The sequence below is a fragment of the Rhinolophus sinicus genome, chromosome 14 (assembly GCF_057876585.1).
Source record: "Rhinolophus sinicus isolate RSI-liver-muscle chromosome 14, RSI-T2T, whole genome shotgun sequence".
NCBI classification, from domain to species: domain Eukaryota; kingdom Metazoa; phylum Chordata; class Mammalia; order Chiroptera; family Rhinolophidae; genus Rhinolophus; species Rhinolophus sinicus.
The window spans coordinates 100,204,642-100,347,528 of record NC_142514.1 but is presented as its reverse complement, the minus strand read 5'-3'; the positions used below and the strand labels follow the sequence as shown (position 1 = coordinate 100,347,528).

Sequence of the window (142,887 nt, the reverse complement as noted above, 5' to 3'; positions counted from 1 at the left end):
CCCCACCGAGGGCTGTGCATGCCAGGCTGAGGGGGCAGCAGTCAGAGAGTGGACTGAGAAGTAATTAGTGGGGATTAGGGCCAGCTGCAGCTGTCCCGTTACATCACAGTGATTTTTATGCTGAACCTGAGCCCACTCTTCAGGGGATCACGCTGGAGCCTTCCATGACTCTCCAAATTGCTAACTGCCATCATCTTACCTCTCCCTCTGTGTCTCAGCCCCCCTCCCCACCCCATTTCTGTTTATTTCCCCTCTCCTCCCCCTTCTCCTTCCCCTGGTGCTCTGACAAGGATATTGATGCTTGGCTTGGTGCTGAGCTGAGGGAGAATCCTGAATTGGCATAGCTTTCTCCTTTCTAGAAACATCAGGGGCTCTGCCCTCTTTCCCTCATACTTCACCCACTTTCAGGCCTAGGAATAATGTTCTTACTGTCCTGAGGCAAGGGAGGGTGAGATGAAGCTCTCCAGAGAGTCCACCCTTCCTTGGGCTTGTGTGGCCCAAAGTGACACCCAACTCCCAACTCAGGACACAAAAACCAAGCTCTCAGGGCTGCCTTGTCTGTTCTGGAGCTGGACTTTCTGCTGCGCACAAGAAGCGTGAGGCAGAAGAGGGCTCTGCATCTGCCAGTGCCCACCCTGAGGCTCCTTGGGTGCCTCTGTCTTCAGGTATAAACTTACTACAAGTCTGGTCATCAGTGGCTGCTGTGTTTAGCATCTGAATTGGGGAGCCAGAGAACCAGGGATTTGATTGATGCTTTCCCCAATTACTCACTGGGTGATTTGGGGCAAGACTTTTAGCTCCACTGAGCCTCAGTTTCCTTATCTATAAAATGGGAGCAATGACAGGACTTTTCATCTCATAGGTTGTTGTGAGGATTAAGCAGAATAGTGTTTGAAGTCTCAGCAAGGTGCCTGGCACAGAGTGAATGCTAAGCACTGCCACTATGATCCCTTTTATAGGAACTGACAGGGCAGTGAGGTGCAGCCTGGGACACAGGGGGTGGGGTATACCCTCAGATGGGAAGGGGCTAAACAGCTGCTGTCTGAGGAGTAACCCATGTCCACAGTGTTTCAATTTACTTCCAAGCCTCTAAGTTGGTTGAGGAACAACAAATGTCTGATGGTCTTTTTACCCCCTGCATGTAGAATCGGGGGCTGGTTTGACCCTCTGGCCTTGGCACCCTGAGATAGGAATGCTGCCTCCCAGGGCAGGATTTGGCATCTCAATATGGGTTCACTTTGGCACTTCCTGCTGAGAGGCAGGATGGCTGTGCTATAGAGACAAAAGCCTGGTCCTCCCACCACTGCCAGGAGAGACTGTGTTATCTTTGGGCCCAGGTGGTCTACCCTGGGTCTCTGGGTTGGCACTGTATGGGTACCACCCCCACCGCCAAGTCTGCTGAAAGGCAAGGGCTATGGACAGAGGTGACAGCCATTCAAGTGGATGCTGGCCCTCTGAGCAACTGGGAGTGGGGCAGGAGGAAGCTGTTCCTGGCTTTTTGGTGGTCGTTGGGAGGACTGCGGACTGGGGGACAGGGGACAGAGATGGAGAACAGGGTTTGGGGGAAGAGAGAGCTGGGCATTGGACTGCGGCTCTGTCTCATCAGAAACCCCACCCTCCTGCCCTGGTCTCTCAGCATCCCATACCTGATTTTCCTAGGGAAGCTGCAGTGGAGTACCTTGGAAGGTCTTCCCTGGCCTGGGCTGGGCCGCTCTCTGTCCTGCATGCCCTGCCTCCTTGGGCTCCTCTGAGGCAGCTGGGTGAAACTGGGCTCCGTGCTCAAGACTCAGTGCTCCTTACTGAGGGGTGGTAGGAGGGGAAGCTCCCAGATCACAGTAGGGGGTCTTCAGGGGCAACTTCTGCAGCTCCTGTTCCCTTCCTGCTGCAGTGGCTGCGTCTCCAAGTGGAGAATCTGGAAGAGAAGCCAGTGAGTGGCTGCACAGACTCTTCCACACCTCTGCTCCAGGTGGCCTTTTCTGATGTCCCCAGTTTGATTGGGGTTCCCCTCCTGGGTTACCATGCACTCCATCCTGGCATTTGCACACTGATGTCTAGGAGGCACAAATACAGCCAAGCCTTCAGGTCTGGGGTCTCTCCTGCTAGGACACAGGGTCAGGCAGCAACTATGTGCTTGGTAATTTTCTTTTAGTGAATGAATGCACTGAGAGGTGGAGGAAGAGGCTTCTCTGGGGCCCTGCATAGGGCGGGTGAGAGCCTGGATCATGGCCTATGGGAACCAGCTAGGGCTAGTGGTATGCTGGAGACTGTTCAGGGGCCCATGTAGGTAGAAGGTCTCTGCCTTCAGTTTGGGCCCCTTCCTGGGGCCATACCCCACTTTTTCCCCCTTCTCCTCTCATTCCAGGGAATTAGGCCCACCTGGAGGTCCTCAGGTACAAGGTGGCTCTGCCTGTTGGGAAGAGGCTCCAGCTTCTGGGAAGGGGGCAGGGCAGTCCTGAGGGAACAGAAAGAGGCTCATATTGGGGGGGCTGGTTCTCTACCCCAGTCAGGCAACCTGCCAGTTACTGGTCCCTGAGCCCCACTCACAGGGATAGTTCGTAGGGCTCTTCTCCAGTTGGCTTCCAAAGTGTTCAGAGCTTGGGGTGTGGTTACTCAGCACAGTGGGGTAGAAACTAAGAGTGCCCTTCCCGCCTTCCCAGGTGTCTCTACCCCCAGCCCAGCCCAGTCTGTCCCTCCCTCCAGCCTGGGTATAGGAATCATGTGAGTCTCACGTGTCCTAGGCTGGAGGACAGTAGGATGAACAAGGGCCCTCACCAGGGTGAGGGGAATGAAGTCTCAGGTGCAAAGCTTATGAGGACACCAAAAGTCTCTGTCATCATGATAAATAATATTTAATACAATATTTTAAAAATTAAAATCAATGCAAAAATCCATGAACAAAATACCAACATTTCAAGACAGGATCAGTAATAGTGCCATTAAAGCCACATTGGAGCCTGCAGCAAAAGGAAAAATCAGTAATACCAATCTTGCCTATCTGAAAATATTATTTATCATGATGACCTAGGTTTTCAGCATCCTGTGAAACTTTATGCCAGAGGCTAGTGCCCCCTTTACCTCACCCTGGCCTGTGTCCTGGCTTATCAGTAGCTGTGAGAAGGTCAAGTTGTGTAATGTATTTAACCTCTTATCAGTGGCTGTGAGAAGGTCAACTTGTGTAATGTATTTAACTTCTCTGTGCCTCAGTTTCCTCATCTGTAAACTGGGAATTATAATCCCACACCTACTTTTCAGAGTTGCTGAGAGGATGAAATACAACCTTAGTAACTCAATGTAAACACTTGGGGGTGCCTGGCACACAGCAAACTCTCTTAAGGGGTAATTCTTCTTACAGAAGGATTAGTGCCCCTCTGGCCTCACAGGAGGCACAGGGAAGGGAATAAGACCTTGGAAGTTAGGAAAGCCAGCAGAGAGTCTGTGGGTTGGGCAGTGGGAGCAGGGAGGGGGAGTTTTGGTGGGTTGATGGATGGGCTTGCTGGTACTCACCCACCATCATCTATCTCCAGCTGGCTCTTCTGTTACAGGTGATACAGAATGAAGACAGAAAGAGCCACACCAAAGGTAAAGACTACAGTCATGATGCCTCCTCAGCAACTTGGCCAAACTTCCTGGGCTCCCCTGGGGGATGGGCTTTTCTGGAGCCAAGAGACCAAGGTAGAGAGGGAGAAGGAGAGAAGGAGAAAGAGAGAGGGAGAGGGAGAGCGAGAGAATTCAGGGAGTCAGAGAAGTGGGCAAAAATAAGAGAATCATACCCTGAGGCAGTGCCCAGCCCTAATCCCTTCCACCTCCCCTGCAGCTCCCTTCCCTATCACACTCCAGTTTGGGAGAGGCTGTCCTAGTTAGCGTAGGGCAGACCGTATACTCTGGGTCCCCAGGGCCCTATAATCTCAGACTGTGCTCTCATCTTGGGATCTGGGGCATGGAGGTGGTAGTGGGGGATGGAAACCCAGGGCATGTGGAGGAGTGCTCAGAGATGGAGGTCCCCACCTCTTCATTCCGTTTCCGGCTCTGCAGGGAAGATTCCTATTTAGGAGTTTAATTTCCTTCCCCTCTCTACCCAATTAAACAAGCAAATGAACTAATTGGTGCTTTGCCCTCCCAGCTCTGGACAGAGAGAAAGGATCAGAGAGGGAAAGATGGAAACTGTGAGATTGAATGGGGATCCTGGGGGAAACCAAATCTGTCCAGCACTGAGAAGCTGAAACACCCAGAGGACCATGGCCTAAGCCCACCTCTGTCTGGACCTGCCTAGCCATTGTCCCAGGGACGTCAGCTCCATGGATGGGAAGTGGGGCTGAGGTACATAGCCTCTCTCAGCTTGCTCTGTGCTGAGTAGGGCAAGTCCCTCAGTCTCTCTGGACCTCGAGAAGAAAAGAGCCTGAGCGGTTCCTGACGGCAGAGTGGGGCACTGGAACATGACATTCCTCCATCAGGCTGTGGGGTCTTCTTTGTAATCCTAGTCCCTCATAAGACATGGAGTCACTATCTCCCCTCACCCTTCCCAGACACATCCCTATGTATGCCCCCCCCCATCCCCGGTTGCTTTGTCTCTGAGCCTCCCCCTTGACAGCTGTGAGGGGGGGCCCAGTGCTGGCCCCAGCTGCAACTTTGGCATCGAGCCCCTAGACGCTCTCTCATTTCACCGGGACGAATCTACTCCCTCAGCCCCAGCGCCACAGGCTTTAGGATATGACTGGTCACCTGCAGCCAGCTGGGCCTGCCCAGGGCTGGGAGAGCTGGAAATCAGTGCATGTGGGGGTGAGGGGCCTCCAGAGAGCAACTCCTATGAGGCAGACAGGCTGCTGGGTTGAGCTTGGTCATGTTGGCCTTATTCTACTGAGAAGGCTCAGAAAGTCAAGTCACTTGTCCAGAGTCCCACAGCCAGGGACACCCCAGCTGGAATTGGATCGAGGTCAATTTCTGAAGTCCCTCTTTTCCTGTCAGCAGGGCCTGGTCTCTGTGTCCCAGGAGCTCCTCTCTCCAGGCAGAGCCTGCTTCCGTCGTGGCTCAGGCCCCAAAGAGAGCCTCTGACTAACTCCTGCCTGTCTCTGGGGTCATGCCAGTGACACCCCCCTCCGCCTCAGAGCTCTCACCGGTCACATGGTAACAACATGCCTAGATTTCCTATCCCTCAGGCTGAGAAAGTGAAATCCCCAGTTAGGAGGTAAACACAGACCTGGGTTCCAGTCTTGTCGAGGGGTGGGAGGTGTTGCAGGTCCGGGACAGCCAGGGGCTCCTTAGCTCTTTCTGGAACCAGACCTACTGGCTGCACAGAGGCCTCATGGTGGGGAGTGGGAGGAACTTCGGATACCACCTGGTACAATCTCAGGCTGCTCTTCCCTCCCACCCACACTATCTGCTAGAGCTCTGTGGTCCTGAACCCCAGCCTTGGCAAGGTGGTGGAAAGCAAACAGACACCTTGCCCTACCCGTTGTCCCCCATTCAGTTCAATAAAAATGTCCTGAGCACCTACTGTGTGCCAGGTGCTGGGGGTCTTGCCCCTGACTAATGGGGGAGTTAGACATGTACACAAATAAGTACCTATTTTGTGACTCATGCCTTAAGGGAAGTCTATCCAAGTTCCAGGATGAGTGTAGAGAAGAGAGTGATTAGCTCTGGAGGTTCATAGCTTCACAGAAGAGGGGCCTTCTGAGTAGGGTTTTTAAAGCATAATAGGAGTTTGCCAGGAAAATAAAGGGAGAAAAACGTTGTATGTGGGGTGAGAACATGTGTGTAAAATGTGGGGTGTGTGAGGGGAACTCCAAGTATTGGGTGTAGGCGGGGAGTGCAGACATAGGGGGGCAGACAGGGCAGGAATCTGGGGTGGTGATAGGTAGGGGCAGGCCTGGCTCAGAGGTTTGGATTTTATTCATAGATAATGGGACACCCTGTCTCCTGTGGCCCTGCCTGGGGACAGAGACACTGCTTTCTCAGGAGCTGGACTGACTGGGGCTCTCCTGTGGCTACCTCCTTCCAGAACTCCTTGGGGCAGCACTTTGCCCTTCTGCCTATGAAACCATCCTGGGTTGGTCTGCCCTCTGCTTGCCTCCTGTGACGCAAGCAGAACAGGTGTTTCTGGGGGACCAGGAGCTCAGAGGATGCTGGGTATCTGAACTTGGCACTGGTGCCTGGAGGTAGGATTGGCTGGGAAAGGGGCTGATTTCACTGCGCAGGGCCTGCCCCATGCGTTAGAGTCCGCCTGGCCATTTCTCTAGCCCAGGTGTGTAGGAGTGGCTCCTTCCTGTCGGCCAGAGGCAGGCAGCAAGGACTTGAGTCAACTCTCCTCTCTCCGGAAGGTCTGAAGGCAGAGTCCAGCCGTCTCACTGGGTAGGTACCAGACTGAGACAGGGCTCCCAAGGCCTGTTTTAATCTTGCTATTATATCTAAGGCCAGCTGTGAGAACCCAGGACCTGATCCACAGTGATAGGGAGCTTCTGAGTGCACAGGTCAGAGCAGCACTGAGGCTAGAGCTGGGGACTGAGGGCAATGAGCCTCTGGCACAACACTCTGCTTGGGGACCAACACTGGTGTCCCCATAGCCCTGTGACCTCAGCATCAAGACTAAGCTCCCATCATACCCTCCAAGGACCTGCAGGCGCTCTCCGGCCAGGCCCACGCCCCTTCCCACGATTGTGTGCTAGGCTGCTCCAGCTCTCCTCATCTCTGCCCCTCTCTCATTTCAATTCTTTCTTCCCAGGACTCCCAGCAGGGTGGCTGTGGCACCATCACACTCACAGGTGTGGCAATCTCTTCTCCCCTTGCCTAGGAGTTGGACAGTAACCCCTCTCCTCCTCAGCTCACTCCATACAGGAGGGGACTCTTTCAGGCAATTTCCTCTGACCCAGGGTGGTGGGGGATCCCACCCAAACCCTGGAACTGAAGGAGTCACAGAGCTTTTACCTCAGCTGGGTGCAGCCAGCCAGTGAGTACCTGGCCAGCATGACTCAGACCTGACCAGACCACTGCCTTCCCTTTCCCTTGGGTGATAGGGCTCGGAGGCCTGACCCTAGGAGCTGAAGCTGCTGGAATCCTCCACCGGCTTCTTCCCTGCTGTGGGCTCCTGGTCAATTGCTCTGCCCTGCGCTGAGTTACACTTCAGCCCTGTGTCTGTCCTGGTGTATTAGTATTAGTGTAACATTCTCTTTGGCCACAGAATTTGCTCTGGTTCTGAAATCAGGTAGAGGTCACTTTGCAATCACCTTTTTCAGACTTCGTGGAGGGAGGCTGGAGGCTCTGGGCTCTGCAGCCTGCCCTCTTTTCTCCCTTGCCTGGACTTCATTTCATTTGTTTGGAGTAGATGTAAATTATGGAAAGTACTTAGCACAGTGCCTGGCTCATACTCAATATGTAATAAACGAATAAACGGTTACTATTTTTGTTATTAATTACTCAGCAAATGCAAATTGATGGTGGTAAAGATGTTGATAATGATGATGGTGATGATGCTGGTGCTTCTGCCTTCCCTGGAAGCCTGGCTTCTTCACCTAAGCTAGCACTCTGGGCCAAATTACACCTGTGGCCATGTTAAATAATATCAATCATGTCTCACACATGCTTTTTTTTTTTTTTTTAATAATTCTGCTATCTTTTTTAAAAAAAAGATTTTATTGGGGAAGGGGAACAGGACTTTATTGGGGAACAGTGTGTACTTCCAGGCCTTTTTTTCCAAGTCAAGTTGTTGTCCTTTCAATCTTAGTTGTGGAGTGTGCCATTCAGCTTCAAGTTGTTGTCCTTTCCGTCTTAGTTGTGGAGGGCGCAGCTCAGCTCCATGTCCAGTTGCCATTTTTCTAGTTGCAGGGGGCACAGCCCACCATCCCTTGCAGGAGTCAAACCGGCAACCTTGTGGTTGAGAGGACGCGCTCCAACCAACTGAGCCATCCGGGAGCTCAGCAGCAGCTCAGCTCAAGGTGCTGTGTTCAATCTTAGTTGCAGGGGGCGCTGCCCACTATCCCTTGCAGGATTTGAGGAGTTGAACTGGCAACCTTGTGGTTGAGAGCCCACTGGCCCATGTGGGAATAGAACCGGCAGCCTTTGGAGTTAGGAGCATGGAGCTCTAACCACCTAAGCCACCGGGCTGGCCCTCACATGTGCTTTTACTTAAATGACCTCATTTGATGCTCCCACCCCTTTGCTCTGTTGACACATGGGTAACTGGAAGCTCAGAGAAGTTTAGTGAAATGTTCAAAGTCACACAGTTCACTGATGATAGAGTGCGATAGGAACCCAGGCACCAAGATCCTTAGTGCAGAGCTCTGCGTGACCTCAACGAGGATCCCACCTGGATCCATTTTCATGTTCTCGGCTGCCTCCTCATCTGCAGAGGAGGACAGGCCAGCTCACTCTTGAATTTTCCACTTAGCTGTATAATCTTGGGGAAGTCACTCAAACCCTCTAGGCCTCATCTGTAAAATGGGAATAACAACAAGGCTGTTGGCAGGTGTAAATGAGGTACTGCACGTTAGAGCCCTTGTAACCGTGACCCTATACCTTCTAATTTGAGATATAGACCTTCAATGTAAATCGATTTCACAGTGGTTTGGCTTGGAACATTTTTGAAGTTTTTTTTCCTTTGCTTCCCTCTCATCCCACAAAACCTTGATGACTCTGTTTACTGTACCTTTACTGTGCATGGTAGTTCCAATGGTTCTGTTTACTCGGGCCTATGCCTGGCCCAGTGACTTAGGAGAGGTTTTTGCATCTGTATGGGATCCGATTCCGATTCCGACTCTGAAGCAGACCAGCCCCTGGGAAGTACTTTTTCCTGGAGCTACCTGGCCAACTTCTCCTTTTTCCTTTGTTCTGCCCCTCTTTACGTGCCTATAAAACCTCTTGGTGGTATTAAGGGAGGGAAGGCAGTCTTTGTGACAGGGAGTCCACTGTCTTCCCTTAATGCTGGCATTTTGGAATAAACCTGCTTTTCTTTCTACCAACCTCAGCTCTCGAGTTTTGGCCTCCATGAGGTGAGCAGCTGGACATTTTGCATGGTAACACCCTTAGCACAGTGCCGGTGCCTAGTCCATGGTTCCAGTAGAGCAGGGACATGTCTGCTCCTTGGGCAAATCCTAGGCAGTGGGGGCTGAGGCCCCTGCTCTGATCCTGCCTGTTGGCCTGTCTCATCCGTGCCCTCAGCTTATCCTAGACCCTTGCTAGTCATGATTCACAAACCCCAACTTGACTAGGGCTGCACAGGCCTCAAGACAAAGAGTCAAGGCATCTGTGTGTATGTGTGTGTGTGTGTGTGTGTGTGTGTGTGTGTGTGTGTGTGTGTGTCTGTGTCTGTGACTGTAACAGTCTTTGGGGAAGGTTGATGGTAGTCACTTCCCACTTTGTACACAGCAGTTCCACCATCTGGAATGCTCTTCCCAAAGTCCCCAGGCTTTCCAGCCCCTCCTACGCAGCCCTTCACACCTTGAGTTGTCAGTAGGAAGAAAAAAGAACATGATTGAGACTGACTTTCCCAGAAGCCCACCCCTCACCAAAGGGTTTATTCTCCAGCCCCCTCCAAGGTCAGGCCCAGCTGGAGGGAGTTACTGGGATTTCACACACATTCCTGAGGGGAGAGGGACTGTCTCCCTGTTGGGGACCCTGCCAGGCAGGGACCTGACCTCCAGCCCTTTCTGAGGGAGGGAGATGTGCAAGGCTATTGCCCAGCCAGGTGGGGAGGACTGGGGGATACAGAGAATCCATTTATCTGTCACACGCACTGTGGGCTGGGCATTCCCTCCGACCCCTTCTGGCCACCATCTTCTCTCACCCTGCCAGCTCCTAACTCTTTCCTTCCCATCTCCTCACAAAGGGCTGCTTTGAAAGGGGGAAAGAAAGAACAAATCGGAGCAGGCGCACAACACAGTGGAGAAAAATAATGACCTGGATTCTCCACTTTCTAGCAGTGTGTGCTTAACTGCTCTGAGCTCCAGTTTTCTCCTCTGTAAAATGGAGAAATGGAGAGATGGTAGAAATAAGTGAGATAATACACGTAGAATGCTTGGCACAGAGTGGCCTCTATAAATCATAGAAGCAGCAGTGGTAGTACTCTAACATCAGTACTGGTATTATTAGTATTCTAACATTAAAGTACAGTCCCGGGGTGGGGGTGGGGGGCGTGTTCCTTTGCCTGGATGGTGGTGGTGGGGCCAGTGGTATGTGTTATAGCTCCAGATGCTTCCAGCACAGTAGGATCCTCTTTCATGACCCTCCACTGCTGCCCCTGGAGCCACTGTCCAGCCCTCAGAAGAAAAGCTGGACTGAGCAAGACTGTTGCTTCAGAAACCAAGCCTCACTGGCTTAGGGTAAGTGTTGCCTGAGGTCTCAGCCAGGTCTCTCCAGCCACCTTCCCATTCTCAGCTGTTGGGCACTGTGCAGACTCCCCGCACTGATAGAGCCTCAATTGTCCCCTGGAGGTGGGAATTCCAGTGGGTCTGTGTGGCTCTGTGGGAGCCTCCTCTTTCTTTTAGCCTGGTAGGCCTGCCTTCCTGGGGTTGATGCAAGGCTGGGGATATGAAGGCAGTGTGAGTGATAACAGTATTAAAATAGTCAAGCCAGACCCTGTCTCACTGTCGCTTGGGTATGTCAGCTGTACACATGGAGCAGAAAGAGGTGAGGTCAAGGCCAGGTGAGAAAATCCCTAGGCATCTGGGAGTTGGACAGAAGGCTGCACGCACAGAGTATGGTCTGGAGCTGTTTGGGTGTAAGTAATGGGGGGATGGGGGAGGAGGAATTAGCCCCTCTCCCTGCCCCAACATACACATTGCACTAAATCTCACAACAGGTCCTCTAAGCACCTGCTCCTATTTTGTTTGCCCACCACTCTCTCCTAGTGTTGATGGTCCCCAAGGAAACACTTACCTACTCTACATACCCCAAGACTTCTCCTGCATGGTTTGAGGGATGGCCTGGTGAGGGGCTGCACTTCTAGCTCTTTCAGGCTCTTCTCCTCCTGTTCCCCTCTCTCAACAGCCTCTGGCTTTGAGGGGTTCTTAACTCCCCCGCCACCGCCCCACCGCTATCATCCTGAACTTCTTGCCATGATAAGTCACTGCCCATAGTGACAAGTCATTCTTCTACATTATGATAAGACAGGGGGGATTGTAATGGTGGGACAAAATCTTCTATTTTGAGATTAGGACCTCTGGTATAATTCGATTTAACAAGTGTAATTTAGCTTGGGACTTTTTAAAAATTATTTTTTCTTTTTTTTAAATTAAATTTTATTTTTTCAATTTTTTTTTTGTGGGGGGCGTGAACAGGACTTTATTGGGGAACAGAATGTACTTCCAGGACTTTTTTCAAGTCAAGTTGTTGTCCTTTCAGTCTTAGTTGTGGAGGGTGCAGCTCAGCTCCAGGTCCAGTTGCCATTGCTAGTTGCAGGGGGCACAGCCCACCATCCCTTGGTGGAGTTGAAGAGTCGAACTGGTGATGGAGAAACTGACCTAAAATGGTTCCCTGCCACATGGAACTGACCTAAGATGGTGGCCCCAGCAAAGAGAGAAGTCCCCAGCCTAAGCCCCACCCCACTTCCGCATAACCTCCTCCAAGCCACACCTTGAGCCAATCACCAGATGACACCTACCCCTTCCCCAACTCCAGGAAGTCCCCAACCCATAAAAACCTGCTCAAAACCTTGTTAGGGGCTCAGAGTTTTGGGAAAGATCCTGCTGAGCCCACTGGAGTAATAAAGCTGACTCTCCTACTCTCTGAGTGCCACTTGGGTTCTTTCCTGTCCTGGTATCCATAACACCTTCAGCTCTTGTCCTTACAGGCATCGAGGGAAACCCAACAACCTACATGTGCACTTTACCACTCCCATGCTGCCTCGGGTCCCTCATATTTACCCATAGCTTTTTAGTAATGCCACAGTGCCCGATCCCCTTATTAGGGTGGGGTATTATGCAGAAGTTACAAACTAGTCTCCACTTAACACCTAAGCCTTCTCTACTGGCCTCTCTCTGGCTGTTACTTCCTAGTCAACTGGGAAAGTCCAACCTCCCCTCTATCCCTCCCTGGGTTAAGGATCTAGTTGATTCTGCAGTTTGGAATCTTCTATTATGTTCGTTTGGCTTTGTCCACCGGGGTGGGGGAAGGTGCGAGTAAACTGATTATCACAACATTTGCATATATTATGTAAATTTAAGTTGGAGCCAGGAGTGGATCCCATACATATGCAGAACCCTCTCCCAAGTCACCTGGGCAGGTATGTATGGCCAAGGTAAATAGAAACATTAAAACTGGTATGCATAGTAAATGTATAGTAAACAGAGTCATTAAGTTTTGTTGGAAAGGAGAAAAAGAAAAGAAAAGAAAGCTTTCAAAAAGTCCCAAGCTAAATTACACTTGTTAAATTGAATTATACTAGAGACCCTAATCTCAAAATAGAAGATTTAGTGCCACCACTACAATTCCCCCTGTTTTATCACTATGTTTCATCTGGGAAAAAAATAGCATTTTTCAAAAGGAACATCACTACTAGGCAAGTAAGAATAACATGAAATATAAAAACACAGTAGTGGCCAAGTTCACAGAGAACCTAGTCTTCTCCTAATCTATCATCCAGGCTCAGACTCACTAGAAATCTCTGAGTCAGCACTGCTGGGAGAAAGCTCGGGCTGCCCTGTAAGAAAGTGAGGTTCCTGTAATTGAAGGTATTCTAGCAGGGCCTTGAGGTATCCTTGATGGGGAATGACCTTGAAAGGTCACTACATAATGATGATCCTTTGAATGACACAGAACTTCGTGTTGACAAAGGGTCTCAGCCTTTGAATATAATCCTAGAAAATAGGCAGAGTGTGGATTAATATCATTGATTTATAGATGAGAAAACAGGCAGAAGAGAGGTGACTTTTCCAAAGTCACCTAGAGGTAGTGACTACACTTTCTGGGAGTCACATTCTGAGGGCCTGGGGCAAAGCGTCTCCAATTTCAGGGCACCCTTATTTTTTTCTTACTCAATCTTGTGTAGGGAGACCATCCCTACCAACTTGTTTCTGCCAATTCGGCCCACAATTGCTGGGTGCTTAGGAGGCGGCCAGAGGTGATTGTGGAGTTAATGGGTCCTCAGCAGGTTGAGTGGAAGCATCACCCTCTCACAGGGACACATTATCTAGACAAACTTTGGGGGCTTTCCGGAGGGACTAGGCAGGGGAGGGGACCTGAAAAGGCTAGAATTCCTAAAGCCAAGGCCCAAAGCTGGGGGGCTATCTCTTTGGCAGTGGTGGATGTTCATATCTGTCTTCCTGGGCCGGGGGTCCTCTGTCATCCCAGGCCCTCCACACCATGGCCTCTCCCTGTAGAAAGTCCCCCCAGTCAAGTATATATTGAGAATAACCCCAGCACAGTCTGGAGTAATTGAAATGAGAGGGGATTTAGATATAGAAATGCTTGTGTTAAAATGCCATTGAATATGGTGATGGAAGGAGAACTGACTCTGGGTGGTGAACACACAATGGGATTTATAGATGATGTAATACAGAATTGTACACGTGAAATCTATGTAACTTTACTAACAATTGTCACCCCAATACATTTAAAAAATAAATTCTAAAAAAAACAAATGCCATTGTCGTGCCGGATGGCCTTGGGGGTCTCTGCTCCCGCTCCCCATACAAGAACGCAGGATATGGTGAGGCCAAAAAGGAACACCCACGGAGCTATAGGTAGGGGAGTCATACCACTATATTCTCTCTGGCGGCACTATACTCTCACTGGAGGCTGGATCCACACTGTCCGCAAACCGCCATCCACGCTTGCCAGCCCAGCCGCCATCTTCTTGCTAGCCCCCATTTTTTTTCTCTCTCTCTTCTCCCTTCTCTCTGCTAGCGTAGCCACAGCAGTTATATTAGTGGCCAATGGCTCACTGGTTACAGCTGACGGCCAACTAGCCACAGCTGATGGCCATCCAATCACATTGATGGCCATTTACTACCTGAGCCAGCACCTGTCTATGTGAGGCCGAGAGCCTGGAAACTTCTTTCTGGGGCTCTGCCCCCACAGCCATTGAATTCAGTGATATTTCTCTGGGCCTTGACAAGGTGGAAGGAGTGAATCCACTCCCCTCAGGAAGAGCTCTGGTTCCAAGATGGGGTGTGTTGAGGTGGGTCAGGGATGAGCTCCAATACCCTGGGGAATGGGGTGCGGAAGCCTCAAGAAATCTGGAGAACTTCAGGGCCTGAATATATTTAGGGAGGTGAGGAGGAGTGGTGGTTTAGTTCTGGCAAATTCTATGGGTAGCACCATGGGATGCCTCAGAGGGGTATGTTTTGATTCATTTGTTTACCCCTCTCAACTTGAAGGAAAAACAATCTCAAGAAGAGAAATGCGGACATCTGGACTCTAGGTCCTTCTTGGAAGAAATGCCAAAGAGGTCTGATTTGGATGGGGGAGGGGGGGGCGGCGAGCATTTGCAAGGGGTCGGGCTGGGGGAGGCAGTGTAGAAATGGAATTTCCTGTGCATACGTTATGCACATTAAATGTCACTTGCCACTGACTACAGCCCTTGAAGTAGGCGTTATTGTCTCCATTTTATACTACATGCCCCAAATCACCACGCTAATAAGAGGCAGATTTGGGGTCTGAACCTAGACGTGAATGACTTCAAACCTGGGCCCACCTATCAATGTTTGTGTTTGTCTAGGTTGTGCTTCAAGATTCGAAGTTATAAGCCATTATGAAAATGTGAGCCATGGTGACATTTTATTTCTTTTTAATGAGAGTTTCAGTACAGTACAAAGAGCATTTGGCTTGGAGTCAGAAGGCCTGGGTCCAAGTTATGTGTCTTCTCCTTACCACCTGTGTGACTTTGGGCAAGACATTTAACATCCCTGAGCCTCCCATTAGTCATCAGCTAAATAGAGCTTGAAATATCTGCCTCCTGCTTACTTTCTCAGCTGGCTGTGAGGATCCTGGGGCACTGAGGTTTCCTTCCTGCAGCCCTGGAGCCCTGGCTTAGTCTAGTTGATTCCTGCCATAAACATTTACATGGAGGTCCTCCCCAGTGCTGGGTATTCTACAACTTTCCCAGATCACTTCCATTTTACAAAGTCACCTCTGATACCATCTTTCCGAAGAAGTCTTTTCTCATGAGTCAGCTCTGCCTGCCTCTGATGACTCCATCTGATATGGAACACATTTCCCACAAACTCAGTTGTGGGATTTGATGGGGCAACTTGCTGCTTTGTGGTTGTACTGAAACTTGTACCAGGCTCAGGATACCCACATGAGTTAGGCTGGTATGGCCCCCTTTCCTGGCTCTATTCCTATCCTATTGTCAGGACATGGTTCTGCACTTTAGGGCACCTACGGTTGCAAGTAGTGGGCAGGGTAGTACAGTGGTTGGAGGCATAGCCTTTGAGGCAAGACTGTCTGGGTTTGAATCCCTAATAGCTAACTGTGACTTTGGGTAACTCTCTTCATTTCCTCATTTCCCTGTGTCTTGGGATGTTAGTAACAATAATTCTTACCTCCCAGGACTGAGGTGAGGATTTAATATGATAGTATTTTGAACAGTACCTGGCACTTAGTGTGTGATATTGTAAATCTTAGCTATTATTAAGAGATGTTGGGTCAGTTTGTAATTTCCAAACATTGTATAAATGTAAGGAATTCTTGCTGCTAGCCTTCTTGGGACTGTTTCCCCATTTGAGGGTGGAACGAATGATCTTCAAAGTTCTAATGGTCTGTAATTCTAAAACAATAAATGTCTTGCTTGGGAATTGCATGTGTTGTGCAGTAGGGGCAAAAAAATAGGGCGCAGGATGTGGAAGGGAGAAACTGATCCCTGAGAGGTGATGGCAGAAAACACACAAGAGGAGGCAGATAGTGGAGGCTCACCCTCCTGTCAAGAGCGAGCTCCATGCTATGGCCTCTTTCTGCGAGTCAGGGGACTAACCCCCGAGAGACTCTCAGAGCCCCAGGATTTACCTGGCACTAATTGAGGCCTCCGTTGCAGACATGGCACGAGCGAAGTACAGAGCATGCAAGATCTTAAATGTCTTTCAATGTGTTCTTTACTCAAACATTACTCATCAACACACCAAACATTAAAGCATCAATCGTCAATGCACTAAACAGTAAAACTCACAGAGTAATACAATAATTGGATAAAACAGAGTAATGAACCAGTCCTAAAGTCAGTCAGAGTCCTGGTGGAGCGAAGAAGGGTGGCTGGTCCGGAAAGTCAGTCTGGCAGAGGTTCTGTCTGAGCGGAGCAGAGCAGAGTGGAGAGTTCTCAGAGCAGAGTGACAGCATGGTCACCTCTCAGTCAAGACTGGCTCTCTGAGCTGCAAAAGTCCTCAGTTCTTATGCAGTTCTGAGTGCCTTCCTGACATCACCTTACCAGGGCAGCCAGCCAGTGACACTGACTGTCCTCTTGTCTTTAGTTGCAGACCTTTGGAGTGTAGCTGGTCACACCCAATTACCAAGGAAACCGGGCAGCTCCCTGGGCGCTGTCTGCTAAGTGCTCTGTGCATGTCCAAAATGGAGTTACTATTGCTCATTCAATATGGAGCCACTCTTGCTCACACAAAGCTCACTCTAACAGCTTCCAGAGGGAAACACACTTCCCAATCAGGGAAGCCCTGCGAGCTTAAGGACCAACCAGCTAGGGACCTCAGTTCCTATGTGGGCCTGGGATAGCTCCTGAAAGAGCCGCATGTAAGGGACCTATTGTTTTCATTGACCAAAACCCCAAATCTTCCTAGGGTGAACTCCAGAGGAAAATCCTGGAGATAGACAGCAGTCATAGTTTTTTTTTGGGAGGTCTGACCTCCCCCGATAACAGCACTCCTTAAGTGGGCTGTCAGAAGAGACATGGGCAGTCCCCTCCCACTGTGGTTTTCCCAGTGGGGGCCCCTTCTCTGCTCAGCTCATGTGGGGGCTTGGATCTTTGTTCTGTTGGTTCACTTCTCTGCAAAGGAGGACAGTGTGGGGTGTTCTCACCAGTGAGGGGGTGAGAACAGCCTGCCTGGCTGTTTCCCCACCTCACACAACACTCTCACTGCTGCAACAAGCCCGACTCCCAATCCTGCTTTGTCTCCAGGAGCAGCCCAGGAGGCAGCCTGGCTGCCATCTCCCAGGCTCTTTGTTCCATATGCAGAAGGTCCATATGGAATCAGAGAGGCGAAGGGTCTTGCTCAAGGTTACTGGGTGAGAAGTGGCAGAGCAGAAGCAGAGCCCAGCCTTCTGAGTTCCGATGTGGGCCTGTTCCCAGCATGTTACCTGTTTCCCACCTTAGGTCCAGCCCTGACCACCTGCCCTTACCCTTCAACCTATTAACAATCATCACTGAAACCCCATCTGGCTGTGGCTCACTATACTCTGCCCTTCTTCTTGTGAAACCCCAGGAAATCTGCATGGCTTAGGGATCAATCTGGGGAGCAAAGAAAGGTGTTACAGCTAACCCCACCCAGTGTGGTCATTGTGACACTTCAGCATGTCATTGTAGCCACAGGGCATTACCCTGTGTTTTGTGTTAGAATTCCTGTTTCCTGGTTGCCAGCCGTTCCTTCCTGCTACTCTGGGACTCCAGAACACACACTATTTCCCCCCCTCCTTTGGCACTACCATCCTGTTCTTTCCCTGCCCCTCCCAACCCCCCTGCCCATTGCCTTCTGGCCACCCAGAATAGGGACCTGTCCCCAGAGGTCCACAAATGGCTGGACCTCCTCCAGGGAATGCATGACAATGGGTCCTTCCTTTCTTCCTTCCTTTTTTAAAAAAATCTAAGACCCTTTCAAAGCCTCAGCTCTCTGATAGTTATGTGAAAAAGTGCTTGGCATCCTTAGTCATCAGGGAAGTGCCAATTATGAGATGCCACTATGAGATACCATGATGCCCTTGCCAGAATGGCTGAAACTGAAAGGACAGATGATACCAAGCATGGGCCAGGAAATGGAGGAACCAGAACTCTCACGCAATCCTGGTGGAGGCATAAATTGGCAAAACCACTTTGAAAACCTGACTCCGTCTGCTAATCCTTATTCCACCTTCGGGTGTGTACTAAACAGAAATGAGTGTTATGTATCCCAAAGTTACATACAAGAATGTTTGTAGCAACTTCATTCATAATTTTGCCAAACTGGAAACCATGCACATATTCATTGATGACAGAACAGAGGAACACATTGTGGCACATTCAACAATGGAATATCACACAGCAAAACATACAACACGTGTACATATCATAGACATCATACTGAGTGAAAGAAGCCAGATACGCAAGTAAGTGTACACTTTGTATGATTTCGTTTGTGTGAAGTTGCAGATGGGGGTATTGCCTGGGAGGGAGCTTGAGTGAGCTTTGTGCCTTGAGCTGGAGGTGGTGACACTTTACTCTTTGTATTCTTCAATAAAACTCCCCCCTTTTTTCTCCTCCTCCCCCCGCCCACTCTGGTTCAAGCCGTTGTTTCTCAGTCTAGTTGTGTAGGACACAGCTCCCTGGCCCATGCTGGTATTATGGGCCTTGTGCTCCCCCCGGCTGCAGCAGTCGGTCGCCAGTCATTGGTTGGCTGCTCACAGCAGCTCATAGCAGTTCTCATGCTGGCTGCCAGTCTCTCACGCTGGCTGCTGGCCACTCACGCTGGCTGCCAGACACTCATGGCAGCACACGGTAGCCCACGGCACCACACAGCAGCCCACAGTGGTTGCCAGCCACTCACGCTGGCTGCCGCCCACTCATGCTGGCCACCAATGGCAGCACACAGTAGCCCATGGCACCATACAGCAGCCTGCAGCAGCCCAGGGCAGCTCACCGGGAGCTCCGGCTGCTCACAGCACCCCAGCTCCCGGGACAGTCGTTGTTCACAATCTTAGCTGTAGAGGGCGCAGCTCACTGGCCCATGTGGGAATTGAAATGGCGACTTCGGCGTTAGGAGCACAGCGCTACAACCATCAGAGCCATCGGGCTGGCCCAATAAAAACTTTTTAAGTTAAAAATAACAAAGTACTAAAACCTTACACATAATCCTGGTTAAGTAAAACTGATGGAAATTGAAACTGCGCTTGCTTTCCACCTCCAGCAGCTCCTGGGGCATTTCTGCAGACAAAGCTGGGCCACCTGGAAGCCTTTGCTCTAGAGTACACATGGACTCATGTTCCCATAGATGGCTCCAGTCCCCCAACATGGGGGGGTGGCTCAGTGCAGGGATTCCCACCAGGGCCATGCCCTTGAGGGACATGTCCCAGCTCCACGCCTGTATCTCTCCCACAGGCTGGTGGGTTGTAGCATGGATTGATACAAATCAGGGAGGCAGAAGCTAAGGGGATGGTGGGCACCACGTAGCCAGAAAGGCACAGAGCTGGGACCCTACTTGGGACTTGGCAATTATCCTAATACCTGATGTCTGTTTAGTACCAAACAGGTACTGTTTGGCTGCTGCAGTTGCTGCTTAGAGCAGATAGACAGTGATGAAAATAATAGTACCATGTTTCCCCGAAAATAAGAACTAGCCACACCATCAGCGTTTTTTGGAGCAAAAATTAATATAAGACCCGGTCTTATTTGAATATAATATAAGACCGGGTCTTTAATATAATATAGTATAATATAATATAATATAATTAATATAATACCGGGTCTTATTTTAATATACTATAAGACCGGGTCTAATATAATATAATGTAATGTAATGTAATGTAATATAATATAATATAATATAATATAATATAATATAATATAATACCACGTCTTATATTAATTTGTGCTCCAAAAGACACATTAGAGCTGATGGTCCGGCCAGGTCTTATTGATGTAGGTGATGTTGGGTCTGCTAGCAGTTTCTGAGTGTGGGCCGGGATCATGATTTGTGAATCGAAGAATTGAAACACGGACCAGGGAGAGGCAAAACGTTTTTAAAAGAGGATAGTTTATTAGAGGCAGAAGAAGAGCTTGTAGCTTCCGAGCAGGAGGGGGTCCCGAATGGGGGGTGCCGATGACTGAGGCAAAAGCTCTCGCTTTTATACCTTCCCTTGCCTGCTTGGGGAAGGGGAGCTGTTTGAAGAAGGGAACTCGTTTGAAGAAGGGAACTGGTGCCTTCTAATGAAATTCGTCTACCAGGTTTGCTCTGCTTGCCCATCCTAAAGGAATCAGCAAAGTAGCCCACTCTTATCTATGAGATCTGCTCCGTTTGTCAGGCCAAAATGAATTCTATGATTAATCCCAAGGCCTTGTGTGGGGATAGAGTCCCAGAGAGCAGTTTCCAAGCTCTCGCCTCATGTGGAAAGGTGCTGACTTGGGTAGTAGATGGCCGGCAGCTGTGGCTAATTGACCATCAGCTGTAACCAGTTAGCCAATTAGCCACTGATATAACTGCTGCGGCTGCGTTGGTTTGTTGGTTGGTTGGACGGCAGGTAGAGAAGAGGACGGCAGGTTGCAGGTCGTGTGACTCCAGCCTCCAATCAGACTATAGTGGTATGACTCCCCTATCTATGGCTCTGTGGGTGTTCCTTTTTGGCCTCGCCATATCCTGCGTTCTTATGTGGGGAGCTGGAGCAGAGAACCCGCAGGCCTCCCCGCACGACAAATGGCGCAGTGAGCAGGGTCTCCCGCATGACACCTTGTTACATTATGTCCTGGAGCGAAGGAGTGATTTCAAAACCTGAAGTTTTAGGATATGACTGTCTTTGTTTTTTCCACCAGGGAACTCCCTGTCTACCTAGGGACGTGCTAACTCTCCTGTATCATTATTTTCGGGGAAATAGGGTATCCTAGCTTAACTTGACTGAGCACTCACTGGGTTCCAGGCATTGTGTTAAATACTTTACAAAAGGATGATTCTCCTTTAATTCCTATAGCAGCCCTCTGTGGTAGATGCCTGTGGGGACAGAGCCAGGAGTGCAGTTTACAGGCTCTCGCCCTCACGTGGAAAGGTGCTCACTCACTCGAGTAGTAAATGGCCATCAACTGTGATTGGATGGCCATCAGCTGTGGGTAGTTGGCCATTAGCTGTAACCAGTGAGCCATTGGCCACTAATATAACTGCCATGGTTATGCTAGCAGAAAATGAGGGCTAGCAAGAAGATGGTGGCTGAGCTAGCAATAGCAGATTGCAGCCAGCAACTGAGGTTGGATGCCAGAGAAGTGGATGGCAGATTGCAGATAGTGTGGCTCCTGCTTCCTGTGTCTCCAACCCAGCCACCAGCGAGAATATAATGGTATGACTTCGCTATCTATGGCTCCATTGGTGTTCCTTTTTGACCTCACCATATCCTGCTTCTTATGTGGGGAGAGGGAGCTGAGACCCCTCATGACACCCTGCATAACAGTGCCACAATTATCTGCTTTACAAATAACTTTCTCTATATATTGTAAGGGTGAAATTCAGTAAATCAATAACATATTTAGACTTAGCTGCTTTGCAGTTTGACTCAGCATGTAGCTCGATATCTAGCCACTTGTGGTTAGACTTAGTTTGCAGTTTGATCCATCCTGACTGTCGTGAGGGAGACCCTGCTCGCTGTGCCATTTTTCAGGCGGGGCGGCCTGCGGGGTCTCTGCTCCTGCTCCCCACACAAGAACGCAGGATATGGTGAGGCCGAAAAGGAACACCCATGGAGCCATAGGTAGGGGAGTCATACCACTATGGTCTCACTGGAGGCTGGGCCCACCGGACGCGCGACCTGCTGTCCACTCCTCCGCCAACCGACCAATGACTCTCCTCTACTCTCCTCCACTCTCCTCGACTCTGTTCCTCTACTCTCTTCCGCTCTCCTCGGCAATCCTTGGGAATCCTCGGCGGTCCTCGGCTCTCCTCCGTAGCCACAGCAGTTATACCAGCGGCCAATCGGCTAACCGGCCACAGCCGACGGCCAATCAGCCACAGCTGACGGCCATCCACCACCCGAGTCAGCACCTTTCCATGTGAGGCTGAGAGCCTGTAAACTACTTTCTGGGGCTCTGTCCCCACACTCCACCCCTACAGGGTCTCGCCTCACAATCTACGCGACAAGTGTCTTCTGCGAGGATCCCTGTGCCGTATTAGCCTACTGACACCTACGGACGAAAAGAAACAGTAGTCTGAGGAACCAACAATGGCAAATCCCTTCCATCTGGGAGGATACATGCTAGCTTTTTGTCCTGGGAAAGGAGGGTCGCTGCCACTGGCACCTTTCCCAGTTTGTGGTACCAGACCTTTATGGCAGTGCTTGGGGTCCCTTGCATAGTTTCAACATGTAACAGAACAGGGGACCCCATAATAGGCCATAGTGAGAGCACATAGTTTCCTCGCAAAATCATCGCGGTATCGGGACCTCTGTATACTACAGTCACTTGCGGTGGCCACTCAGCCACCACCCCTGGCGTCACTTGCAAATCATGAGTCAAACCGGCCCCCTATGGGGCTATCAGGCCCAACCACCGACAGTGGGGGCTTTTGACCTGTCAGGGCCAAGTCCATTGCTGCCGTTCCCCTGCTTTCAAGCATGTGGGTGCTGGCAGCAAAATGTTTCCATTTCTGCCGTAGCCTGGCTTTAACAGAGTCTCACTGGTGGTAACTTGTAATTGAATGGGAGCGGCCGTTCGATGTAGCAGAGCTTCTACTGGTGCAGGCCCTCCCGTGGTCTCTCATTCAGGACTCTCAGGACGTCCCATAGACGCGAGGCCCAGTCACGCAGCGTGGGAGGGTGTTTTGACACCCAGAGACCTTGCTTCAAAAGGCCATTATAGCGTTCAATCATGCCAGCTGCTTGCGGATTGTACGGGGTGTGAAACAACCATTGTACGTCCATCTTGGCAGCCCAGCGCTGCACTTCTTGCCCCGTAAAATGGGTACCCATGTCACTTTCAATGACTTGGGGGCGCCCATAGAAGGCACACAGCCGTGTAAGGGCGACCACTGTATGCCGCTGATCCACAGCCGGACAGGGCCAAGCAAACATCAACCCCGTAGCAGTGTCCACTGCTGTAAATGCATATATCGCATTGCGGGCCTTAGGCAGGGGTCCAATGTAATCCACTTGCCAGCGAGTGAGGGGCACCCTCCCTCGCGTAATCTGCTGTGTCTCTCAGGGGAGCCTCCGCCTTTGGGGGCTGTCCTGGGCACAGATGGCACAGTCATAGCAAGCATCTGCTATCTCCTGCCATTTCAAAGGCAGGCCCCAGAGTCTGCTCACCTGCCACATGGTTCGGCTTCCAGCGTGCTGCAATTTCCTATGCAGCCAATGGGCCACATCAGTGGCAGGAGCCCGTTCTAACCATTAGACCCCTGCTAGGGCGTCTGCTTCATCATTACCTGGGGACACTAAGGGGGAGTGACCTGTGACATGCATTAGGGTCACCTCCTTTCTCTGCCCTAGGTCCCAGAGGTCCTGCCGCATGGCTTGATGCCACAGTGGACGGTGTCCCACCAACCAGTTTTGGTGTTTCCATGTAGGGAGCCACAACGTTAGGCTCCGGAACACCGCCCAGCTATCAGTACAAATAACTAGGGGCCCAGGCTTGTGGCTGGTTATCATCCACACAGCCCGTAATTCAGCCCACTGGCTACTCTGGCCCGTCCCAGTATCAAATCAAATGGTGTCTGTTTTGGGCTGCACACCAATAGCCGTCCAAACAGCTGCAGCCCCTTGGCTAGAACCATCGGTAAACCAGGCATCCTCAGGTACTGGGGGCTGTCCTTCTCTGTAGGACGAGGGCTCCAAGTCCTCCCCCTTAGGCAGAGCACTTGGCTCAGCCTGGGCTACAAGCTCCACAGGCCCCAGGACCTGTTGTAGCTCTGTGCTCAAAGGGCTTGAAATAAGGGTGCTACGTTGCTCCAATTAGGCACCCCACTTGGCGAGGGTGGTGGTCTGTGCCACCCCCGTTTTGGGTCCCTGGGTCCATGTATGAACCCACCCCTGGACAGGATACGTTGTTCGAACCAACACGCGTGGCGTTCCTGTGATGGCTTCTGTGGCCACTGGGGCTGCATACACAGCAGCCAGCTGTTTCTCTATTAGAGAGTAGCGGACCTCTGCTCCTTTTCATAATTGGGACCAAAATCCCACTGGCAACCGGAGACGCTCCTGCTGTTGCCAGAGGCCCCATCCGTACCCCTCTTGGGTTACGTGAACATCAAGTTCAAATGGGCGGCTGGGGTCCACTACTTGCAGAGCCTGTGCCAGCTGCACTGCCCGTTTCGTGGCAATGAAGACTTGCTCTATAGCCTCAGTCCAATCCCATGAGGCCCCCTTTTTTATCATATTGTACAAGGGCCTTGCCATTTGTGCTAAATGGGGTACAAACGCCCGCCAATATCCTAGCAGACCCAAATACGTCTGCAGTTGAAAGATCTTGGTCGGCTGGGGAAAGGCTTGTATCTTATCAATAATCGCCTCAGGTATAACCTTTGTCTTACCCGACCACACAACACCCAAAAACTTGACGGATAAGCCAGGGCCTTTGACCTTTTTCTCATTCACCACCCAGCCACGTGACTTCAGGTGGCAGAGAAGAGAGGGAGCTGCTTGCTCTAAATCAGAAAGAATCTGAGGTTAACAGAATGTCATCAACATAGTGAAACAAGGCCACAGAGGATGGGTGATCCCACTTTGCCAAATCCTGGGCCACGAGCCCATGGCAGATAGTGGGGCTGTGCAAGTATCCTTGTGGAAGGACTTGAAAAGTCCACTGCCGCCTGTCCCACGTAAAAGCAAACTGCTCTTGACACTCGGGTGCAATGTCAATGGAGAAAAAAGCATTGGCCCAGTCCACTACATAGTGATATGTCCCCAGGCGGACAGTCAGACGATCCATTAAATCATGAATTGAAGGCACTGCAGCGTGGAAGGGTGGCGTCACCTTATTTAACTCCCTGTAGTCCACAGTCATTCGCCAGGTCCCATCTGGCTTCTTGACAGGCCATACTGGGGAGTTAAAGGCACTGTGTGTTGGCCTCACAATATGTGCCTTCTCCAATTCCAACATTGTACGACCAATCTCCTCCTGTCCTCCTGGCAGGCGGTACTGTCGCACTGTAACCATGCGCCAGGGCTGTGGCAACACTTGAGGAGGGTGGTGAGCATGCCGCGTGTGACCGCTTTCACCACCCGGATCCGGAGACGGAACTCTCCTACCGACGTCTGTAAGCTGAGGCCATGTAGCACGTCCACCCCTAGAATATACTCCGGAACGGGGGAGACATAAACCTTGTAGGTACGAGGGGGAAGCCTTCCTATACCCAGTGGTAAGGAAACGGCTTTCACAGTCACAGTTTTCCCCCCGTAGCCATCAATGCAGATTGCTGGTCCAGGGAATAGTTCTGGGTTCCCATAAACAAGAACATTTCAGTGTCCACTAGGGCCAAACCCCTCTACACATTAGAAGGGGACCAATGTAGGGACAGTTCCACGTGGGGCCTCCGGTCCCTGCTCGTCCCCTCTGACCGGGTACCTTGGCCCCACCCCTAATCAAGCTGAGAGGAGTCGGCCTCAAGCGGCTGCATGAAGTCCTGGAGGGACACGGGTCGCGCTTTGCCAGACTCCTCCTTTATGCTTCTCCGGAATTGTTGTTCCGGACGCAGCTGTTTCCAAAGTTCCAGCAGGAGTGCATTGGGTTGTTGGTCTATTTTCTTCCTATCGACCCCTGCTGCCACGAGATCATGCCACATCTGTGCGCGTGTTACTCTCTGAGGCCCGCGACCTCGCCCCTTTACCTTTGGTTTGGGCTTCCAGGTCTCAACTGCGCGGACCTCCTGTCTTAATTTCCTTCGCCTCTGGCTTTCAACATCCCCTAGGGTGGCCATGGCAGTTGTAACTTCATGGATCCGTCGCCCCACATACGGTGTAAGAATAGCAACCAAGGATCCAAAAGCACTTGCAGGTGCAGTATCCAAAACCAGATCTCTCATGCTGGCAATAAAAAGCTCGTCATCTGGGCCCTGCATGTTGAGGTTAAAAATAGCCTGTCTCATACCCATTTCACGGATTATTTGTGTAAGTTCCGTATATGATTGCCATTGACTCACAGTGTCTGGCAGCTCGCCAGCCTGTTCCCATACGGTGCGTACCGCAGCCGTGAGCCACGCCATTATAGAATGGTTGCCCTGGTTGTGGGCCAACCTATGGCAGTTTTGTAACCTTTGTCGCAGGGACGGATGCACTGTCACGAAGGCTAGCTTTTCCATCTCTCCTGGGGAGCAGAGAATGTTGTCTGCTCCCTCATCCCATAAACGTAACAGCCAAGCCGAGACTGGCTCTCCAGGGTGCTGTCTGTACCTCCCCAGCTCCTGCAACTCAGTGGGAGTGTATGGGGTGTAGGTTGTGAACTCAGTCACAGCTGGGTTGCCGGCAGCAACGCCCCCGGGGCCCAAAGGTTGCTCACGTTTTACCCTTTGCTTCAAGAATGGCCGGGCTTGGGGGTTGGGAGCTACATTGTCTCCACTTGCTTCCTCTGCCTCTGCCTCAGAGTCTCCACCTTGGGGCCCCTGTTCTAACAGGCGGACCCGGGCTTCCAGCGCTTCCAACCGGGACACCTGGTCCGGCACCCTGGCCATTTCATTAAGCGCACTTTCTGTGTTGAGGCTCAAGGCCGTGAGGAACATCCAGCCCACGCGGCCGGCTGTAGCCTTCTCCTCCTCCAGCAACCGCTCAGCCAGAGCCTGCAGGGCCCTCTCTACACTGGCCGGAGAGCCGTCCATCTCCTCCCACCCCTCCTTGGGGGTCCAACTCCTGAGAACAGTGGCCGCCGGGCACCACACACTGTGTGGGGGCCACACATCCTCCTTCCCAGAGTCAGACTCCATTCCTACCTGGTCGGAATCTTGATCGCCGTGCCAGGTGTCTGAGTGGCTGGAGCCTCGGTATAAGATGTCCACAACCCTCGGATCCTAAGGCCGCAGCAGATCACCAAAATGAAGGCAACACCGTCCATGGCCAAGAGGGTGATGTGCCAGCTGGAGGCTTGAGTCTCCCAGGCAGACCGTGCCTCCCGTTCCCGGTGTCGCTCCTCATGGGCGTTCTGAAGCTGGGCTCTCACACGCACAAACCGCTCCACCATGCTTCGGTAGGTGTTGGCCGGCACCGTACTCTGCTTACGAAGCTGAGCTTTTATACGTGTAAACTGCTCCAGTATATTCCGGAGAGTTTCAGCTGACACCATACCCTGCTCGCTGCGCCATTTGTCGTGTGGGAGACCCTGCTCGCTGCGCCATTTTTCAGGCGGGGCGACCTGCGGGTTCTCTGGTCCTGCTCCCCACATAAGAACTCAGGACATGGTGAGGCCAAAAAGGAACACCCAAGGAGCCATAGGTAGGGGAGTCATACCACTGTAGTCTCACTGGAGGCTGGGCCCACTGGACGCGAGACCTGCTGTCCGCTCCTCCGCCAATTGACCAATGACTCTCCTCCACTCTCCTCGACTCTCCTCGATTCTGTTCCTCTACTCTCTTCTGCTCTCCTCAGCTCTCCTCGGCTCCTCAGCAATCCTCGGCAATCCTCGGCAGTCCTCGGCTCTCCTCCGTATCCGCAGCAGGTATACCAGCGGCCAATTGGCTAACCGGCCACACCCGACGGCCAATCAGCCACAGCCGATGGCCATCCACCACCCGAGTCAGCACCTTTCCACGTGAGGCCGAGAGCCTGTAAACTACTTTCTGGGGCTCTGTCCCCACACTGATATTCAGCTTTTTCCTCTTTTTTTCTTCCTTCACTAATTAATTTAAGAACTCTGTTTTGTTCCCTTTCTCAAGGCTACCCATACCTGGTTGATTAACACAATCCTAACCTGAAAAGAGGAACTTTTTTTTTTTAAATTTATTGGGGTGACAATAGTTAGTAAAATTGCATAGATTTCAGGTGTACAATTCTGTATTACATCATCTATAAATCCCATTGTGTGTTCACCACCCAGAGTCAGTTCTCCTTCCATCACCATATATTTGATCCCCCTTACCCTCATCTCCCACCCCCCAGCCCCTTACCCTCTGGTAACCACTAAACTATTGTCTGTGTCTATGAGTTTCTGTTTCTCATTTGTTTCTCTTGTTCTTTTGTTGTTTTTGGTTTATATACCACATATCAGTGAAATCATATGGTTCTCTGCTTTTTCTGTCTGACTTATTTCGCTCAGCGCTACACTCTCAAGATCCATTCATGTTGTCACAAATGTTCCTATATCATCTTTTCTTACCGCCGAATAGTATTCCATTGTGTATATATACCACAACTTCTTTATCCATTCATCTATCGAAGGACATTTTGGTTGTTTCCATGTCTTGGCCACCGTAAACAAAGCTGCAATGAACATTGGAGCACACGTGTCTTTATGGATAAATGTTTTGAGATTTTTTTTGTAGATAACCAGGAGATGGATTGCTGGGTCATATGGTAATTCTATTTGTAATTTTTTGAGGAACCTCCACACTGCCTTCCATAACGGCTGCACCAGTCTGCATTCCCACCAACGGTGTATGAGGGTTCCTTTTTCTCCACAGCCTCTCCAACACTTGTTACTATTTGTCTTGTTGATGATAGCCATTCTGACTGGGGTGAGGTGATATCTCATTGTGGTTTTGATTTGCATTTCTCTGATGATTAGTGATGTTGAGCATTTTTTCATACATCTATTTGCCATTTGTATGTCCTCTTTGGAGAAATGTCTCTTCAGGTCCTCTGCCCATTTTTCAATTGGGTTGTTTGTTTTTTGTTGTTGTTGAGTTGCATGAGTTCCTTGTATATTTTGGATATAGCCCCTTATCAGAGGCACTGTTCGCAAAAATCTCCAATTCAGTTGGTTTCCTCTTTATTTTGTCGATGGTTCCTTTTGCTGTGCAGAAGCTTTTAAGTTTCATATAGTCCCATTTGTTTATTTTAGCTTTTACCTCCATTGCCTTTGGAGTCAAATTCATAAAGTGCTTTTGAACCCAAGTCCATAAGTTTAGTACCTATGTTTTCTTCTATGCAGTTTATTGTGTCAGATCTTATGCTTAAGTCTTTGATCCATTTTGAATTAATTTTGGTACATGGTGACAGATAGCAGTCCCGTTTCATTCTTTGGCACGTGGCTATCCAATTCTCCCAGCACCATTTATTGAAGAGGCTGTCTTTCCTCCATTGTATGTTTTTAGCTTCTTTGTCAAAAATTATCTGTCCATATTTATGTGGTTTTATTTGTGGGTTCTCAATTCTATTCCATTGGTCTATGTGTCTGTTTTTCTGCCAATACCATGCTGTTTTGATTATTGTAGCCCTGTAGTACAAGCCAAAGTCACGAAGTGTGATACCTCCATTATTGTTCCTTTATCTTAAGAATGCTTTGGCTGTTCGGGGACTTTTGTGGTTCAAAAATATCTGATGGTTTTTTGTTCTATTTCTTTAAAAAATGCTATTGGGATTTTGATGGGAATTGCATTGAATCTGTATATTGCTTTGGGTAATATGGCCATTTTAACTATGTTGATTCTTCCAATCCATGAGCATGGAATGTCTTTCCATTTCTTTGTGTCTTCTTCAATTTCTTTCAAAAATGTCTTATAGTTTTCAGCATATAGGTCTTTCACATTCTTAGTTAAGTTTATTCCTAGGTATTTTATTATTTTTGCTGCAATTGCAGTTGGAATTGTTTTTTGTATTTCTTTTTCTGAGATTTCATTGTTAGTATATAGGAAAGCAATGGAATTTTGTACGTAGATTTTGTAGCCAGCAACTTTCCTGTATTCGTTGATTGTTTGTAATAGCTTTTTGGTGGAGTCTTTAGGATTTTCTATATATAGCATCATGTCATCTGCAAAGAGTGATAATTTAACTTCTTCATTCCCAATTTGGGTGCCTTTTATTTCTTTCTCTTGCCTGATTGCTCTGGCAAGGACTTCCAACACTATGTTGAAAAGCAGAGGTGATAGGGGAGAGCCCTGTCGTGTTCCTGAACATAGAGCAAAGGGCTTCAGTTTTTCACCATTAATTATGAGATTAGCAGAGGGCTTGTCATATATGGCCTTTATTATGTTAAGGTATTTTCCTTCTATACCCATTTTATTAAGTGTTTTAATCATAAATGGATGGTGTATCTTGTCAAATGCTTTTTCTGCACCAATGATATAATCATATGAATTTTGTCCTTTATTTTGTTTACGTGATGTGTCACATTGATGGATTTGCGGATGTTGAACCATCCTTGTGCCCCGGGAATGAACCTCACTTGGTCGTGATGAATAATCTTTTTAATACATTGTTGTATTTGATTTTCTAGAATTTTATTTAGCATTTTTGCATCGGTATTCATCAGAGATATTGGTCTGCAGTTTTTTTTTTTTTTGTGTTGTCCTTACCAAGTTTTGGTATCAGGGTAATGTTGGCCTCATAAAATGAGTTAGGGAGTACTGTCTCTTCTTCAATTTTTTGGAAGAGTTTGAGCAGGATTGGTATTACATCCTTTTTGAAGGTTTGGTAGAATTCACTAGTGAAGCCATCTGGTCCCGGACTTTTGCTTTTGGGAAGGTTTTGGATGACTGATTCAATTTCGTTACTGGTGATCGGTCTGTTTAGATTTTCCAGTTCTTCATGGTTCAGCCTAGGAAGGCTATTTGTTTCTAAGAACTTGTCCATTTCCTCTAGGTTGTTGAATTTGGTGGCATATAGTCCTTCATAGTATTCTTGGATGATCCTTTGTATTTCTGTGGTGTCCGTGATAACTTCCCATTTTTCGTTTCTGATTTTGTTAATTAGTGTCTTCTCTCTTTTTATCTTAGTGAGTCTAGCCAAGGGTTTGTCAATTTTGTTAATCTTTTCAAAAACCAGCTCTTTGTCACATTAATTTTTTCTGTTGTCTTTTTTTCTCTATTTCCTTTAGTTCTGCTCCAATTTTTGTTATTTCCTTTCTTCTGCTGACCTTGGGTTTCACTTGTTCTTCTTTTTCTAGTTCTTTAAGGTGTGATATGAGGTTATTTATTTGGGAGTTTTCTTGTTTCTTAAGATAGGCCTGTAGTGAGATAAATTTCCCTCTTAAAACTGCTTTCGCTGCATCCCAAAAATTTTGGTAGGATGTATTTTTATTGTCATTTGTTTCTATGTATACTTTGATCTCCCTTCTCATTTCTTCTTTGACCCAGTCCTTCTTTAAAAGTATGTTGTTTAATCTCCATGTACTTGTGTTTTGTCCTGCTTTCTTTTTGCAGTTGTTACCCAATTTCAAAGCCTTGTGATCAGAGAATATGCTTGGTATGATTTCAATCTTCTTACATTTGCTGAGGCTGATTCTATGTCCCAATATATGGTCTATCCTTGAGAATGTTCCATGTGCACTAGAAAAGAATGTATAGTCTGATGTTTTAGGATGAAGTGCTCTATAAATGTCAATTATGTCCATTTCATCCAATGTGTCATTTAGGGTTGCTATTTCGTTATTTATTTTCTGTTTGGATGATCTATCCATAGCTGTCAATGATGTATTTAAGTCCCCTAGTATAATTGTGTTTTGGTCAATTTCTCCCTTTAATTCTGTTAGTAGTTGCTTGGTATATTTCGGTGCTGCCTGATTGGGGGCATGATAATTGATGATTGTTATGTCTTCTTGTTGTACAGTCCCCTTCACCATTATGAAATGTCCATCTTTGTCTCCTGTATCTTTTTCACTTTAAAGTCTGTTTCATCTGATATCATTATAGCTACACCTATTTTCTCTGGGTACCATTTGCTTGGAGTGTCAATTTCCACCCTTTCACTTTGAGTGTATGCTTGTCCTTGTAGCTGAGATGTGTCTCTTGGAGACAGCATATGGTTGGGTTTAGTTTTTTGATCCAATCTGCTATTCTGTGCCTTTTTATTGGTGAGTTCAGTCCATTTACATTTAGGGTGATTATTGATATGTGAGGATTTCCTGTCATTCTATCTTTAGTTTTCTGGTAAGGCCGTGTCTCCATTGTTTCTTTGCCTTTTTGTTGTTGTCTATTATTTCTGTGTGGTGGTATTCTATGATGTTTCCCTCTGTTTCTTCTTTTATTACAGTATATATTTCTGTTCTGGATTTTTTTGGGGTGGTTACCCTTAAGTTTATGTAAAAGAAAGTTTGATAATTAGAGTATTCCATTTTCTTCAGCATGCTTACTTTCTCCATTCCCATATTCCGGTTCAGGCCTTTACTCTCCCCCTTTTTATTTTTCTGTTGCCACAAATTGTGCCTGTTAATGGTGTTCGAATAGCCTCCTTTAGTACTTCTTGTAGTGCAGGTCGTGTATTAGAGAATTCCCTCAGCTTCTGTATGTCTGGAAAGGTCTTTATTCCTCCTTCATTTCAAAAGGATATCTTTGCTGGATATATTATTCTTGGCTCATAATTTCTCTCTTTCAATAGTTTGAATATTTGGTTCCACTCCCTCCTGGCTTGTAGAGTTTCTGCTGAAAAATCTGATGGTAATCTAATGGGCTTTCCTTTGTAGGTTACTGTCTTCCTTTCCCTGGCTGCCTTGAGGATTCTTTCTTTGTTGTTGATTTTAGACAGCGTCAATACAATGTGCCTTGGAGAAGGCCTGTTGGGATTGAGGTAATTAGGTGTTCTATTTGGTTCTTAGATTCGAGGGTCCAGTTCTGTCCACAAGTTTGGGGGATCTCATCGACAATTTGTTTGAATATATTCTCTGTTCCCTTCTCTCTTTCTTCTCCTTCTGGTTTGCCCATTATTCTTATATTGCTCTTTCTGATGGAGTCCGAAAGTTCTTGTAGAGTTCTTTCATTTCTTTTAAGTCTCAAGTCTCTTTTTTCCTCCATCTGTGTCATTTCCAGGTTTCTATCTTCGATGTCACTGATTCTTTCCTCCATCTGGTCAACTCTGCTACCTAAGCTGGTTATTTCATTCTTAATTTCTTCTATTGAGTTCTTAATCTCCAGAAATTCTCTTTGGTTCTTTTTTAAAATTTCAATCTCTTTTGTAAAATGCTCATGCTGTTCTTTGATTGTGTTTCTGAGTCCATTAAACTGCCTATCTGTGTTTTCTTGCATGTCATTGAGTTTTTTCAGAACTGCAATCTTGAATTCTCTGTCAATTAAGTCACATATTTCTGTATCTTTAAGTGCCTTTTCTGGAGACTTTTCACTTTCTTTCTGAGCTGTCTTGTTGCCTTGGTTATTCATGGCAATTACTGATTTATTATTTCTCTTCCTAGACATCTATAGGAGTGGCTTCTGCAACAGGTTGATAGGAAGAGGTCTTTCTTTTGTTTTCCAGTACTTGTTGGTAGAATGTTTTATTTTCTCTCTGACTTCAGCCCTGTTTTCTCTCTCACACTGTAATGTTATGTTTTCTCTGCACTATTCCAGCTTCTCACACAATGGGGGGATTCCCTGGAAGGCGGGCTTCTCCTCTGTTAACAGTTCACCTGGGTCATAGGGCCACGTGTCCTTGTGGGTATGCGGAGAGCTTTTGAAGTTCCAAAGCACTTCCTGCACCAGATTCAGAGCCCATGTGTTTCAGCAGTTCTGTGTACTCCTGCAGGGATCTGCCCAGATAGGTGAGGCCAGGGGCGCGGTGCGTTGTGAGAGGTGGCCCAGACCAATGACAGTGACCACCACCACAGCTGGTCCTGCTTCCACAGCTCCCTCCCCTTTGCCAGAACTAGTTGGGCTGCGAATTTGTGTCTGCGGTCCACAGTTCTCAGAACCGCAAATATTCTATTCTTTTGGTCTGCCACTGCTACTGTTGTGCTTCTAGCACCGGGTAGGTGGGGGCGGGGCGAGCTCTGGGAGTGTAGGGAGGGTGTGGCTAGTCTCAGTGCCTAAGGCTTCTGTTCTCTGCTGGCAGTGAGGGCTTAAACCACCGTTTTCAGCCTTCTTCCCTCAGTCTTTGCTCCGAGGTCTCTGTCGTGAGCGTTGGGTTCAGCCGTGTTATATGCTGCCCCCTCAGCCCTGTGGGCCATGAGCGGAGCCCTAGCAGTCCGAGTTCTTCCCTCTCCCACAGCTGCGGTAGTTCTGGGAAGCAGCGAGCTCGGAGCAGTTAGCTAGGTCTGCGTCCTGCGCCCGCGCGGCTCCGTCTCTGCGCACTTCTCCCTTCCCTCCTCCCCTGGTCGTGCAAATCTCCCACGTGTAGGTGATTTCAGTCGGAAGTGGGCCTCTTCGTCTTGCCTGTCTGCTGTGCAGGGAGTCCTTTGTGGAGTTTTTGTTGTTCGATTAGTTGTAAATTCCAGGGGAGCTTTACAGAGGGTCACCTCATGCCGCCATGTTGATGACGTCTCTTTACCAGGTTTTTCAATAAATGTCTTCTATGAACTAAACTGATGATAGAATTAGCATCTAAAAGGACCACAACAGGCTGAAACACTGACCTTGATAACTAAGAATATATAACAGAGCAACATGAAAATAATCATATTTAAGGGAAAAGTAGACAGCCCAAGTACAGGGTGAGCGAGATCTGCTTAAACGTAGCACACATGAAAAAGATTCATTTATCCATGCATCCATCTATGTATCTACCCAGAAATTTAACCACCGGGATTGAAGCCCTTTATGTTCCATGCCACTACCATGAGGTCAGCTGGGTTGGCTGTGCCCAGAGTGAAGAGGAAGTAGACCATATTCAGGGAATACATGAAGAGAATCCCCACCCCTCCACCTTCCTTCCCATTCCCTGCTAATCAGATCAGTTCTAAGGATCACTATTTTATTCCTGGCCCCTGGAATGAGAGGGAGCTGGTAATGTGTTTTGTTTTGTTTCCCCCCAGAATAGCTAGAGTAACTGGGATTAAAAAAAATACATTTTTTTAAAGCAGTTTTAGGTTCACAGCAAAATTAAATGCAAGATATAGATGTTTCTCATATACCTGTTGCCCCATGAATGCAGTCTCCCCTACTACCAAAATTCCACACCAGAGTGGTACATTTGTACAATCACTGAACCTCTACTGATACATTATGACCCCTCAAAGTCCCCAGGTAACTGAGACTTTTGATGTGGGTTTGAGAGTTTGCTCTGTGCCAGTAATTGTGATAATGCTTTTCTATAGCTATTGGTCAACTGAGCCAAGACTTGAACCTAGGCTTGCCTGACTCCCAAGTCCAGGCCCCTAACAGATGTGTGGTGTGATGACTAGAGCAGAGGGATAAGCATATGAAAAAGAGGTTTGGTCAGGAGTAACTATCTCCAAATAGCTGAAGGACTGACCTAGGAAGGCCAGACTGTGTAGAAATTCTTAGACCAATGGGTGAAAATTAGAGGAGGGAAATTTTGTCAGAATAGAGGAGTTACCCTATAGTGGTAGGGCTGAACTTGAGAGGTAGTGAGCTGTCCACCACCACAGGCAGCTGGAATGCTTGCAGGAAAGCCCTGCCTTGGGGGAGGTTGGGCCACACCTCCTGCAAAGCCTCTTGACTCTCACTTGGATAAATCTGATTTGGTTCAACCTGTGTTGTGCATCCTCTGTGCTCACCCTGGGATAAATGCTGGTGATGATAAGACACAATCCCAGTCCTCAAGGGCTTACAGCCTCATGTGGAAGGCAGCCGGTGTGGTTATATTACTTGTTGACTTCTTACCCATGGAGGCTCTCTCAGAGCTGAGGGTCCTGGGAGCATTGTAAAATGGAAAGAAGTTGGCCACCAAGGGGAGTAGGTTTGAGGAACGGACCCCAGCCTGCTGGTGTCTGACTCAGTCATCCCCGAAAAGGTCTTTGCTCCCTGTGGAATAGGACACTTTTCTTTAGGGGACCTTGGGCCAGTCCTTGGGTAGAGAGTAAAGAGCTTACACCTGCCATCTTCCCCTCTGCCTCTCTGAGGGTCCTCCCTCATTTGCCTAACAGGGCTCTAAGGGGATGGTCACTGTCTTTCATAAAGCACATTCACTTCTTCCAAGGTGGTAACACTGTGGAGCAAGAATCTCCATTTGTGGAGGGCCTGCAGTACTGCCTGCCTAGACTTTTAACTCAGAATCCCACTTTCCCTTCCGGCAGGTGTTAGAGACCAATCTCCTAGGAATGTTCTAAAATCAGAAGGCCAGCTATATTAGCATGGAAGTATGACCCCATCCTGGCTCTATACTTGCCTTCAGGTACTGGCCTCCATTGCAGTCACAATCATCCAGAATCCCAAGTCTCAGAGGTGACCATGATGGTGATGAAGATGATTGATGATGACGATTATAAATAGCAGACTTGGTATCCAAGTTCTTATGTGCATTACCTCACCAAATCACCCAACAGCCCACCCTTCAATCCTAGTTTCCTATCTCAGTACCCGTCTTTTTCTCATGATTGACACCTGGAATGGCCTCTGCCTCCACATCAGGGTCTCTGAAGCTGGCTGCCCATTAGAATCTCTTGTTGAAAATATATTAGTCCAGGGCCCCAACCCCAGAGCCTCTGAACTTATTGCCCTGGACATCTTATTTTTTAAATCCCCAGGTAATTCTGGTGTTTGCCACGGTTTAGTTCTATGGTTCAGTGGAGACTGTACTGTATGTTGACGATGCCCTGGGGCTGGTTCTCAAGCCAAGCAAGACTATTGCTTTGCCCTTCCTAAGGAAGAGCTCAAGAAGAGCTTGAATACAATAGGGACAGTGGGACCAGTTTAGATGAGTGTGGGGACAGAGTCAGGAGTGCAGTTTCCAGGCTCTCAGCCTCACTGGAAAGGTGCTGGCTCAGGTAGTAAATGGCCATCAACTGTGATTGGATGACCATCAGCTGTGGCTGGTTGGACGTCAGCTGTAACCAGTGAGCCATTGGCCACTAATATAACTGCCGTGGCTACGCTAGCAGCAAATGGGGGGCTAGCAAGAAGATGGTGGCTGGCAAGGGCTAAGTGTGGATTGCGGATTGCAGAGAGAGAATGGCAGAGACAAGTGGATGGTGGGCTGCGGATCGTGTAGCTCCTGCTTCCTGTGTCTCCAACCCAGCCGCTAGCGAGAATATAGTGGTATGACTCCCCCATCTATGGCTCCGTGGGTGTTCCTTTTTGGCCTCACCATATCCTGCATTCTTATGTGGGGAGCAGAACCAGAGGCCCCGCAGGCTGCCCCGCATGACAATGAGGCTCCAGGCAATGGACTGTGTATATGAGCTGGGGAAGGAGTGGCTGGGAGAAGGGAGGGAGAGGACAGGGCAGTACCTGCAGCTTCCCCTCTGGGAGTTCATGGTGGGATGGGGAGTGGAAACTGGCCTGGCTTGGCCATCAAGCCTGTAAACTAGGGGAGAAAATAGGGTTTGGGGACCACAGAGTTTAGTACCAAGGTGGGTTCCAAGGATGGTGTGGGGAAGAGCCCCAGAAAGTAGTTTACAGGCTCTCGGTCTCACGTGGATAGGTGCTGGCTCGGGTAGTAGATGGCCATTAGTTGTAGCCAGTTAGCCAATTAGCAGGTAATATAACTGCTGCGGCTACCGAGGAGAGAGGAGGAGAGTTGTCAGTCGGTTGGCAGAAAAACGGACAGCAGGTCGCACGTCCAGTGAACCCAGCCTCCAGTGAGACAATAGTGGTATGACTCCCCTACCTATGGCTCCGTGGGTGTTCCTTTTTGGCCTCACCATGTCCTGCGTTCTTATGTGGGGAGCGGGACCAGAGAACCCGCAGGCCGCCTGTGGGGGCAGAGCCCCAAAAAGTAGTTTCCAGGCTCTCGGCCTCACATAGACAGGTGCTGGCTCAGGTAGTAAATGGCCAACTGTGATTGCATGGCCATCAGCTGTGGCTAGTTGGCCGTCAGCTGTAACCAGTGAGCCATTGGCCACTAATATAACTGCTGTGGCTACACTAGCTGAGGAAGAGAGAAAGAATGGGGGCCTAGCAAGAAGATGGCGGCTGGGCTGGCAAGCGTGGATGGCGGTTTGCGGACAGTGTGGATCCAGCCTCCAGTGAGAGTATAGAGCCGCCAGAGAGAATATAGTGGTATGACTCCCCCATCTGTGGCTCCGTGGGTGTTCCTTTTTGGCCTCACCATATCCTGCGTTATGAGGGGAGCGGGACCAGAGACCCTGCAGGCCGCCCCGCACGACAAATGGCGCAGCGAGCAGGGTCTCCCGCACGACAAATGGCACAGCGAGCAGGGTATGGTGTTGGCTGAAACTCTCCGGAATATACTGGAACAGTTTACACATATAAAAGCTCAGCTTCGTAAGCAGGGTACGGTGCCGGCCAACACCTACCGAAGCATGGTGGAGCGGTTTGTGCGTGTGAGAGCCCAGCTTCGGGAGGCCCATGAGGAGCGACACTGCGAACGGGAGGCGCGGTCTGCCTGGGAGACTCAAGCCTCCAGCTGGCACATCACCCTCTTGGCCATGGACGGCGTTGCCTTCATTTTGGTGATCTGCTGCGGCCTTAGGATCCGAGGGTTGTGGACATCTTACACCGAGGCCTCCACCCACTCAGACACCTGGCACGGCGATCAAGATTCCGACCAGGTAGGAATGGAGTCTGACTCTGGGCAGGAGGATGTGTGGCCCCCACACAGTGTGTGGTGCCCGGTGGCCACTGTTCTCAGGAGTTGGATCCACAAGGAGGGGTGGGAGGAGATGGACGGCTCTCCAGCCAGCGTGGAGAGGGCCCTGCAGGCTCTGGCTGAGCAGTTGCCAGAGGAGGAGAAGGCTACAGCCAGCCGCGTGGGCTGGATGTTCCTCACGGCCTTGAGCCTCAACACGGAAAATGCGCTTAATGAAATGGCCAGGGTGCCGGACCAGGTGTCCCGGTTGGAAGCGCTGGAAGCCCGGGTCCGCCTGTTAGAACAGGGGCCCCAAGGTGGAGACTCTGAGGCAGAGGCGGAAGAAGCAAGTGGAGGCAATGTAGCTCCCAACCCCCAAGCCCGGCCAATCTTGAAGCAAAGGGTAAAACGTGAGCAACCTTTGGGCCCCGGGGGCGTTGCTGCCGGCAACCCAGCTGTGACTGAGTTCACAACCTACACCCCATACACTCCCACTGAGTTGCAGGAGCTGGGGAGGCGGTACAGACAGCGCCCTGGAGAGCCAGTCTCGGCTTGGCTGTTACGTTTATGGGATGAGGGAGCAGACAACATTCTCTGCTCCCCAGGCGAGATGGAAAAGCTAGCCTTCGTGACAGTGCATCCGTCCCTGCGACAAAGGTTACAAAACTGCCATAGGTTGGCCAACAACCAAGGCAACCATTCTCTAATGGCGTGGCTCACGGCTGCGGTACGCACCGTATGGGAACAGGCTGGTGAGCTGCCAGACACTGTGAGTCAATGGCAGTCATATACAGAACTTACTCAAATCATCTGTGAAATGGGTATGACACATGCTATTTTTATCCTCAACGTGCAGGGCCCAGATGACGAGCTTTTTACAGCCAGCAGGAGAGATCTGGTTTTGGATACTGCACCTGCGAGTGCTTTTGGATCCTTGGTTGCTATTCTTACACCGTATGTAGGGCGACGGATCCATGAAGTTACAACTGCCATGGCCACCCTAGGGGATGTTGAAAGCCGGAGGCGAAGGAAGTTAAGACAGGAGGTCCGCACAGTTGAGACCTGGAAGCCCAAACCAAAGGTAAAGGGGCGAGGTCGCGGGCCTCAGAGAGTAACACACGCACAGATGTGGCGTGATCTCGTGGCAGCAGGGGTCGATAGGAAGAAAATAGACCGACAACCCAATGCACTCCTGCTTGAACTTTGGAAACAGTTGCGTCCGGAACAACAATTCCGGAGAAGCATAAAGGAGGTGTCTGGCAAAGCGCGACCCGTGTCCCTCCAGGATTTCATGCAGCCATTTGAGGCAACTCCTTTCAGCTTGATTAGGGGTGGGGCCAAGGTACCTGGTCAGAGGGGACGAGCAGGGACCGGAGGCCCCACGTGGAACTGTCCCTACATTGGTCCCCTTCTAATGTGTAGAGGGGTTTGGCCCTAGTGGACACTGAAATGTTCTTGTTTATGGGAACCCAGAACTATTCCCTGGACCAGCAATCTGCATTGATGGCTACGGGGGGAAAACTGTGACTGTGAAAGCCGTTTCCTTACCACTGGGTATAGGAAGGCTTCCCCCTCGTACCTACAAGGTTTATGTCTCCCCCGTTCCGGAGTATATTCTAGGGGTGGACGTGCTACATGGCCTCAGCTTACAGACGTCGGTAGGAGAGTTCCGTCTCCGGATCCGGGTGGTGAAAGCGGTCACACGCGGCATGCTCACCACCCTCCTCAAGTGTTGCCACAGCCCTGGCGCATGGTTACAGTGCGACAGTACCGCCTGCCAGGAGGACAGGAGGAGATTGGTCGTACAATGTTGGAATTGGAGAAGGCACATATTGTGAGGCCAACACACAGTGCCTTTAACTCCCCAGTATGGCCTGTCAAGAAGCCAGATGGGACCTGGCGAATGACTGTGGACTACAGGGAGTTAAATAAGGTGACGCCACCCTTCCACGCTGCAGTGCCTTCAATTCATGATTTAATGGATCGTCTGACTGTCCGCCTGGGGACATATCACTATGTAGTGGACTTGGCCCTGGCAGGTCAAAAGCCCCCACTGTCAATGGTTGGGCCTGCTAGCCCCATGGGGGGCCAGTTTGACTCATGATTTGCAAGTGACGCCAGGCGTGGTGGCTGAGTGGCCACCGCAAGTGACTGCAGTATACGGAGGTCCCGATACTGGGATGATTTTGCGAGGAAACTATGTGCTCTCACTATGGCCTATTATGGGGTCCCCTGTTCTGTTACATGTTGAAACTATGCAAGGGACCCCAAGCACTGCCATAAAGGTCTGGTACCACAAACTGGGAAAGGTGCCAGTGGCAGCGACCCTCCTTTCCCAGGACAAAAAGCTAGCATGTATCCTCCCAGATGGAAGGGATTTGCCATTGTTGGTTCCTAAGACTACTGTTTCTTTTCGTCTGTAGATGTCAGTAGGCTACTATGGCACAGGGACCCTCGCAGAAGACGCTTGTTGCGTAGATTGTGAGGCGAGACCCTGGAGGGGTGGAGTGTGGGGACAGAGCCCCAGAAAGTAGTTTCCAGGCTCTCGGCCTCACGTGGAAATGTGCTGGCTCGGGTAGTAGATGGCCGTCAGCTGTGGCTGATTGGCCATCAGCTGTAGCCAGTTAGCCAGTTAGCCGCTAATATAACTGCCGCGGCTACGAAGGAGAGCCGAGGAGAGTGGAGGAGAGTGGAGGAGAGTCGTCGGTGGGTTGCAGACAAAACGGACAGCAGGTCGCACGTCCGGGGAACCCAGCCTCCAGTGAGACCATAGTGGTATGATTCCCCTACCTATGGCTCCGTGGGTGTTCCTTTTTGGCCTCACCATGTCCTGCATTCTTATGTGGGGAGCGGGAGCAGAGAACCCGCAGGCCGCCCCACATGACAAACGGGGCAGTGAGCAGGGTCTCCTGCACGACAGATGGCTCCCCAGAAGTGTTTAGCTGTAGGGATGGGGTAAAGGTGGTTGCAGGAGCAGTATCTCTCCTGTAGCTTTCACAGAGGCCTTTCCTCCTCTTTTCCCCCAACCCACCTGCCTTCCATTCTTCAAAATAATCACAGATTCCACAAATGATATTGTGATTTACAATAGAAAGCATATATTTGGTCTTTGTCCTGGCTCAGAGCTCCTAAAACCCTGGGAATTTCCTAAGCAATATGAGTGATAAAGGTGATAGTCGTAAGAAATGTCTTTTAATCACACCTGAGTTTATGTTAATGAGGTGTGTGGGGACAGAGTCCCAGAGAGCATTTTCCAGGCTCTTGGCCTCACGTGGAAAGGTGCTGGCTCGGGTAGTAGATGGCCATCAGCTGTGACTAGTTGACCATCAGCTGTTCCCGGTTAGCCATTAGCCACTGATATAAGTGCCATGGCTAAGCTAGCACGGCGGATTGCAGTTAGTATAGCAGATTGCAGCTAGCAAATGAGATGGCTTGGCAGAGAAGCGGACGGCAGGTTGCGGATCATGTGGCTCCTGCTTCCTGTGTCTCCAACCCAGCCGCCAGCGAGAATGTAGTGGTATGACTCCCTTATCTATGGCTCTGTGGGTGTTCCTTTTTGGCCTCACCATATCCTGCGTTCTTATGCAGGGAGCGGGACCAGAGACTCTGCATGACAAGGTGACTTTTGAAAAGCATCTAAGGTTGGGGACTGGCTGCCAGGGGAGCCAACCATGTGATTAGAAGGTTGGAACTTTCAGCCCCACCTTTAACCTCCGGGGATGTGAGAACTAGAGATTGAGTTCAGTTACCAATGGCCAATTATTTACTGCATCATACCTATGTAAACCTACTACCGTGTTTCCCTGAAAATAAGACCTAGCCGGACAATCAGCTCTAACACGTCTTTTGGAACAAAAAATAATATAAGACCCGGTCTTATAGTAAAATAAGGTAGTAGGTCTTATAGTAAAATAAGACCGGGTCTTATCTAACATAATATAAGACTGGGTCTTATATTAATTTTTGCTCCAAAAGACGCATTAGAGCTGATTGTCCGTCTAGGTCTTATTTTCGGGGAAACACGGTACATAAACACCCAAAGGACGGTGTTCAGAGAGCTTCTGGGTTGGGTGAACACGTGGAAGTGCTGTGAGAGTGCCATGCTCAGAGAGGGCATGGAAGCTCCAAGCCCCTTTCCACATATCTTGCTTGCCCTATGCATCTCTTCCAATTGGGTGTTCCCGAGTTATGTCCTTTTATAATAAACAGATGATCTAGTGAGTCAACCGGTTTTCTAAATTCTGTGAGGCACTCTACCAAATTAATCAAAGCAAAGGAGGGGATTGTGGGAACTTGTGATTTATAGTCAGAAGCATAGGTAACAATCTGGGCTTGTGGCTGGCATATGAAGGGGGGGCAATCTTGTGGGTCTGAGCCCTTAGCCTGTGGGATCTGATGGTATCTCTAGGTAGATAGTGTCAAGATTGAGCTAAATGCTTGGTTGTGTGTGGGAAAAACACATTGGAATTGGTGTAAGAATCATACCACCTTTCCCAGGAAGTCTTCCCCCACACTTCCAGCCCTGTCTGACTGACAGCTCCATTCAACACCAAATGTGGCTCCCACAAAGTCAGTTTAGCCTACGGGGTTTACACTGCTCTGTGGATAAACTGAAACTTGTGTCAGATCTATTATCCCCCAGGAGTTAGGCAGGTGCCACCCTCTTCCCCTGGATTCCTTCCCCTCCTACTGCTCTCAGAATATGGCCCTGCTCTTGAGCATGTTTAGAACATGCTTTCTGATGGTCTGGTTGCCAAACCTTAGCTTCTGCTCGCCATGTGCTGAATAAGCATGATGGACTAGGATGATCTCTTTCAGAACAACTAATACTAATATAAGATGCTAAATTCTCAAGTGGGCCTGGAATACTCTTAACACACCTCTGGTCTGGAGAACTCCTATATATCCTTCAAAGCCCAGGGGAAATGTCACCTCATCCATCAAGCCCCTCAGATCTTCCCAAACAAAAGTAGCCATTCACATTCTGTGCTACTGTAATGCTTTACACACAGCTCTACTTCAGCCTGTGGCCAGCATGGCACTGGATGTTTGGAATTTGAGACTCTTGGGAGAAATTCTTTGAGAGCAGGGACTCTGGGTGGTGTGGGACTAGGTTTTCCAGGCTGAAATTCCTGCCTGTTCCCAGGAATTTTTTTTTGCTTTCCTATTCCTGAATCCCGAGAAAAGTTGATTGGGAAATCGGGAAAATTGGCTCCTTGAACCCAGGTGGTTGATAGTATAGGCCATCACTTTGTGGAAACGATTCATCGTGGCGAACAGAAAACAGATTATATCTTGGGATTCAGGAATGGGAAAGCAAAAAAAATTCTTGAGAATGGGAGGGAATTCCTGCCTGGAAACCCTAGGTGGGACTATCTATCACAGTATCACACAGTGCCTGGCCCAGGGTGACCAAATGAATGAATGCATAAGTGAATAAATGAATTCCTCAATTCATCAAATTCCCTTAACCATCTGCAGCCAGAGGGAGTAAGGTAAGGCGTATGGGAGAGGGGTCTTTATGGTATCCAGAGAGAGGAGCTCTGGCTGCCCAGCTGTCTTAGTCCTGGGCGCACAGCCAAGATAAGGCACTGATGGGCACACCACAGGGGGACCTTAGCCACTCACGTGGGTTCTGTCTCCAGGCCATCCAGCATTTGATCCTCTGCTCTGCTGAGGGTTGGATGGGGAGCGAGTGTTGAGGTTTGGGTGGAAAGAGCCTAACTATTTCTTTCCTAAGCCTAGCTCCACTAGAAGCTAGGTGTGCCCTGGACTTCTGGTATCCTGGGGAGAGGGGCTGTATCCGGTTTCTCAAGCCCAGAGGCTTTCGTTCCTTCCATTGCCAGAGAAAGTCTTAGCTAATTTGGTGGAATGCTCTAGTTAAATGCCAATTAAGATGTTCTGTCCACTGCTTTCTTCCAATATATTAATAATGTAATTAGTATTTATTGCCTGCAAAAATTAAAAATTAACTTAAATGGACAGCCTGGAAAACTGAGGAAGTAACTGCTTAACCAACGTGCATCAACATCTAAGCGGTCTAGGGTGCTGGGTTGGCTATCCAGTGAAGGGACCAGCCAGCTGCCAACAGCTGCTGGCTTCTCCATGCCTGATTCCACCTGTGCCAGGTTCTCCATTCTGCCCTATTCATAGGTGTAGAGTATATGGCCTTCCCCAGATGTGCAGTGCTTTATGTTAGGCTGCCACCTTGGCTTCCAGCATCTCTATTTCCTTTCTTCAGGGATGTATGGTATGGATTTCAATGAAAGGAGATACTACTGGGGGTGACTGGGAGGGGGCAGTTATTTAAGCCCCTGCCACTCCCACCCCAGAATGGATTTGTCCTGCATTGCAGCCTAGAAGATGAGAAGCAGATGGTACAGGAGTGAGAAGGAGAGCAGTAAATAAGGAACTAGGAGAACTTTCCTGCAACCAGCCCCCTGGAGAGATGGGCTGTGTCTCAGAGAGAGCGTGCAGGGGATGGGGCCTGGCAGCATCCTCAAAACAGAAGATGAAAGGCTAGAGCTCCCCATCTCTTACCTATCTCCAGGGATCTAACACAACCAGTATGACCGTGCTTGTGTTCTTCTCCAAATAGCCACAGGAAGGGATTTGGCAGGAAGAAGCACAGCAGGCAATGGGGGAGTGAAGAAGGGAAAACTGGAGAGGGCCTGAGTGGGAGCTCTGCGTGTCTGGGACAGAAGGGGCCTACACTGAGGAGAGCAGAGGACTCCGGCCAGCACAGGGCCCTTCCTCTCCACTGTTAGCCCCCAACGTCTGAGGACATGCACCTGAAAGGGCTCCCTGCCTGTGCCTGCGCAGGCCAAACCCGCCCAAGGCTGCTGTCCATAGTCTTCCTGCTTGTGTGGAAACCGGTTCAATGGTAACCTGTGAACTACGGGGGAGGACTCAGGCTGGACCCTCACATTCTCCCTTGGGACTTTTGCAGGGGTCTGCGTCACTGTTTCAGAACAGTAGAATCTGTGCACAGGGGTGGAGGCTCCCTTCCCTTCACTACCGTGCTGGTCACATCTCCAGCTTTGCCCTGTCACCAACCCCATGGCTGTGGAGAAGGAAGGGCACAGCCACTCCAGGGAGATGAGGAATGACACAAGGTAAGGCCACCAACATTGTTTTAAACACTTTATTTATAAAAAAAGTACATTTTTTTCTTTAGTATGTATTTCAACCCATCAGTTTTTTTGTTGTTTGTTTTTTAACACAGGTAAAAGAGGGTGATGCAAACACCCCCGGGTCAGAACCAGGAGAATCTGCTAGGCCGTCCCTGGGACCACAGATGAAAACAGTGACAAAGAAACTAAAGCAAAGCTTGTGCACCACTCAGAGGGGAGGGGTGGCAGCTTCTCCTGGATTTTGTTTCCATTTATACAAAAAACATCCATTTTTTTCTGGCCAAGAATACCGTTCCTCGCAGCAGGAGTCGGGAGAGCAGCAGCACCAGTGGGGGCAGGGCTCCTCTGGGCGGCGGCAGCAGCAGCAGCAGCAGCAGCAGCAGCAGCCCTCACTGTCTGGGCCCTGGCACAGGGCCTGCTTCCTGGGCACCCATGCCCAGGGCAAGTCTCCCTGTGGGTGTGTGGAGCCTGGGACAGACCCACCTGCTGCTCACTAGGAGAGGGTGACTGGTGACAGTCAGACTTCAGAAGACTGTCTGGCCTCTAGGAGGCCTGGGAATACGCCCTTCCTCCCAGATGAACTGCCCTCACCCACCTAGCAATCCCTGGTTCCTCTGCTTGGAGAAAGGCAGAAAAGTTATTGCACCAGTGATTAGGGCACCTGGGAGGGGGCTGGCGGAAGGGGCACGTGACCTGGGAACAGGGCTCCTGAGAGTCTCCCTTACAGCCTGAGCACTGGAAACCCGTCTTTCCTCAAAGGCTTCAGGAGGCGTAGCCCATGCCTCTGCCGTGTGTGCGTGTCTGCGAGTGTGTGCCTGTGCTTGGGTGTGTCGGAGCTGCGTGGCCCCATGTGAGTACGTGTATGTGCTGGGCCTGGCGTGGCTGCACTGGCTGTGGTCACTGGTTCTGTGCTGCTGCTTTTCAGCTCCTTCCAATAAAAGGGACTCAGATGGTTTTACATATATTAGGACAATATCAAAATCTTAAGGAAACGGGTACAGGTGGAGTAGGGGGTGGGCAAGGACAGGAAGAGCAACCAAAGGCAGAATGACAATTGGGGACGTCTTGGCACAATTAATACCAAGTTTATTTCATTTCCAGCAAAGGGAGAAGCTTAGCTCAGTCTGGTGTCATGGAGAAGCAAAACATCCTTATCTCTCTGCTGGGCCAAACCTCCCCTTTGCCAGCTGGCGGTGTCTGTGGGCAAGGTACCCACAGCTCCACAAACTTGGGGCACAGAAAACCACATCTCCCAGGCCCAAGTGCCAATCCCTGACTCATGCCCATGCTCAGCCTTGGGTAGCAGCTAACCTGCTGGGCTCCTGGTAGGGCAGGACCTCCCACGTGGCTCAGGCACCACAATTTGTGCTTTGCTTGGTGGGGTGTGGGGGTGGTGGTATGAGGAGGTGTCTTAAGGGGGACTCAGTGCTTTGGTTGGGCCTGGGGGCCTCCTAAGTCCATCATAAAGTGAGGAATAGGGGCTGGCAGTGCAGGGTAAGGGAGACGCACGAGGAGGATTCCTTTTAGTCTTATGGTTTCAGGGGACAGAGAACGACTCTATCAGGCAGGCCTCTGGAATTTCCTCCTACCTGGGGGCAAGAGGACCAGACAGAGGTGTTATAGTGGCATGAGGTGGAATGGGACAGTGATGTAACATGGAAAAGGTCCTCTGCCCTGGGGGGGGGGGGGGGACACTAATACTGCTGGGAGAAGCAGCCCCACTCCTTCAAACCCCTCTGCCCTGTGGCAACAAAGACTCCAGAATTTTCTCCCCCAACTCCATTCCATCCAGTACCCCCCATGCCAAGAGGGGAGAGCTGCCCCAGGGCTGGCATGGCTTCAGATTTCTGCTACGTGGCTACTGGGTGGCATGGGCTGGGACTAGGGTAGTGTGGGCCAGGTGAGGGTGGTCCAGCTGGAGGGTTCAGGGTGGCCAGGGCAGAGAGCTGGCTGGGGGTCCAATAACAGTACCAGGGAAGGGAGGAATAGGGCAGGGGCCTGAGAGCTCCCCTGGGAAGCCTATGGCAGCGCAGGCTAGTGCCTGTGGGCACAGAGTGGTCTGCACGCCGCCCTCCCCCCCTAACACTTGCCATCACATAGAGCCCTTGACACCCTGGGCTGAGTTACTTGGAATCCCAATGGGGAGGCATGAACCTGCCTTTCCCATCCAGGGTCTTTCCCATCTAGAATGTCGGCAGGGAGGTGGGGGCAGATGGAGGAACTGAGGCACTTTGAGCTGGGGTGACTGAGAGGGCTAGGAGGGGCCTTCCTCCATTGTAGAGATGGGAAGGCCGAGTGTTGGGGGACTGACAGGAACCCAGGGCCCATTCAAGGGGCATCTACAACTCAAAGGGAAAGCTTCTCCAAGGCCCCCTCATCTAGAACAGAGACCAGGGACAGTGAAGAGCAGGAGCTTCTGACTTGGGACCCCTGGATCCCACACACCCCTTGCACTTCTGGCCTTCATGGGCGAGGTGCTGCCTTCACCCTTCAGTCTGCGACCGTATTTGCAGAGATTCTACCACATGGCTTCCTTCCTCATGCCCTCCACACTGGTACTCGATCATCTCTAACTCCTGGAGGCATGTCCCTTCTGGGATCCCAGCCGTGACTCCTCCAAAGAATCAAGAGTTGCTTGCACTTGACAGATAAGGGAGAAATCTGAGAAACTTCCATGCTGTAAGAAGTAGTTTAGGGCCAGTCTGAGATCCTAGGGTAGAGGTATCAGGGGGCCTAGTCTCAGCTGCCCTGGAAGTTTCTGAGGGCTGCCCCATCGTCAGCTGGGAAGGGGGACGATGTGCAACAGAGCGGTGCAGGCCTGGGGCAGTGTCCAGCCTGGGTAAGGCCTATGAGCCCTGGGGGTACGCAGGGACAGATGGGGTGGTGTGTGTGTGCATGTCAGTATGTGTATGTGTCAGTAGAGGTATGTGGGAAGTGTGGGCCAGAGTCCACCTGGAGCCCCACTTTGTGGGGAGCAGAAGCATACTGGGGTAAAGAAGAGGGTCATGCCAGAGCTGGGCCAGCTTCACTCTCTGTAGGCCAATGAGGGAAAAACATGTAAAACCAACTAACCAGGAAAACACAGTCCATGGCCCCAGGTGGGACCTCAACTTGATTCACTTAACAAATCAGACAACTCAGGGTGCTTTGGAGAAGACACAACACACCTCTACCTCTTGGGTGCAGCTGCTGTCTAGATCGGGGTCAAAACTGCCGGCTGTGTCAGCCCATGGTGAGTGGTGATGTGTTGGGTTCCCTCTTCCTGGGAAAACAGGAGCAGCATCTGGGGGTGGGGTGGGGCTTTTCCTCTTGGAGGCCCTTCATCCTCTCACCCCCAATGGAGAGAACACAAACAAATTCCAGTGTTGGGGGGTGGGGGAGGGATGGCTCCCCAAACCCTGGAGCGAAGCCCAGTAAGACACGAATAGGGCTCGCTGCAGAGAGGGCAGGCGGCTATGGTCAGGGAGGAGAGGTACAGCAACACCAAAGCCACAGTGACCACAGCACCATGGGGAGGACTAGGGACAGGGAGGACATCAAAACAAAACTAGGTTGTATCTGCCCTGGGCTTCTAGGCTCCCTGGGACTGTAGGGCTGGCTTTGGGCAGCTGGGTGAGTCTCTGTGAGCTCCTGGAGGACTGGGTGGTAGGGGGAGGGCGGGGGGCGTGCGGGTGCGGTCTGGGTAGAAGGGGAGCAGACAGAGGCTCTGGAGAGGGGACTACACGTACCACTCCTTCTTGGAAATGAAAGACCCGTCGTTCTGAGAAACCATGTTCTCGGCCAAGTCCAGCTGCTCAGGGTCATACTGGTAGCCCAGAGTCCGGTCCCCGTAACTGTCCTGACAGGCTTCTGCCTCATCCACCGTGAAGTAGGGCCTCTTGGTGTCCTCATCGTATTTGGGGTGGGGGCCGCCCACTTTGCGCTCACCCCCTCCACCGCCCTCCTCCTCCTCTTCTTCCTCGTAGCTGCTCCCTCCCAGTGGGCCAGCCTTCTTCTCATCATCTGAGTCATCAGGGTACTGTAGGTTCTGGGCCATGGGTGGGTGGTGCTGGGGGATGCCCGCTTTGCTGTAGCCATTGCCGTACACGTGCTTCTTAGTGCTGTAGTCACCCTTGAAGGTGTGCCGGCGCCGGCGCAGGGCCACCACGACCCCGCCAACCACAATCAGCACCAGCAGGGTGCTCCCTGCCACGCCCCCGATGATGGCCGTGGGCACTGGCCCGGCTCGCCGCCCATGTTCGGGAGGAGATGGGGTGTAGGGGAATTCTGGGTGAGGAAAAGAGATGGAGGAGATAGTGTCAGTGTCTGCTCAGTGGCAGGGAGTCAGGGAGGCAGGGGAGGGAAAGCTACAGTTCCAGGGCCTCTTGGCACACCCCTCCAGAAGCCTAATGTGCAGCAGTGTTTGTGGCTAGAGCGAGAGAAGAGAGGCAGAGACAGTGGTGTAGCTCAGAGCTTCCACACTGACTTTTTCCTTGGACGTGATGCTCACCCTTATTAGAAGGGCAGAGAGGCATGGGTGCCAGCCCACCCTTGACCCCAGTGTCCACTAGATGCATTCACTGTCCCAATACCCTATGACGTAGATATACTATTAATTTCCATTTAACACCAAGGAGACTAGTCTTGGAGAGGTTAAATAACTTGCCCAAGGCCATCAGCTAATGATGGAATTTTTGTTCTGCTCCAAGTAAAGCCTGCACAAACATCACCACTACCCTGCTGCCTGACACCTGCTGGTCACTGGGTGCCTACCTTATTTCATATGCTCCTAGAATACAGGGAAGAGGATGGGTTCCCAAGTGCTGGCTCCATAGATGCCCCATGAGTGCCAGAAACCAGGGCTGTGGTTCTTGGTTGCAGTCTGGCCCTGTAGGGCAAGGTGGAGGCCAGGGGTGCTGCCAGGCTGGGCCATGACTATGATGCTCATGAGCATGACCATACAGAAAAGGGGCTTGAGAGCACAGGAGTAGGTAGGAAAGATGAGGATTACACACCGAGGACACATATGTGGGCACATACCCCTTGTTGTCATGGTGAGCCCGTACGCTTGTGCTGATGTGATGGGTGTGTATACAGGTATGTTCACACTGAGGACAAAGTGGAAACAAAAAGGTGGGAAACAAGAGAAAGGAAGCAGGTAGGAAAGCGAGAAGGCTGGGTGAATGACTTTCTTTGCCACTGGGGCCAGGCCAGACTGGTTCTGCTCTGAGCAATGCTGCCCCTCCCCTTTCTTTACAGGGCTCTGCCAGAGGCCAAGGCAGGCCAAGGAGAGGCTGAGGGAAGCGGTTCCCAGCACCACCACAGGGTGGCACTGAAGACCATAGCTGGCTTTGGTCAGGAGGAGTTGGAGGGCAGGACCAGGGCAAGCCTGGAGGCTGACCTCTCTTGTTCTCATCTCTCCTGTCTTCAGGTCAAGGTAAAGGTTTGATTTGGGCACATGCCTGGCCTCTGGGAATTGATTTCTGCCAGCTCACTCTCTGATTCAGCTTCACTCATTCCATGGGAATCCTGCTCTTCCTATGAGACATTCCCTTCTCCCAGAGCCTGAACTGCTGGAAGGGCTAATGAAAACACTGAGGCCAAAGAAGGGGCTGCGATTTGTTCAGTGGGCTGCGCTGGGCCCACCCAGATGTTACTGGCCTCTCCACATCCAGGAGTTGGCAGAGAGAAGCTCAACCACTGAAGACTCAGCTCCTCACTTGTCCCCACTGTGTCCTCAGTGCAGGTCCTTGAGTGGCTTCCCAATAAATACATATTGAATATTTGTTCTCACTGTCTACTTCCAGAATAGTCTGGGAACCTCAAGGTTCAGATGGAACACCAGGTCCCATCTGTTTACTGCCTTTAAAAGAGCTGCACACGTGCTCTGCATGAGGTGGGAGCTGCCTCCACAAGGGACCAAAGAGGCAGCTGACCTCTTCTGTACTTTCTACCTGCTTGCTACCTTTTCAGTTCTCACCCCATAATGGAATGCTCTCTCCTCTCTTCACCTGCTGCATCCATGCATCTATCCATCCATCAATCCACCCACCCAATCAGCAAACGTGTATTAAGCTTCTACTTTGTTAGTCACAAGACACAAACTCACAGTCTAGCTGAGGAACCAAATCACACTCTTAGAGACAAAGACAAAGCAGCATGCAGACATCAAGGGCATTGGCAGAAAAGTGCCTCAGGGGTGCAGGGGAAAGGGAGCACTGTGGCCTGGAGTTAGAAAAGGCTTCCCTTGCCTTCCATCACATGGATTCCTTGATCCTTGGCTTTCCTCCCCGAGAGTTCAGTCTCTGGCTGCATTGCTGGGCCTTCTCTCTCTTCCTTGGAACTTCAGCCCTTACTCTCTGCTTTCTTTCCTAGTGACAGACCTGGTCTCAGTGTCATGAGTTACCTTTATCCTGCTGGCTCTTCAAACCATGTCAGGTGTCTAGCTCTCACCAACTCTGGGACTTTATCTCCAACGGCCTCTCAGATAATATTTCCCAAACTGTAGTGCATGGAACCTCAAGCCACTGGCTCAAAGGGTCAGCAAAAACTGGGGTTAAACACTTTGGGACACGTCAGTTTAGGCAAAGCATCAGAGCCCTTCATCTTTTCATGCACACTGTGAACTTTAAGAGAATAGGATACAGTATTTCCCAACCTCCTGGAGCATGACCCCCACCCTTCTTGACTCAAGGGCCATTTTTAGGACTAGCACTTGGGTACACGCTTTGAAAACTCTCCTTTAGCACATCTTCATTTGGCATTCTCTCCACCATCTCAAACCCATCTGTCCTCACCTGGTTCACCATCTTCCCTCCAAATGCTCTCCATTCAACACCACAACTCCCATTACCATTTGTCTACTCTTCTAGTTTAGAACCTCATTTATCTTTGACTCTTCCTTCTTCAGCTCTTGGGGTCAAAATCGATCCTCAAATCTTGCTGACTCTTCCTATTCAATATCTTATCACTTTATGCCAGGTTTTACTGTTGTAGTAGATTCCTGAATCTCACCTTCATTTGGTCTCTGCCCTCCTTTAGCTGCTCCATCCAGGTTTAATTTTCACTCCTTTCTCAAGACTAGCAATGACTTCCACACTACCTGTTAGACATGCCAGCCTGGTTTGCAAAGCTTCCGTCATGCAGCTTGATCTTGGGTTTGGCTAATGCACTGTCCTCGCTGTCCGAGTTGATTCTTTACGCAAACCTTTGCTCATGCTGTTCGTCCTGCCAGGATTGCCCTTCCTCATCCCTATTAGCCTATTTTAGTTCTTTAGTCCCTTCTGTGTGTAGCCTTCTCTTCTCCAGTACACACTTATGTTTCTCTTTAGAATTTTTACATACCAACAGTCTGCACCTCTCATTCTGGAATAAACAGTAGCTAATTCTATTCCATTAATCATATACTGACATATTACAGTAGAGCCTATGATAAAACACCCTGCAATAAATGCAAATTAGCTATGATTGGCCACAGTCTTTCTGCCACTGTTCAAATTGCTAAAGTTCTTCTTTTCTTTTTCCTTTTTTTAAATTTATTGGGGTGACAATTGTTAGTAAAATTACATAGATTTCAGGTGTACAGTTCTGTATTTGTGTTCACCACCCAGAGGCAGTTCTCCAAGTTCTTCTTTTCTGCAGGAACGATGAGAGGGTTTGAGGGAACAGCAGCTTCACAACAATTGGGATGGGCTCAACTTAGTGCTACAATTGCATACAATGTAAGTTCCAGTACATTTACTTTCATGCTTGCAGAGATGGCAGAGACCCAATGAAAAGTAAAGCTCTCCTACATTTTATTTGACTAGATTGAATTTTTTGGACCCCACTAATCACAGTATGGTAGAGTTTACAGTATTACATGTTTCACGAGAATGGTGGGTGCCCCAAACTAGTCTTTATACTCGAATTCAAAGTAAATCTAGAACCTGACCACTTATCACCATCTCCATCACCACCACCCTGATCTAAGCCACCAAAATCTCTCACCTGGATTATTGCAATAGCTGCCTAACTGGCTTCCCTGATTCCACTCTTTTCCTCTATAGACTATTTTCAACACAACAGCCACAGAGATCCCGTTAAATCTGGGGAGCTTAAATGCTCCATGTGATCTGTGCCTCTGCCCCCCTACCTCTAACTTCATCTTTTGCTCTTCTCCACCCCAGGAATTCTCAGGGCCTTTGCAGTGGCTGCTCTGCAACCCTGGAAGGCTCTGCCCCCAGGTGTCCCATGGTTACTCCCTCACCTCCTTCAGGGCTTTGCACAAATGTCCCCTTCTCACCAAGTTCTTCTCCGATTGCCCTATTTAAAATTGCAGCTCATGAACCCCCATCCACAGAATTTGGGACCCCCTACCCTCCTCTTCTTCTCTTTTCCATATCACCTTCAAAATGACTTTTTCAAATGTATTTTATCTATTGCTTGTTGTCTGTTCCCTTTGTGCTAAAACGTAAGCTCCACAGGAACAGGGACTTCGGCTCACTGGTGTATCCTCAAGTACCTAGATTGCCTGGCACATGGCTGGAGTTCAAGAATTAGTTAAATGAATTCTATAAAGGCAAGGCTATGCCTTAGAGGTGAGCCTTGCTCTAGGCAGAGCAAATATTCAGGAGACACGTAAATAAATGCATGCATTGGGGACCTCATTTCATTGGAGGGACAGGAGGAGTGGAGTGGAGTGGTGGCTTGGGGACAGATGATACTGGACCTCTTTCCTTTCTAGGCCCTCCTGTTTAACTTACTGTTTTTCCTAGTCCTAGGGAGGTTTGCTCTACCCTGGAGATATTTTGGGACCAAAGGAACCCAGGTTGTTTTGGCTTCTTTAGGGTCAGGCTTGTGTAGAGGCAGAAGAATGACTAAGATGACCTTCCAGCATTGCAGACTTCAGAGTGAAGATGCCAAGTGAGGGTACAAAAGAAAGGAGCAGATATAGGGACCTGATTAATTCATAAGCAGAGGGGGTTGTTTGGGGTGGAACGCAGCACCCACCCCCTCCACTTCTGTCCTTCCAGCTGTCACATTCAGCCAGTAGCTCTTGTCTTTGTGCCAGGAGCAGAGTCTCAAGAGCTGCAGCTGGGAGGGGAGAGCAGAGCTGAGCAGTGGAATAGGGTAGCTTGTGCTTGCTGGCAGGGGTCCAGCCTGCATCCCTCACCTCCTCTAACAATGGGGGCAGCTCAGCCCTGTTCCTGAAGGATTGCAGCCTCCCCTCTGGGGCAGTATGGGTTCTGCATTCTTTTGGGGCCCTGCTTTCCAGACTGAAGTAGGTGGGCTGTTGCGGGGGCTTTGGATGGATTTGAGGTAGGATAAAGAGTTAGGGTTTAGGGGGCCGTCCCGGTGGCTCAGGCGGTTAGAGCTCCATGCTCCTAACTCCGAAGGCTGCCGGTTCGATTCCCACATGGGCCAGTGGGCTCTGCCCCCTGCAACTAAGATTGAACACGGCACCTTGAGCTGAGCTGCCTCCCGGATGGCTCAGTTGTTGGTTGGAGCACAGGCTCTCAACCACAAGGTTGCCAGTTCAATTCCTTGACTCCCGCAAGGGATGGTGGGCAGCGCCCCCTGCAACTAAAATTGAACACAGCACCTTGAGCTGAGCGGCCGCTGAGCTCCCGGATGGCTCAGTTGGTTGGAGCCTGTCCTCTCAACCACAAGGTTGCCGGTTCGACTCCCGCAAGGGATGGTGGGCTGTGCCCCCTACAACTAGGAACGGCAACTAGACCTGGAGCTGAGCTGCACCCTCCACAACTAAGACTGAAAGAACAACAACTTGAAGCTGAACGGCACCCTCCACAACTAAGATTGAAAGGACAACAACTTGACTTGGGAAAAAAAAGGCCTGGAAGTACACACTGTTCCCCAATAAAGTCCTGTTCCCCTTCCCCAATAAAATCTTAAAAAAAAAAAAAAAAATGAGTCTGGCTAGGTCTCAAAAAAAAAAAGAGTTAGGGTTTATAGCCTGGATCTGGGATCTGGAGGTGGCTTGGGGTTAAGAAGAATATTAGGGCTTGCTTCTAAAACCAATGCAAGCAGGCAGGAAGTGCTCCGGCATCAGAAGATTGAGCTAGGAAGCTGTGAGAACTACACCTCCCAGCATGCAGTGTGGTGGGCCACAGGGAGAGTGGGAAGGACTGAGGTCAAACTCTGGGAAGCCCTTCTCCTGCAGCTGCAGCAGCTGTGCATCTGTCAGACCATTGGACAGGGCCTTGTCAAGCTGTAGGAGAACCGAATCCTCCCAGGGTGTGGGTGCACCTGCCTTCTCAGACTCTTCAGCACACTATCATTTGCCAGCCTAGAGAAAGGCACATCTGCTCACAGCACAGCCATGGGCTCCCATTTGCACACTGAGCACGCAGAGAGTCACTCGCCTGCCTGCTGGTGCATGTTTACATGCTCAGAGACACACACCCACACTCATGCTCCAGCATGTACACTCGCAGGCTCACACCCCTTCTCCCTTCTAGATGTGCCTTGAAGCCCCATCAGCCCTTGGTCTGAAGAACGCCAGGCCTACTGGGCAGACCCTGTTACCTTTACCCCCAAATGACGATCCCCAATGGATGAGCCTGGGACTTCACCAGAAATGGGAATTAGGACAGACACCTACACCCTAGAGCCTCCCTGCCCTTCTCTGAGAGTGGCCTAGACACTCTCCTCCTGACATCCCCAGTCCCAGGGATACTGCTGCCTAATTTGGCCTCTTTAGTCTTGTAAAAGCCATAGCCTGGGCACCCCTCTCACCCTCAGCATTACCTCCACAGGGAAAAGGGAGGGGAGATCACTGAAATTGCTCCTCACTAGGAGGGCCCCAGACCTTATGAAAATTCTGGTGAATTAGTTTCCTCTGCTCTCTCATCCCCATGGCCAGAGCCCAGGCCTCCCATGTGGGAAACCCTTACTGTACAGCCCCTAACTAGCCCCCTGGTGCCACACACAGAGCTTCCCAAATGCTCAGTCTAAACCAACCTGCTTTGCTACCGTGTTTCCCTGAAAATAAGACCTAGCTGGACAATGAGCTCTAACGCGTCCTTTGGAGCAAAAATTAATATAAGACCCAGTCTTATTTGACTATAATATAAGACCGGGTCTGTGATGTGATGTGATGTGATGATGTGAGGTGATGTGATGTATTGTGATGTGATGTATAATATAATATAATATATAATATAATACCGGTCTTATATTAATTTTTGTTCCAAAAGATGCATTAGAGCTGATTGCTCGGCTAGGTCTCATTTTTGGGGAAACACAGTACCCTGCTTCTCTGCTGAGAGCCCCTCAGGGGCTCTCTGTGGCCAACAGAGAGAAGGTCAGACTCCTTCCATTTTCCTCCCACATACATCCCCTGCCTGGGAACACCCACCCTCCATCACTGCCCACTTACTTATCCTTGTAAGAACAACTCAAATACCACCACCTGCAGGATCCGGGACCTCAAGTGTGCCACAGTGTGTCTGTACAAGTGGTACAGTGGCCTGGGACACGTGTGCTCTGCACACTTGTGTGTCTGGCACTGTCCCTGCTGCACACCTTCTTCTCCTGCCCCTGCCTCAGCTGTTCTTCATTTCCTTCTCCACATGCATCCTCTACCTGAACAGATGGCCCGAAGGAAAAATGAAATTTCCACTTATCTGTCTTACTTATGCATTCCCTCCAGACCAGTGAGGCGTAGAGGTCAGGGCATGGCTGTGCCCCTCAGAGTGGGTCCCTAAAGAATGTGACAGGCACTAGCCAATATGGGGCTGGTGGGATTGACTGCTGCTTGGAAATTGCCCGTGAGCACAAGAACAAGCAGCTCTGAAAAAGCTCAGGCCACTTGGCTGAGTCCTCCTGAAGGGGCTGAGAGACCTTCCCTCGGGACGGCCGGCTAAATAGCTCCTGGGCCCATCAATGATTCAGTGAGTGTCATGCTTCCATGCCTCCTGCCTGCCAACAACAGGGCCTTATGCAAGGTCCATGTCTGTCTTTGGTTATCATCCTTGTCCCACTCCGTACCTCCAGAAAGCATAGGAGGGCATTCTGTGTGTCTTAGGTGGCCCTGGCGTACCTGCCCACAAGGCCGCCTAGGCCTGACCACCAACACCATGGAGTGGAGGGCACTACTGCAGCAATCACCCCAAAGGAGATGGCCACCTCCACAACCAGTCTCTCTTTCTTCCTTTCCTCTCTTCTCTGTAGCCAGGGCCTGGGAAGTTCCCCCTTGCCTTCCTGCTCGCTCTTAGACCTGGCGTGACATCCCAGTGAGCAGCCCTGCATTCACAGTTGTCTTGCATCCTCCTTGGCTTTGGGAGAAGGGAGGCCCAAGCTTCCTGTCCCAGCCCTGCCTCTGAGGTAGCACTGCTGCTTAGCCCCTTAAGCCTGCAGGGCTTTTGGCCGTTCCGTTCATGCTGGGGAGTAGGGTCAACTGGAGGATGTTGCTTCTGGGTTTCTTGGCCTCCTCCCCTGACTTCCCAATCACTAGTTTCTCCAGAGAACCTGGGAGGTGGAGGGGGATACAGTATGCAATGGTGGGATAGGGGGAAGGTATCCCCATGTAGGGAGTACCCACTGTGTACCAGTCTGTGGAACATGGATTTGGTGTGATTGTAAGAAGCCTGAGATAAGTATGATCATGTCCATATTACAGACTGGGAAGCAGAGGCTCAGAGAGTTGAAGGACTTGCTCAAGGCCACATAGCCAGGAAGAGCCGGTATGTGAACACACTCCAGCCAAGTTTGTACTGTCCCTCATATGACAGGCCTCTCTTTGGGGTGGTCATGCTCTCTTATGACTACTCCTCGAACCCTCATCTGCCGCAGGGCCAGAGCTCAGGCACCTGTGAGGCTTTTACTGAGCTTTGCTTAACCTTTCTCCAGGAAGGGAGAAGCGTATGACTCTGGGGCCCTCTATTCCTTGCCAACCTTTGGGAACCTTAAACCCTCGCCTAGGGAAGAGGCTGCCTCAACTTTCTCCAGGCTCCACCTCTGACAATCCTTCTCCCTTAAGCAGTCTGAAGGCCAAGGGCAGGGAGTTGAAGAAAAGAGCAAGTAACAAGTGGCTGCACACTACGCCACTCCGGGGGAGAGAGGCTGATAGAAATGCCCTGAGGACAGGTTACATGCAGCTCCTGGACAGCTTCTTGCTGCTCTTTCTGCAGTTGTGCCTTGAATGTACCCACAAATGAGGTCTCCCACTCCTGAGACAGGCTTAGAGCCAATGAACCCTCAGTGTTTGCCCCAGCCCTGCGTCTGGAGCCCATTTCCTGCGCCTGAGTCTGGCCCAGCTTCCTGAGGTTACTTCCTGCGCATGGTGTGCACCCTCTGATGTTACTTCACGTCCGTCTGAGCAGCAGGATGACACCACTTTCTGGTCTGAAAGATTCTTTCTGTCACTATCTCACCCTGAACCTAGCTTAGTACAATTTTAAAGACACTCCCTTTTCCAGTTGTGAAGTTGTGATGGCAGTTTACTCCTCTATTGATTTGTTTTGGTCTTTTCATTAATAATGATAGAGGTCAAGATAATCACAGCGCATAGGCCATTTATTGCCAGATGGGTGCATGCTAAGTACTTGGCCTACATTATGTATAATTCTGACAACAACCCTTCAAGGCATCTTGTATTAGCTCCATTTTATAGATGAGGGCTTGTCCAGAGTCCCACCCGCCTGGCATTGGAGCCCATGGTCCTTTCATGTACCATGTGAAGTCTCTCCACAACATCTGAGTCCAGGTCCCCACTTTGCCCTAAAAGGTCAGGTGGCTGAACCTCCTCATCTGCACTGACAGAGAGAAAAATGCAGGGAAAACAGCAATTCAGTGGCAGGGCACAAAACCCACCATGGCTTGGGCTATATATCCTTGCTTTCCTTCCAGTATCTCTGCTGAGGCAAGCCTTGCCCTCCAGCCCATGGAGGCTTCCTGAACAGCAGGAGCAGAGTTTGGAAGAGATGAGCTCCACCTGCAAACCCACCCCCACCACCAATAGCATTGCTGTAAACAACACTTACTTCCTCCCCTATTGGGGGGGCACCGTGACTGTGTCACACACAGCCTTAAACAGGAAAGAGAAAGTCAAAGTTAGACCAATGGTCAGAGCTCAAGGGAGAACAAGAGAAGCAGGAAGAGGAGACAAAAGCTTCCTGCAATGAAAGAACCAGAAGGTGGGGGACATCGGCAGTGGAGCAAGCAGTGGGTGAGGAGAGGTGGGGAAGGGGGCAGCTTCCTACCTGTGATATTGACCTCCACCTGACCTGAGCGGGTGCCAATGGGGTTGGTGGCTTTGCAGATGTAGGTTCCTGCCAGGCTATAGTTGATAGGCCCCCTGAAGAAGAGGGTTCTGTTCTGGGCCTCCACGCCCTTGGGGAGAGAGCCATTCAGCCTGCAGAAATTGGGAGACATGGCAGAGGGGATTATGATTCTGCAACCCCAAGAGGCTGCCCCTGTGTCGCCCCCCTGGCTCCAAGCCCACCAGCCCTTCTATTGCGTTCATAGGTAGGGTCTGTCTTGGAAGGAGTGAAAATAGTACAATAATAATCTCTTGCATTTGGCAGTTTTATATTATTCAACATTTCACATTTGATCATCATAGCACCAAAATGTAGACAGGATAGGTAGATACAGGTCCCGCGTAACAGACGCGGAACCTGAGGTTCAAGTCCAGGGAAGCACAACTAGCAGCGGCAGAGCTGGCGCTCCAGTCAGATCTTTGGACTCCTGGCACAGCGTTCTGTCTATTAGGTTGGTGCAAATTGTGGTTTAAAGGGTTACAAATAGTTGCAAAAACTGCAATTACTTTTGCACCAACCTAATAATACTCATGGTTCCTGATCATTGGTCCTTGGTTTCCTGGGCAGCTGGTTAACAATACCGATGTTTGAGTTCTAACCTCAGATCTTCTGAAGCTGGACCACTGGGGCCATAGTCTGGGAAGCTGCCCAGGTAATGAGATGTGACCCTATGTTTAGGAATTGTGTTCCATTTCACCATCTTATGTTCTTGTTGGGTATGTTACAGGTCTTTTACATGTTGGGAGTGTCCTGGAAGTTTCCAGACTTCCAGGATGAAGGGGACCTTTATCCTTCCTCCTGATCCCCAAGGCCACAAAGCTGTTATTCTGTGGGACCTCGTAGGTTCTTGGTTCAGAGCTGCAATTGGCAAGTAGGCCCTACCCATTCACACTTTCAGAAGCATTTTTGGTCCCAGGAAGTAAAGGGTAATAGCTAAGGTATCCAGTGTCTTCCACTTCCTGGAAAAAAAGGAGTATAGACCCAATCTGGACAGCTGTTTTCTGGCCACCCGTGTCAACCTTCTTCTTGGCTTCCCCTACACCCTTCTGTCTGCATGTTCCATCCAGTTCTTCTCTGGGAAGAACTGTGGCCCAAGCCATCAGGACCCGTCAAGGGCCTGCAGCCAAGAATGGGATGACACATTGGATGAGCATGGGCTGACTGCTGCCTCCTCCTGAGAATCTGGGGTTGCTGGATGGAGAGAAGGAACAGGAACAAAGAAAGATTTGGAATGCTCTAGAAAACCAGCTTCCCTAGGGACACCTTGATAAAAATAAATACTGGGGGCTAGGGTGGCAGTGACTCAGACTGAATCACCAAAGGAAAATGACAAAATTATTAGGGAGAAGAAGGGAGGCAGATCACAAGGGAAGACCTCTCTGGCAGAATAATTTGTCCCACCAAGCCTGACGCTGTCAAACATGAGTGTGTGTGTGTGTGTGTGTGTGTATGGGGGGTGATTGTCTCTCGTGGCCCCTCCCCTTTTCATTGAGAAACCTGAGCCTAGACCCTAATTTACTCCCTGCTTAAGCCTCCTGGAGGTAGGGTGAGTGGGCCTCCCTGTGACCAGCAAGGTACCTTGCAAGGCAACCAGCCAGCCCCACGACACTTACGTGGTCCAGTGGTACTCAGTGGCTGGGGGGTTAGCGTCAGCTTTGCACGTGAGCTTTACATCCATCCGCTGCAGGTACCAATTCCCATCAAACCCCTCGATGGTCACCTCGGGCTCGTCTGATGTTTGAAAAGGGTGAAGTCAGGAGAGCAGGACTTGGGGCAAGGGAACCTCAGGCAGTGAAGGGATGGAAAGCAGTAGTGACATGGAAAAAACCAGAAGAGGGCAGAGAGAGGGAGGGTGAAGATCATGGACTCTCAGCATAGAAGCAGCAAGGGGAACAAGGAAGGATGAGAGAAAGGATGAGTAATGGGAGGTAAAGAGAAGAGAGGAGGGGAGGACAAAGCAACCCCAGAAAGAGAAAGGGAAAAGGAAGAAAAAGAGGGGAGGAAGAAGGATAGAGGGAAGAGAGGGAGTGGGGAGAATGACAGGAGATGGCAAGAAAAGGAGGAGGAAACACTGGCCAGGGTGGGGGCGGTGGAAAGGGACAGTGGTGCCCGTCCCAGGAGGCCCACGCCTCCCCCACTCACACTGCACACTGACGGTGATACTTTCCCGGAAGCGGTCCATATGGTAGTTGACTATGCAGGCCAGGGACTGCTGGTGGGCTTCCCGGCTGGGCACCAGGCGGTAGCGGCTGATGACAGTCACCGTGCCATTGGGGTTCCGGATCTCCTGGAACTCCGCCTCACCCTTCAGTCGTGTTTCCCAGGACACCACACTGGGTGGCTTCCCATTGGCAGAGGTGCAGGTGGCCACCAGGACCTTATCATCGTGCCCCTTCTTGGCTCGAAGCACTGCCTGGGTGCCCTCTATCCAGTTGGTGGGTTTGGCTGTGGGGAACCAGAGAAAGCGATAGGACCAGCTCTACTACCTGGTCAAAGAGGCACAGGCCCAGGAGGGTATGCACCTGCCAGGCCTTGCTTCAGGTCACCCTGCCCATCCTTGCCTCTCAGCCAAAGTGACTCCCAGCATTTCTCCCAGGGATGTCTTCATGTCTAACCTCTGCCCTTCCTGCTCTACTATTTGTATCCCCTTTTGTCAAGCGCAGGCCTTCTTAGAGTCTTGTCATGATCAAGGTAAATAGCTCAAGCAGCCCTTTTCCTTACCATGGTGTCTGATGCTTCTGCCTGCCTCCTGGCCACCCACAAAGTGCCCCATAGTGGGGTTTCAACCTGAATACTGATCCTCAGCTCTGTCTACAGCTAAGGCCCTGCCCCCAGTCCTTAGTGAGACAGCCTGGCTAGAAGGGACTGGGAGTGCCATGCTTGGGGCTCTGGGAGCATGCCAACCCAAGGAGAACGTCTGGGGCCATGAGGCCCACACTGAGGATGATCACGTCCCCAGCCCACAAGCCTCTAAGAAGGAAGGGAGAGGTTGGGCCAGCTTACCCATCACAGTGAGATTGAGCTGGCTCTCTCGATTGCCAGCAGGGAAGGTGGCAAACTCGCAGATGTAGACACCCTCATCTTCCAGCTCCAGATGGGAGAGGCGGATGGTACCATCAGTGAAAGAGGGCCGAAGGAATTCCACGCGCTCGCGGTAGGGAGCCAGCACAGAGACACCCATGGCTGGGTTGTAGATGGCCACATTCTGCTTGGAACCATTGGTGGCCTTCTGCCACGTGACCTGGGTGATCTTCACCCCAGGCAGTGGATTGGCGAAACTGCAGTGCAGCACCACATCTGTGCCGATGAAACCATACATGGAGTCGTTCACCTGGACCACCTGTGTGTGGTTACCTGGTCAAGGAAGACAGCAGGGAGGAGTCAGCAACAGACACAAACCCCCTCCTTGTGAACAGGTCAAACTCCCTGTGAATTGGTCTTGTCTTTTCTAGCAGTCATTATTCTTTTTATTCTGATTATAAAAAGCATAATTGCTTGTTATAAAGACACTGAGCAATACTGAAAAATACTGAGAAAAAAATGACAATCCACGATCCCACCACTCAGAAATATCACTGATAATTTTCTAGGAAATATCCTTGTACTTTATTCTCTGTGTCTACATAACCATCTATTTAATTATTTTTTTCTTTTTTTTACAAAATCAGAACCACACTGTACATATTGTTCCATAAGCTGCCCTTCACCTAGCGATATACGGTATTATCAAGATTGCTCCATGGCAGTAAATATACATCCACACCCTCATTCTTGATGAGGACAGTTGAACTCACTGCTTTTTGAGTACAGCCCCAGCCAAGGAGCCACCCAGATGCTTTACCTTCCTGTGCCTCTGCTCCCTCTTCTGACAAATGGGGCAGATAATCCAGTGGTCTGTACCTAACAGGGTTGCTAGGAGAACCAAATGGTATGATGGATGTGAAAGTGTGTCAGGAGGCAGGAAGTGCTGGGGGAGCACAAGGGCCCATAGTGGCCGTCACTGTGGCCACCCCTGCGTCTTCTCCTTCATGGCTGAGTTCCGTGCCCTGAGGTGCACTGGCTTGGCCCCTCTTAGCCAGCGGGGCAGAAAGAAGTAGGCGCTACACAAAGCTCAGCCTCCTTTAGCTCCCCGGGGCCTTCATAATCAGGTCTAAATGCCTTTACTTGGCATTTGATGTCCTCAGGATCTGGGCCCTGCCTTTTTGTCTACATCTCTCCATGTACCACGCCTTCCAACCAAGTCGAGTGGGCCCCTCCTCAGAACATGCCATGTTTCTGTATTTCCCTCCCGCCCTCCCTCCTCCCATTTATTCAACCACCATTTGCTGGGTCCATTTATCAGCACTTGAATTTTATCAAGGAGTGATTCTGTCCCAGCCCCCAAGGAGCACAGAGCCTATCTATGCAACACTTTCAGACTCTTGCTCATGCAGTTCCCTAGAAGTCCCTTCTCTTTCCCCACATGAGGATAATCTACTCAGGCCACCACCTCCTGGAAGCTTCCCAGATCTTCCCATCTGTGTTAACCTAGCCACTTAGATTAAAGCTCTTTTCTGACTTGGAATGTGGCTGTTCACATCTCTGACTCCTCCACCAGACTGAACTTGTCCAGACCAGGGTCTGTGTCTTTAACACAACTGTATCCCCAGTGCCCAGCCCAGCATCTGGCACACAATAGGGGTTTAGTAAATATTCCTTTTAAAACTATAATATTTACAAATCAAGATGGAAGCAGTGAGAGTGGAGATTTAAAAGAAAGAAGGAGTGATCAGTGAAGTTGAATGAAAAAATTTCCTCTAGTTTCCCTGTCAGTTGGCTTCTCCCCCTAGAGTGTTTTTTGTTTCGTTTGCGGTTCCTTAACCCTGAACTTGGCTCAGCCTCCTTAACGTGGGGCAGCCATCTCCTCCAGTGGGCGTCTTCAGCTCTCTCTGGCCTGAGCTCATTCCTGAGCTCTGTCATTGGCCATGCATTTATTTGTACATGTCATGTTCTTGCATCCTTACTTCACTCAGTCAATTTATTGAGCGCCATCAGTAATAGCAACACCAGGCTCTGTACTGACCCAGAGGCAAACGGATGGCTCAAATGGCTTCCCAAGGGAGTCTGAGATTCAAGAGTAGGAATCTCAGGAATTGGGGCTCACACTTGCCTCTGAGTGCTGGAGACATGGGAGCAGGACACTCCTCTGAGAGCTCCAAAGCCCATGATCAGTGAAGCAGGCTGCCCTCCACTCCTCCCCTCAAGAGGGTATAGGCTAGGTCTCTCTAGATCACTGTGGTATCCCTTGAACTTGACACACAGTAGGTACTCAAGAAATGCCTCTTTGGTCTCTCCAAGCCAGGCCCTTGCATGCTCTGAAAGCTTCCCTGATGTTCCCTTCTCTACGCCTACTCACATCCACGCAGTCCTTAAGGCCCACCTGGGGTATGCACACCCCGCCCCTCCAGCGGTCCCCTTTGCTGGTCTGTGGGGTCCTGACATGTCCTTGAGTAAAGGCACTGTGGGCTGGTGGGAGTCTGAGGGAGGAGCACGCATCAGGAAGTGAGGAGGGCTGGGTTCTAGCCACTCTGTCTTGAGCTTGCCTGGGAATCTTTGTGAGGAACTTCCCCTCTGAGCCCTGTTCTCCTCCTCTGTGAGGGGACAGGCTGGACTCCCTAATCTCAGTGGCTCTAACTGTCCGATTCTCCGAACTGGAGCCCAGCCCAGCTGTGGCCCCACCCCAGATACAGTCCTACGGTGAGGTCAGTGGGCCAGACAGCCCAGTACTTGAGCTTACCGGACAGATGACAAGCAGTTAAGCCCTAGGCTCGCCCAGCAGAATAAGTGGGTGCTCCCTGCCCTCAACCTCTACTCACCAAGCCTGCCCAGCAGCTGAGTTACTGTGGGTATACTTGGAGAACTTTCACTACACAAAACCAAGAACAGGAAAAGCCAGTTGGGAAGGCTTGGGGCATGGGCACACGTTTGGAGGTGGGGGAGGGTGTGGGCACTAGAAGCCATACTGGGATTGGTGTCAAGGCATGGTGGGGCCTGCAGTGGAACAAGGCCCACCCATCCCCTCTCATCTCCCCACAGATACGGGGACAGGCAGGGTTCAGTGCCTGGTCCACAGACTAACATTCATTTTTGGCATCTTCAGCAGTAATCTCACCCTTCAGAGCTGTGAGTACCAGGCGAGGAGATCGCTGATAGCAGGTGTGGGGTGGGGAGGGCACTGTAAGGGGCTCAGGTACCCCAGAGATCGCTTCGTATCCATTAACATTCACCAAGCACAGGTGGCCCTCCCCACCCCCACATCTATTTTAGGGAGAAGCTGCTCCCTTCTCTCTGGTGTGTCTCTCTCAGAAGCAACACCACGGCATGGGTCAGTGTGGAAATTGCCTGGTGTGCCTGCTCACCACATACAAAGCAGGTTCTCCTGGCCCTTGCCCTGCTTGCCCCAGCGATGGGTAGGCAAGGGGGGGGGCAGGAGGACTCAAAGGAGCAGCCAGACTCATTTTGATGTTAGCGTCTGTGCGCACCGTCCTCTGTTGGCAGGCATGGGGAGGTGGCCCTTGGAGTACGGGGTTTGGCATCACTAAGGTTGGGGATCCAGAATTCTGGAACTGAGAGTGGCTGGGAAGACTGGTAAGGTCTGAAGACCCTCCCTTTCTTCCCCTACCCCACTCCAGGCTTAGAAACTCAGAACCCAATCTTCTGGCTTAAGGCTGCCTGTCTTGGTCTGAGGATGCAGGGTCAGGGAGAACGTCTCAAGTTCTTTACATTGGGCAGATTGGGAGGCTTTCAGAGAGTGGGGGCAGACCCCTGGTGACTCTGACAGGCAGGGTCAGAATGCTCGTCAACGGGGGAACAGGGCTCGCCACTGAAAAGGAAGAAGAAAGGCTTATGGGGGCAGGAACCCAGGAACAGGGCCCTTGTCTGTGCAGAAAAAGGTGGGCTGTCAGCCTAGTCTGGAAGCCTGAGATTGAGGGAGGCCCCTTAGAGACTATACAGCTTCTCTCCACGGTCATCCAAACCTCTCCATCAGTCACTCTGGCCCTGACAACCTGATGCTTGTGTCTCCCCTGCCCAAGCACCCCCACCCCCTGAAGGGCTGTTCCGTCACCATCCCCTTCAGGCAGTATGGCGAGGTTGTGAAGAGCCAAACAGTGTGGGTTTGCATTCTCCCTCTGCCACTTTCGAGCTGTTAAACCTTGGGCAAATGACTCAACCTCTCTGTGCCTCAGTTTGCACTAAGGTTGTACATCTGTAAAATGGGAATTACAATAATACATACCCCATAAAATTGTTATAAGGATTAAACGAGTGAGTACATGTGAAACTTACAGAAGCAGCACTTAGCACAAATTATATGCTCAATAAATGTTAGTGGCTGTCACCATCATCATCATCATCATCACTACCACCACGATTGTCATCATCACTGTCATCACCATCACAATTATCATCACCACTATCATCGTTGTCACCATCATCATCATCATCATCACTACCACCACCATTGTCATCATCACTGTCATCACTATCACAATTATCATCACCACTATCATCGTTGTCACCAGCATCAATATCATCACTACCACCACCATTGTCATCATCACCGTCATCACCATCACAACTATCATCACCACTATCATCGTCACCATCATCATCATCATCACTACCACCACCATTGTCATCATCACCGTCATCACCATCACAATTATCTCCACTATCATCGTTGTCACCAGCATCATCATCATCACTACCACCACCATTGTCATCATCACCGTCATCACCATCACAACTATCATCACCACTATCATCATTGTCACCATCATCATCATCATCATCACTACCACCACCATTGTCACCATCACCGTCATCACCATCACAACTATCATCACCACTATCATCGTCACTAGCATCAGCATCAGCATCATCTCTCATCTATGAAGCAGTAAGCTTCCCTTCCTGGAACTTCAGTCAACAAATATTTATTGAGCACCTACCTAGTACTGGGTGCTCCTAGGCTCCCTTTTCCAGGCAGCCCTTCTGACTCTCATCCCTTCCTACTTAGCTGACATTTGTATGTATACCCCAACCACATATAACTTGTACCCCATTATTTTTTGTCTCCTGGCATGTGTATCTAGTGTGCTTCCTGTTGTGTGTTCCCCTGTCTCCCAACAGATTGCAAGCCTCTGTGGGAGAGGGAAGGAGCAAGCTTGGCCTTGGGTTGAGTTGATCATGTCACAGCCGACACTGGCAGGGTCCAGAGATTAGAGACTGACTCTCTTCAGTTCTTCAGGCAGTCATGGCTGGTCCATACAAGGTACTCTCTCTCCTTGCCTGCAGAAGCAATCCCAGATTTGGGAATGGGACCACGAAAATGGTAGTATATTGGAGCTCAATGGACCATGTAATCCATCATTTTACAGAGGAGACCAGGGTCTGCAGGGGTTGGGTCACTTTTTCAGGGACACAGAACAGCAGCACCCAGCCCAGTGCTCTTCCCACTCTGCCATAAAAATAGACTCAGCTTCTCAGTCTAACTCGCCTCATTCTGGGTGGTATCCCTCCTGGAATGTAATCTCAGTGCCTCTTTTGAGAAATGGCATGAATACCAGTTACAATGCCTGTGGGCCAGGGATGGAACCCCAGCTGGAGCCCAGTAACTGGGTGTCAGATGGTGGGTAAGAAACAGGGACTTTTGAAAGCACATGTGGGGGGTACCCATAAGAGGCTGTTATGTACAGAGCAGTAAGGAGCCAGAGAGGTGGGGAGTGAAGGGTGGAGAGATCCATGGGAACCTGTGCCCTTGGTAGAGAGGTTCTTGCATCCTGGAGATATCAAAGAATGAATCTTTTTGTTAAGCACTGCCTTTATTCTCCCTGACCACTCTAGGGACTCCAGGGTCTGGGACACAGGCCTCTGGGATTGTGTGCAGTGCCTCAGTTTCCCCTCTAGAGCTTGGGTTGGGCAGTTCAGGCTGCCTTCATGCTTTCCCAGAAGTGCTGAGCCAACAAGGCAAGCATTGGGTTGGGCCTCTCCAGACGGCACAGACCTGCAAAAGCCCAAGCTCAGCAACAAAACACAAAGGATCCTCAGTTGTGGCCGACAAACCTGCTCCCCAGGGCCCTGCCCGCCTGCCCTGCCTGCCATGGAGCTAATCCCAGGCTGGGGCTACAGGGTTCCCACGCAGCGGGGTGTGGGCCAGAGTATGGAGGAGTGGCGTTCTGCTCCCAATACCCACCTTGAGCAGTTTCTCTTCCTGCCCTTTGAAACCTCAGACCCCTCTCCCTGGTCAAGCAGGCTAGGATTGTGCCTGCATGGGTGGGTGGGTGGAAGGAAGGGCCCAGGGGAGGGGGAACTCGGGGATTTCTGGCATGGACCATCTCTTCTTTTGTCCCCCACTCCTTTCCTGAGACTCTGTCTGGGTGTCCTCAGTTGGGTGGGCAGAAGTGGCAGGCCTGGCCTGGAGAAAAGTGGGAGCACATTGGGAGAGGGCACTGGGCTCCCCAACAAGGGCCTCTCTGAAACCAAAATCCTTTGGGATGTTACACACCCTCCCCCTTGGAAACTGACAGAAAAGAAGAGGACATCCGGTGAGAAACCAGTTAAGTGGGAATGACTCACCTTTTGGCGTGGGTGGGGGCGTGGGGGTGGGGCCCTCCAGTTGAAACCCTGCTGAGTCAGCACAGTGACCTAAAGGTAATATATGGGTTTCTCCTCCCAGTGCAGCTTCTTTGAAAATGTCAACTCCCAGGTCTGGCTAGCTCCTCACTTTTGGAGGCCAAGGCTGGTCCACCTGTGGGAGATGCTGGCTAGTGAGGAAAACGGTGAGATCAGGAGGGACTCCCCTTTCTAGAGTCCTCTTCTCTGGGAAGGTTATGCCAGTCAGTGTCACCTGGACCCAACTGTTCTGCTACCAAGAACCTGCATGTCCTTTGAACTTGTCCTGTCTCATGTCTACACCCCAGGCACATCTCTGCATTACCTGGGAGCTCCCAAAGTACCTAAGCTGCATCTCAAGCCTCCCCTCTGCACCCAGGACAGGGTCCAAGGTAACCCAGGTCAGAGAACGTGCAGTGAGGAAACAGAAAGGCAGCAGCTGACCCAGTTCTTGTCCTGCACCCCCAGCCACCTCTCACTGGGGCTGAAAGGCAAGAGGGCGTGAGGGCTTAGTCTGGGCAGAGTGTCCCTGCCCTGTGCTGTTGTTAGCCCAGCAGTATTGCTTCCCCTGCCTCCTGCAGTGCAGGGCCTTTGCCTGCTAGTAGTGGGGCCTGGGGAATCCTTTCTGGGCGCAGTGCCTGCTGGATGGCTCCAGGTTTCCTGGGGCCTTGAATCCCTTCCACATCCACCTTGCCAGCAGAGATGATAACATCCCGTAATCCCACAGTCAGGGGCTAATTGCTACTGTCCAAACTCAGGCGCCTCCGTCCCTCACTTGGGGTCACAGAAGCTGCCAATGTTTTCCTGTGGCTGACACCCCTCCCACCCCAATCCCTACATGTAGCTAGTTAATGATGGGCTGTGGGACTGGCGCCCAGTGCCTTAGGCGGGTGAGTGCAGTGCATGGGAGAGGAAGGGGTGCGGCAGGCTGGGAAAAGCCCCAAGAAATAGCCGGAGTGCGAGTCCAGCATCTTCTAGACAGGCTGGGTCAGCCCTGCTCCCGGCAGCACGGAAACCCCAAGGTGGTGGTGGATGTGGGGGCTACTCTCGCAAGTCCCATCTCTCTCTGAAACCTGGCAGGACAGGTTGGGGGACAGGGATGAATCAGGGGGCTAGATTTGCCTTCTCACTGAGTTGCAAGAGACACCTGGACTTCTCTCCTACAGGCCTGTTTCATGCTGGCTACCCCATGTCCAAGGCCTAGAGCAGGGCTGGTCCTGAGCAACCCAACTCTAAATTTGCACCTCAGAAGAGGGAGCCTCTCAGCTCTGCCCCTTTCCATCTCTAGACTCAGGCCCTGCCTCTTGGTCCTCTCTGGGCTGCTCACCCTGAACCTGCCATCTTCCCTCTGGCCAAGTGGAGGGGAGGAAGGGTATCTACTGGACATTGGGAGAGGTGGGCTCTGGTCCCTGATACTCAGTCACTTTCTTCTGTATGGCCTTAAGTAGGGGAGTTTCTCCCCCCACCTCTGGCCTCAGTTTCCTTTTCTGTAAAATGAGAGTGTTGGACCCCATGATCCTGGAGGACTATACTTTGGACATCAATTGTCCAGCTCTCTCTCTGTTTCAGCTCTGCACCTTCCCTGGATCAGCCTCTGGACACTTCTCTACCAAGTGGCTGCTCTACCTCCGTATATGCCCAGGAAGACCTCCCAGATTAAGTGGGACGCCAAGAAAGACCAGGCCGTACACGGCCGAACCAGGGTGCACAGGGCTCTTCCAAAGCCACACCATCATCAAGTGCAGCTGGTGCTCACTCCTCAATGCTTTTGAATTCCCCTTTGTTCTCATCTCCACTGGCCCCAATCCTGACTCCTGCGAAGCCCCATCCTAGCAGCTCAGCCCCCACCTACCTCCAAGCAGAGTCTTACTTTCTTATTTTATGAACAATCCTGGGCTGGGACTCTACCCCAGTTAAGTCAATCCCAACCCCTTTCCTTTGAATCTTAGCACCCACCACCTCATCCCTCCCACCATGTCCCCTCCTTCTCCCCACACCTTGCCTCTGGTGCAGGCCACAATCATCTCTTACCTAGTGTACTGTAGTGTAATGCCGGGTGTCCACACCTGCGTCCAGGCCCCCTCCTCTAACCCATTCCCCATTCTCTAAAATAGAAATCATTCTCTATTTAAAATTCTTCCATGGCTTCCTGCAGCCCTCAGCATCAGTCCAAAGTCCTTTTGGGCTCTGGACCTCATCTGGGGTATCCCAGCCTCCAGCCACCTCCTTTCCCTGCTCTCTCTCCTGCCACATGGAATAACGCCATCAATTCCCTGCCATGCTAGTCCCTCTGTTAAAAATGCATACCCTGTCCATGCAGTGGTCTCCCTAATGAGACAAGCGTCCATCAGATACCCTACAAAATCTTTACAACAATATTGATTATATTCCCCAAACTGTCTTTCGTATCCCCGTGGCAGTGTTACGGTTACCAATTGTGCTTTCTAATCCCGTCACCTTCTCCCTCATCCCCACCCCCTTCCCATCTAGCAACCCTGTTTTTTCTCTATATCCTGGGACTGTTTCTGATTAGTTTGCTCATTTATTCTATCCTTTAGATTCCACAGATAAGTGAGATCATATGGTATTTGTCTTTCTTCATCTGAATTATTTCACTTAGCATAATGTTCTCCAGGATGCCTCACCACTACAGTATACACCTGAAGCCGAAGCTGAATAATACTGAATGTCAACTATAATTTAATATATAGTCATAGGATGTGGAGTGCAGCATAGGGGATAGAGTGAATGGAACTGTAACAGCTGTATACGATGTCAGAGGGGTAGTAGATTGGGGGAGGGGGTTATCACTTTGTGAGGAGTGTAAATGTCTATTATTGTTTTGTATGCCTGAAACTAAAAAAAAGAAAAAGAAAAAAAAGAAAAGACAAAAAAAGTTCAAAAAAACCAAAAACGCACACCCTGTTACCTGCGGCAGTCCTCTTTATCGGTCTGGAATAACCTTAGCCTCCTTGACTCTTGAGTTTCCTGGAGCCTCCCCGTTACCCCCATGAGTGACACCCTGAGCGCTCCATATTTCTGTCACAGCACTTCCCCTACTGAGGGGAAAAGCTAGGACTTCTGCCCAGTGCTGGCATATAGTAAGCATAAGGGGGCCCCCAAGTGGTTGGTGGAGAAGGCTATGAGCCAGTTTGGGTCCAGGGCCAGGGCTAGCTGTTTCTTAGGTTTCTACAGCTTCCTGGAAATTGCACATTAGCCAAGGAGTGGGCCTATATGGGAGGACACAGCACAGTGTGGCAGGTAGGGGAGGAGGACAGAGATAGAAGGTAAGGCCTCATATCTGCATGGAAGGGAAGCAGGTCAGGGCCTGAATCTTTTCCTTCTTGACTGAAACCAGGAAGCTACACCCCAAAAGGATTAGGTCTGCCTAACCTCTTGTCTACCCCCCCAACCCATATCCTTTGCTAGCTTTCCACTTGCCAATCCTTGATCACTTTCCTCTCTCCTCTGTCCCAGTTCCTAATACCCAGTCCCACTCCCACCTACTTCCTATCCCCAAACCATAAGGTGAAAAATATTCTTCTCACCCAAGCAAGCTGTAGCTCTGAGTCTCTGCTCCCAAGGTCTTAGCCCTGCAAAGCCTGCATGATCCCGAGCTCCATACCCTTCCCAACACAGCCTGGGTTTCTCCTGGCCTGCCCTTTTGAGGCCTTGAAGACCTGGAACAGCCTGGCTCTAAGGCCAGGATTTAGATAGATCCCATCTCTGCAGCCAATGCCACCCTTGTCCACCCCAGTTGCGGCAAACAATTCTCTTTCTCTTTCTCTCTCTCTCTCTTCTCTCTCTCTCTCTCTCTCTCTCTCTCTCTCTCTCTCTCTCTCTCTCTCTCTCTCTCTCTCTCTCGGAAGACTGGATTCCCCTCAGCAAGGGTGCATTTTTAAGGACACATTTTGGGAAGTATAGGCAGCAGCCTCTTCAGAAGGCCTGTGTTGGGGTGGGAAAGGCTGGGGGCTGCGGAGAAAGCAGAGGGAGAATTCCCTAGGCCTCCCTAGAAAAACTTTTGAAAGCTAGTATTGACATATGCATTGCCTCAGCCCTGTGGGTTCACCACCTGTTTGGATGCGGGGGTCTTCTAATCTGCCTCTTACCAGGAGGGGCCTATTGAACCACCTCAGTGCCAGCTCTGCCAATGCCCGATCTAGCTCCAGGCAGCTGCCTGCACAATGGCCAGGGGCTGGGACTGTGTGTGAGGGGAAGGCAGTGTGGGGGCAGGGCCCCAGAAAGAAGTTTCCAGGCTCTCGGCCTCACATAGACAGGTGCTGGCTCAGGTAGTAAATGGCCATCAACTGTGATTGGATGGCCATCAGCTTTGGCTAGTTGGCCGTCAGCTGTAACCAGTGAGCCATTGGCCACTAATATAACTGCTGTGGCTACGCTAGCAGAAAGATGGGGGCTAGCAAGAAGATGGTGGCTGAGCTGGCAAGCGTGGATGGCGGTTTGCGGACAGTGTGGATCGAGCCTCCAGTGAGAGTATAGTGCCGCCAGCGAGAATATAGTGGTATGACTCCCCTGCCTATGGCTCCGTGGGTGTTCCTTTTTGGCCTCACCATATCCTGCGTTATGTGGGGAGCGGGAGCAGAGACCCCGCAGGCCGCCCCGCATGACAAATGGCGCAGCGAGCAGGGTCCCCCGCACGACAGGCAGGCAGGTGGGAATACGGTACCTGCTTCAGGGTAGGCTCATTGTAACAGGAAAGGGTTGGGTGGGAAACTGATGGGAAGGGGTGAAGAGGAATACGGTGGGGGGAATAAAGTAATTGCTCCATGAGCACTGACTTTCATTAAGACAGACCTCGGCCTGTACCTGCTACTTATTCGCTGGGGGACCGAGCAAGTTGCATCAACCTCTCTGTGCCTGTTTCCTCATGTATAAAACGGGGACAATTGTAGTACTGTACCCTAGTGTTGATATGAGGATTAAATGAGGGAATTCATATAAGCTGTTAGCACAGTGCTTGGCACAGTTATGCTACACAAGTAAGTGGCTGCATTATTGCTATTTTTATAGTCTTGGGGAAAGGTGCTGCCTAGGAATCAGGTAAGCCGGTCTCCATCTCAGCTCTACTAAGGCATCGTGTGATCTGGAGCAAGTCCCTGCTGTGTCTGTCCCAGAGCAGAGGTCTTCAACCACAGCACTGCTGACATCTGGGGCTGGATAATTCCTGTGGGGCTATCCTGTGCATTGTGGGATGTGTAGCTGGTCTCTGCCCACTCCCTGCCAATAGCACCCTCTCTCAGTTGTGACAACTGAAGACATCTCTAGACATTGCCAAATGTTCCCTGGGGGGCAAAAGTGTCTCCAGTTGAGACCCCTGGCCAAGAGTAAGGGGTATAAAGCTCAGGCAGGGGTGCTACATTATATGATGGAAATGCAGGGCAGACTTGAGCAAGCTGGATGTAGGAGGGGAGTGGGACCCATGGTTGGGGGCCACAGTGCAAGGGAAGAGGGCGCAGAGGTGGGTAAGAGCTGGGGTGCAGGCCTTCCTGTCTGGAGCACCTACTCTCGGCTCTGTAGGAGGAGGGGTGGTGAGGTGCTTGTTTGGAGAAGATAGGTGGAGAGGACTGAAAACCCTGGCGAGTTTGGACCGACTGCTGTTTGTGAGGGTTATGGGGTGGCACTCATGTCCTCTGAGGATGAAGAGCATGGGGAAGGGGGAGCTGGGGGAAAAGACACAGATGGAGACACACACAATAGAAATGTGGCTGGAACTCTTGGACAGGGAGGCAGGAAGCTGCGAAGACGAGGGGCTGTTTGTAAGAGCAGAAAGAGGTCAGCAGTGTCTTCCTTTGCCTGGTAAACTGCTATCATTTCGGAAGGATTTTCACCTCATTTGGTTCCTGCTTAAGTGAAATCCACAACATGTGTTCTCTGCATTAGTGGAGTGTTTGTGCTTAATTAGTGGCAAATTCTTTCATATTAAAGTCATTAAGTTTTGCTGTTTGCTCTTCTCACCCCAGGTCTGGCTCTCTTCTGTCTTTCCTTTTAACACAGGCGGCAGACTGCAGGTTCCAGACACACACACACACACACACACACACACCCCCCCCCCCGTGGCATCCGAACCCTACAGCACCAGCCCTTGTGCTTGTCCCACCCTGGACTGGCATTTGTTGCTCCCAGCACCTCTGTCCACGCCCCAATCTCCTCCACCTGGGCTGGCAGCTTTGCCTTCAGTCCCAGCACCTTGTGCCTCTGGGGGCTCCTCTGAGGCAAGGCTTGCTGGTCAGAATTCTTCCTGCCAGGAAGGACTCTAGGGCTGGAGTGGGAGGGACCATGTAGGCTTCAGGGTGTGGGCTGGGGCACTGCTGCTGATCGAACAATGAAGAGGAGACTACAGCTCAGGACACCATGCCCACGCAATCCAACAATGCAACAGGACTAAGCGCTCGATTTGCATTCCTCGTGTGGTATTGAGGGTCCCTGGAGGGGTACTGGGATGGGGTGGCAGAGACTGCTTTTTGACCTCATTCTCCAGGAAGGCTTTGGTCTTACCAGTCCCAAGTACTGAAATACAGTGACCCCTGTGAAGGTGCTTTGTGGCCACAGCACAGTGGTGACCCTGCACTCTTAAACAGGGAGGTGGGGTCACTGATTAGGGCCCAAGGCAATCTCCTCCCCTCTACCTGCTTCTGAGGCAGCTTAAGGAGGAGAAGGTGCCTACTGCGGGCGCCAAACCTACTGTTTCACTTCTGGATTCACTGGTTTGGATTCAACGAGTGATGCTGTAGGCAAACCGCAGCCCGAGGTTGGGTCAGACACAAGGTTCCCAGGCAGCGCTGGGAGGGCTAGGTGTTTGCTGAGGTCCTCACTACACACATGATGCAAAAAGCTGAGCCAGGCCTTGGGGGTTAGCTGCTGGGACTCTTTCTGCAGACTCTGTAGGGGGCAGAGCAATGAGGTGCTCTGGGGCCAGTAGAAGGGGCCTCCTCTGGTCCTGGACTCAGAGGTGCTGGGAAAGGGAGCAGTGATGCACAGCCCCTCCTTGGTGAAGCCCCTCCTGGAATGTCTTAGTTGCCACAACCTAGTCCCAGACTCCAGCAGTTCAGCTTCCCTTTCCACACCTCCCGGTTCAGGAGTGTCTCCATCCCCCAAAACCCTTCCTTGCCACCTTCCTATGAGCGCTGCTCCTGGACTTCAGGTTGAAGGGTAGCAGTCTTTATGCACTCCAGGCAGCATTTAACCTCCTTAAAGGGCAGGGTCGAATGAGCACACAAGAGGTGGTAGCAGGAAACAGGGAACTGGCCAATCTCTTTGATTGGCCTTCCTCAGCTGGTATTGCCCCAGGAGCATCCTCTAAAGCGTCTCCAGCAGGGGAGCTGGAGGTGGGCCAGGAGGGCAGGTCACCCAGGTTCCAGCAGATCAGGGTCTTAGGCCTGCTGGAGTGGAGCAGAGGAGGCAAACCCTTAGTTCTCATTGTAGCTTGACTGATGAGAGAACCCAAACCCCACAGAGGAGTGACCTCCTGATGCCTCTGAAAGTCAGGCTGATTGTCCAGGTAGCATTTGAGTGAAGCCTGGAGTAGAATGGATCACAGGATGCAACAGAGGTGAGTGGAACTTAGGGAAGGGAAGTCCTTTAATGATCCTTCCATCACATTCAGAACCCACCTCTTTTTCATACCCCCATACTCAACCTGCTTAGGCTTGGCTACCACCCCCAACCCCGATTTTCTGTCCAGTCCAAGGCTCAAGTGAAAAATGAACATTTCTCCTCCAAATATAAGCAACAGGTGCTAGATCCCACAAACTTCCCAAATTCTCTGATAATATTATACCAGCCTTACTGTATTATCCCCAACTCACTGTACACACCTCAGTGTTAACCCTGAAAAGCATCCTCCCTAACCACTGATGTAAACCCCAATGCTAGCCCCAGCCCAGTCTCAATGGCAGAGCCAACATAGCCAACAAGACCTGGGTCATGATCCTAACCTCTTCTGGGTTTTAACCACCAGGTTAAAACTCTACGTGTGGCTGTCATTTCAGTCCTAATCTCAATTCACTCCAGGTCTGAACTCAGCCTCAGCTTGGTGGCACCCCAGAAGGAAGGCAGTCATGGCTCACAGTTTTCTTTCTACCTGACAGCCCTCCCCCTTGGGGTGGCCAGAGAAGCTGGGGTCATCAAAGGGTCCTGACATGGTGTTGCAGGGAGAGGCTGGCTGAGCCTGAAGGCTGCCCCTGGGTATGGGGGGGCCTGCCTGGCTAGGGGCTCTGTGCTTCCCATATTCTCCTGCTCATGGCAGGCCTGATAGGTACATCAATCCCTGGAAAGCCCTCTCTGGGCTGGCTCTATCCCCAGCACCCAAGAGGCTAAAAGGAGTGGTGGGAGGGCACATGTTTTAGTTTGTCCTGCTGCTAATTTCAGCTTCAGCGCTTACTAGTGGTTAAACCCACACACAAGTCCCACAACCTTCTCGAGGCCCAACCTTTTCACCTGTAAAATGGGCTGAGATCAGCTACCTTATTTGGTGGGGTGAGGGCAACTGTACACAGTGACCTCCATGGTTCCAGGGTCTCTTGGGACACCTCCTGCCTGGCTTCACTGTGCTCCTAACACCGGATGCCATCTTCCCTTCCTCCACCTCGCTTCTACCCCTCCCTTTCTCAGCAGCACTGAAATCATCACCCTCTACTTGGCAAAATGCTGAGAGGAGCAAGTGCCTGCCATCGTCACAGCCTGTTTTCTTCCCGCCCTGCTGGGCAGGGGCATATGGGTTGAGGAGACCTAAGAGGCACGAGGTGAAAACCCCAAGTCCCAGTCACTTTCCCAGCCCTACACCCTCTCTCCCAGTTTCCCCTATCACTAGCAGTGTCAGAGTTTCCAGTGTGGGGTCTTTTTCATCCTCCCCACCCCCACTCTGTACCAACATGAATCTATCGGGAGCCTCACCCAGCCCTGCTTCCAGCTCAGACTTGTTGGGGCTTCAGGAGTCACTGGGTAGGGGCCCAGCGTGCCAGGACCTGCTTCTCGTCCTGCCTTGCAGAGACAGTGAACACGTAGGCAGCAAGGCACAGCGCTCAGCGGCAGGGAGGCAGCCCAGGCTCTGGGGCCACCATCTTCCCTCCCTTCCCTCCCCTCCGCTCCCTTTCCTTTCCCATGGCCTCCCTGCCCTGACCACTACACGGCCCAGAGTGGCCTCTGAAAGCTCAGCTGTGGTAGGTGGCAGCGGTGTGTGTGTGTGTATGTAAGAACAGACCCCCAAGTTCTGCCAAGTCTAGGAAGGGAGTGGTCTGCCTCCTTCAGCCACCCCAGGACTGGGCCCATCCCCTTAGCTGTAGAAACTAGGGGTCTCACATGCTCCCCTCCCTTCCTTGGAGGGAAAGTAAGAAATGACGACATTCCCTGCTGGCCCCTTCTAAAGGATGGCAAGAACAGTTAACATATGTGTATCAGTTATCTGTGCTAGGCCCACGTCTGGATGTTTACATGTATTAATTCAGTTAATCCTCACAACTCTGGGAGCTTCATAGCGTTATTCTCTCCATCTCGGAGGTAAGGAAATAGATCAAGTAACCTGCTCTAGGTGACACAGTCTGTGAAGCTGATTCAACATGGGACAGTCTGGCTCTGGAGGCTATACTCTTCACTACCACACTGGCTACCCCTGGCCTCCCTTCCCCTTCCTCCAGAGACAAATGGTGGGCACACACCTGCCAAGCCCCAGAATCGTGCTGAGGGTGCAGTGTGCACGGACCCTTGCTGATTGGCAGCCATGCTGATGGGGCTGGGGAGGGTCCTTCATGAGGAGGGCAGATGCCGTCACCTCTCTGCCTCTCACCCTCACTCTGGATGAGGCTGAGCCCCACACCCTGCTCCTGCCCAGCTAGGCCTAGGGCAGCCCTAGCCAAGAGGATATTACTGGGAACTCCTAGCACATAAAACCTCCATTCTTCCCTTGCTCCCTTTCTCTCTGGGTCCAGGAGTTAAGAAACTTAACTTGCAGTCCAAACTGCCAATCTGGCTATGGATCTTCCTCTTTTTGTCTGTGGGACTCTCCACCTATGAAATGCTAGTGGTCACACCTTCCCCCATTGCCTCTGGGGCTGTGGGGCTGGAAGGGCCAGATATGACCCAGCACTCCCGGAATCTGCACAGAGCTAATGAGGGCTACCATTGATTAAGCACCTGTGATATGTCAGGCATTTACATATATAATCTCACTTAATCTTCACAACCGTCCCATGAAGGGAGTCCCCTCAGCCTCCGGCCCAGAGAGAACAATGACTACAAACTCTGTGCTTTCCCAAGGCCCCAGAAATGTCAGGTTCTGTTATTATTTTCCATCCTGCTCCTCTCCTCCCACCTGGCCTGCACGGCTCCCCTCCCCCCAGCCCAGCCCCACCCACACTGGTTTATTAGATGCCCTGAAGCCCAGGAAGTGGGCAGCAGGTGCTAATGAAGAATCTGCAGACTCTTTACCTGACTCCCTGAGCAGGAGCTGGAGGCCTTGAGGAGATTCTTTGGGGCTGGCTCAGCCCCCAAGGTGAACAGGCCGCTCCAGCAGCAGGCTTCTCACCAGAGGTTGCTGGGATAGCATTTCAAATTAGCTTAATGAGTGAGGCCCTAGCTTTAATTGGGGCCCTCTGCTTTGCAGCATTGTCTCTTGCTTTCATTTTTAATGCTGGGAAAGGGTGAGTTTTTTTCTCTCTTGCTCCCGTGCATCTTCACCCTGGCTAATGGCTCCTCGTTCAGAAAGGCCCCTGTAACTACTAATTGGGTTTAATTACTGGAGTAATTAATGATTCTATTGGAAAACTGAAATGTTGTAGGTGAATTTTGTGTATAAATAAATAGGAACGTCAAAGGGACAGAGGACTCAGAGTGAGACCCAGGGAGAGCCTAGGGTGGGAAGGACAGGCTGAGAATCCTTTAGCTGGCCTAAGCTCCTGTTTACAGATGAGGAAAAGTAAGTGCAGAGAAAAGCAACTCGTCCAAGGCTGCCAAGAAGTCGGTGGGAACTGGGAAGGAGGAGGAGCCAGAGCTGGGCCCTGGAAGAACAGGGGTGGGAATGTGTGACTTTAGCCTGTCATGGCTCAGTGATGTAATAATGGACATGAGAGCACCTGGGGAAGGTTCTCAGCCAGACACCAGCCCACAGAAACGTAATGTGCTGGTTTCTCTTGTGGGTGCAAAGGCCTGGCCTCTGGGTCAATAGATAAGCAAATAGCTAATCAAGCCAGGAGGCAGATAGGTGTAGACAGAAAGTGCTGTAGGCGGGTAGTGGAAGGCTACCCTGTTTCCCCGAAAATAAGACCTAATCGGAAAATAAGCCCTAGCATGATTTTTCAGGATGATATCCCCTGAATATAAGCCCTAATGCATCTTTTGGAGCCAAAATTAATAGAAGACCCCGTCTTATTTTTGGGGAAACACGGTACTACCTCCACATCCCTCTAACTGCAGATCTTTCTCCTTTGGTCCATATGGAAAACACGTCTCTTAAGGTATGTCCTGTACCTTTCCTGCTTGGCTCACATCTCCCACCCTCCTCCTGAAGTGTTGGGGAGGAGGGTGAAGGTGGATAAGACATCTACCCCTTGAACTTCCTGGTGACCTACAGGTTTGTACTCTTCTGGGGAGGGAGGAGACTGGGGGAAGAAATATGGGAAGAGAAGGAGTGAGACAGGACTAGCCGCCTGGGGGTGGATATTTGGTCCACTGCAGGGTAGGCCCAGTGCCCCATGGCCTCAATGATGCCTCCATGCTCAGGGCCCCAAATCCGTATGTCCAGCTGCCAAAAGGGCATCTTACCCTGCACGCCCACACTGAACTCTTCTCTTTCCAGCTGCTCCCTCCCAGGGCCCAATCACATTATATCCATTTGATTCTCCTTCCTCTGAATTCTAGACTGCAGATCCCCTGATCTTCGGATCCTTACTGTAGCTCAAAGAGGAGTTTAACCCCCGCCCCCTTCTTATGTGGAACCTGGCACAGATAACAGTAAAAACAGTGGAGCTGCATTGAGTACTCACTATCTAAGAGGTATTATTAGCACTGGATCTCATTTCATTCCCACAAAATCCTCAAAGAGGTCCTGCAGTTAATGCTTGGAAACTGAGGCTCAGATAGGTGAAGTGGTCAGTCTGTTTGAGCCACACTGCTGATAAGTGATTAGAATACAAATCAGATATTGTCACACATCTCAGCTCTCCACTGCCTTGGGGTAAATCTAAGATACTTATCAGCCTTTATGATCTGTCCCTGCCTACATTCCCAGCTGCTTCTATCCTTTCCATGTCCCCACTCTCCACACCGGCCCCTGTGGAAAAACTCCTACCCGCATTTAACATTCAAGTCCCATATTGTCACCATCTCTGTGCTCCAGTTTCCACAGCAGCAGCTCTCCCCACGTGCACAGTCGTGGGCTTGCCAGGAGACACATTACCTCTGAAGCCCCAGTACCCAGCACATGGTCGGACTTCAATTCATGTCTGCTCAATGAACTGGGAGCCAGGCTAGAGAGTGAACAGGCTCAGGGACATGGGAGTCTGTTGACTTCCCCTGGTCACTGAGATCTTTTAATCAAGACTTCTCAGGAAGTTCACGACCAAAGGAGGATCAGACTTCCTGGAGAATGCCACGATTATTTGTAAACAGGGAGGATTCTCTATAAGAGAAAGGCTGAGAGGCCCGATAAGTGGGACATGCATCCAGCCCTAGCCTCCAGTGGGAGGTGGGAGACCCCCTATCTTTGCTGTTCAGCCCAGCCTGCCACGGCTAATCTCATCACTCTCATCTTCTAGGCCCATTTACTCTGACGATGCTTCTGGAATGATCTAGAGGAAGGTGCTGCCCATTTTTCAGATGTTGAAATTGAGGCCCAGAAGGGTGAGGTGACTTACTTGAGGTTATACAACAAGAGACTCCGAGTCTCTTGACCTTTTACTTTCCTGGTCTCATAAGGATGAGGAAGAAGGTGGGACAGAAACAGTCCCTGGCTGAGTGAAGGCTTCCAGGTTAGGGGTCTTTGGAGGGCAGGTAGGTATCCCATGTCTAGTGCTCAGAGACCCAGACTGGCCTAGATCAAGGGGAATATGGACATCAACCCTCTCCCCCGCTGCCCCCCACTTGGCCTCAAGAGCCAGGCTGGGCCCCTTGTGGGTGCACCTGGGAGGTGCTCTGGAGTTCAGCCCCCCCCCCCCTTAGGGTGGAGAAGAGAGGGAGGGAAGCCTGAAGAAGCAGGTCAGAGCAATCCTCCCTGTGCCCCACCCCCACTGAGAGCAGGCAGAGCCAGGCCTGCAGGACCAGAACCCAGGCACCCTGTCCTGACATGTCCCAGAGAACAGCTTGAGTGTGAGGTGAGGCAGTGAGTCAGGGCTGGGTGGCAGGGGAGTGAGGGGGGGGTCAGAGGGGGGCAGGCAGGGGGCTGGGAGGTCTGTCCCACCTCAGAGAACATAGGGACTTGGACTGGCAGGAACCAGGGTGGGAATGAAGCAATGTTGGCTCAGCGGGTCTTTGGCCCAAAGTCTCTGCCTCCTGGTTACAGGCTCAGACAGGTCCTGGAAGCAGGGCTGCTGGCTTCAGATAGAGGCAAGGTGGGAAGCAGCATCTCGCCTCCATTGTCTGTGGCAGAACCTCACCAAGGTCTGATAGTAGTGAGATAGCAGCACCACTTCACCCTGACAATGAGCTACAATCAACAGGAGACCTGGCAGGCCGAGGTGGGGGAGGGGCCGCCTTTATCTGCCATTTATTTCCCCGTTTCCCATCAGACCTCATAACTCTGGATGCTGTCCACCACAGTCAGAGGCTGGCCTGGAGAGGCAGTGCCCATGCTGCTGAGGTGACGGCCCTTTCTGCCACAGTGGATGTGGGGGCTGGGGAGGTCAGGCTGGGGATTTGGGTGGTGAGTCACTTTGAACCCAAGAAAGACTGGTTCTTGACTCATGGCAGAGAAGGCAGGGGGTGGGGGGTGGATGGTGGCTAGAGGTTGTGTTTTTTTTCTTTTCTTTTCTGAGATGTGAACTCAAGCAATTAAAATACGCATTTTATTTTACACAATCTGCCCTGCTGTATACCTTCATCTTTGCTCCAGCCCTGGTCCCATCGGAATGGCTGGCATTTCATAGAAACTTTTCATCTTCAAAGTGATTAGACAGATGGAGTGAGTCCCTAAATTCTTACAAGGCTCAGTCCCCCTTCCTTTTAGGCATCCTCACCCCTAAACATAAACCCTGTGTAGCATCTGTGCCTCTTGCCTACCAGAGTTTTAGCAGCAAGTTATTCCCGCCAATATTGACTGAACACCTTCTATGTAACAGGCACTGGGATGTGTCTCCTGTTTAGGATCTATATCAATTTCACTTCCATCCTTTGGAGTAAATATTGATATTCCTATGTTACACAGGAGGGAACTGAGGTCCAGTGGTTGAGAAATTTGCCAAGTTACATAGCTAAAAAGTGGTGGGTCCAGAATTTGAGCTGCAGTCTTCTGGCTTCTGTGTACTGTACTCACTTTCAGAATGAGACCATCTTCTGTTTCTCGGTCTGCTCAATTAGAACCTCCTGTTCGCCTCAGATTTGCTGAAGTATATAGGATGGATCTCCCCAGAGGACAGGGTGTGTATTAGAGGCTGAAGTCCTCTGTGACCTGCTCAGTCCAGATCTCCTCCCAGCCCTGTTCTGGGAGCAGAGAAGGGAAAGGGAGCAAAGACTGCGGTTTTGGAGCGGCTGAGCTCTTGCCATGGAGCCAACTGGTGCCCGAACAAGTAGCTGGGGACCACACCTGTCCAGGCCCAGGCCTTGTCTTGCCTGACACACTGCCCTAGGCACCAGCTGGCAAGGGCTCCCAGGTGGACTTGGGCAAGGAAGTCCTTGGAAGGGTGATATCTGTGCTTGACCCTCTGGGCCAGGCGGCAGCAGCAGAGGGCAGTCATGCCCAGCCAGAGGTGGGGGGCATGAACTGTTGAGCTGCCCAACCAGAGGTTAGAGAGAGCGGCTGTCAAATACTGCCTCTACTGTGTTTCCCTGAAAATAAGACTAGGTCTTATATTAATTTTTGCTCCAAAAGACGCTTTAGGGCTTATGTTCAGGGGATGCCATCCTGAAAAATCACGCTACGGCTTATTTTCTGGTTAGGTCTTATTTTTGGGGAAACGCGGTAGCAAGGTTTTTCCCCAAACAACTCCACCCAAATGAATATATAAATCTCTTCCCTTTCTTTTAAGGTCTTTGTATTATGGAATAGTAGGAGATCCTATAATTTTCCCTAGGAAACTGCTAAAATGTTCTACACTCTTCACTGACAGAGAAGTACTTCCTGATGCCTGTCCTCAGTTCTTCTTGCTGCAATGGAAACACTCTGTCCTATGGTGTGCTCCGGCCTGTTGGATCAGTTACCAGAATTGGAGCTCCGGCAGGTTCTCCTCTTAAGGAGAGAACAGGAGGGCTAGAGAGGGGACTTGGGTTGGGCAGTTCCACTCACTGGCAGTAAGCCCCAGTGAGTCTCAGTTTCCTCATCTGTAAAATGGACTTAGTATTTTACCACAAAATGGCTATAAGGATTCAATAAAATAAAGTATGGCCATGGTTAGTGTGACATAGAGTAATTGCTCAGGAGGTGGCAGCTGGTATATAGGTACTTGGAGGTTGTGGACAAGCTGAGACCATCCCTTAAGGCTGGAGGAGTCCCTTTCCAGCACCCCAAAGTGGACTCCAGGCCCTCCCCAAAGGCCAAGGCTACTCCTATTTGTTTGGATTCTAGAAGCTGCCCTGTGCCCTCCTGCAAAAACTGGGCAGCCTCAAAGATCTGTAATAGGTCTCAGATAGCTTGATTGTTTTCCCCCCAAAATCAGCACCCTCACTGTCTGGCCTGGTCCTGGAGTCCCATGGGAGGTAGACAGGGAACCAAGCAGAGCTCCACAAAGTGCTGCTTCTTGCAGAGAGTAAGAGGCAGTGCCCTGTGTCTCCACCAACCGACCTCCTGAGTGGGTGCCAGCACAGAACTGTATCACACTGTGGGCCCTGAGGATGCAGAGAAAAGAAGGCTTAGGACTGCCAGATGTTTGATGTGGGCTCAGGGGCTTCCCTCAACCTCCTCCCCAAGTTCTGAGAGTCTAAGAAAATTCTGAGTGTCCTCACAGGAACTCTGGGACTCTTTTTCTCATGTCCACAGGCAGACACCAACTATGCCAGCTCCTCCCTCTCCCTGCACCCCAGCCTGGCCACACCCAGCTCTGTCAGTGCCCAGCCCTGAGTCCTGGAGAGCAGCGGTCCCAGTCCCAGCTGCCTGCCACACCTCTGCACTCTGACACCTCAGGCGGGTAGGCTCAGCTTGGCCTTGGGGGCTGGCTGAAGTCAAAGGATGGCTGGGAGGGCCCCATTGCAACATCTCTTCCCTGCTCCCTCATCACCCACAAATGTGCGAGGGAGAGTGGTAGAAGCCAGGGACAGGACCTTTTGAAAGACCATGGGTGGACTCACTGGGCATTAACTCACCTGGCTTATAAGTCCTCAGCATGACCTTCCAGAGCAGGTGTTAGGAAACAGCTGAGAAAACTGAGGCTCAGCGGCACTGGGGACTGTGAAAGTCAGTCAGTGGTGGGACCAGGATGAAGACCCAGGCCTGCCCATTCACTCACCCCTCCTCTCCAAGATCTCCAGAATGAGAAGACTGCTTTTCAGGCCCACGAAGATGAAAAACCCCAGAGCCTGTCTGCGTCTCCATTCCCCATCGGAAGAGTGGGAATTACAGTCACCACCACTCCTGCACTGGCAGGTCTGTGGAGGCATCAACTGAGACAAGCGCTGAGAAGAGAACTGTGTTATTGGAGAAGAGGTGCTACCGTTTCATAATATGAAGGCATGGAACAGGACTATATGCCCCCGTGGGGTGAGGCCCCTCCTGAGAGCTCTGCCAGGAAGCCTGGAGGGGTTGGGGGTAGTGATATTGCCCCTGGATTGGGGCCTGTGGTCTGGCCCCACTGGGCATATGTCCTACTCCTCCCCACCCCCCACCCAAGGATGTTGTACTGTCTGGCTGCCACCAGTCTCTAAGACTGTTCTTGGCTCTGAGGGTCCATGACTGACAAATTCATTTTGTTGTAATGTTGCTATTTACCAAGCACTAACACTTACTTCACGAAAGGGGCCTGAGCTGGGAGTCAGGAGACTCAGGCTGTAATCCATAAGCCAGTGGAGCATGTGACTGTCTCTTTCTAGGCCTCAGTTTCCTCATTTAAAATACAGGAGCTGGTCAGTTAATGCTTCCTTCAGGTTCTCTCCAGCTCGGCCAGTCTGGGAATCACTGATCTGTAGTCAGCCCCAATAGGCTCCGGGTGCAGAAGGCAACAAGCTCTTGGGCCTCAGTGGGATGCTGCTGGTGTCAGGGGTGTTTGCATCCACGTATTCCCAGGGGTCCAGAAGCTGCAGGTGGCAGCAGGACAGAGAGCACACTGGATTTTCAACTCTCCAAGGCTCACAAATAAGGTGTGGCTGATTCTCAAGGGCTTCTTGTATGCCTGTTGTGGAGAGGCGTTTCTCAGAGCTGGCAATTCTCTGAAATGGCAAGGTTGGCCCTGTTCTGGAGGGCACGTGTAGAAGAGAAGGCATCAACTCTACCAAATGAATCCAGGCTCTTGCCCCAGTCCAGGGGCAGCCTGCAGAAGCGCCTGGGCTTCAGTAGCCAGGGGAGGCTCCTTGGCTGGAGACTTTGAACCCACACCCAGGAAGTGAGGCATCTGTTAGTAAGTGAGACTCTGGCAGTGGGTCAGGTCTCCGCAGAGCCCAGGGATAGGGGTGGAAGGGACAGGCCAAGTCCAGGGGGCAGAGCACTTGCCCAGCCGAGTTCTGGTCCTGCCTCTGCAGCTATTCGCTGTGTGGTGTCAGTAAGGTACTTAACCATTCTGCTTCCATTTTGTCGTCTGTGAAATGGGAATACCAATGATAGCTTCTTAACAACTCCTGAGATTATTGTTAGGGTCAACTCAAAATGACCTTGTGAGTATGAAGGAACTCGAAGACCTTTCCAGTGTTTTACTTAAGTTCCATCTCCCAAAGTGAGGTCCCAAGGAGCTGCGTTTGCGCCAGGAAGGTACTTGCGCTTCATAGTATCCCAACACCTCTGGATGAGGCGGGTACGACCTTGGTTTCACTGATGGGATGGTGGAAGCTCAGAGAAGTGAAGTAGCTGGGACTCGGTGCTAGAGGTTTTCTGGGGCTACATCCCCAAGCTGCGTCACCTACCGTGTTTCCCCGAAAATAAGACCTCGCCGGACCATCAGCTCTAATGCGTCTTTTGGAGCAAAAATTAACATAAGACCCGGTATTATATTATATTATATTATATTATATTATATTATATTATATTATATTATATTGTATTTCTTATATTAAAATAAGACCAGGTCTTATATTAATTTTGCTCCAAAAGACGCATTAGAGCTGATGGTCCGGCGAGGTCTTATTTTCGGGGAAACACGGTATGATGGGACTTGGCACCCCAGTAAGTGAACAGATGGCTTTGTGGGGTCCTTCTCAGTGTGCAGTCCCTAAAACGGGACACTGAAGCTCAAAGTCTGGCTTCTCCCAGACTCCTCTGTTCCTCCTGCTTGTGGGGGGCATCTGGCGAGGAGATGAATCTGGGGAGATGTTAATTAGTTCTGACAAATTAATAAAGAGAGCCTAATTTATTCTCCAGATCTAATTTCCTTTCCTGTGCTTTCTTTTCCTACCCAACAAGCTGCTGTGAAGGAAGTGGCGGGGAAAGGTGGTGATGGTAGGTCAGTCTGAAGACAGGCGTAGCCCAAATCAATGTGCCGCCTCCTCGCTGGCTAGCCCCCAGCCCTGTGTCCACCCCGCCCTGCCACTGCTCCAGGAAGCCAAGCCCAGACATTAAGCTGTCAAACAGCTCCCAATTATCTCCCTCTGTGCCTGCTGGCTCCAGGGGTGACAGCTGTAGCAAGCTGGTGTCGAGTCATTCTGTCACCAGCCTACTCTGCTCTGGGAAAATGCAATTTAATGAAGTCCGATGGCAGGGCTGGGGCAGACAGGGTCCCAGGAAGACGGTGGCACCAGCTTGGGAACGGATGTAAGTCTCTTCTTTTGCAGGACAGCGTCTTCGATCTATCTGACATTATTTCACCTTCAGCTTCAAGCCGAGACCCAGCAGAAGGGGCGATCCTACACCTTTGCCTGCCTCCATTTGCCTCTTCAGCCACTCTGAGCAACCAAGGCATTCACCTTCTCCAGGAGGGCCTCCACCTCCATTGGCTGCCTGTTTTAATAGCGTATAGTCATGACAGCTGGGAATTTCTTCCTACTGTTTAATCTTGATCCCTTTTGCTGAAGAGCAAGTGCATTACCCCATGCCTTTTGATACAGAGCCCAAGAGAGGGTCAGCCACCACCAAATGCCATCTCGGCCAGTCCAGGGCTAGGGAAAGAGGCTGTTCTCTGTCCTGCCACGCCAGCTCTGGTGCTAGAAAAAAAGCGTCTCTTCCCTTTTGATTTTGGCTGGTCTTACCCCCTTCCTGGTCTTACCCCATCAGAGGCATTTGCTGGAGACCCACATTCTCTCTAGCTGTATAGCAGAGAGGCTCTGGCTCCGGGCTCCGGGGTTCAAATCCCAGCTCTGTCATTGGTAGCTATATGACTTTAGACTTTCTGTACCTATAAATATGGAATAATAGTAGTAACCTCCTTGTAGGTTGTTGGGAAGATTAAATAAATGTCTGTAAACAAAGCACTGAGAGCAGGACCGGGAGCAGCAGAAGAGCTCAGCAAATGTTAGCGTGTAGTGCTGCTGGCCACCAAGCCGTCTCGACCCCTAAAGGTACCTGCCGCCTTTAGTTGATGCAGGGCCTTCGACTATTAAACGGGCCTTCTTCCCGTTTCTTCCCACCCCCCTCTCTCCAGTGCCCCCTCACCCTTCAGGTCTCCCTACACTAGGCTAAACCCCCTTGCTATGTGTTCCCACCAGGCCATCTCCTCTGGCCATTGCCATACCCGTAGTAACTTGGTCAATGTCTGTCCCCCAGTAGACCATAATAAGCTACATGAGAACATGGATGGCACCTGCCTGCTGAAGCTGGGTCCCAGCACCCTTGCAGGGCGTGCACACGGTGATCCATCACTAAGACTTCACTGATGCTCTGCATGACTGGGAGGCCAAGGTACCTCAAAGCTTCCCTGGCCCCAGTGGAAAGAGTCTGGGAACCAGGCAGATTTGAGAAATGCTCCAGAGCAGGGATAGAGGGGGCCAGTTCCAACCACAAATTTCCCCCTCCTGATTCCACTCTGTGTCTCTCATGCTGGGTGCCAAAGGGACAAAGAAGACTTACATCAAGGGCAATCAGACATCCTCAGAACTCAGAGACCAGCTGGACCCTGGGAAGTCGAAACACCCCATTCTCTTGTGCCCTTCTTGGTCCCTGAGTGCCCTGGACTTGACCAAGTGGTGGAGCATTGTTATCAGTCCTGCACACATCCAGTGCATGCCAAGGATGGGCCAGAAGAGATGGCATAAGAACAACTAACCCAACCCTCTTGCTATACACATGGGGACATTGAGGACAGACAGTGGCCAGCAAATGGCTGAGGCAGGACTCCTCACTCCGAGGCTGATGCTCTTTCCCCAAAGCACACTTAACTCACGGCAGCAAACCTGCTTCCTGTCTGACTCCCACACTTGATGCCCGTTACCCTGGATTACTATTAAAGTTACTCCCCTCTTCAGTGCTCCAAGTGAGGTCCCAAAAGGATCAATCATGTAAATACAAGGTAGCTCATTGCCAGGTTAATCAACTGTGTGTTTGGCTCTTCCAGACTGTCCAGTCTACTACAGTCATGCCTCTTCTCCAAGACCAGTCACTGCTCTTGCAGGAAGCATGCTCCAGTGAGCCCCACCAGCTCGCATCTCGAGGACCCTGCTTTAGCATCAAGGGACATGGATCTGGGGCAAAAGGAGCACGCTGGTGGCTCACTTAACGCGACACAGCTGGTATTCCCTGGTATCCATCACTTCTGGCACGTGTACTTGAGGGCAGGGCTGTCTCCCTCCTCCTTCTGGATCTTTCCTGGAACTACCCCAGTGTTTCTTGAGATACAGAGAGCCCAGAGCAGGGAGAGAAAGGCTTCTGGGGACAGAGGGCCACCCAGAGCATAGTTAGAGGTTCCCCCGGGGCCCTCCCAGCTTCTACCTCCCCATCTATAACTAAGCGTTGTGAGGGCTCAGAGCCAGTCTGACTCTCCTCTTTGGAGTAGGGCAGGCCATGCAGGCACTGAGAATGCCCTGGCACTACCAGGACGTTCTCTCCAGCTAGGTGGACAGATGCAGAAAAAGGCACAGATCAACTGTCCTTGTGCGCATGCCAGGGTGGGAGGGGAGGGGACCCAGATGAGCAAGGACACATGCCTGGTGCCAAAGGGATAAAGACCAAGATGGCCTTTGGCTGTGGGTAGAGAGCTGCTCCCAGGACAAGACAGCATGCACCCTGGGCCAGGGTATGAGGCCAAAGGATGGGGCAGGGCTTGGACAGTTTTCCACTTACAGCCCAGGTGGAGCTTCTATGGAAAATGTGGGCAGCTCTGGCTAAGAGCCTGCTACTCCCATGGGATTCTCTAGCAAGTCCTGAGCCTGTCTGAGCTTCCCTCAAATGTAAAACAGGGATAACCACCTTGACCTTGGAGGTTGCTAGGAGGACAAGGTGAGAGCACTCTGTAGATGCTGTAACCTCTGCAGGGAGTGGGGCACTGTTAGGGTGTGCCAGGCAGGGACGGAACAGGCTGTGTTGAGCAGGACTGAAGGAGTGTGTGTGTGTGTGTGTGTGTGTGTACAGAGGACTATTTAATTTTAGATCAAGAGTGGCGAGGAAGGCCTCATTGAGAGAGGGGACATTTGAGCCAAGTACCAAAAGCCAACCATGTGGCTGTCTGGGAGAAGAGCATTCCAGGCAGAAGTAGAAGGTCCAAGGCTGTAAGGTGGGAGTGGGCCTGGTAAGTGTGGTCAGCGTAGATGGATGGGAGATGCAGGGGCCAGATGATGGAGGCCCAGACTTCTCTGATTGAGATGTAAGCCACTGAAGAGTGTGAGCAGGTGAGGAACACATCTGATTGCTGACAACTGCTGAGAATACACTGTAGGAGGGGGGGCAGGGGACCAGTTAAAAGGGTGTTGCAATCATCTGTGACATCTTAGCAGCCTCTGCAAGGTTGGGGAGAGAGAGCCAAGACCAGAAACAGGGCGGGGTTGCGTAGTGGTGGTGCATCCAGATCTCAGGAGCCTACCTCTCCACCTCCCCCATCTCTCCATCTCCAGGTGGGACAGCTGGCAGCCCACTCCCTCTCCCTACAGACAAGCTGTCTTCCCCACCCTGGGCTTGAAAGGAAGGTGGGAGGGGCAGAGGTGCGGAGGAAGCCCTGTATACAACAATGGCCTTGAGCCAAGACAAGAGAGCTACTTGTTCCCCTTTATTTATGATTGTTTTGGGGGAGAAATAAAGTTCTCCACAGTGCCCCTCCACTAGGCTGGCTGGGAGCCAGGCCCTTGCTCCTCTCTCCTACCTTTCCCTTCTTTGGTCATAAGCTTTCCTCTGACACACAGAGATCAAATAACTTTACACTCAAAGGGAAAGATATTATCTCCCCATACAATTCAGCACCAACACCAGCAGACCGACATCCACAGATTAAAAGGCAATTAGATGACTTTGTTTTCACAGGGGCAGAAGGTCTACTTGGCACCCTCCTTGGGAACTGGATGCCACTGTGGGGAGGGCCAGTGGCTCTGGTGACTCCCTGTGGAGAAGGCTGCCTGCCTCACTTGGGTCCCACCTCCAGCACCTCACCAACAGCCTAACTCAGGAAGAGGGAGAGATACCCCCACAACCGGGCACCACTACATCTTTTCTCTACATACTGTACACTGGGAGTAAGGATGGAGGCTAAATTTGCCCCCACCCCAAGGAAAGACAGTACTGATTGCTTTCAAGCACATTTCAAATAAACAGCATGGAACTGTCCCCGTCAGGTTTCTACTCGCTTGGAAATGACATAAAAGACAAGACACGAGAAGGGACCTTTGCCATTCTTTCAACCAGAGACCTGGACCTCCAGTTCCTTCCCTCAGTTAATTTGTGCTGTTAGTACACCTGAGAATAAATGCTCACACAGCCCTTTCACAGCATTTGTATGCCCTATCTCATTTAATCCTCATGAAAACCCTCAGAGTAGGTATAACCCCACTTGTATACACAGTTGGCCAATATTTATAGGAGGAGAAACTGAGGTCAGAGGTGGAATAGATAGTCCAAGGCACAAAGCTAGTATGTGGCAGGGGATCCAAATCCATCCCTGTCCCTCAGTTCTTCCCCATGGGGCTGGGTGAGGAAGGAGAGGGTTTAAGAATCTATTGTTTGCCGTCTAGTAGTTTCCATCTGGCAAGGACAGTAGGGCCACTGACACCCCTGCTGGCTGGGGTGGTCAGGAAAGGTCCATACGTCCTTAAGTGACCCTGGAAGGATGAGGAGGTTTTCATCAGACACAGGTACACAGGTGTCATAAACCTTATGAACCTTATAAAGCTCCCTGGGCAACTGGGCTCCTGCTCATCCCCCAGCCTAAGCCTCATGCTAGCCTCTCCTTCTCCCACGCTGGGCTCTCTCCTTCAGGATATTTTAGGCACTGGCTCTTGCCTGCTTTGGGGAGCATCATCCTCTCTTGTGCCCACCACTCCCCTTTTCTGGCTAGGAGGCACCCCTCACTCTCTCTTTTGCTGCCGTTCCCCCATTCTGCTCCCACCCCTGCCACTCCCTTTGCCAAACCTTCCCCTCCATCTCTCATGCCAGAGACCACCTAGGTGCTGCACAAAGGCTATCTGAGGGAACAACCCCTCCCCACCTTTTCTCACCTCAGAGCATCCATTAGGCAGCTCCCAGACACAGCCACTCCCACCTAATCTCTACTATGTCAGGTTGCCCAAGCCTCACCTCCTTCAGGGTCCTTCCTCAGGGTCATGTCTCCCCATGAAATCCACTGGCTCTGGCTCTTCTGTTCCCCTTGTTTGTATTTCTAGCACACCTGAGCACATACGACGTGCCGAACACTGCTAGCTTCATTTGGGTAGAGGTGATGGTGGTAGTGGCAAGAGACAGGAAGGTAGAAAAATAAGAAGGAATAAGGCATTTTCTTTTTCTCTAGAAGCTCAGTCTAGCAGGGGACCCAGACATGAAAACAAAGAATTACTGAGTGATAAGTGCTGTGTTTTGTTTGTTTTTTAAAATATGAACAAAAAGCAGTGGGACTTTAGAAGGGAGAATGATTCTGAGGGTGATGGAGGAATCACAGAAGAGTGAGATTTTCAGCTGAGTCCTGCAGAATAAGCAGGAGTCCCTCAGAAGGATGAGAGGGAACAGGAAGAAGAGAGTGTCTTTAAAAACATGGATGTGGCTAAAGCGTTGGCTATTTGGTACAGAAGAGAATGGCAAGGGAGGCGGGTACCAGCTTAAAAAGGGCCTTGATTAGTTAAGGGTCTGCACTTCACCCTGTAGCAACTGGGAGTCACTGACTCTCTTTCAGCAGGGTAATGACATGGAAAGAGGCACGCAGAATGCTCAGTGAAAAACACCAGTCACAAACAGTCACCAAGTATACGAGTTCATTTATATGAAATGCCCTAGGATAGGCAAATACATAGACACAGAAGCAGATTAGTGGTTGCCAGGGGTTGGGAGGAGGGAAAAATGGGGAGTGCCTGCAAATCGGTACAGGGTTTCCTTTTGGGTTGATGAAAGTGGTGATGGCTGTATAACTTTGTGAATGTACTAAAATCCACAGCATTGTACACTGTAAAAGGGTAAAGCTTATGATATGTGAATTATATCTCAATGAAAAAAGAAGAGGCACATGAAATAGGATGGACACCACCCCTGATGGAAGCAAGCAGGCCACCAGGAGACCTCTGCAAGGCTGCAGCACCCCCTAATGTGGGGGTCCCCTGCTCAGCACAGCTGCTCTGAGTAATGACCGTCTGAGGCTCAAGACTGTTGTCTTCCTCCCTCCCCTGCGCAGGACTGATTCTGCTGGGGTGGGAACCCCATCTTTGGGCAGGCTCCCCCCCATACAGGACGTGTGATGACACATGATGCCTAAGACAAGAGTGACAGACAGGTCACCTGACAAGCCACACCACTTATTTCTGAAGACAGGCGGGTCCCCTGGTAATACAGTCATGGAAGAGGCTTTGCCATAGACGAGGAAATTAGGGCAGAAAATAATACCATGAAAATAGAACTATCTGTCTAGAAATAGGAGAGAAAGAGCCTCTCTCACACCTCAGTGTGTCAGGGCTTTCAGAGCTCCTGGGAATTCAGGGACCATCTAGCTTCAGAGCTGCCACACTTTCCCAGCCAGGCTCAGAGCTCTTCTCTCTGCCATGCACTTGCCACTTGCGGGGGCCCACTCTGTTCACTAGGGATGGGAAGGGAGAGTCCTAGGGCCAGGGGCTCTGACAGAGTCCTTTGTGTGGGGTTGTGAGGGAGCATTCATTCCTGGGGGACAGAAGCAAAGGACCCCACTGTCCAAGCCCTGTCACCTGGAAGGTCTGTGGGGACTGGGATTCTCTGAACACAAGCTGGAGAGGGGGGGAATATATCAGCCATCACAGTGGGTTGAAATTTCTGGTAGTTGTAAAGTGGTGTGTGTGTGTGTGCGCGCGTGCGTGTGTGTGTGCATGAGAGAGAGAGAGAGAGAGAGAGAGAGAGAGAGAGAGAGAGAGAGAGAGAGACATTGATTGATTCCTGGTTCCTTGGTTGAAGGAGATTTTGAGGTACCTGGATGGGGTGAGGAAGTGGTTTAGAGATGGGTGGCTGAGGCTCAAAAGTATAGGCACGAATGCAGGCTTTCATGCCCCCAGGTTCCCCTCCAGTCCCAGGTGCCTGCAGAAGGGCAGAGCTAGCTCCCCAGTCTATATGGTGGCAAGAGCTTATGAATGGAAGGGGCGGGAGTAGTGTGTGGGAAGCCCAAAGGAGCCTGAGAGAGAGGAGGGTTGGGGCTGGGATGAGAGAATGATGCTGGGGGACTCCTGACTCCCCGGCAGGCAATAACTTTATTTTTACTCTGGGCTTGGGGAAGGCAGAGAGGCGAAGGTGAGGTGGAGCAGGTTAGAGGGGGAGGACCTCGCTTATTTTTCCCAGCATCCTCCAGGCCGCTTCTCTCACCACAAACCTCAGTCTCAAGCCACTTGGTTGTCATGGAAACAGGCCGGAATAGAACAGATGGTCTCCACTAGCCAAATTCCAATTAAACAGGGCAGAGATGGATAGGAAAGGGGGTGTGACGTGACTAGCCCACAGAGGACTCTGGTCCCCAACTATACTTGCCCACCTGGCCTACCCCAGGGTGGACAGGAAACCTCTGGTCACTTCTAGCGGATCAGGGGCTGGATCAGAAGGAAATTCTGAAAGGGGGAATCTCAGGTGGGAGGAGTAAGATGCCAGGGTGGTGATAGTGGGGGGAAGTCACCACCCAGTCACCCTTACCCTACCTCTTCAATTCTCAAATGTGGGGGACTGGAGGCTGAGGGAATGCCACCTTGGAGAGGGGCAGCATCGGGGGGGGGGGGCACATTTAAATCTACAGAAACACTGAAATAGAGACACCTGGATGCATATGTGTATACCCGAGCATAGGTATGCAAACAGTGCTGTATATGTAGGTATGTGTATGTATGTGCACGTTTATATGCATAGAAACATATGGACCACATGCAGAAAGGTTAAGCAAAATCATTAATCAGAGACACACTCTTAGAATAGTGCAAAGGAAATGCTTTGGAAAACAAAGTAGTTTAATTCAATTTACTTAATAAACAAGTATTAAGAATCTATCCAGGAATTACAAACACACACACACACACACACACACACACACACACACACACACACACACGATATGGTCCTGGGCTCAAAGACACAGCATAAATTAACTAATATGGTCATTGTGCTAAGGCAGGAATGTTCACAAGTGCTATGACAATACCAGGAGGAAATGATGAATTTGGGGAGGGGGATTAGAGAAGAAAGGGTCTTGAAGGCTGAGTGGGAGTGGGAGTTTGCTAGGCAGTAAAGTAGAGCCCTCCAAACAGAGGGGAGAGAGAGAGCACAGGCCTGCTAGAATGAAGGGATGAGAGATGGCGTGTAGAGGGGACAAGCCCAGAGTGAGTGGGGTTTGGAGTGCATAGCAGCTAGTGGGAAGGAACACCCCAGAACAAGCCCTGGTGTGGATGGCATAATTTCTGACTCAAACAAAAATACCTACTCATAGAAATGTGACAGCACACACCTGCTTGTGAAGCTATACATCCATGCACAACCTCATACACACAACCACAGAGCCTCTGGTCCCCAGAGCTCGATGCATAGGAGGAATTTAGTAAATACTGACTAAACGGAAAAAAGATGCTTTTGTTTGCTGCAAACAACATGAGGTGGGTAAGGGAGGTGTCAGGAGAGGGGAAAGCATCAGAAGCTTGCCCATCTTGGCTACGGGGTTAAACAAAGTGCCAAGAAAACAGAGAGAGGTGTACAGAAGAAGGGAATCTCGTATCTTACTGGGGTTGAGAAAGAGGGGAAGTTAGCCAGCTTCCATGTTTACTGTACATTTATGGAGCACCTACTGTGCACAAGGCACTGAGCTAGAGCCTGCAGAGATTTTGAAGCTGAATCCTCTCCTTCAGAGAGTCAGGGTCTAGGGTAAAGAGAGGAGAGAAAGAAAGTACCAAACAACACAGTACCAGGAGACAGGGGGAGGCCTCCTGGGTGGGGCCATTTGTGAACTAGGTATTTCGCAGGTGGATATGTTGGGGCTCTGCGCTCAGCCAGCAGCAGGACCCAAGGCTCAGGAACAAGAGAGTGGAGGAGCTGGGAGCAGCTAACTTGGGCTGGAACCTAGTATGTGCCCATGGCAAGTAGTGGGAGATATTTTTGGAAAAGTAGTTTCTGGCACAGCAAGAGCCTAGACCAGTGGTTCGTAACTGGGGGTGACCTTGCCCCCCAGGGAATATTCAGTGATGTGTAAAGACATTTTTTATTGTCACATGGTGGGGGGTAGGGCAAAGGATGCTACTGGCATCTAGTGAGTAGAGGCCAGGGATGCCACTACACATCCTCCAATGCACAGGACAGCCACACAGCAAAGAATTATCTGGCTCAAAGGTCAACAGTCTGGTTGGAGTTGAGAAATCCTGGCTTAGCTCATGGGGTCTGCACTTAAGTCAGCAGCACTGGAGAGCCTACGAGGCCCACACCGAGCAGCGGCACGACAGGCTTCAACTTCTGGTGCTGGTGATGGCGCGTAGGCTCCGCAGGAAGGGGGAGAGGCCTCAGGATGTCCCAGAGGCAGGTGTTGGTGGAACTAGGGAGGGGTTCTGCAGAAATGGCACCAATAAGAACTGATAACAAACCAGATGAAGTGGGTGGAGGAGAAGGAACCACAGCTCCAGGGAACGGCAGAATGGGGCTCCGAGCAGAGATGGGAAGAGCCCCTCAAGGGCCATGTCCTGGGAAGAGGATGAGGCGGCCTTGGACTGCACACAGGCACAAAGCGGCAGTGTCCAGCTGCTGGTTAGAAAAGCTGGCCTGGGACACAGGTCAGGCTGGAACCCCACAGAACAGATTGGGGGATTGTTTTCTTAAACCCCAAATCTTCTACATGGCCTTCTCAGGCCCTTCCACCGCCACACGCTCCTGTTCCCCCATCCAGAAGACACTCAAGAAGATGCTAGTCTTTTCCCACATGTGCCCATGTCTGGCTTCCCTCAGGCTGCCCTGGTCACTGTCCTCTGTGGCATTCTCCAGCCACTCTTACTCAACCTCTAGGCCTCATTATCAAGGTCACTCCCCCAGGGACACCTCGTCCAAGTGAGGGCCTGGGCCTCCTTCAAGGCTTGTGCACACTTGAATCACTGGGGTAATTCTCTGGACTGCTCTGTGCATCACTCCGGGAACAGGGATGACACCTAATTTGAGTACAGGACACCACTACTCAGTTTAGCCACAGCTCATGCAGAGCATTAAGACAGGCAGGAGAGACTTGCTTCCACCCCTTGCTTCCTTTCCCTTTGCCCTTTCTTTGCCACCTCCCCGCCCCCTGACCACATGGATTATAAAAACAGCTCTAGAAAAAAACTGTCCTGACAGCCATCAGGATGGGATTGCACCAGGGACTCTGAAAAAGAGGCACAGAAACGCAACCTCCAATGGGAAGTTGTCCAGCAGTTAGAGTTGAAAAATGCCACCAGAAGGCCAAATCTCAAGGATATGTGGCCCCCTCTCATCATCCTAAATCTCCAGTCCTGCCTTAATCTGGGGAGTTACCTGGTCTTTGGGTGCCCCCTGAGGCACATCTGCCTTTGAATAAAACCTTTATACTGTAATTTGCATTGCTTAAAGTACTTTTTCTTTATACACAGTAAGTACTTGGCACATGCTAGTAGATGTTCAGAGAACATCTGTTGACTGACTAACCTCATCTAAAGGATTAGGGAAGAGTTACCCACAGGGTCACCCCAGGACCTCATCTAGCCAGCAGAAAGGTCCCAGCCAAGTGAGGCAATGGGGCCAGTGTCACTGCCAAGGAGAGTACCTAGAGACACCCTCTGGGGTGGTCACAGGGCCTGCTCTCCCAGCAGGAAATATCTAGAGGCATCCAAAGAGTCTATGGGGGGAGGCCAGTGAAAGCAGGCCACTAATCTCTCTTAAAGATTAAATACCAGGCTGGCTCTGGGGGCCAGAAACCAGATGGAGGACAGGAAAGGAGGAGGGGGCAGCCCAGGGCAGGGGTGGAGATGGGGGTCCTTTTCAGAGGCTTAGGAAGAGCCTAGAAGTTATCCTCAGGGTTGGAAGTGGGGGAGACGAAATTGGGGAGAAAACACTAATGATTTATTAGCCACAGTTGCTAATTATAAACTAGCTACACTCGGACTTGAAGGCCCAGTTTCTGGCTTCATCCTTCCCCAGTGTTGAATTGAATCCCAAGCACCTCTGGAACTTCTCACCCCCACTCTCTCCTTCTGCCCCGCCCCCTCCCTACAGGCTCTCTCCAGCCTGGCTCTGCTCTTTATCTCCTGGTGCCCTTCCCAGTGGCTGCTGCTATTGAAGAGCAAACCTACTCGCAGCCCTGGGGTGTCAGGAGAGACTGGGATGACTGACGGAAACCATTATTTGGGGCACCTGGCAGTGCTAGTTCGTCTGAGTCACCTGGAGGCATTCCTAGGGACCACCCCACCCCACCCCCTCAGGGTAGCTCAACTCCTTATCTTTCTCTCTCCCTGCTCAGCCTCAGGGGGGAAGCTGGAGGTGCCTGGAGGAGGGAAGAGGAGACACTGAAGTATGCCACCCACCTGGGTCCTGAATCCATGGCTAGGGAGGGTGGCAAGGAGCAGCAAGCCTGAGGCACATGGGTAAAGGGGCTCCAAGCCCGAAAGCCTCCTGGGCTTTGGGGCAAGGGCAGGAGCTGAATAGGGCGGAGGTACTTTTTTTGGGGTGGCGGCAGATCCTGAGTAATCCCCTCTTAGGGTTCAGGAAGGAGGCTTCTGGGTTACCCTTAGGATGAAGGGAAGCTCAGACTCTCCAGGGCTGAAAGGCTCATTTAACCACTGGCCATGGGAGTCCATGGCTAAGCCAGTCTCACCAAAGAAGCGAAGAGGCCACTAGGGTTATTAGTGCCGGGACAGTAATGAACTGCTTGCAGGAGGCGGACTTCCGACTGCAGAATCTATACCACAATGTCAGATAGTGGGGTGCCTCATCCTGCCACACACCCTGGCTCCCTTGACCAGTGAAGTGACATGCCACAGAACTGCTGCACAGTCTCTTGAAGCCCCAATGGGGGACATGAGAGGACAGGAGATCACCCCACATATGGCCTCCCACCAAGTGACCACATCCATTCCAGCGGGTCTTCAGGTAAAGTGACTGCAGGAGGCCCTGCACCCCCTCAGCCCACTGACCCCTGCCCTCCCCACTGTCTTCTCTGTGCCCCAAGTCTCTGCAAATGCTCCCTATCTCAGTATCTCAGGCCCCTCTCTCCCCATTACCAACTTAATTCCTTAATTCCCACTGGAGTTAAACAGACCTTCCACAGCAATTTATTGTTAAACCAAAGGATAACAGCATTGGGAAGGGGTGAGGTGCAGGTGGGGAAGAGTGAACGCAGCTGACCCATTCTGCCTCCTCCCGAATGCTGGGGCAGCTGTGGGGGCGAGGGAATCCTCGATCAGAATCTCTGGGTCCGTCAGCCCATGTTGGAGCAGCACACTTGTGTGTGGGATCTAGACACCTCGGTTCTGAGGAGAGCACCTGACATGGTGAGGTGTGTGAGACTTGGATGAATGAGCGAATGGGAGAGAAGACCCTGGGAGCCAGAGGCCACCTTTAAATGCTTGAAGGACATCATGCAAAGTCCAATGTAAGGGCGTAGAAACAGGACCGATGTGTCAGAGCTTCAGGGATACAGATTTCAGCTCAGTGTAAGGAAGACTTTGGGGGCAGTCAGAGCTGTACAGGCTTCCATGTAGGGTGGTGCGTTCTCTCTCACTGGAGGTATTAATGCTGAAGCTGGATGATCGACCACATCCAATCTGTAGGGATGTGATTGAGGGGTTTTAAGAAGTGAATGGGTGATATACTATTTGACTACCCTTCAAATGCTGAGACTCTAGGATTCTCTGACTTATCCTTTCTATCCTCTCCCACCGTCCTCTGCAGGGCATGGAGCTACCCTCAGCCGAGGGCCCAGCTGGGAGGGGAACAAGTGAGCTCAGAAGCTTAAACCATCTTTAAGGGTGGAGGACAATGTAGCCCCCTGCCTAGCCACACCTGCCCCGTTAGTGTCTAAGCAACAGGCTTAGGGGGGCTTTTCCCCACCAGGACTCAGGTCCTTCTCCATCTTCCAGCCAGGCCACTGCCCTGTGGGCATCAAGAGATGGCCCCATCAGGTGTCACCTGCTGCATGTGAAGTCAGAGGGCTGGTGCCATCCATGCTGGACTGCAAGCTCCAGGAGGGTAGGGACGTCATGCTTACTGCTCATCCCCTGCTCCCCACTCAGTACTGGGCTCACTAGAGAAACTAGTGCACACATTGTCAAGCAAGTGCAGAAATGAAACTGTCTGCCCCTCTCCCACAATACCACACCAGGGCAGGGGGCTTCCCACAAGTGCGGGCCCCAGGCACTTAGGACAGCCAGAATCCTACACCTGGGATTCCTTGGTTGAGGGTGTATAACTCTTGCTTCCAACTACCCTTTAAGTAGGGAGCACAGGATGGCTCCAAAGGGCCACCAGGCAGCTTCCCAGGTGACCCTCTGGACATGGGGGTAGTTTTCCAGAAGCTCGTGGGCCTAAGCCCCTGATGTGCCCTGCCCGAGTTGGTCCCCCTGGAGAAGTCAGAAGAGCCCAGCCGAGGGACCTCCCTGCCCCTCCACAGTGTGCCAGGTCATGAACTGCAGGAAGGGCTCTTGGGCCTGGCTTCCCAGCCCCAGGGAACTGACCCTCCTCTAGATGCAGGGTCCCTGGGTGTGCAGTAGCTAATAACAGCCAAGTGTTGTGAAGACTTGCTCATATCAGATACTGCGCTAATCACACCACTTGCATTACTTACCTTTGAAACTTCCAATTATCACATCGCCATTTTATAGTGAAGAGAACTCAAGTTTAGAGGAGACAAGACATAAATACACACACCAGCACATGTTAGTAATAAAAGGCAGAGACCACTGGCTCCAAAACAACCAGTGGGTTCAGTCAATTTCCTGGGGAAAAAAAGTCAAACCAGTTGTTTGTGATTTTATAGACAAAACAATTATCTAAGATTGACCTCCAGTCTTTAACTGGCTGCTGGGGGGCAGTGCAAACTCTGCCTCGCACACTCATCATCTTTGATTGCCTGCCTCTCCCCCACCTCTGGGAGCTGGGGGAGAGCCCCCCACTGCTGTGGGGGAGGAGATGGTGGTCAGAGTCTAATCAGGAGCAGGCACCACTCCCCACATAAAACGTGAGACCTTGTGCATACATACACAACACGTGACCTCATTTGCACACACATACACATAGAAACCATAAACCTGTCATACACACAAGGAGCACATAAAAACACTTGTAAAGAAACACATATATGAGCATAAATTATCATTACCTCACCAACTGTACACAAGCGCCAAGAGATAGGAGTGATGGGAGATGGGAGAGGAAAACCGGGCCACTGCTGGGGAAAGGTGCTTCCCAGTATATCTGGGGGCTTGTCTCCAGAGAAGCTGTCTGGTGGCACTGTCCACCCCCTGCCCCAGGCTCCCTGGCAGGAAGGGGGAGCCAGCTATCCACAAGCAATGCTGAGAGGTGTGTGCCAAGGATTGTCGCTGCCTCCCCTCCTCTAACACTACCCCCTTCAGTACCGACCCTGAAGCCCATTATCTGATTCTTGGGAGGAGCACAGGGAGGGAAGGCTGCTGGGGCCTGACAGGGGCAGGCACAGGGGAACAGGGGGCTGATGCCTGTTTCCCCACGGCCCATCCATCAACTGAGTGGCGATAATCAGAGTGCTCTGCTAGCCCAGGACACTGATTACTCTCTGGGTACCATAAAGACAGGGAATACATCTGGGAAGGGGCTGGGTAGGAGGGTATCTTGGTAGCAGGGTCAGCCACCCTGCCTGGGAAGGGAGAAGAGGCCCATCTATCATCCTGAGAGATGCAGCAATCTAGGCCAATGAGAGCAGGACAGTTTGGAGGGTGAGGGAGGTGGGCAGTCATAATAAAATAATCCAATGCAGTGTGGCCGCTTGGCTCTGATTTTTTTACACTTGGGGAAAGGGCTGCCCCTGCTTCCAGGCCAGTTTTTACCCAGAAGTTGCTGTAGAAGCCTCTGCCATTGACTCAAAACCCTCAAAGGAGGCCAGGCACAGAGGGCAGAGAAGAGGGGCATGAAAGCAACTTAGCTCAAGAGCACAAGGGTCCACAGGTCCTGGGCCAGGTGGGCTGTGGGCAAAGCTGGTCCCTTTGTGCTGACAAGGCAATCCTTAGGCTTGGGTGGAGGTCAGGTGGGTCTTAAGCTTTCCTTGCAAGCAGTTCCTGGGTGCAGAGCATATTCTAGCCCCAGGAACTGACCACATAGCTCTGGCCTGTGCCTGGGCCACAGAGGCTGCACTGTAATTCCAGCTAATGGAGCATGGATAATCTAGAACAGTGGAGGGTGCACGAGGAATTTCTCTTTGGCATTGAGACATCTCAGATGACTACTTTGCAGCCGAGTTACCTTCCTAATTAAGCAAAAGAGTTTGTGAAGCCTGAGCTCGGGGACATCTGGAGCCCATTCTCAGTCCTCAGCCACAACACTGGGAAACAGTTTTGATTTCCTGCAGCCATGATTCTCTTTCCTCTGAGAGTTCTCGACCCCCGCTGCAAGGCTGCTGAAGCCTCTGTCCCAGCTCCCTGTCCTGAACCTGCCTGCAGCACAAGAAGCATTAGTCCTTTCAACCCATTAGATGAAAGCAGGCAGCACAGGTAAACACCCTACATCCTTTCTCTGTCCCCATCCCCAGGTAGGGACCCTCTCCCTTGCCATCTTTTTCTGGGTGAGGGCAAGACAGACCAGAACTCTCCAGAAGCTTAGGGCAGGCCCTGGCATAGGATCACCTTGCTAAGCCAGGGACCCTCCCAGGATCTGGGGCCAGCCTGGGAACACCTGCTGGGGGTAGTTCCAGGCAGATTGTTTGGGAGAAGCTATTATACCTGCCTCTAGTCTCAGAGTGAAACATGATAGGAGGCCCCCAAATGGCATCAGTAATGCCCAAAGGCTCAGGGGATAAAAACGTGATAATATCAAGACATTTTCCTCCAGCATAGCCACATTAATATTCCCAGGATACCACAGTGAAGCTGGCAGGATAGAATATACCAGGAACATAAAGGTGGTACTTGTAGTACTCGTAAGTAATCCCTAGGACACAGCAGTAATGACCGCTGAGACTCTCTGATGATAAGCACTCATAATTCCCCAGATGCTCTTGGGATGCCCCAGGTTATTTCTGTGCCATCAAAGGGAGTACAAGGGTGAGCAATAAGGTACTAGGCAGGGCTGGTGGGCATTCTGGAGGCAAGGTCTGTGTTACTCCAGGCTTAGTAAGCGTCTTCCTCCGTCACTCACCCACTCAGAGGAGAGGCAGCTTAGCCAAGTGTATGATCACAGACACTGAGCCTTAGTTCCTAGATCTGAATCCTGGCTCTGCCACTTACTAGCTTTGTGACTCTGGGCAAGTTACTGTATTTTGCCGTGTATAATCCATATTTTTGCCCAAATTTGTGAGGGAAAAATAAGGATGTGCATTACACATGGGTGTACTAATTCCATATCCATATAAATGTTTTTAATTCTTTTTTTTTTTTTTTTTTTAGATTTTATTGGGGAAGGGGAACAGGACTTTATTGGGGGAACAGTGTGTACTTCCAGGACTTGTTTTCCAAGTTAAGTTGTTGTCCTTTCAATCTTTAGTTGTGGAGGGTGCCGTTCAGCTTCAAGTTGTTGTCCTTTCAGTCTTAGTTGCAGGGGGCACAGCCCACCATCCCTTGCGGGACTCCAGGAATTGAACTGGCAACCTTGTGGTTGCGAGCTGACTGGCCCATGTGGGAATCGAACCGGCAGCCTTCGGAGTTAGGAGCATGGAACTCTAACTGCCTGAGCCACTGGGCCGGCCCCCCCCTTTTTTTAAATTAAAGTTTATTGGGGTGACAATTGTTAGTAAAGTTACATAGATTTCAGGTGTACAATTCTGTATTACATCATCTATAAATCCCATTGTGTGTTCACCACCCAGAGTCAGTTCTCCTTCCATCACCATATATTTGATCCCCCTTACCGTCATCTCCCACCCCCCACCCCCCCTTACCCTCTGGTAACCACTAAACTATTGTCTGTGTCTATGAGTTTTTCTCATTTGTTTGTCTTGTTCTTTTGCTGTTTTTGGTTTATATACCACACATCACTTGAAATCATATGGTTCTCTGCTTTTTCTGTCTGACTTATTTCGCTCAGCATTACACTCTCAAGATCCAACCATGCTGTTACAAATGGTCCTATTTCATCTTTTCTGACCGCTGAATAGTATTCCATTGTGTATATATACCACAACTTCTTTATCCATTTATCTATCGAAGGACATTTTGGTTGTTTGCATGTCTTGGCCACCGTAAACAAAGCTGCAATGAACATTGGAGCACACTTGTCTTTATGTATAAATGTTTTCAGATTTTTTGGGTAGATACCCAGGAGAGGGATTGCTGGGTCATATGGTAATTCTATTCGTAATTTTTTGAGGAACCTCCACACTGCCTTCCATAGCGGCTGCACCAATCTGCATTCCCACCAACAGTGTATGAGGGTTCCTTTTTCTCCACAGCTTCTCCTTAATTCTTTTATTTATGCTTATGAGTTAAAAGTGTAACTATAGAAATCAATAATGATGTCCGTATGCAAACTAATAGCCTGGAGTATGATAACCGGTTTTGTTGAACTTACGACGAACTTGCAATGATGAAGAGTTCTTGTTCTATGATGCATAAATATTGTAAATTTGTACATAGATTTGTACATAAAATTTCTTGTACCATAATGTTAAAAAGTAAACGCTAATATTCCTTTATAATACAAAAACAAGTACCTAAATGTAAACAAATACAAATTTGAATTAAAAAATTAAAACAAAAGACTTTTTCCCTGAAAGTTTGGGCCAAAAATGCGGGTGCACATCATACACGGGAGTGCATTATTATACATGGCAAAACATGGTACCTCACCTCTGCCTGGGCCTCGTTTTTCCACATGTAAAAATGGGGAGAACAGAAGTAACTTCCATATGAGTTGTTATGAAGATTTAATAAGTTATTGTATATTATACATAAGATTCTTACAAAAGTATCTGAGTGTCCAAGAACTCTTGATAAATGTTTGTTATTATTATCATTACCAACTGTCGAAATAAGCAAACATGTAGCCACCTAGCATGTACTACCAGCCCACAATGGGCTGACCCCTGTGCTAGTCCCCGAGGATACCCAGCCCTGTCAGCAATGGACCTTGTCCTTTTGGAACCCTGTCTTGTGGAAAAGATAAATCCCAGGCCCAAACAACTATATAGCATGATGCAGAACTACATCGTCACTGGGTGGCATGGATGAGGTGCTAAGGACGGACTTGGAGATGAGAGGGGTTATCCCCAGCTGGGGGGTTCATGAAGGCTCATGCCAGAAGTGGATTTTGACCTCAGTCGTTAGATATGGGAAATAAGAGAACTTTAGGGCGAATGGCATGTACAAAGGCACTGAGGTAGGAAAGTATGGGACACGAATAGAGGGTGTGTGGCTGTGTGGGCATGCTGGGGAGGGTGGTGGGAGATGAGTCAGGGAGGGGCAGTCAACAAATACTTCTGGGCCTGTGAGTGTCTTTCTCAGCCATGCTTTAGGTACATTCATCCAAGAAGCAGTGAAGGCAGATTGGAGCCAGAGAGCCAGGAGTCAGGGAAAGAAGTGAGTCAGCAGCTGCTGCCAACAGTCCCACAAATGAGCATTTGCTACCAGCCCCTCTTGCAGTGGGAACCACATCTAGTGGCAGCAAGGCTGGCTTAGTTCAGAGGAAACTTCTCTATGTCCTTTGTCTAAGTAGCTGACAGCATTTGCCCAAAAGACACTAGGAGTGAGGGAGGGGGTGTCTTGGGTGCTGCTCAGGGGCCAGAGAATGGAGCCCACAGAGGGCAGCCTTACCAGCCTCACTTGGGGTTTGCACTCCAGACACGCTGCAGACAAGGGCCTCACAGGTGAGTGCCAGGGGCCAGTACAGGTCTCCAGTCCCCTTTTCTCTAGAGCAGGGCTAGAATTGTGTCTTCAGATTGGGGCTTCCATGTCCACTGGCTTATTTGACTGGAATACCAGCTCATGTGCCAAAGTGTGGGCTGGGCTGTGTGACCCCTCCATGGGTGCAGACCAATTCAGCCCATGTGTCCTAAGAACTCGTTATTTGGGCCTGGCACTTCCTTTCCTCTGCCATGACTGAGGTGCTGAGAAGGGGCTAGCTTTCCTTTGCTCTTGCCTCGTTTTTTTCATGGCAACATCTACTGAGTCTGGTGGTATTCTGGTGACCAGCCGGTATGCAGGATTGCAGGGGAAGAAAGAAAAGCAGAGAGGGGAGGATACAGGCAGAGAGCAACCTGGCTGTCAACAGGCAGTAGAATCTGCTGAGAAAAAAAATCCTGTCCTCAGTGTGAAGACCCCAACCCAAGGCTTCACTGCAGTGATCATGGGAAGTTACTGCACCTCAGGGGTGGGGGTGGGACCAGGAAGCCCCTGCCAAGGCTGCCAGCTGGTGAAATTGTATCTGTAAGGGAGGGATAATGCTTCTACCATGGGGTTCCCTGGTCTGTACCTATATCTTCTGAACACAAAGATGGGCCAAGATCAAGGCCAAGGACATAGTGAGGATGCCAGACTCCATCTCTGCTGCTAGGACATGTCTCTAGAGTGTCTCCAGACCTACGGGTGTGAGTGGGCATGCTGTCTCCCATCCCCAAGGCCCTTCACCATAGAATGGTTATTTGCTGAGCTTCTCAGCCAGCTCCTTCCAGAGAAGGCAGACTCATATTAACAGCCCTGCAGGGAGCTGCGTCCTTATGGCCTTCAGGCAGGCAGCAGAACTGAGGGTCCCAGTGGACAGTAGGACGCATATTTCCAGTTCTGGAAGCTCGAATTCCAGGACTTTGGGGAGAGAGAGACTTCATTTAAGCCTACAGATCAAACTCAAACTCCCAATGGGACATTCTTGTGCCCATGGCCACTGGCCTGTTTTGCTGCTTGGGCCATGCCTGCAGCTGTGTCCCAACGGAGCCACCAGCCAGCAGAACTAATGTTCTCTAATGAGATCCGGGCCAGAGTGGCCAGGTGGGTTTTATTGTCTGTGGCTTGGTAATGAGACTCCTCATAAACTGGGAATGAAACTGGGGTCTGCATAGAATGTGGGAGGCGGGGGAGGCCCAGGAGTGGGAGTCAACTCTGCGGGCCAAATCTCATCCCCCTTCCCCTATCCATGGCTTTGTCTAGTGCTTTCGGAGCACTGCTCTTTGTCCCTGGGGGGCCAGACCCACACCCTGGCCCTGTGCCTGCCTGTGCCCTGGGACTCTGTGTTCACACCTCAGGGACCCTGCCCTTGTCTCAGGCCAGACCCCAGGGGGTGATGCTCTAGCTTCTGGGAGGATACAGCTCCACTGTGGTCCCCCTGCTATTCTGTTGTTGGGCGTTCCATACCTTGCGCAGACCTGTGCTCTGTGGTCAGCTCTGGCTGGGCCACCCTCCAACCTATGTTCTCAACTTACCCCCTACTTCCCCAAGGGAACCCCATGCTCTGGCTTGTGAGAGGACAGGAGTCGTAGCTGTTGCAGCGAATGACTACCTCACTGGACATGTTCTATTGTGACCTGTCTCAACCTCTTCTGTATCTGTCCATCCTGGCCCATTTCATTTCCTCACCTACTGGATTGGGAGTCAGAAGACCTGGCACCTAATTTGGCTACACTGGCATGAGTTGGTCAGCAAATTACTAAATCTGTCTCACCTTCCTCATCTGTGAAATAGAAGATATATTAATAATACCATTCAACTCGGAGTTACTGAGAGGGTCAGCTGAAACCAGGAGCTGTAAAGAGTACCAGAAAAATTTTTATCATTATTGGAGAAAAGATTCAATCTACAACAGGAAAAACTGGGAGAAGGACTTTTTGCCGGTGAGCAGGGAGTGACCCTGGGAGGATTCTCTACCTATCTGGCCATATCATCTTACTGAATGAAATGGTACAGTGGCCTGCTGGAGAAGGGTCCTACTGCTCACCTTTCCCCAAAATGAGGGAGTTTGAGGGAAGGCAGGGGTTGGTCACAGGCACTTCCTGGCAACCCCAGGCTGCTGCCACAGTGAATGCTCCAGATGGGCAATGGCACCCAGCTGGGCCACAGCCTGCGAGTGAGGTTCCTGCTGGGGAGAGCCCTTGGCAACATGCTGCAGAACAAAGGCTGCACAGCACCTGCTGCCTGTGCTGTACCCAACCGCCAGGATAGGTGCTTGCAGCCAGCCAGGCCACCCGAGCCCCCAGGGCTGCTGCAGCCTCTGCCATCACTTCCAGGTGGGGGCAGAGGCTAATTGTCCAAAGCAGGTCCTGGTTGGAGTCAAGGGAAGCGAGGTCAGCAGTGGGCAGGCAGCTGAGTAGCTCTTTCTCAAGGGAGGGTAAAGTTGGCACTGCCCAGCTGGCAGACACAGAGGGGGACAGGACAACTTAGAAGAAAGGCATAGGGAATAGGAGTAGTTACCATTCTACTGTACAGTTATTTATCACATGCCTGGTGATATGCTAAGCACTTTTCATACATTATTGTCAATCTAGCCTGGTAGAGCTGGGATTCAAACCCAGTACACTTGGCCCCACTTTGCTGTCTCGCTATGTTGGGCAGCCCAGATGGGGAAATATCCAGGTTGTAGGGAGAGGAACTGAGCTACCTGCTGCTCGCTTTTGACTATGGCCTAGTGCCACTGTTGCTCAGCAGTGGAAGACTGAAAGGCACAGATGCCATGAGCCTCTGAGAATACATACCTATTGTCCCCTCCTCCACCCTAGGATAAACTTTGGAATTATCCATTGCCCTGAAGTGTGCTGTCAGGAAGTCTTTCTTTGTGTCCTTCTTGGGTCTCTCCTGTTGTACTGAGTTCATCTTTCATTGTGGAATGGGTCAGGGTTCAGATATTATGTTTGATGTGTTTTTTTTTTCCCCTATCTCTTCCCTTTCCCTATCTCCCAGCCCCAAACAGCACAACAGAATCCAGGGCTTAAAGGGTTAACTGGACTAAGCGGTGTTATCTACAGCTCTGGGCATTCCCTTTGCAAGGTGATCCCCTCGCAGCTCTGAAGTTACCTCCTGCCCCAGCACATCTGCTGCTGGCTCTGCAGACCAGGTCTCTGTGGAGAGGGGTGGGCATCATAGGGGAGAAACACTTGCCAGCTGGACTTGGGTACAGGGTGCTGGGCTCCAGGATGGCTATCTTCCCCACTCCTTGTCTGTCATTTCCACTTCCCTTTCCAATAAAGGGCTCCCACTTTCTGCTACATGGACCAGGGATGCTTCCAGGCACATGTATGTTGCCCACCTGGACACACATATGGTTCTGCAGGGCTGTCCATGGAGGACCAAAGCCCACACTCACACCCCTTTTTAAATGCCCAGAGTATGCCACCTTTCCCCTGAGATGATGATTTTCCCCAAGTATTCATGCAGGGAGCAAAGACGCCAAATTAATAGCTGAAAACCTATCTCCTGATGCCCCTCCCAGCCATTCAGACATCCCCAAAAGGCTCAGGGCAAGCCAGGCCCCAGTTAACACTAGGTTCCAGCAGAGCTCTGTTTGTCAGGGAGGCTGACAAAAGAGGAAAGTCTCTCTAGGTGAGCATCTCCCTGAAAGGACACGAGACCCAGTCTAAAGCCAAGGGCTGAGTACAAAAAGAAAGCAGTGTCCAGGTTTCCCACCCACTAATGACTTGGCAGCTGTCTTGGAAGGAGCTGGCTAAGGGTACATCCTAGGTCTCCTCCCAAACTCATCCTTACTGACATGGACATAAAAACAGGCATTACTAAGGCTCAGAACCACTCACAAAATCCTAGTTGCAAAGACACAGGAAATCAGTTATATGAAAGTATATACATTTGATACTATATACTACCCTGTTTCCCCGAAAATACGACCTCGCCGGACCATCAGCTCTAAGGCGTCTTTGGGAGCAAAAATTAATATAAGACCCAGTCTTGTTTTACTATAATATAAGACCGGGTTTTATAATATAATACCCAGTCTCTTATTAATTTTTGCTCCCAAAACCGCACTAGAGTTGATAGTCTGGTGGGATCGTGTTTTCGGGGAAACGGTGCTTATGGTCCCAGCCCCACGGTGACCCACAGACACCAGTGCACACACCTCCTTGTCCTAGCCCCCATGGGCTTGCACGCGCACATAAATGGTAGATAACCAACACAAAGCCTTGCACATGTAAGTGCATGCGCCGACTCGATACCAACGGTGAGACTACACACATTGTCAGAAATTTTATAGCCTAAGCCCCACAGCTGGCTGAAATCCATTCTACCCTGGTACACCGGCTAACATTCAAAGTTAAAAAAAAGAATCAGCAAAACAGGTGAACATACAGATACCCTCTCTGTCCCTCCCCCAGATAGGAGCCATTCAATTTATCAGGTTAACCAGCAAAGAAACAATCAGGAAATATCAAAGGTACATTCACACCTCCCTTGGGTGTTTTCTGTTTGTGAATGAACAATGAATAATTAGCTGCTAAACAATGGCAGAATCATAAACATAGCAACTAGGGCCCATCCTCTGTCCTCCCCTCCCCCACCCCCCCCTAGCCTTGCCCATTTGCTCAGCCATCAGCACAAGGGTTCTGGCCTAAGTGACCATCCTGGCAGCATAAAACTGGGTCCTGGGGTCAGACAGTAGCCAACAAGGAAGATTCACTGTGCAAAGCTGAGTGGCCAAGAAGGGGACCAATATCATAGTCTTAGCCAGCCTCAGACAAAGGGTCACCTGTCCCATAAGCCCAGAAGTTGAGACTCAGAGACGTCTTCTAGGCCACTTAGCTGGGGGTGCTGGTTCCAAGCTCTGCAGTATCTCCTCCTCCATTCCAGCCTAAATCATTAGGCCTTGAATCTGATTCTGAGACACTCTCCACACTGCCTCTGAAACAGGAACTGAGATTCCCATTTACACATGCTGCAAACTTCAGGCCAGCAGAATTGGTTTTGCCATAACATCCTGCCCAGCAAGCACACCTCTCTGTGAGAAGTGGGGAGAAGAAAATAAGCCAACAGCCCTGATGCTGAGTTTCGTAGGAAACCACCATAGGCTGCAGAAAAGGGGTATGCTGCGGCCAGACTGCCTTTCTGAGGGTGTCCATGACACCTGAGGTGTGTGTTCTCTTTCCAGACTAAAGGTTTGGGGAAGCCAATTAGGGAGGGTGTGGTGTAGGCGGGACACCACCTCAGAGTACCTGCTTCTAAGGCGGGTTCTCTGTCTCCTCCCTGGGCTCCTTCTCTGTGCCTCTTGGGGATGTAGCCCCTATGTCTCACTGAACCTCTCCTTTGAGCTAACAGGAGGGAGATGTCACTCAGAGGCCTATGGGGCTTTAACACCCTGTCTGGTAAAGCTTGTGATGTTGAAAACATACTTCTGTGCTTACACTTCAAAAGCCAGATTGGGAGTGTTTTGGAATCAGGGGGCCATTACACACTCCAGGGGCACCTGACCCCACTCCCCCCTGCAGGCTCCTCTCTGCACCCCTCCATACTCCCTGCCACAGCCCAGGAGAACCCAGAAAAGAGCATCAGCCTGGCAAGTCCCCTGAGAGAAGCAGCAGCAGGCAATCAGGAGGGAGCCTGATGATGGTGGAAAGGGGGGTGTGGGAAGGGCAACTTCTCCACCTACCAGCCTTTGTTCAAGTGTCAGATGGGCAGGACCATATATCCACCTGCTTCCCTTCACAGAGGCACCAGGGGCACAGGCACTGGGTGCAGGAGCTTGGCGAGTCTGAAGTCTGAGTCCGGGGACTTTGGCAGCTACTGATGCTACCCAGCGATAGCAATTACAATCAGGCAGGAGGCGGCTGGTGCACATTAAGAGCCTTTCTGAGCTGTGGGTCCCGCTCTGCATCCCACCCCCTCCATCTGATTTTTGGTGGGGGGAGTGACCACACTTGAGCCAGGAGAGACTGTCATGTCCCTGCTTCTACTTCCTGAGTGGGGTGGAGTAGGGTAGGCCTCCAGCCCCCCAGAGCAGGAATTAACCACTAAGCATCCCAAATCTGGGGGAAGGGAATAACCAAAAGAGGGGAGAATGGGGATGAGTTGTCCCCCCTCCCCTGAACCTTCCCTGACTTTGACCCAGGCTTAGGTTAACCCCTAGTGTGCCGGCTGGACCAACTAGAGCTCCAGGAAAGCTCTCCTTTAGCTGGGTTCAGGGTGTGGGCAATATGGAATTGAAGGGTTGGTTCCCGGAAGACCAAACACCGGTGGTCAGAAGTGTTTCCTGCCGGCTTTCCAGGAGGTCCAGTGTGACATAAAGACCTGTCATCCTCACGGTGATTGCCCTGCCAGGGCAGGGGAGGGACTCAGTCAAGCCCCTTTGAAATGGGCAGTGATACCTGTATGCCCCGGAATTCCCCCTCCCCCTCAGGTCAGCACCCACAGGCGGCAAGGGTAGGGGCTTTATGGGGCCGGCTTCCACAAAGTGCTTTCGATACCTTTCGCCACTCCCCAAGATTTGCGGAGCTTGCAGTGAGCTGACCGCAGACCGCGTATACACGTGAATGAGGCCAGGTTCCTGTCTTCCAGGAGTGCACCCCAGCCCAGCGACTCAGCAGCCAGGCTAGCAGCTTGAAACAAACCGCCGGCGAATCTGCGGCATCGCAAGCATCTCCTCCGGGTCGCTGCCCAGGGCGCCCGCGATCTAATATTCTTGCCCCACGCGAAGCTGGTCTCTTTGTACTCCGTCCCCTTATTCTGCCACCCTAAGGCCACGACCACGTGCTCCAGCCAAGTTCCCATTCTGCCCCCAAACCCTTATCTAGCTAGAGAGGGAGGTGGTCTCAGGTTTCTTCCCGGAGGGGTGGAGGGACCCCCCCACCTCCACCCCGACCCACTATGGTGTCGCCAGCCTCCCTGAAACCAGCCACTGTGGGCGCCGGGCAGCTTCCCATGGACACAAAGGGTTAAATCCAGGCAAAGGACTCGGTCGGATTTGCCTCCTAAACGCATTTTCCAGTTAATTCCCCAGCACAATACTCCTGGGCCAGTCCCGGCCTCCGCCCCCATCCCAACGGTCAGAAGGGCCACCGCGGCTACCCTCGAGGTCGGGTGTCGGGTTAACCCCTTGGCCGCTGGTACTTAGAGGAAGGGTATCCTCGGGAAAGTGGGTCATGCAGCCACCTTGCTGGCATGAAACCCGTAGCGCCTCCTCGGAAGAGAGCCCCCAAACTAGGAGCGGAGTTCCGAGAAGCTCAGCCCCGCCAAGGCCCGGAGGTTGCGCTCGCGCGCGGGCCGGGCCCGGCCGGGCCTCGCCCTACGGGAAGGGAACCGCAGGTGAGCGACAAGCTGACTCTGCCGCAGGAGCGGGCTCCGCGCGCCCACTGTGGTGCGACGTGTTGTAGGAGGGGCCCAAGCGCCCGAAACTGTCTGGCAAAGGGGCCTGAGAAAGAAACGAAGCCCCCTGCCATCCTCCAAACCCACAGCCTACCAGCTCCGAGACCGACGCCCTCTCCCTGGGGCTGTTGTCTCATTCCCCGAGACGGTTATTACGGTGATTATTTTGCATTTATGTAACTTGCCGTGTTTCCAAACTGCTTCCCGAGCTGAGAGCTGGTTATTAAATAAATAGAACGCTATTACATATTACTTTTGTGAAAACCTGAGCGGAGAAAGTGCTCTCTTGCTACATGGCAGAGACGTGCATCAGACTGCTTCCCTGCAGGGCAGGCTGTTCGGCTTCTCAATGTCTCTTTCCCGGCGGTACTCCCCACACCCTTACCTAAGCCGTGGCCCAACTTTTCTGGCTCCTTTCACTCCCTGCAACCCAGAGGTGCCCTCCATCCAGCTCCCAGCCCCAGGGAGGCACTGGATGGGAAAAATATACATATAATAATAACAATAACAATAATAAAAAGGCAGAGGCGGAACGATTTACCTGGGAGGAAGAATGCGGTCAAGCCGAGAGCGAGTCCCCACCAGCGTGCAGCCGCACCCGCAAGCCCCATCCGAGCCATCTGAGTCCTGGGGTCGGGCGAGAGCGGCCGCGAGGAGAGCGCTCCCAGCGCTCCAAAAACCAGCCGGAAGACGAAGAAAGATCACCGCCGGCCGGCGCGCGCTCGGAGGCTCCAGGTCAGCCGCAGCCGTCGGCCGGGGCGGGGTGGGCTGGGTGGGCTCCGCGCCGCCGCAATCCCGGGCCCCAGCCGCCAGCGGCTTAGAGGCTAGGCAGATGCCCGCCGCAAGTTGCACGAGTCATGCCCCCTTCTCCTCCGCTTTCCTCCTCAGGCCGGTCCCCGCCCTCTTCTTCCACGCAAAGCTGGGCTGGAGAGAGGGACCCACCCCCGGCGCGCCCGGCTGCCGTACGGTGCGGGCTCCTGGCCCCGGCGCGCTCACACCCTCCCGCTGGGCTCCAGCTTGCAGGCGTCCATGGCCAGCGGTCCTCCGAGGGTGGCGGGAGGCTACCACGCCGCGGGCGGGCGGCGCTGCGGGCTCGGGGCCCAGTCTGTAGGCGCGGGGCTCTGCGGCCAGCTGCTGGGGCGTCTCCGGCTGGGATGCTCCGCGTGAGGAGAGCCAGTCGGCGGCGCAGCGCGTCCCCGCCGCCGCCGCCGCCGCTCCGCGGGATCCCAGCGATCTGCAACAATGTAGAGCTGCCGGGGCACCGAGTGGAGCCGCGCTCGCTCCCCTAGCTCCCTTTCTCACTCTCCCAGCGCCAGCCTCTCCTCCTCCTGCCTGGTGATGTCAGGCTGAGGGGAGGGGTTAGCGTTAACCCCCGCCTGGCTCCGCCGCGCGGCTGGCTCGCGGCCGGGCCTCCGGTCGACCAAGCACACCTTCCGGCCCCAGGCAGAGGCGGATCCTGAGCGAGGGTCGTGGGGTCCCTCTTAGGCCCACTGGCTTCGGAGATTCCCCTTTCGTTACCTTTCAGCCCGGGAGAGGGCGGGAAGGCTAGCCACCTCCTCAGTCGCTGACAAAGGGAGGCAGTGACCCCTAGTGGCCGGCGTCGGGGGAAGAAGCTGCTCTGTGGGGGTGGAGTTAAGACGGCGTACGGGGTGGGGGTTGGGGGCTGTGGAAGAAAGCCTGCGGTCTGCAGAATACCGGATCTAGCAATGTCTGAACTGAAAGGGCTTCCACAGACCATGTACTCCAATCCTGATCCCATTTTACAGATGAGGAAAGAAAGTCCCAAAGAAGGGTAAGGCGATTCGCCCAGGGGTACAAAGGGAGAGAAGCAGAGCTCAGATTAGAACCCAGTAGCCAGAGCTCCCCTCCTAGGGATCATCTGCACGCTGAATGGAGAGGCAGCTAGGCGGGGACCAACTGGAAGCTACTAGAGAAGTCGGTGGTGGGCTTTATTGGGTGAGATGGGGTCACTAAGGTTTCTGGTGTTTTCTAATCTCTTCTACCTCCAGTAGTTCTTTTCATAAAAATTGACGCCCCTTCCCCTCCCCCAAACAGAGTGTGAATGGAGCTGTGTTCCCTTTGCCAGCACCTTTGTTCGGAGTGATTTTCAGGACTCCCTCAGTCAGTGTCCATGGCAGGGCAGGCACTCTCTGCCCCAGCCCGTTTACCACCCACCATATCCGGGTGTGTTCAGCTTCCTGCCAAGATGACTGGGCCCTCTGAGCTCCTTGCAGCCCTAAGCCTACCCTCTCCTCCTTCCCTTTGGAATTCCTACCCCCACCCTTTCCCCCAGGAGGAAGTGGACAGATAGGGTTTCCCACTAAGGAGAACCCAGTTCTCCCCAGATGCCTGGCAAGAGATGCTCCCTTTGCCCACTGCTGCCCTTTGCCCAGTGGGCAGGAGCAGAGAGGAAATGCCCTTCCTGATCAATTGTAAATTCTAGTTCCTGGGAGTAGGAGGAGCAGGAGCCTGGGCAAGCTGGGCACTGGCTTTCCCACTATTTGGTATATGGCCCTGGAGCATCTTGGTTTCTGGCTGCAGCAGTCTAATTTGGCACTCACAGGAACACTACCACACTCATGAATTTACATTTTAAAAATCGTAACTGGGCATTCTTGGTAGCAAACACTGTGCCAGGCTTGGGGATACAGAGACATCATCATTGCCCTAAAGGTGCTCAGTCTAGTTGGGGAGCAGGAGGGGAAGACAAACATAAACAGATGTTATAAACAAGCATTTAATATGTGCTGTGTCCCAGAGATATACACACAGGATTTGGTGGGTCTTGAGAAAGTGCCCAGTTCAGTGGGGAGGTGGTGGGGTGAGGGGTGGGGGTACTCCACAGGGGCTGAGTGAGTCATCTATGGGACAATCTGACAAAGGCATGTACTGGAGAAAGGAGGCATTAAGGGGACTGGATTTAAGCTGGCTCCGTCAGCATGAAGAAAGGCATAAAGGCCAGGAACAGCTGGGTGAGTAAGGACCAAAAATGATTGGTTGCAGCCTGAGCCTAAGACTTGGGGAAAGGAGAGCTCTGTAGATCCACGAATGCCGGCGGCCACCAGGAAATTTTTACACTGGGCAGTGCCTTATCATGATTTGTGGTAGCCCAGTCTGGCAGCCAGACACCTCCCCGCTGGCCTCTGAGTACTTTAAGGGGTATTGGGTTCATTGCTGTGATCTCAGACTCTGCCTGGCATGTTGCAGAAGCTGAATGGATATATTTGAGGGGGCAATTCCAGATGTACCGCTGCTTGTTCGTTTCCTGCTTATGTTCTCCCACCTCTCCATCTTTGGGTAAGGCTTCTTTGATCTTCTGCTCTTAAATGGGCTTCCAGAGAGGGTGTGTCTGCGGGTTGGCATGGCTGCTTGGGGATGGGTTGGGTGGAGAAGATGGAGGCAAGTAAATAAGATAGTGTAGCCATCCATTCATCATCTTTAAACAAGCCCCTAAAACATGCAAACCACCAATATGGGTGCCAGGTGGTGTGTGTGTGTGTGTGTGTGTGTGTGTGTGTGTGTGTGTGTGTGTGTAATGGGTTTCAGGGGACAGAAAAGGGAGCCAGAAGGGGACAAAGGAAAATAAGGTACAGCTTGTTTACTCACAGAGTAAATAGATGCCTTTTTGAGTACTTACTATGCTTGGTGCTGAGAATACAAAAGTGAGCAACCATCAAGACCCTACCCAAATAACTGTTATAGGATGGAAGGACACTGCCAAAGAGAGCCAAAACATGCTGGCATCTAGAGGTGAGAGTGAGTGCTTCTCATTGTGGAGAGTAGGGAAGGCTTTCCGGAAGAGGTGACACTTGACTGAGCCCTGAAGGGTACATCTGATTTGGACCACGGGAGATTGAGGAGAAAATTTTGGTAGAGGGAACAGCTTGTACAAGGACATGGAGGTGGGAGAGGTCGGGGCCTGTGTGGGAACATCAAGTGGTCCAGTTTGTTTTGCATTCTGGAGATGTGTAAGAGAAAGGGACAGCCAGACTGTGAACTGTCTAGAAGGTTTCCTTCAGCGGTGGGAGGAAGAAGCGCAGAACCAAGCGTCAGGAGACGAGGTTCTGGTCCCTACTCTTAAGCTGCAAGTCCAGGAGTTAGTTCTTGTTTCTTCCCTCTTCTTCAACTACCATATTCCGATTCAAAAGCAAATGTTGATTCTGCTTCCAATATATATCTTAAGTTTAGTGATATTGCTCCATTTCTACTGTTATCACCCTAGTCCACGTGCTCATGATTTCTGCCTGACCCTTGCAATATCCTCTGTCAGTATATAGTCTGTGCACACCGAGGGGAGGGAGTAAAATGTAATGGTCAAGTACTCAGGATCTGCCTGAATTCAGATCCTTAAACCCCTGCTCTGCCACTCAGTAGCTGTGTTATCTTAGGCAAGTGACTTAACCTCTCTGTGCTTAGGTTCCTCATCTGTATAATGATGGGAAATGATAGCACCTACCTCATGGAGTTGTGAGGATTAAATGAGTTAAACACATTAAGTGCTTGGAATAATGCCTGTTGTACAGGAAGAACTGTTCAAGTGCTAGTTGTTGTTATTACTGCAATCTCTCTTCTCCACATCCAATTTTGCTTGTCTCTGCTACAGTGCCAGCAGGATATATGCATTTTTAAAACTCTTTATTTTGAAATAGTTTTGGATTTGCAGAAGAGTTGCAAAGATGGTATAGAATTTCCATATGTCCTTCATCCAGTTTCCCCTAATGTTAACGTCTTACATAACCATGGTACAATGGTCAAAACTAAGAACTTAGCATGGTATATAACACTAGGAACTGAACTACAGAACTTATTCAGATTTCTCATTTTCCCACTAGTGTCTATTTTATGTTTCAGGATCCAATCCACAATTCCACATTGCATTTAGCAGTGGATTGTCTTCTGTTTCAAAGATCAGGATCCAACACCTGAGAACCTTTCCTTCGCCCACCAGCCTCTGAACCCCGTGTCAAGTCCTCAGCAAGGCTTATGGGGCTGTCTGCTTCTGCAGCCTGTCACACCCAGCTCCAGGGCTTTGAGTAGGAGCTGCTGGGCTTTCCCAAGCTTCTAGCTGTCAAACACACCTCCTTGACCTTCACCCAAGCTGTTGCATCTGCATCAATGCTCTTCCCCTTCTTTTTGGCCAGTTATTTATCTTTAGGGCTCAGTTTACGTGTGTCATTTCCTCATGGTAGCCCACTCTGCCCTTCAAACCAAGTGAGTCTCCTCCTACATGCTCTCACAGCGCCCTTTGCAAACTTGTAGCCACTTCAGTAGTTGTCTATAATACTTGATTCATTCCCCACTAGGCTGTTAGCCCCTCCTGAGCAGGACCATGTCCGGCTCGTTCTCTGCTTTAATCCTGGCACCTAGAACATGGCTGGCACTTGGTAGGCACTTAATGAAAATGTGTTGATTGACTACATCACATCTTGTACCACTTTCTACTAATCACTTTTCCTCGTTGGGCCTCTTTCTCATCTGCAGATTGAGAAAATTAATTTGTTCAGTGGTTTCCCAATAGTATTCTGAAAAGCCCTTGGAATTTCCTGGGTTCCCCACTCCCTGCTTCCACAGGAGCCATGTTTAAAGAGCACATTGTTTTCATGTGCTTTCTGAGAAAGATTCTTCTTAATGGATTCTGTTGCTTGAAAATGTTTGAACCCCCCTGACATATTATTGCATTATATATTATGCATTGCATATAGTTGCATTATTTTATAACTCCACGATTTTTTTTTTCCTGCAGGCAGTGGTGAGCCATTGAAGGTTTCTGAACAGAGAAACACTTATTGGGAACTATCGGAGCTGTGCTTTCAGAAGATGAATCTGTCAGTAATGTAGGTAGGATGGACAGAGGATTGGTCAATGAGGATGGAGAGGATTGAGGAGAGAGGGTTGTCATGGAAGCCAAGTGAAGAGAGAATTTAACAGAGGAAGAAGTTGCCAACAGTGTTTGATACTGCAGAAAGCAGGTGGGGACCAGAAGGGGTCTTTGGAAACAGTGGCAAAGACACTAGTGACCTTTGAGAGAGTAGTATTGGTCACCAAACAGGAACAGAATCCAGATCAAAGTGGGGGAAGGAGAAATGGGAGGTAAAAAAGCAGAGACAGCAGGTGTCCACCTGCTTTTGAGAAGTTCGGTGGTGGATGGAATGAGCAAAAGGGATCAGAAGCTTGGAGAGGGTTAGCATGACATAGACCAAGGGCTTATTTTCCCCTTTTTCATGGGAAATCAAAAGCTACTGAGCATCTTAAGCAGAGGGAAAGGGGGTAGTGGACAGCGAAGGTTGGAGAAACTGTAGGAAGTGAGAGTGTACTTCATGGAGCAGGCTCTGGAGGAGGCATGGATGGTGAAACTAAGGTGAAGGAGGGGTCAGCCTTGGAAAGAAGAGGACTCATCCTTCTTTGAGCCTGGAGGGAAGATGAAGAGAGCAGTGAAGCTGGAAGTTTTAGGGTGGAAACCAGGGGAGTTATTAATAAGGTCATTGCAGTGAAGTAGGAGTTGAAGTTACCTGTAGAGAGAGGATAAAGGTGGTTTCAGATCTCATAAAGGGGAAAGCCAAAGGCGGTGGAAGGCAGGTGTGTTTAGCAATCTTCTAAAACCTGAAGGGACAAGGAATGATTGTAGTCTGTGTGCCTTCATAGAGAAGAATCAGAACCGATGAGCAGGTGTGTTGGGGAAGTAGATTTTAATTTAGTCTAGGGAATTGACAATGGAATGAATTCCCTGTCCCCTTTCAGATTAAGGCCCCAGGTCCATTTATCGGCGATGCCATAGATGGGATTTTTGCCCTCGCGTTGAGAATACATCAGATGAATTCCACGTTTCCTCCTGGCTCTGAGACTAGATGACTGGAGAAATGACAGCTTACTCAAAGGACAGGCGCTTGGACTCAGCTTTCTCACATACCCCGTGGTTAGGGTCAGTGACCAGACAGAGATCAGCCCTGTGTAAGATGCCATGCTCAGGAAACTGTCTCCAAAGCCCTCTCTCAGCTTCCACAGGCTCTTTCAGAGAGGCAGCTATTGGGTTTGGAAAAGTCCCAAAGTCAATACTATAATGACTTCCTCTCCAGGCCATATCCCAGGACCTCTGTGTCATTCAGTAATTGGCTAATAAAGCTCACTTTGATGTGAGAGGAACCCTATTAAGAAGTCCCCAAGATTCCGCAAACCCCTAAAATCTGTTGATAAGAGAAGATAAACTTATACATATATTAGAGTGGTATGCTGAATGGGGTCACCTACTCCTGTGTCCCCAGTCCTCAATCCTGAGTCAGTTGAGGCTGAGGGCAAGGAAAGAGGAGAGGAGGAGGAGGAATCCCATGGAGGAAGTATAGCTGAAGCCCTAGCCAGCCCGAGAGGATCCACTGGCATGGATGCCCCTTTCTGTAATCTGACAGGCCAGCCTCACCCCGCAATGCTCCTGGGGGTCGCTGGGAAACCATAGCACCTAATTACTGTCATCATCTAGTAGCTGTGGTGATTATGATGGTGCCTCTGTATCCCACAGTGCATAGCAATATTTAGTTATTGTTATTCTTACAGAAATCACTGCAGAGCCTCCCTATTGCCATGGCTGCCATTGCTCTTGGGGACAATGGTGCAGCTGAACACAGCTGTCCCCCACCCTCCCCAGGTCCAGTGATCAAAGTGGTAACACAATGGCTCACAGGCAGTTAGCCTCTTGGTTATAGGCCATGGTGTCCCAGGGATCTCTGTGGCTTTGGGAGCTGGAGCTCTGAGCAATGATACAAAGGCCCCAGTTCCATCTTGAACCATCCAAGTCTCCAGAAAGAAAGGATTCTGAAAGGTAGATTCATCTACTTTCTGCCTCTGGTCAGAAGGCCCTCAAAATGTTCCTGTGAATCACCACACCCCAAATACTAAGGAATTCTAGGTGTGACTAGAGGCAGCATTCTTTTTTTTTTTCTCTTTCTTCTTTTTTTTTAGATTTTATTGGGGATGGGGAACAGGACTTTATTGGGGAACAATGTGTACTTCCAGGACTTTTTTCCAAGTCAAGTTGTTGTCCTTTCAATCTTAGTTGTGGAGGGCACAGCTCAGCTCCAGATCCAGTCGCCGTTGCTAGTTGCAGGCGGCCCAGCCCACCATCCCTTGTGGGAGTCGAACCGGCAACCTTGTGGTTGAGAGGACACGCTCCAACCAACTGAGCCATCCGGGAGCTCAGCGGCAGCTCAGCTCAAGGTGCCGTGTTCAATCTTAGTTGCAGGGGGCGCTGCCCACCATCCCTTGCGGGACTTGAGGAATCGAACTGGCAACCTTGTGGTTGCGAGCCCGAGCTCCAACCAACTGAGCCATCCAGGAGGCAGCTCAGCTCAAGGTGCTGTGTTCAATCTTAGTTGCAGGGGGCGGAGCCCACCTCCCTTGCAGGACTTGAGGAGTTGAACTGGCAACCTTGTGGTTGAGGGCAGAGCCCACTGGCCCACGTGGGAATTGAACCGGCAGCCTTTGGAGTTAGGAGCACGGAGTTCCAACTGCCTGAGCCACTGGGCTGGCCCTAGAGGCAACATTCTTTATTTGGGATGGGAATACTTAAAACTCAGCAGTCGTACTGAGAAAACGGTTTCAACCAGGAGTTGCATGGATCAGGGAGCTTAGACCAGGAGATGGGAAAGGCTGGTAAGGGCTTCAGCCTGAGCTATGCACGATGTAGAAAGAGGCAAAAGGGAAAAGAACTTAGAGGAAGAAGACATTCAAGCTCTCAGCCATGCTCTCTTTCAATGGTGCCTTTAGATCCAGGACAAGGGGGTATTGTGGTCAGAATAGTTATCAGGATGGACTATTCATCTAGAGGAACCTGATTTTTTTTTTGAGAACCATACTTATTGTAAGGGAGGCATAGAATTCTGGGGTCAGCCCAAGCGCAGTAGAGAATGCAGCCCTGGGAGCATGGAGATGAGGCTGTACCTCCTTCTCTAGGGGGCTGTAGAGCTGTGGGTCTTAACCTCTTTGGGCCTCAGACCTTTTCAGGATCCGATGAAAGCTATGTCCCTCTGCCCTGCAAACAGCACATGTGCACAAGGACAGTGTTTACATGGCAACCCGCAGAAGCCCAGCTGGGGCCCTGAGTTAGCAATCCCTGCCGAGGAAGGAGTCCTTCAGGAAGCAGGCAGCCCTGAGCCCAGACCTGGGCTAATGAGGGATGTTAGTGACGTGGAGGATCCAGAATGAGGAAAATCTAAACCAGATTTCTATAATGTGAAATGAAAAGAAGAACAAGCATGATATATAACACTGTATTACAATTCTGTTAAAAAAAATATGCACCTATAAAGAGAAAAATGCAAGGCAACATAGAGAAGTGAAAATAATTTGTGGGTGAAGTTTTTTACTTAAAAATCTACTTTAATATCATTATAAAGTTACTTTAATAATAGATTTAATTTTTTCTATATTATATAAAGTGCTTTTCCTCCAGAAATGAACTTCTGGGTTATATTTGACTTAGGTTAATATGAATGCCCTGTGCTCTTTGAGCACATGCTTATGGGAAATGGTGCTCCAGGAGGGTGCCAAGTGGCCTGGAGGTGACATCCAAAAGGTAGACAATGCCCAGGCAAGTCATTGAATTTTTAGGAACCTCAGGAGGCAGTTGAGCAGGGAGAAGGCATGTGATTTAAAGTTGAGGAGTCTGAGGTCTGAGTCCTGGATCTGCCATGACTAACTGGATAAGAATGTCACCAACTGTCCCAGTTTGCCTGGGATTTGAGGGGTCTCCCAGTACATGGGACTTTCAGTGCTGAAAGTGGGAAAGTTCTTGCAAACCAGAATGAGTTGGTCATCCTATTAGTGAGCCACTTTAAGCTCTCTGTACCTCAGTTTCCTCATTTGTAAAATAGGGTTGATGACTTCCAGGACCTTTATAAACTCTACCATCTTCACACCTTTTGAGGATGATGATTACTGTTGGGGGGGGGGGGGATGGAGGAGAGGGGGAGGGGAAGGGTTGGTTCTCCCAGCCTTGAGATCTGAGAGACCAAGAGCCTGTTCAGACACACACCATGATTTAGATATGGGGACCTTAACCATTCTCTCACAACAGGCTTTTAACAATAATTTATTCACTAAATATTTATGGAATACCTTTGAACAGATACCATTCCAGGCATTGGAATAAAGCCATGAACTACTGAGCCTTGCTCCTTTCCTTCCTGGGGCCAAGGTCCAATAGGGAAGAAAGGATCTATCAGGAAGTGGGATGATAGGGCTGTCCAGGGGCCTATAGGAACTTCAGGTGTGTAGGGACCCTTCCTTGATCTAGGAAGTCAGGAGGGGTCAGAGAAGCATTCTTGTTGAGGGAGCTGAGCCCCAGGTGATGTCATTTGGAGAAATCAGGCAGAGGGAAAAGCCTCAAGAAAGCCCAGGGAGGGTGTGTACTGAAAACAGACTAGTTCAGTATGGCTGGTGCAGTACAAGAGGAGAGGGAGAGAAGGGGCTGGGGAGGTGTGTGTCCAGGTTGTATGGGACTGGGGACTTAATCCTGAGGGCAGCAAGGAGGCAAGGAAGATACACACCTGGCCCCTCAGCAGCCCCAACCCCTACTGTGCTGAGATGGTGTTCCTGGGCCAGGCATCAACCCTGGGCCAGGGTCTAGCCTGTAAGGCCAGGTCCTCTGGACCTAAAGTTACCAGCTCTGTCTCTCCTGCTCCCAGAGTCCCTGAGCCTGGCCCATCTGTTGAGTGTACCTGTGGCTGTAAGCCTGGTGTAATCAATGTGTACCTCCCCATTAGGGGCCCTGCTGCCTGGCACAGACTGTGGCTGAAGAGAGCAGAGTGCCTCCCCACCCCAGCATGCTGCTGTCACCACAATGTGTGTGGGCTTGATGGCTGCAAGGCAATGAGCTCAGGGCATGCCAGGGATTCACGAAGCCCAGGCAGCTGATAAAAAAATGAACAATTATACCAGTTGGCCCAGGTATAAGGAGGTGTGTGTACACCCATATGCATATATGTACACACACGTGCATATGTGCACACACTCAGATTCACTGATATTTATGACCATACTTTCATTGAAACTTAGGCAAGCACATGGAGAGATTCCCTGCTGTCTGTATGAGACGAATGGGCTCACATTTCCTTATATTCATCCAACACTGACTCGCATATGTTGCAAATGCTCTATATACGGCCTCACATAATGCCCGTCCACCCAAGCTGTCCCACACCCCTGTATTAAGTATTTAGCAAAATGCCTGGCACATAGGACTATTATATTTTAATATGATATTATATTAAGACACTCAAATATGTGCACATGTACCGATATACTCATAGACGCACATACATTGCCCTATACTGTCCTTTAAAGGCAGGTGCAAATACAAAAACTCCATCCTTCCATGAAACTGGTACATATACTCCCATGTACACCAATAAGCTCACTCTTATACAGATTGCCATAATTTGCTCTCCCAGTTTGACCTACACACAATCACAACGGTAATAATAATAATAATAATAATAATAATAATAGCAAAACCAGGTTGGGTGATTGCTTGATATTTTTCAAATGGCTTTCAGGCCTATAATCTCATTTGATCCTCACAACAGCCTGGTGAGGTAGGTGGGTGGAGCAGGCATTATTACCCCAGGTTTATGGTTGAAGCAGCAGAAACCAGAGAGGTTAAACACACCATCTGGGAGGTGGCCTGAAACCTAGGTCTGACTTGTCCGTGTGAGTGTCCCATGGCCGTCATCTCTGTTTGACAACTTCCAGCTCTTACTATGGAAAGCAGGAACCAGGACTGGGCCTGCTACTAGATTCTGGGTTCCTGGTCAAATCATGCCCTAGAGTCACCCCCAGCTGGAGGCCAATGAAGGGAAACCACCATCATTAGAAGTCCCATAAAGTCTCATTTACAACTCCCATCAGATGAAAGGAAAGGAGCAATTGACTGTGTTGGAGGGGGAAAAAATTCTGACTGCCTTTAGGATGGCCCAGCCTCAGGAGCTGATCCTGGGAGGACCTTAGGGTCCTGGGGTGGGGGTGGGGGTGGAGTGGGAAGGTCTTGTCCCATCTGGACTCTCCCCAGCTCCATGCACTTCTTTTCCCCTCTGTCTGGGCTGTCCTTAAGCTCTGATTCTAGGAGAAGGGAGAGAAAAGGACAAGAAAGATGCCCCCTCCCTCAGAGCCCCTCTCTCCTCTCCACCACAGTGAAGCTCCCCTCAGCAAAACCTCAGTGCTGAGCCCTAAGGACCGTTCAGCACCCTGTCCCCTACCTGGCTAGGACAGAAATGGGGAACAGGCTGCTGGCCCCCTTACACCTGGCCTGCCAAGTCCATAGAGGCCAGACCCTTAGGCCTCAGATCCAACAATTTTGAAAAGGTGATGAGACAGCTTTCTTCAAAGTTCCATTCCCTGTAAGGGAGGTAGCCTGATGGTGACAGAACAGGCAGAGAGATCGTCTCTTCTTTCATTTCTGATGCTGCTGCTGCTTCACTCTGTGTACTTTAGTTTCTACAGCTACAAAATGGGGCTAGTAAGACCAGTCTTATAGTGGTGCTATGAGGATCAGATGAGATGAGGTATGGAAAGCCCCCCAGCACCATGCCTAGCACACTGCTGGGCCCCACTGTTTCAGCTGCCTGCTGAGGGCCTCTACTAGCAGTGCTGGAAGGGTGACATGGCAAGAGGCACTTCCCCAGCCTCCTGGGTGTGCTGTTCCGGCTGGGAGGGTGGGAGGGAGGGGACATCTGTTTGACAGTTCTGTCAGCATCCGTTACCTGGTGTGTATTTTCCCAGTAGCTGATTACATTACAGCATGTGTTGATAAACATTTGGAGTTGGAGCAAAGTAGTAACTGAGCAGAATGTTAAGCAGGTGGTGGTTTGGTCAAGAGATGCTGGAAAAGGACTGGCTGTGATGAATGGGAGGTGGTGATGAGGGCCCCAATCTGGTAGCTTCTTTGCTGCCTGCCCCTTTCTCTTTCTATCTCTCTAATTCCCTATATTCCCTGCTTTGGCCCCCAAGCAGGAAATCCAAGCATGGCCCCAGAAGCAGTGTATAACAGCAGAAGAGGTGTGGGGTTTGGACTCAGGCAGTAATGGGTTCCTATCCTAGCTCTGTCTGAAGGCTCTTAACACCTTGGGCCTGTCCCTTCACCTCTCTGAGCCTCAGTCTCCTCTTCTGTGAAGTGGGCTTAACATCTACTCTACAGAGTGAAGATTGAGAAGACATCAACCATGCCTGGCACATAGAACTCAGCACTCAGTAAGTGTAGGTTCTTTTCCCAGTTTACCTGGAGGAAAAAAGTCACCCTAGCCTGATTGTGCTTTGGATGTTAGCAAGAGTTTCTTAGGTCTACTTTGGACCAAGAGGAAGTGGGCTCATGTTCTTCATAATGCAAACTTCCCCACTTCCGACCATGGTTAGGACTGGAGCAGGTAACCCAGGGTGCATGTGGAAACTTCCTTGCTAAGTCTTTATATACCTGTGCACTTATGAGAGCTGTAGTTAATTATTTGAGTAGTTATCTGTCTGATGTCTATCTTCCTCACTAGTCCACATACACTCCGAGGGACAGGGACTGTTACTTGGTCACAGTTAAATGCTCAGTGCCTAGCCCAGTGCCTGGTACCTGAAGGAATGGAGCCCTCTCACCTATCTGATTGGTCCAAAGTAGAATGGTCAAGATAACCCTGCTCAGAGTTCTGTGGTGTCTTATTTCATTTGTTCCTGAGCTTAGAGCACTAGCTGTACTTCTTACCTGGCCTTTGCATAGATTGCCTTGGATTCACTTCCTGTGAGTATCTCTTGTCTTTGAGTGTGGGCTTCCCAGGACTGGGAGCGCATTTAGACCTTCAAGAGAAGCACATGAAACAGGGCTGAGGCGTTGGAAATTCAATGGGAGTGAATAAATGAAGGAGGGAGTGCTGCTCCTATCTCCCTCTCCCACCTCTGTGGGCCTTGACTAGTACCTGCCACCTTCAGGTGTCCTAGGCTCCTCCATGATGCTGGAGCTGCCCTGGGGTGGGAGGTGCACGACTGCTCAGCGCCACCTAGCGGGTGTAGGCGGGGGAAGAGCGCCTCCTGGTCTTTACTGCACTGTGAGACTGGGGACTGCCCCACATCAGAGTTGGGGAGGCTCCAGACACTGCCCCTGTGGGGCTTATCCTCTATTTCCAGAGAGTGTGGAGACTCTCCGGGGCGGGGGGTGTACTGCTCCCAGGTTCCGGGGAGCCCTGGGCCCTACAGCAGCAAGTACTCTCGAGGTGGCCTTCCACCCCTCCCCCTGCATGTCGAGTAGTTCCTGCCCCTCCTCAGTCACAAAGAGGCCACTGATTTGAAAGAATAGCCAGGTTGCGATAGGAAAGCTGGAGGGGACACATAGACATCCTCCCGCCCCAACCACACACCCCCACACACCCTCCCTGTCTCTTGCAGCGCCCAGCACTCTGAGGGGACTGGCGGCGTGGGGCTGGGTACAGGGGTCTGGAGGGAAGCTCTGATTCTGCAATCCAGCTCCTTGTCCCACAGCCCCTGCCTAATTTTTATATCCACCTTTGGGTGAATCTGCAGCAAATGGTTCATCCCAGGTTAACTTACCTACCCGCCCTCTCCCACCCCATCCAATTCCCACCCCTGTGTATGGTCTCCTTTCCCTGCAAAGATGTTTCGCAGCACTTAGGGGCTCTTTTAAATACCGGTGAGGCTAATGTTAGGAAGGAAAAACTGCTGTCACAGCTGCTGCAAAGACAAGCACTATGTAGTAATGCACCCTGGGCTGATGGGGAGGTTTGAATATGCTGCCTTTTTGGTTAACAGCGCCTGGTCCTCTCCACAGAATGGCTAACACATGGCACCCAGCACCCAGAGGGAGAAGTGTGGGGCACTGTGTGAGGTGGGGTGGGAGGTAAGAGAAAGCAGGGGCAGGAATAGTTTTGGCAGCAAAGATTCCCTGAATCTCTCTTCTTATCCTACCCTTAAAGGTGGAGCTGGATTTGACCCGTGGCTAGAGGAGATACTTCTGAGCCTTCAAATTCTTGCTTTATCACTTCTGTGACAGGGAAGTCCTTACCTCTCACAGCATCAGAATTCTGGGCACCCTGACCCTTTAGAGGCCAGGGCTGCCAGGACTGCCCCAGGTTTCCTATCATCCACCTACATCTAAGTAGAACCCACACCCTAATACCTTTCCCCAGTCCTGGTCCCTGCCTGGACCCTGTCTTACAGTTAGGCTGTAGTAAGGGCGTTGGGGGTGGAGGTGGGGTTTGGAGGCTGGCAGTTGGTGCCCATAAAAAGACAACTGGGTGTGGTAGGAAACAGGCTACTTGAAATCCTGCTTGGTGCCTGCTTCAAAGCTCCTGCTTGCCACCTGGATGCCTCTCTGTACATTGGAATTGGCTGGGTGGGGCTCCTGGCTTGCCTGGTTTAAAACACTCCTTCAAAGCCAGTGTGGAGAGTGTGCCCTTGTATGTGTGTCCCCATTTATGGTCAAGGCTGTGCCCACATGGGTGCCGGGAGATGTGTGTTTATTCACGTATTCACAGTCTTGGGGTTGGAAGGGACTTTGGAAGCGAGTCTCCGTTCCCACTCCACTTTTGCCACATCCATTCCAAATTCTCCTCTGGATTCTGCTTGCTTGCTCCCAGTGACAGGGAACTCACTATTTCTCAAGGTAGTTCATCTCTGCGCTATTGAAATACTGAATTGGAAACCACTGGGCAGCCTGGACAACGCCCTTCTGCTCCCTCCACCCCACTGCAGGAAGACAGGGTCAGGACAGGTGTGAAGAAACAGCACCCCAGTATAGTTACAGCCAATGTTTACTGAGTACCTGAGTACCTGCTATCAGCCAGGCACTGTGCCAAGTGTTGCCCATATATTCACTCTCATAATCTTCGTAAAACTCTATGAAGTCGTGTTTGTTGTTATTCCATTGTATTGAGGAAGAAAGTGAAGCACAAAGAAGTTAAGGTACTTGCCTGAAATGTCACAGCCCAAAGTGACTGCCTGAGCTTAGTCACCACATTATGTTACAAGGACCAGCCAGAGAGTGCGAGAGTCAGCGAGCCTGTGCGTGTGTGTATGTGTGTGTGTGTGTGTGTACACACGTATCTTCACCACCTTTTCTGGAAAGCAGAGCTCAGTGATGTTACAGGTACTTGGGAACCCTGGACAAGAAATTAAGACATCAGGACTTGTTTTCTTCCTTTTTTTTCTTCCCTTTTCTTTCCCGTTCTCTTTCCCTTCCTCCTCCATCATGGTTGCCTCACCTTCATCTGAATTAAAAATTACCTTCTGAGTACTTTTGTGTTCAGGGGTTCTGAAGCAAGAAACTCTGGGAGTTTTTAGGCCAAGAGAGATGTTCTGGCCTACATAGACTAAGGGACATACTCACAGTGACGTGGCATAGGATAAATGTCGTTGATAGGTAGGAAATAAATGGGGAAGATCTGTATTTCTATTCCACACCAGCCAAGGGTTAGGTGGTACACACTTCAGAGTTTTATGTTCAATTTTATGTCTAGACAGATTTTGGGGGTGAGGTTATCACTTCTAATCAGTGCAAGAAGGCTCCCCCAAGCACTGCTTTCAGGAGCTCTCCTGCTGTCCTGGCTTTGTCATCTGTCCTCAAGAGTGAGGCTTGGGTAGAATAGGGCAAGGGAACAAGCACTAGATTGGAAGCTAGGACACTGGGATCTTTGGCCTTGGATCTGCCACCAGCTTGGTGTGTGACCTTGATAAATTACCCTGCCCTTTTGGGTCTCTACTTCCTCATTTGTAAAATGAAAGTTTAAGACTTGTTGGTCTATCAGGCCCCTTCAATGGGTGTACTCCCTGAAATCTGTCAAATAGGGCTGCTGTGTGCAGGTGGGCAGGTTGTGTACTGTGCAAGGACACTTGTCCAAGAGGTGGATGGGGGCTGAAATACAGCCTATGCCATTTTCACCAGGCATGTGCCCTGGTGGGACCTGTATCTACCTGGAGAAAGAGGCACTTCTTTCTAATTTGTGCAGAGGCACCACATGGACCAGCAGTGGACCTACAAGGTTCCCATGTAAACTGACTCCTCGTGGTTGGAATCAGGGTTGGAGGGGAGGTGGCAAAGGGAGTTTCTTTATCAGAAAGTGAGATGGTGGGTTGGGGGAATGGAGCATAATCACTATGGAGGAGGAACAAAGGGAGGTTCCACTGTCCATGAACTGCCCAAGAGTGCTGATTGAGCAGGGAGCAGTGGGGAGACATCAGATCACAGCTCAATTTCGGATAGAAAGGAAGGTTGGAAGTGGGGGAGAGAGATAGGAAGGTTGGCAGGTCTGAGCTGACAGCCGGTGACCCACTTGGGCTGTGGTCAGGGTATCCCTGGGAGCCATAGTTCTCCCTATCCCCTCAGCCTAGCTCACTTCTGTCTCCAGTCACCCCAGAGCAGCTGGTCTCCTTAGAGTGGCTCTTTCTGCTGAGCTCCCCTTTAGAGGAGATGGGAAGAGCTTGGGTTTTTTCCTGGGCCCTCTGAGAAGGCTGTAGACTCTTTTAGAGAGTGTTTCCTTATTCAACAGGTGGTTTTGGAGGCCTACTCTTTGCCCGGTCCTATGGTGAATAGATAGGCATGAACCCTGCCCTCAGGGAAGTTACAGTATAATAGTGCTTTTGTCATGGGTCTAAAGGGAAATGGCCCTTGTCTCCTGAGATAGGGGAAGGTATGAGGACATTGTTAGACAGTCTGGTGTCTGCACTGGGGTCAGTCTGAAGTGAAGGGTCTTATCTTAGAACTGAGGCTATGGGAAGGTACCAATTTGGGCTTCATTGGCTCTTGAGAAGTAGAAAATCTAGTAGGGACAGATTTCTGAGGCCCCATCAGTATCCAGGGAGGATGTGGAAACACTGAGGAGGAAAACTAGGGCAAAGGGCTTCTGGAATGGAGAAAGGAGAGGTAGGCAGGCTGGGGAGTTTCTATGGGGGCAAAGCCTCACTTTCACTTGGTCAGGGGAGGGACTGAGAATGAAAGGAGTGTGGCTGTGCTAAGTGACGTTTTGTTTTGAGGATATTCTCTACCCCCTGGCTGCCTTGCACTCAGACTCCAATACCCAGTGAAGGGAGCTGTAGGCTCTGAGCAGTTCACGCTGGAGAGGCAGCAACTCACAGTGATGTAGCATAGGATAAATATGGTGGGTAGGCCCTGGGATGGAAGCAATAGTGTGTCTCTGTCCTTTACTTTGTATTATAACAATGATGATAATGATAATAATGATATTACTATTAAAGAGCTTACTATGTGCCAGATACTGTTCTAAGTGCTTACACATACGTATTAATTTCCTATTTCTGCTGTAACAAACGACCACACCCTTAGTAGTTTAAAACAACACAAATTTATTATCTTACAGTCTGTAGGTTAGAAGTCTGACACAGGTCTCACTGGGCTAAAAATCAAGGTGTAGGAGGGACTTCATTTCTTTCTGGTGATTGTTGGGGTGATTCCATGTCCTCACCTGTTACAGATTCCTGAGGCCTGAATCCCTTGGCTTGTGGCTTCTTCCTCAATCTTCAAAGCCAACAACATTGCATCTCTGTTTCTTCTGTCATTACATCTCTAACCCAGTTAGAAAGGTTCTCTGCTTTTAAAGAGTCATGTGATTAGGTTGGGCCCTCCTAGACAATCCAGGAAAATCTCTCCATCTCAAAGGCCATACTGTACACACATCTACAAAGTCCCTTTACCACGTAAGGTAACATAGTCCCAGGTCCCAGGGATTAGGGCATGGACATATTTAGCGTCCATTATTCTGCTACCACAACATACTTGAACTTTTTTTTAACTTGGTGATATTTAATGCAAGCAATAAATTTCCATTTTTGAATATATAAAATTAGATATACATATATTTTTCCAAGATTGTTATTTGTTCTTTTTCTTAATATTTAAAAAATTTTTTAAAATTACAGTTGATATTCAATATTATATTAGTTTTAGGTGTACAGTATAATGGTTACACATTTATATAACTTATGAAGTGATCCTCCTGATAAGTCTAGTACCCTCCAGACACCATACATAGTTATTACAATATTATTAACTATATTCCCTATGCTGTACTTTACATCCCTTTGGCTATTTTGTAACTGCCAATTTGTACTTCTTAATTCCTTCTGCTTTTTTACCCATCCCCCAACACTTTTCCCATCTGGAGACCATCAATTTGTTCTCTGTATCTATGAGTTTATTTCTGTTTTGTTTGTTCATTTGTTTTGTTAAATTCCACACATAAGTGAAATCATATAGTATTTGTCTTTCTCTGTCTGACTTACTTCTCTTAGCATAATGCTCTCTAGGTCCATCCATGTTGTTCTAAATGGCAATATTTTTTATGGTTGAATAATATTCCATTGTATACATGTACCATATCTTTTCTATCCGTTTGTCTATTGATGGACACTTAGGTTGCTTTCATATCTTGGTTATTGTACATAATGCTGCAATGAACATAGGGGTGCATTAGTATTTTGGAGTTCTTCAAATAAATACCCAGATTTGGAATTGCTGGTCATATGGTAGTACTATTTTGAATTTTTTGAGGAATCTCCATACTGTTTTTCATAGAGGCTGCACCAATTTGTAATCCCACCAACAGTGCATGAGGGTTCCCTTTTCGCCACATCTTTGCCAACATTTGTTTGTTGATTTATTGAGCATAGTCATTCTGACATGTGTGAGGTGATATCTCATTGTGGTTTTGATTTGAGTTTCCCTGATGATTAGTGATGTTGAACATCGTTTAATGTGTCTATGACCATCTGTATGTCTTCTTTGGAGAAATGTCTATTCATGTCTTCTATCCATTTTAAATTGGATTGTTTGTTATTTTGATGTTGGGCTGTATGAGTTCTTTATATATTTTGGATATTAACTTCTTATCAGATACAAGTATTCTCACATTCAGTAGGTTGTCTTTTTGTTTTGTTGATAGTTCCCTTTGATATGCAAAAGCTTTTTAGTTTGATATAGTCCCATTTGTTTATTTTTGCTTTTGTTGTCTTTGAGGAGACATATCAAAAAAACATTACTAAAAGCGATGTCAGAGAGTTTATGGCCTATGTTTTCTTCTAGGAGTTTTACGGTTTCAGGTCTTACATTTAAGTCTTTAATCCATTTTGAGTTTATTTTTATATGTGGTCTAAAAAGGTAATCTAATTTTTTTTTTTTTCATGTATCTGTCCAGTTTTGCCAACTCCATTGCTACTTGAACTTTTTCATCTAACAGACCAGTGAGGTATGTAGTGTTATTACCTGCTTTTATTTTATTTTATTTTATTTTATTTTATTTTATTTTATTTTATTTTATTTTATTTTATTTTATTTTATTTTATTTTAAACTTTTATTTATTTAAGTGTGTCCTTCCAGGACCCATCAGTTCCAAGTCAAGCAGTGGCCCCAATCTAGTTGTAGAGGGCGCAGCTCACAGTGGCCCATACGGGGATCAAACTGGCAACCTTGTTGTTAAGAGCACTGTGCTCTAACCAACTGAGCTAACTGGCTGCTGATTATTATCCCCATTTTAAAGATAAGGAAACTGAGGCACAGAGAAGCTAAATGTCCAAGATTACCTTGTCAGTCGTAAGGACTATGAGAAGCTATGGGCCAAGAGGCCCACTTTGGGCCTCTTGGGTCTTGAAAAGTAGAAGATCCAGTGGGGACAGATTTATGAGGCCCCTAGATATACAGGGAAGATAGAGGGGTCACTGAGGAGGAAAACTGGAGACAAAGGTCTTCTGGAAGGGAGGAAGGAGAGGTGGGCAGGCTGGATTCGGGATTCAAATTAAGGCAGCCTGAATCTATAGAGTTGTATCTTAGTCAATGTGACAACAGCAGAATCAGAGAGCAGGAGGCAGACGATGTCCAAATTTCATATGATAAAGGCTAAGGCCTCCGAGATCAGCCAAGCAGTGAGCAACATGTATTTACTGAGTACCTACTATGTGCCAGGCCCTGGAAGGGGCTCTCAGGAGGATGTGACAGAGCTCCTCCACCCTGAGCTCTGGTATTAAGTTCATTCTTTATTCACATCCTGTTGCTGTATGAGGGGATGGGAAGATTAACTGCAGAGGTTAACTGGGAGAAAGGATTGTGCTTTTGTGAGCTTGGGGCCTGGGGCTCTGGGTGGGCCCCGGTGAAAGACTAGGTTGCACTGCACCCTGCAGGGCCCTCCTGAATCAGCCCAGAGTCCACGGAGACTGGCTCACCAGGTGACTCTTCTTGCCCACCCAGCATGATGTGTAATGGCCCTCAGTGAGCCTGGGACCTGCAGGTCATGGAAATTAAGACCAATTGAAGAGGGAACCAGCAGCTCCTTGGTAGGGCTTCTGGCCACAGAGGTGGCTCGGGAACTTTATGGATGTTTCCTCCCATTTTGTGGTCTAGCTGGGAGGCAGAAACATGCGAGCTCAGCACAAGGCCTCACTTAGATGCTTCTGAGCAACTAGGATGGAAGGCGCCACCTCAACAGGATCCCCAACCCACCCCCCAGCCCTCGCTGGCCCTGCTTCCCTGTCCGCGGGGACCACGAAGATCAGCACCTAGTCATCAGCACCTAGTCCGCCTATGGCGCCTCCTCAGCCTCACACTTGGGGCTCCTTTCTCTTTATGATTTGCTTTGTCCTCCACACAAACCTCTGGAGAATGGAGCCCAGGGAGCCAGAAGGGAGGAAAAACAATGATAAGTCATCTTGCTGGGGTGTGGGCTGCTCGCCTACCCCTGCTCCGGCCTCCCCTCCCTCTGTGCTCCCACATCACCCAGCCGCTGGAAGGGCTTTCCACTTCCCTGCCAGGGGCAACTCCTGAACAAACCCTTCCTCCTATTTTTTTCCTAGGGAAAAGGAGGCTAGGCTCTCAGAAGGCGTGTAAACCATGGTGTGCTGGCGATGGTGGCAGGTGATGGGCAAGGACAAAAGCAACAAGAACAATCCAGTTTCTCAGGTCCTTCACCTCGTATAAGCCCAGTATCATTCCCAGTTGCACCATCTATGATGCTCATCATGGCACCTCTACCTTGTGACTCATCTAACTGGCCTTGGGCGCGTGGCTTAACCTCTCTGTGCCTCAGTTTCCTCACCTACAAACTGAGAATAACAATAACATCTACCTCATAAGGTTATTATGGGGAGTAAATGATTTAAATATGTAAAGTGTATAAAATTGCACCTGCCACATAGAAAATGTTATGTAAGTATAGCTACTATTATAATTATTTATTACTATTCATGTTATTAAAAATACTATATTATGTTGTTTTAAGACTGCTGGGTCTAGAGTTAGGTAAACCTAAGTTGGTTTGAGTCTTAGCTGTTCCAGTAATAAGCTGAGTGACCTTTAGGCAGCTGAGGACCTGGGAAAGTGGCTTTACCTTTTGGAGCCTCAGTTTTTTATCTGTAAAATAGGTATAATAATAATAATCATAATACGAACTTCATAGAGCTGTTGTGATGATTAAATGAGGCAACTGAATAAATTTGCTAAATTAACTGTAAAGTACCTAGCACAATAATTGCTCCATCCTCCTGGCTGGAGATCAGATTTAGGACAATTTCTAAGGGAGCAGGTGGGACTCTGATGAATAGTTGTGACCTTCGGCGTGACCAAATTATACCAGAAAATTCCATAAGAAGAGTGTCTGCTCTTGATTGGACAAGGGGAAGACTCAGAGCGGGACTCCTGGTTCTGTTCCCAAGCCACCCCAGGACCAGAAGTGGGGTGGTGGTAGTGGGGACTGGGCCCTGCCTGGACTTCTCATGCCGAGAGTGAACAGACACACTAGCAGACCTGTGAAGGGCACAGATGGGCTTTGTCACTGGTGGACACCTGCTTCCTGTGATGGCACACCCAGGGTGGTTGGACACAGTGAGGGGTGGTGGGGAGATAGAGTAAACATCACACCCACTACAGCCTCCCCTGACCTGCTAATCTGTTAGGTTCCTGGTGATACACTCTCATTGCTCTTCTCTTTGCCTTTATAGCTCTTATCACAATTTGTAAATATGTAATTTTTGAAGTGATTATTGAATATTTGTCTTCCCCACTGAAATGGAAGCTCCCTGAGAGTACAGGCCATGTCTGGGGGATCCCAGGGCTTGGAACAGTACCCAGCACATAGTCAGTGCTCAATAACTTCTTGATGATGGAATACTAGTAATAGTAGCTAGAGCTTACTTAGCTTCTATTATGTATCAGCCATTATTCTAGGCTCTTGACATATATTAACCCATTTTAAACTCACAATACTCCTGTGAGGCAGTTACTAATATTATCCCTGTTTTACTGATGAGGAAACTGAGGTACAGAGAGGTTAAGTAGCTTTCCCAAGGTCACACAGCCATCAGGCAGTTTAGCTCCAGAGTCCATGCTTTTAGCTGCAATGCCATCCTGGCTCTCTAAAGGAATGAATGAATGAACCACATTATATATTTGTAATGTGCACTGCCTTTGGATAAATGAGTTTTGGGGGAGGGAATGCATGGCACGACTCCTGCAATTTAGACTAATGAGCAGGACACAACTGGCCTCTGCTTATCTGGAGAGAGACAGGGAACCCAGGATGGGCTTTTTGGAGGAAGTCTCCTTCCCGTTGTCTGCCCCCTCCCCATTCAGGTGTTGAAGTATATGGGGTGACTGCACACTCAGGGTGTCTAACTTGCTGTGGTTCCTGGCTCTCTCTTTCTAAGACTAAGGAAGTGCATAGGTGTTTGAACCTCTGAATTCCCTGTCCTGATCTCTGCCTCCTCCCAGGCCTCCCATGTCCCTAGAAGCACCTGCAGATGGGGTGGGGTGGGGGGATTACTTTGTCATTGAAGGAGGGGTAAGGAAGGGGTGTCTGGAAATGCTTCTACTCATCTAGTCCCTGGTTCCTGCCACATTTGTCCCCCAGCTATGCCCCCTTCCTGCCTGATATCCCTGAACCCCTTCAGCATTTCTCTTCCCAACTGTTTGGTTTCTGGCATGTCCTGCTTTCTCTTCTGGCCAGACCTCCCCTGCAGTCACCTCCTCCCCATACACCAGCCTCCTTAACGAGCAGTCTTTCTATTGTGTGTGATGATCAAACACAGGAAACGCGACCTCTGCTGGACTCTTGGCAGCCAGTTTTAGCTCTTTCTCTGGGATTCCTGTCCTCCAGGGAAGGGCATATTTCAGTACAGTTCTGTAGTCCTTAGCACTGTTGATTCTGTTGGGCATGATTGGAGTATGCTAAGGACACAGAGTCAGGATAAAGAGCCAGACTTATAGGTTACCTGGCACTGGTCTGTGCTACAGAAGTATGCAGTGGAGAAGACTGCAATGACTTGAGATCTTTCTTTCAGGGAGAATACAGCATGTGGTTGGGAGAAATCCTTTGTTCACTTACTACGGGTGGGGACTAACCTCTGTGGGACACAGTAGGGCACTAAACTGACTACTTAGTGATAGTGAGGGTGTGGGGATAGGATTGGTTTCCCCAAGGATTGTCCTTAAGTAGGAATGCAAGTTTGGGGCCAGAGCTGAATTGCTCAGGACTCTGGAGGGGGGCATGACTCTGTTCTGTGGAGTCCTTCTCTGACCTCTGCTCCAGCCCACACCTCAGGGCTCAGTTTCACCTCCAAACCAATGGGGAACAAACCTTCCAAGAATACTTGTGTGAATGTCCTCTGGCTCTGGCTGAAGGCAGAAAGCTGAAGGATGATGGTAATCAAGTGGGATGTCTGTGTTCTGGTCTTGGATCCATTGTTAATATCAGTGAGTCTGTACAAACCTCATGTCCTCTCTGACAACATGGTGAGGAGGTGGGACTTGGTGTATGTGACTACTAACGGCACTTCCAACAGTAGGATTTCAAGAAGTTGGAGCTATTTGGGAAGCTCTTAGGGCTTTAAAACAAAAACGTACCCGTGGGAGAATAAATGAAAAAGACTAGAAAAGAAAGTAGTTGGCACAATGCCGAGAGCTTCACATATGTCATCTCATTTAATCCCCACAAGAACTCCATTCTTTTTTTTTCACAGAAGAAACTAGGGCTTAGAAAGGCCTAAGTATTGCTCAAGGTCACACACTATAAGAGGTAGAGACAAAATCTGAAGTTCGGGTGTGTAACTGAAGGTCTGTGCTTAGTGCACTGCTTAGAGACAGAAGTGGGTGCAGGGTTGGGGGTGAGCTGGGGATGGGCAGGTATTTGGGAGTTGCTACACCAAGAGCAGACAGACTTATCCAGGGATGGAGATTGTCATATTCCAGGGACATTAACTCCTAGGGAGGAAGGAGGCAACTCCAACAGAGGGGTGGAGTGGTGAATATGGGCGGTAAAGGCAGGAGAGGACTGTGCAGCAGCTGAGGGAGGCTATCTGCAGGGGCCCCGGGAAGGCTACATGGGGAGCGGGCTGCCTCATACCCCGTGGTGTGAGAGCATGTCTGTGAGGCGTGTCCAGTGCTTTGGGCTGCTGACGGCGGGAATGCCCACGGCCTGCTTGGCGTCACTTTCTCTCCAGGTCCCTGGGGCGTGCCCCACACTACACATATGCACAGACATTCTCTGTCATCCACTGTCACACACCTGACCAACACACAAGCATGCTTGCACCCTGGCTCACTCTGACAGCACTTCACCTCCAGGTGCCCTCCTGTTTCCAGCCCCATCCACATCTGATGTGTGTGTGTGTGTGTGTGTGTGTGTGTGTGTGTGTGTGAGTGTCCTTCCTCTTAGCCTGCATAATGCCCTGCTGTCTGTTGGCCTCTCTTGGGTTTGCATAAACACACACCCACAGTCTGATAATCTCCCTGTTGTGTGCCTCCATCACACACACACACACACACACACACACACACACACACACGTGCACGCGCACATCATATCTCCCTGCTCAGCTGCTTATCTGCTAGTCTTTCTTTTTCTTCAACCCATGCACAACTCTGGGCTCCAGAGAACCCCATTAATCTTTAAAGGGTCTGGGCTGTTTCTCCTTTTATTTTTCTCCTCACTGCTTTTTCACAGGTTCTCACAGTCTGGCTGCAGCCTGGCAGGCCCCTCCTGAAAGTGGCGCTTAGGAGCAGCTGGCTGGGTAATGGATGTGTGTGGGGGGCACGCAGAACTGGGAGGGGATCTGTTTGCTTTGGATGCTTTTTGTGAGCATTTCTGTTTATTTGCCATGATGTTTCATTGATTTCGGCTGATGTCATTCTGGTATGTGGCAGGGGCTTTGACAGTGTAGAGTGGGAGCAGATCACAGACCCAGGAGTAGGGACACTCTGGTGCAAGCTCCAGAGAAACCACGGTTTTCCTCATCAGATATCTGAGGGATTTGGGATTGATGGTCTTTAGAAGACTTCTACTTTACTTAGACTCTGTCTGCACCCTGATCATTCCAATTAAAATCTCTCTCCCTGCTACCTATTTGTGTGCAGAGTCGTCATACATGCAAATATGCAGATACACACATGCCCCACCTCTTACCTTGTCTAAATGCAGCTTAGCTACTCTATGTTTTCTAGGAACTTTTTGACTCATTCTCAGGGTGGGGGCTGCAAGCAGAAGGGTGTGTGTGTGTGTGTGTGTGTGTGTGTGTGTGTACATGGGCACACACACATATTCCACACCATTGTGAAGTACATCTCTGGGTTAATATGAGCCTCCAGATGACAGTGATTACCCAGGAAGTCACCAGCCTCTGCACCCATCCCCTATGAGAAAAGACCTGAATCCTCCGACTTGTTCTTGCTGCTCCCACCCCCCTTCTTGACTCTAAAGAAGAAAAGGGAGGTAGGAGAAGCCCAGGAAGGGGTGTGGAATGAGCACAGGACCATGGAATGTCATAGCTGGCGGGGACCACCCTGATTGCTAGTCTAGTTGACAGGTTTCCAAACATTTCACTTAAAGCATGGGACCTTGGTTCTGACCAACTCTTCCCTGGACATGCAAACAAATAAAAACAATTAAAGCCAAACTGCTGCAGGTAAAATAAGTGAGGGCTGGCAGCCACCTACTCGGCGTTGCCCTGTCCTCCATCACCACTCCTACTTGCCCCTTGAGTAAGTGAGCTCCCTGCAGCCCATTGGAGCTTTGACAAATACAGCTTTAAATCCAGTCCATCTAGCCCATTGCTTCTCCAGTGTGGTGCCTGGACCAGAAGCTGCATGTCACTTGCAGAATTATTAGAAATGCAAATTCTCAGGCCCCACCCCAGACAGCTGAATCAGAACTCTGGGGGTGTGCCCACAATCTATGCTTAGTTCCTCCACGTGTCTCTGATGCAAGCTGCAGTTTGAGAAGCATTGGCCTAGTACAACTGCTTTGTTTTACAGATGAGGACTTAGGCCCAGAAGGGGGTGTGTCTTACTTATCCAAAGTCGCAGAAAATGGTATTATTGTCAGGCCATGACTCTAGGCTAAATTGTCTGTGAGAGTCTCTGTGTGAAGTGTGGAGTATTCCTGCCTTGGTGCCCCTCCTTCCCCTGGGCTGGCATGAATGCCCCACAGGCTACGTTGGAGCGTTTTTCCTGCAGGGAGGCTGCACTGAGTGATGGCCACTGAGGGCGCCCCTCAGCCTGCACATGAGGCGGGTTATGTATAAGGGCTCCGTAGAGGGCAGACTTGAGATGTGGCTAGTGCATCTAAAGTTTTCATGGAAGAGGCAGATTCCAGAAGACAGGACTTCAGGAAACAGAGCAGTGTTTGAGCACAGGCCCGTGACAGGGAGTCAGGAGGGCAAGCTGAGCATGGAGGAGTAGCTCTCAGAGGGCCCAGGCCGGCAGGGGAGGGGTGGTGTGGGCTGGGGAGAGGGATGTCAAAGGAGTGCAAGTACTGAGCTTGACAGTCTTGCTACCAGATCCCCAGGAGCCTGGGGCTTCTCTGATGAATTAGAGAGCGGTTATCATCTCCAGCTAATTAACTACTGCCTGCTACCTATGAAGGAGGAGAGAGAGACTGGAGCCAGGTGGTTTTGAAGGGCAAAGCTGCTCCTTGACAAAACCGGTCTGGGGAGGTTTCAAAGACAACTTCTGAGCAGCCCTCGCGTTTCATGTTCATTAGATCCTGGCTTCCCAGGCTCCAAAGACAAACAGAGGGATTTAGGGTTTTCTTCCCTTTTTGGAGACATTTCATTCTGAGCTGTGAGCTTTCAGCTGGGAAGGAGGTGGAGCCGGCTGAGCTCCTTGCTCCTCCAAATCCATAGCCTAAGCAGAGCTTGGTTGTGTTTTCTCTGCACATTGGAAGCTTTCCAGGGTCCCCCAGAAGCTCTGCACCACCTCTCTTCCCCAGTTGAGTAGGTGCCCATGGCTGGCTGGGGATGGGCAATGTGAGGTATAATCCAGGTACCGCTGGACTTTAAGCTCAGTGAG

General features: G+C 50.4%; 1 protein-coding gene and 1 long non-coding RNA gene across 2 annotated transcripts; one reads left to right on the top strand and one right to left on the bottom strand.

The window, feature by feature from the left end:
* Positions 1 to 45,433: 45,433 nt before the first annotated feature.
* On the bottom strand, positions 45,434 to 116,153 carry NECTIN1 (nectin cell adhesion molecule 1). Its single transcript, XM_019719332.3, has 6 exons — positions 115,113 to 116,153; positions 62,684 to 63,034; positions 61,823 to 62,125; positions 61,294 to 61,411; positions 59,621 to 59,772; positions 45,434 to 49,703 (listed from the first exon to the last, which is right to left on the bottom strand). The coding sequence occupies exons 1-6, from the start codon at positions 115,189 to 115,191 to the stop codon at positions 49,156 to 49,158; spliced, it is 1,551 nt and encodes a 516-aa protein (XP_019574891.1). The 5' UTR covers positions 115,192 to 116,153; the 3' UTR covers positions 45,434 to 49,155.
* Positions 116,154 to 116,226: 73 nt separating this feature from the next.
* Positions 116,227 to 124,467, top strand: LOC141572418 (uncharacterized). Its single transcript, XR_012497779.2, has 3 exons — positions 116,227 to 116,363; positions 117,779 to 117,868; positions 120,315 to 124,467. It is a non-coding gene; the product is annotated as an uncharacterized LOC141572418 (long non-coding RNA).
* The last annotated feature ends 18,420 nt before the right edge of the window (positions 124,468 to 142,887 follow it).

Coding starts and splice junctions, on each gene's coding strand:
- NECTIN1 (XM_019719332.3), bottom strand. CDS start 115,191: ATGGCTCGGATGGGGCTTGCGGGTGCGGCTGCACGCTGGTGGGGACTC. Junction 63,035..115,112: donor GACCGCATTCTTCCTCCCAG/GTAAATCGTTCC, acceptor TTCCTTGACCAG/GTAACCACACACAGGTGGTC. Junction 61,412..61,822: donor TATCACCGTCAGTGTGCAGT/GTGAGTGGGGGA, acceptor TTCAAACATCAG/ACGAGCCCGAGGTGACCATC.